At 32.1% G+C, this 144179-nt stretch overlaps 3 protein-coding genes across 12 annotated transcripts in view; 2 read left to right on the top strand and 1 right to left on the bottom strand.

Moving 5' to 3' along the window:
* LOC143239412 (uncharacterized) overlaps positions 1–18105 on the top strand; it is a 349619-nt gene extending 331514 nt beyond the window's left edge. For both annotated transcript variants that reach the window (XR_013021170.1, XM_076480442.1), the window contains exon 2: positions 17121–18105. Coding sequence is in view for 1 of the 2 variants with exons in the window: in XM_076480442.1 (XP_076336557.1) it covers positions 17121–17428 (308 nt within the window). In the remaining variant the exon portion in view is untranslated. The remainder of the gene's footprint in view (positions 1–17120) is intronic.
* An 11497-nt stretch (positions 18106–29602) lies between these two features.
* On the top strand, positions 29603–73079 carry LOC143237870 (uncharacterized). 9 transcript variants are annotated; one of them, XM_076477563.1, is made up of 5 exons: positions 30076–30214; positions 48454–48496; positions 56666–57097; positions 68287–68439; positions 71654–73079. In XM_076477563.1, the coding sequence occupies exons 3-5, from the start codon at positions 56671–56673 to the stop codon at positions 71704–71706; spliced, it is 633 nt and encodes a 210-aa protein (XP_076333678.1). In that variant the 5' UTR covers positions 30076–30214; positions 48454–48496; positions 56666–56670; the 3' UTR covers positions 71707–73079. The 9 variants fall into 9 exon arrangements, with proteins under 9 accessions (XP_076333680.1, XP_076333679.1, XP_076333672.1 ...); XM_076477559.1 differs by having other exon boundaries at positions 48454–48698; XM_076477558.1 differs by having other exon boundaries at positions 30079–30218.
* A 6592-nt stretch (positions 73080–79671) lies between these two features.
* On the bottom strand, positions 79672–87887 carry LOC143238978 (PAT complex subunit Asterix-like). The gene is made up of 4 exons (XM_076479666.1): positions 87737–87887; positions 84818–84926; positions 83977–84074; positions 79672–80088 (listed from the first exon to the last, which is right to left on the bottom strand). Exons 1-4 carry the CDS (start codon positions 87787–87789, stop codon positions 80016–80018), a joined length of 333 nt encoding a protein of 110 aa, XP_076335781.1. The 5' UTR covers positions 87790–87887; the 3' UTR covers positions 79672–80015.
* Between the last annotated feature and the right edge of the window lie 56292 nt (positions 87888–144179).

Here is a 144179-nt window from a genome sequence, read left to right as displayed (position 1 = left end):
TTTTAAGGATAACTATTAGTGGTTAGTATCGTTAGTCTTAAGGATAACTATTAGTGGTTAGTATCGTTAGTCTTAAGGATAACTATTAGTGGTTAGTATCGTTAGTCTTAAGGATAACTATTAGTGGTTAGTATCGTTAGTCTTAAGGATAACTATTAGTGGTTAGTATCGTTAGTCTTAAGGATAACTATTAGTGGTTAGTATCGTTAGTATAACTATTAGTGGTTAGTATCGTTAGTCTTAAGGATAACTATTAGTGGTTAGTATCGTTAGTTTTAAGGATAACTATTAGTGGTTAGTATCGTTAGTTTTAAGGATAACTATTAGTGGTTAGTATCGTTAGTCTTAAGGATAACTATTAGTGGTTAGTATCGTTAGTCTTAAGGATAACTATTAGTGGTTAGTATCGTTAGTCTTAAGGATAACTATTAGTGTGGTTAGTTAGTATCGTTAGTCTTAGGATAACTATTAGTGGTTAGTATCGTTAGTCTTAAGGATAACTATTAGTGGTTAGTATCGTTAGTCTTAAGGATAACTATTAGTGTATCGTTAGTATCGTTAGTCTTAAGGATAACTATTAGTGGGTTAGTATCGTTAGTCTTAAGGATAACTATTAGTGGTTAGTATCGTTAGTCTTAAGGATAACTATTAGTGGTTAGTATCGTTAGTCTTAAGGATAACTATTAGTGGTTAGTATCGTTAGTCTTAAGGATAACTATTAGTGGTTAGTATCGTTAGTCTTAAGGATAACTATTAGTGGTTAGTATCGTTAGTCTTAAGGATAACTATTAGTGGTTAGTATCGTTAGTCTTAAGGATAACTATTAGTGGTTAGTATCGTTAGTCTGAAGGATAACTATTACTGGTTAGTATCGTTAGTCTTAAGGATAAATATTTGTGGCTAGTATCGTTAGTTTTAAGGATAACTATTTGTGGCTAGCATCGTTAGTCTTAAGGATAACTATTAGTGGTTAGTATCGTTAGTCTTAAGGATAACTATTAGTGGTTAGTATCGTTAGTCTTAAGGATAACTATTAGTGGTTAGTATCGTTAGTCTTAAGGATAACTATTAGTGGTTAGTATCGTTAGTCTTAAGGATAACTATTAGTGGTTAGTATCGTTAGTCTTAAGGATAACTATTAGTGGTTAGTATCGTTAGTCTTAAGGATAACTATTAGTGGTTAGTATCGTTAGTCTTAAGGATAACTATTAGTGGTTAGTATCGTTAGTCTTAAGGATAACTATTAGTGGTTAGTATCGTTAGTCTTAAGGATAACTATTAGTGGTTAGTATCGTTAGTCTTAAGGATAACTATTAGTGGTTAGTATCGTTAGTCTTAAGGATAACTATTAGTGGTTAGTATCGTTAGTCTTAAGGATAACTATTAGTGGTTAGTATCGTTAGTCTTAAGGATAACTATTAGTGGTTAGTATCGTTAGTCTTAAGGATAACTATTAGTGGTTAGTATCGTTAGTCTTAAGGATAACTATTAGTGGTTAGTATCGTTAGTCTTAAGGATAACTATTAGTGGTTAGTATCGTTAGTCTTAAGGATAACTATTAGTGGTTAGTATCGTTAGTCTTAAGGATAACTATTAGTGGTTAGTATCGTTAGTCTTAAGGATAACTATTAGTGGTTAGTATCGTTAGTCTTAAGGATAACTATTAGTGGTTAGTATCGTTAGTCTTAAGGATAACTATTAGTGGTTAGTATCGTTAGTCTTAAGGATAACTATTAGTGGTTAGTATCGTTAGTCTTAAGGATAACTATTAGTGGTTAGTATCGTTAGTCTTAAGGATAACTATTAGTGGTTAGTATCGTTAGTCTTAAGGATAACTATTAGTGGTTAGTATCGTTAGTCTTAAGGATAACTATTAGTGGTTAGTATCGTTAGTCTTAAGGATAACTATTAGTGGTTAGTATCGTTAGTCTTAAGGATAACTATTAGTGGTTAGTATCGTTAGTTTTAAGGATAACTATTAGTGGTTAGTATCGTTAGTCTTAAGGATAACTATTAGTGGTTAGTATCGTTAGTCTTAAGGATAACTATTAGTGGTTAGTATCGTTAGTCTTAAGGATAACTATTAGTGGTTAGTATCGTTAGTCTTAAGGATAACTATTAGTGGTTAGTATCGTTAGTCTTAAGGATAACTATTAGTGGTTAGTATCGTTAGTCTTAAGGATAACTATTAGTGGTTAGTATCGTTAGTCTTAAGGATAACTATTAGTGGTTAGTATCGTTAGTCTTAAGGATAACTATTAGTGGTTAGTATCGTTAGTCTTAAGGATAACTATTAGTGGTTAGTATCGTTAGTCTTAAGGATAACTATTAGTGGTTAGTATCGTTAGTCTTAAGGATAACTATTAGTGGTTAGTATCGTTAGTCTTAAGGATAACTATTAGTGGTTAGTATCGTTAGTCTTAAGGATAACTATTAGTGGTTAGTATCGTTAGTCTTAAGGATAACTATTAGTGGTTAGTATCGTTAGTCTTAAGGATAACTATTAGTGGTTAGTATCGTTAGTCTTAAGGATAACTATTAGTGGTTAGTATCGTTAGTCGTTAGTATCGTTAGTTTAAGGATAACTATTAGTGGTTAGTATCGTTAGTTTTAAGGATAACTATTAGTGGTTAGTATCGTTAGTCTTAAGGATAACTATTAGTGGTTAGTATCGTTAGTCTTAAGGATAACTATTAGTGGTTAGTATCGTTAGTCTTAAGGATAACTATTAGTGGTTAGTATCGTTAGTCTTAAGGATAACTATTAGTGGTTAGTATCGTTAGTCTTAAGGATAACTATTAGTGGTTAGTATCGTTAGTCTTAAGGATAACTATTAGTGGTTAGTATCGTTAGTCTTAAGGATAACTATTAGTGGTTAGTATCGTTAGTCTTAAGGATAACTATTAGTGGTTAGTATCGTTAGTCTTAAGGATAACTATTAGTGGTTAGTATCGTTAGTCTTAAGGATAACTATTAGTGGTTAGTATCGTTAGTCTTAAGGATAACTATTAGTGGTTAGTATCGTTAGTCTTAAGGATAACTATTAGTGGTTAGTATCGTTAGTCTTAAGGATAACTATTAGTGGTTAGTATCGTTAGTATTAGTGGTTAGTATCGTTAGTCTTAAGGATAACTATTAGTGGTTAGTATCGTTAGTCTTAAGGATAACTATTAGTGGTTAGTATCGTTAGTCTTAAGGATAACTATTAGTGGTTAGTATCGTTAGTCTTAAGGATAACTATTAGTGGTTAGTATCGTTAGTCTTAAGGATAACTATTAGTGGTTAGTATCGTTAGTCTTAAGGATAACTATTAGTGGTTAGTATCGTTAGTCTTAAGGATAACTATTAGTGGTTAGTATCGTTAGTCTTAAGGATAACTATTAGTGGTTAGTATCGTTAGTCTTAAGGATAACTATTAGTGGTTAGTATCGTTAGTCTTAAGGATAACTATTAGTGTTAGTATAGTATCGTTAGTCTTAAGGATAACTATTAGTGGTTAGTATCGTTAGTCTTAAGGATAACTATTAGTGGTTAGTATCGTTAGTCTTAAGGATAACTATTAGTGGTTAGTATCGTTAGTCTTAAGGATAACTATTAGTTAGTATCGTTAGTATCGTTAGTATCTTAAGGATAACTATTAGTGGTTAGTATCGTTAGTCTTAAGGATAACTATTAGTGGTTAGTATCGTTAGTCTTAAGGATAACTATTAGTGGTTAGTATCGTTAGTCTTAAGGATAACTATTAGTGGTTAGTATCGTTAGTCTTAAGGATAACTATTAGTGGTTAGTATCGTTAGTCTTAAGGATAACTATTAGTGGTTAGTATCGTTAGTCTTAAGGATAACTATTAGTGGTTAGTATCGTTAGTCTTAAGGATAACTATTAGTGGTTAGTATCGTTAGTCTTAAGGATAACTATTAGTGGTTAGTATCGTTAGTCTTAAGGATAACTATTAGTGGTGTATCGTTAGTTTAGTATCTATTAGTTTAGTATCGTTAGTCTTAAGGATAACTATTAGTGGTTAGTATCGTTAGTCTTAAGGATAACTATTAGTGGTTAGTATCGTTAGTCTTAAGGATAACTATTAGTGGTTAGTATCGTTAGTCTTAAGGATAACTATTAGTGGTTAGTATCGTTAGTCTTAAGGATAACTATTAGTGGTTAGTATCGTTAGTAAGGATAACTATTAGTGGTAGTTAACTATTAGTGGTTAGTATCGTTAGTCTTAAGGATAACTATTAGTGGTTAGTATCGTTAGTCTTAAGGATAACTATTAGTGGTTAGTATCGTTAGTCTTAAGGATAACTATTAGTGGTTAGTATCGTTAGTCTTAAGGATAACTATTAGTGGTTAGTATCGTTAGTCTTAAGGATAACTATTAGTGGTTAGTATCGTTAGTCTTAAGGATAACTATTAGTGGTTAGTATCGTTAGTCTTAAGGATAACTATTAGTGGTTAGTATCGTTAGTCTTAAGGATAACTATTAGTGGTTAGTATCGTTAGTCTTAAGGATAACTATTAGTGGTTAGTATCGTTAGTCTTAAGGATAACTATTAGTGGATAGTATCGTTAGTCTTAAGGATAACTATTAGTGGTTAGTATCGTTAGTCTTAAGGATAACTATTAGTGGTTAGTATCGTTAGTCTTAAGGATAACTATTAGTGGTTAGTATCGTTAGTTTTAAGGATAACTATTAGTGGTTAGTATCGTTAGTCTTAAGGATAACTATTAGTGGTTAGTATCGTTAGTCTTAAGGATAACTATTAGTGGTTAGTATCGTTAGTCTTAAGGATAACTATTAGTGGTTAGTATCGTTAGTCTTAAGGATAACTATTAGTTTAGTATCGTTAGTTAGGATAACTATTAGTGGTTAGTATCGTTAGTCTTAAGGATAACTATTAGTGGTTAGTATCGTTAGTCTTAAGGATAACTATTAGTGGTTAGTATCGTTAGTCTTAAGGATAACTATTAGTGGTTAGTATCGTTAGTCTTAAGGATAACTATTAGTGGTTAGTATCGTTAGTCTTAAGGATAACTATTAGTGGTTAGTATCGTTAGTCTTAAGGATAACTATTAGTGGTTAGTATCGTTAGTCTTAAGGATAACTATTAGTGGTTAGTATCGTTAGTCTTAAGGATAACTATTAGTGGTTAGTATCGTTAGTCTTAAGGATAACTATTAGTGGTTAGTATCGTTAGTCTTAAGGATAACTATTAGTGGTTAGTATCGTAGTCGTTAGTGGTTTATCGTTAGTCTTAAGGATAACTATTAGTGGTTAGTATCGTTAGTCTTAAGGATAACTATTAGTGGTTAGTATCGTTAGTCTTAAGGATAACTATTAGTGGTTAGTATCGTTAGTCTTAAGGATAACTATTAGTGGTTAGTATCGTTAGTCTTAAGGATAACTATTAGTGGTTAGTATCGTTAGTCTTAAGGATAACTATTAGTGGTTAGTATCGTTAGTCTTAAGGATAACTATTAGTGGTTAGTATCGTTAGTCTTAAGGATAACTATTAGTGGTTAGTATCGTTAGTCTTAAGGATAACTATTAGTGGTTAGTATCGTTAGTCTTAAGGATAACTATTAGTGGTTAGTATCGTTAGTCTTAAGGATAACTATTAGTGGTTAGTATCGTTAGTCTTAAGGATAACTATTAGTGGTTAGTATCGTTAGTCTTAAGGATAACTATTAGTGGTTAGTATCGTTAGTCTTAAGGATAACTATTAGTGGTTAGTATCGTTAGTCTTAAGGATAACTATTAGTGGTTAGTATCGTTAGTCTTAAGGATAACTATTAGTGGTTAGTATCGTTAGTCTTAAGGATAACTATTAGTGGTTAGTATCGTTAGTCTTAAGGATAACTATTAGTGGTTAGTATCGTTAGTCTTAAGGATAACTATTAGTGGTTAGTATCGTTAGTCTTAAGGATAACTATTAGTGGTTAGTATCGTTAGTCTTAAGGATAACTATTAGTGGTTAGTATCGTTAGTCTTAAGGATAACTATTAGTGGTTAGTATCGTTAGTCTTAAGGATAACTATTAGTGGTTAGTATCGTTAGTCTTAAGGATAACTATTAGTGGTTAGTATCGTTAGTCTTAAGGATAACTATTAGTGGTTAGTATCGTTAGTTTTAAGGATAACTATTAGTGGTTAGTATCGTTAGTTTTAAGGATAACTATTAGTGGTTAGTATCGTTAGTCTTAAGGATAACTATTAGTGGTTAGTATCGTTAGTTTAAGGATAACTATTAGTGGTTAGTATCGTTAGTTTTAAGGATAACTATTAGTGGTTAGTATCGTTAGTCTTAAGGATAACTATTAGTGGTTAGTATCGTTAGTCTTAAGGATAACTATTAGTGGTTAGTATCGTTAGTCTTAAGGATAACTATTAGTAGTTAGTATCGTTAGTCTTAAGGATAACTATTAGTGTTAGTTAGTATCGTTAGTTAGTCTTAAGGATAACTATTAGTGGTTAGTATCGTTAGTCTTAAGGATAACTATTAGTGGTTAGTATCGTTAGTCGTTAGTCTTAGGATAACTATTAGTGGTTAGTATCGTTAGTCTTAAGGATAACTATTAGTGGTTAGTATCGTTAGTCTTAAGGATAACTATTAGTGGTTAGTATCGTTAGTCTTAAGGATAACTATTAGTGGTTAGTATCGTTAGTCTTAAGGATAACTATTAGTGGTTAGTATCGTTAGTCTTAAGGATAACTATTAGTGGTTAGTATCGTTAGTCTTAAGGATAACTATTAGTGGTTAGTATCGTTAGTCTTAAGGATAACTATTAGTGGTTAGTATCGTTAGTTTTAAGGATAACTATTAGTGGTTAGTATCGTTAGTTTTAAGGATAACTATTAGTGGTTAGTATCGTTAGTTTTAAGGATAACTATTAGTGGTTAGTATCGTTAGTTTTAAGGATAACTATTAGTGGTTAGTATCGTTAGTAACTTAAGGATATCTATTAGTGGTTAGTATCGTTAGTCTTAAGGATAACTATTAGTGGTTAGTATCGTTAGTCTTAAGGATAACTATTAGTGGTTAGTATCGTTAGTCTTAAGGATAACTATTAGTGGTTAGTATCGTTAGTCTTAAGGATAACTATTAGTGGTTAGTATCGTTAGTCTTAAGGATAACTATTAGTGGTTAGTATCGTTAGTCTTAAGGATAACTATTAGTGGTTAGTATCGTTAGTCTTAAGGATAACTATTAGTGGTTAGTATCGTTAGTCTTAAGGATAACTATTAGTGGTTAGTATCGTTAGTCTTAAGGATAACTATTAGTGGTTAGTATCGTTAGTCTTAAGGATAACTATTAGTGGTTAGTATCGTTAGTTTTAAGGATAACTATTAGTGGTTAGTATCGTTAGTTTTAAGGATAACTATTAGTGGTTAGTATCGTTAGTCTTAAGGATAACTATTAGTGGTTAGTATCGTTAGTCTTAAGGATAACTATTAGTGTGGTTAGTATCGTTAGTCTTAAGGATAACTATTAGTGGTTAGTATCGTTAGTCTTAAGGATAACTATTAGTGGTTAGTATCGTTAGTCTTAAGGATAACTATTAGTGGTTAGTATCGTTAGTCTTAAGGATAACTATTAGTGGTTAGTATCGTTAGTCTTAAGGATAACTATTAGTGGTTAGTATCGTTAGTCTTAAGGATAACTATTAGTGGTTAGTATCGTTAGTCTTAAGGATAACTATTAGTGGTTAGTATCGTTAGTCTTAAGGATAACTATTAGTGGTTAGTATCGTTAGTCTTAAGGATAACTATTAGTGGTTAGTATCGTTAGTCTTAAGGATAACTATTAGTAGTGTTAGTTAGTCTTAAGGATATCGTTAGTCTTAGTATCGTTAGTCTTAAGGATAACTATTAGTGGTTAGTATCGTTAGTCTTAAGGATAACTATTAGTGGTTAGTATCGTTAGTCTTAAGGATAACTATTAGTGGTTAGTATCGTTAGTCTTAAGGATAACTATTAGTGGTTAGTATCGTTAGTCTTAAGGATAACTATTAGTGGTTAGTATCGTTAGTCTTAAGGATAACTATTAGTGGTTAGTATCGTTAGTCTTAAGGATAACTATTAGTGGTTAGTATCGTTAGTCTTAAGGATAACTATTAGTGGTTAGTATCGTTAGTCTTAAGGATAACTATTAGTGGTTAGTATCGTTAGTCTTAAGGATAACTATTAGTGGTTAGTATCGTTAGTCTTAAGGATAACTATTAGTGGTTAGTATCGTTAGTCTTAAGGATAACTATTAGTGGTTAGTATCGTTAGTCTTAAGGATAACTATTAGTGGTTAGTATCGTTAGTCTTAAGGATAACTATTAGTGGTTAGTATCGTTAGTTTTAAGGATAACTATTAGTGGTTAGTATCGTTAGTCTTAAGGATAACTATTAGTGGTTAGTATCGTTAGTCTTAAGGATAACTATTAGTGGTTAGTATCGTTAGTCTTAAGGATAACTATTAGGAGTTAGTATCGTTAGTCTTAAGGATAACTATTACTGGTTAGTATCGTTAGTCTTAAGGATAAATATTTGTGGTTAGTATTGTTAGTCTTAAGGATAACTATTAGTGGTTAGTATCGTTAGTCTTAAGGATAACTATTAGTGGTTAGTATCGTTAGTCTTAAGGATAACTATTAGTGGTTAGTATCGTTAGTCTTAAGGATAACTATTAGTGGTTAGTATCGTTAGTCTTAAGGATAACTATTAGTGGTTAGTATCGTTAGTCTTAAGGATAACTATTAGTGGTTAGTATCGTTAGTCTTAAGGATAACTATTAGTGGTTAGTATCGTTAGTCTTAAGGATAACTATTAGTGGTTAGTATCGTTAGTCTTAAGGATAACTATTAGTGGTTAGTATCGTTAGTCTTAAGGATAACTATTAGTGGTTAGTATCGTTAGTCTTAGTCTTAGGATAACTATTAGTGGTTAGTATCGTTAGTCTTAAGGATAACTATTAGTGGTTAGTATCGTTAGTTTAAGGATAACTATTAGTGGTTAGTATCGTTAGTTTTAAGGATAACTATTAGTAGTTAGTATCGTTAGTTTTAAGGATAACTATTAGTGGTTAGTATCGTTAGTTTTAAGGATAACTATTAGTGGTTAGTATCGTTAGTCTTAAGGATAACTATTAGTGGTTAGTATCGTTAGTCTTAAGGATAACTATTAGTGGTTAGTATCGTTAGTCTTAAGGATAACTATTAGTGGTTAGTATCGTTAGTCTTAAGGATAACTATTAGTGGTTAGTATCGTTAGTCTTAAGGATAACTATTAGTGGTTAGTATCGTTAGTCTTAAGGATAACTATTAGTGGTTAGTATCGTTAGTCTTAAGGATAACTATTAGTGGTTAGTATCGTTAGTCTTAAGGATAACTATTAGTGGTTAGTATCGTTAGTCTTAAGGATAACTATTAGTGGATAGTATCGTTAGTCTTAAGGATAACTATTAGTGGTTAGTATCGTTAGTCTTAAGGATAACTATTAGTGGTTAGTATCGTTAGTCTTAAGGATAACTATTAGTGGTTAGTATCGTTAGTTTTAAGGATAACTATTAGTGGATAGTATCGTTAGTCTTAAGGATAACTATTAGTTAGTATCGTTAGTCTTAAGGATAACTATTAGTGGTTAGTATCGTTAGTTTTAAGGATAACTATTAGTGGTTAGTATCGTTAGTCTTAAGGATAACTATTAGTTAGTATCGTTAGTCTTAAGGATAACTATTAGTGGTTAGTATCGTTAGTCTTAAGGATAACTATTAGTGGTTAGTATCGTTAGTCTTAAGGATAACTATTAGTGGTTAGTATCGTTAGTCTTAAGGATAACTATTAGTGGTTAGTATCGTTAGTCTTAAGGATAACTATTAGTGGTTAGTATCGTTAGTCTTAAGGATAACTATTAGTGGTTAGTATCGTTAGTCTTAAGGATAACTATTAGTGGTTAGTATCGTTAGTCTTAAGGATAACTATTAGTGGTTAGTATCGTTAGTCTTAAGGATAACTATTAGTGGTTAGTATCGTTAGTCTTAAGGATAACTATTAGTGGTTAGTATCGTTAGTCTTAAGGATAACTATTAGTGGTTAGTATCGTTAGTCTTAAGGATAACTATTAGTGGTTAGTATCGTTAGTCTTAAGGATAACTATTAGTGGTTAGTATCGTTAGTCTTAAGGATAACTATTAGTGGTTAGTATCGTTAGTCTTAAAATAACTATTAGTGGTTAGTATCGTTAGTCTTAAGGATAACTATTAGTGGTTAGTATCGTTAGTCTTAAGGATAACTATTAGTGGTTAGTATCGTTAGTCTTAAGGATAACTATTAGTGGTTAGTATCGTTAGTCTTAAGGATAACTATTAGTGGTTAGTATCGTTAGTCTTAAGGATAACTATTAGTGGTTAGTATCGTTAGTCTTAAGGATAACTATTAGTGGTTAGTATCGTTAGTCTTAAGGATAACTATTAGTGGTTAGTATCGTTAGTTTTAAGGATAACTATTAGTGGTTAGTATCGTTAGTTTTAAGGATAACTATTAGTGGTTAGTATCGTTAGTCTTAAGGATAACTATTAGTGGTTAGTATCGTTAGTCTTAAGGATAACTATTAGTGGTTAGTATCGTTAGTCTTAGGATAACTATTAGTGGTATCGTTAGTCTTAAGGATAACTATTAGTGGATAGTATCGTTAGTCTTAAGGATAACTATTAGTGGTTAGTATCGTTAGTTTTAAGGATAACTATTAGTGGTTAGTATCGTTAGTTTTAAGGATAACTATTAGTGGTTAGTATCGTTAGTTTTAAGGATAACTATTAGTGGATAGTATCGTTAGTCTTAAGGATAAATATTAGTGGTTAGTATCGTTAGTCTTAAGGATAACTATTAGTGGTAATAACTATTAGTGGTTAGTATCGTTAGTCTTAAGGATAACTATTAGTGGTTAGTATCGTTAGTCTTAAGGATAACTATTAGTAGTTAGTATCGTTAGTCTTAAGGATAACTAACTATTAGTGGCTAATATCGTTAGTCTTAGGGATAACTATTAGTGGTTAGTATTGTTAGTCTTAAGGATAACTATTAGTGGTTAGTATCGTTAGTCTTAAGGATAACTATTAGTGGTTAGTATCGTTAGTCTTAAGGATAACTATTAGTGGTTAGTATCGTTAGTCTTAAGGATAACTATTAGTGGCTAGTATCGTTAGTCTTAAGGATAACTATTAGTGGTTAGTATCGTTAGTCTTAAGGATAACTATTAGTGGTTAGTATCGTTAGTCTTAAGGATAACTATTAGTGGTTAGTAGTATCGTTAGTCTTAAGGATAACTATTAGTGGTTAGTATCGTTAGTTTTAAGGATAACTATTAGTGGTTAGTATCGTTAGTTTTAAGGATAACTATTAGTAGTTAGTATCGTTAGTTTTAAGGATAACTATTAGTGTTAGTAAGTATCGTTAGTCTTAAGGATAACTATTAGTGGTTAGTATCGTTAGTCTTAAGGATAACTATTAGTATAGTATCGTTAGTCTTAGTAACTATTAGTTAGTTCGTTAGTCTTAAGGATAACTATTAGTGGTTAGTATCGTTAGTCTTAAGGATAACTATTAGTGGTTAGTATCGTTAGTCTTAAGGATAACTATTAGTGGTTAGTATCGTTAGTCTTAAGGATAACTATTAGTGGTTAGTATCGTTAGTCTTAAGGATAACTATTAGTGGTTAGTATCGTTAGTCTTAAGGATAACTATTAGTGGTTAGTATCGTTAGTCTTAAGGATAACTATTAGTGGTTAGTATCGTTAGTCTTAAGGATAACTATTAGTGGTTAGTATCGTTAGTCTTAAGGATAACTATTAGTGGTGGTTAGTATCGTTAGTCTTATAACTATTAGTGGTTAGTATCGTTAGTCTTAAGGATAACTATTAGTGGTTAGTATCGTTAGTCTTAAGGATAACTATTAGTGGTTAGTATTAGTGGTTAGTATCGTTAGTCTTAAGGATAACTATTAGTGGTTAGTATCGTTAGTCTTAAGGATAACTATTAGTGGTTAGTATCGTTAGTTTTAAGGATAACTATTAGTGGCTAGTATCGTTAGTTTTAAGGATAACTATTAGTGGTTAGTATCGTTAGTTTTAAGGATAACTATTAGTGGTCAGTATCGTAAGTTTTAAGGATAACTATTAGTGGATAGTATCGTTAGTTTTAAGGATAACTATTAGTGGTTAGTATCGTTAGTCTTAAGGATAAGTATTTAGTCTTAAGGATAACTATTAGTGGTTAGTATCGTTAGTCTTAAGGATAACTATTAGTAGTTAGTATCGTTAGTCTTAAGGATAACTATTAGTGGTTAGTATCGTTAGTATCGTTAGTCTTAGGGATAACTATTAGTGGTTAGTATCGTTAGTCTTAAGGATAACTATTAGGTTAGGTATCGTTAGTATAACTATTAGTTAGTCTTAAGTCTTAATAACTATTAGTGGTTAGTATCGTTAGTCTTAAGGATAACTATTAGTGGTTAGTATCGTTAGTCTTAAGGATAACTATTAGTGGTTAGTATCGTTAGTCTTAAGGATAACTATTAGTGGTTAGTATCGTTAGTCTTAAGGATAACTATTAGTGGTTAGTATCGTTAGTTTTAAGGATAACTATTAGTGGTTAGTATCGTTAGTCTTAAGGATAACTATTAGTGGTTAGTATCGTTAGTCTTAAGGATAACTATTAGTGGTTAGTATCGTTAGTCTTAAGGATAACTATTAGTGGTTAGTATCGTTAGTTTTAAGGATAACTATTAGTGGTTAGTATCGTTAGTTTTAAGGATAACTATTAGTAGTTAGTATCGTTAGTTTTAAGGATAACTATTAGTGGTTAGTATCGTTAGTTTTAAGGATAACTATTAGTGGTTAGTATCGTTAGTCTTAAGGATAACTATTAGTGGTTAGTATCGTTAGTCTTAAGGATAACTATTAGTGGATAGTATCGTTAGTCTTAAGGATAACTATTAGTGGTTAGTATCGTTAGTTTTAAGGATAACTATTAGTGGTTAGTATCGTTAGTCTTAAGGATAACTATTAGTGGTTAGTATCGTTAGTCTTAAGGATAACTATTAGTGGTTAGTATCGTTAGTCTTAAGGATAACTATTAGTGGTTAGTATCGTTAGTCTTAAGGATAACTATTAGTGGTTAGTATCGTTAGTCTTAAGGATAACTATTAGTGGTTAGTATCGTTAGTCTTAAGGATAACTATTAGATAACGTTAGTTAACTATTAGTGGTTAGTATCGTTAGTCTTAAGGATAACTATTAGTGGTTAGTATCGTTAGTCTTAAGGATAACTATTAGTGGTTAGTATCGTTAGTCTTAAGGATAACTATTAGTGGTTAGTATCGTTAGTTTTAAGGATAACTATTAGTGGTTAGTATCGTTAGTCTTAAGGATAACTATTAGTGGTTAGTATCGTTAGTCTTAAGGATAACTATTAGTGGTTAGTATCGTTAGTCTTAAGGATAACTATTAGTGGTTAGTATCGTTAGTCTTAAGGATAACTATTAGTGGTTAGTATCGTTAGTCTTAAGGATAACTATTAGTGGTTAGTATCGTTAGTCTTAAGGATAACTATTAGTGGTTAGTATCGTTAGTCTTAAGGATAACTATTAGTGGTTAGTATCGTTAGTCTTAAAGGATAACTATTAGTGGTTAGTATCGTTAGTCTTAGTCTTAAGGATAACTATTAGTGGTTAGTATCGTTAGTCTTAAGGATAACTATTAGTGGTTAGTATCGTTAGTCTTAAGGATAATTATTAGTGGTTAGTAGCGTTAGTTTTAAGGATAACTATTAGTGGTTCGTATCGTTAGTTTTAAGGATAACTATTAGTGGTTAGTATCGTTAGTCTTAAGGATAACTATTAGTGGTTAGTATCGTTAGTCTTAAGGATAACTATTAGTGGTTAGTATCGTTAGTCTTAAGTAACTATTAGTGGTTAGTATCGTTAGTCTTAAGGATAACTATTAGTGGTTAGTATCGTTAGTCTTAAGGATAACTATTAGTGGTTAGTAGTATCGTTAGTCTTAAGGATAACTATTAGTGGTTAGTATCGTTAGTCTTAAGGATAACTATTAGTGGTTAGTATCGTTAGTCTTAAGGATAACTATTAGTGGTTAGTATCGTTAGTCTTAAGGATAACTATTAGTGGTTAGTATCGTTAGTCTTAAGGATAACTATTAGTGGTTAGTGGTTAGTATCGTTAGTCTTAAGGATAACTATTAGTGGTTAGTATCGTTAGTCTTAAGGATAACTATTAGTGGTTAGTATCGTTAGTCTTAAGGATAACTATTAGTGGTTAGTATCGTTAGTCTTAAGGATAACTATTAGTGGTTAGTATCGTTAGTCTTAAGGATAACTATTAGTGGTTAGTATCGTTAGTCTTAAGGATAACTATTAGTGGTTAGTATCGTTAGTCTTAAGGATAACTATTAGTGGTTAGTATCGTTAGTCTTAAGGATAACTATTAGTGGTTAGTATCGTTAGTCTTAAGGATAACTATTAGTAGTTAGTATCGTTAGTCTTAAGGATAACTATTAGTGGTTAGTATCGTTAGTTTTAAGGATAACTATTAGTGGTTAGTATCGTTAGTCTTAAGGATAACTATTAGTGGTTAGTATCGTTAGTCTTAAGGATAACTATTAGTGGTTAGTATCGTTAGTCTTAAGGATAACTATTAGTGGTTAGTATCGTTAGTCTTAAGGATAACTATAGTGTTAGCTATCGTTAACTTTTAAGGATAACTATTAGTGGTTAGTATCGTTAGTCTTAAGGATAACTATTAGTGGTTAGTATCGTTAGTCTTAAGGATAACTATTAGTGGTTAGTATCGTTAGTCTTAAGGATAACTATTAGTGGTTAGTATCGTTAGTCTTAAGGATAACTATTTGTGGCTAGTATCGTTAGTCTTAAGGATAACTATTAGTGGTTAGTATCGTTAGTCTTAAGGATAACTATTAGTGGTTAGTATCGTTAGTCTTAAGGATAACTATTTGTGGATGGTATTGTTAGTCTTAAGGATAACTATTAGTGGTTAGTATCGTTAGTTTTAAGGATAACTATTAGTGGTTAGTATCGTTAGTCTTAAGGATAACTATTAGTGGTTAGTATCGTTAGTCTTAAGGATAACTATTAGTGGTTAGTATCGTTAGTCTTAAGGATAACTATTAGTGGTTATTATATCGTTAGTCTTAAGGATAACTATTAGTGGTTAGTATCGTTAGTCTTAAAGGATAACTATTAGTGGTTAGTATCGTTAGTTTATAACTATTAGTGGTTAGTATCGTTAGTCTTAAGGATAACTATTAGTGGTTAGTATCGTTAGTCTTAAGGATAACTATTAGTGGTTAGTATCGTTAGTCTTAGGGATAACTATTAGTGGTTAGTATCGTTAGTCTTAAGGATAACTATTAGTGGTTAGTATCGTTAGTCTTAAGGATAACTATTAGTGGTTAGTATCGTTAGTTTTAAGGATAACTATTAGTGGTTAGTATCGTTAGTCTTAAGGATAACTATTAGTAGTTAGTATCGTTAGTCTTAAGGATAACTATTAGTGGATGGTATTGTTAGTTTTAAAGATAACTATTAGTGGTTGGTATCGTTAGTTTTAAGGATAACTATTAGTGGTTAGTATCGTTAGTCTTAAGGATATGGCTATCCTTATTTCTTTCCTGTGATTCCTGTATGTTATCTTTGTCTTATGGCTAACCTCAGTTCTTTATTGTGATCCCTGTATGTTAACGTTATTTTGTGGCTAACCTCAGTTCTCTAATATGATTCCTGTTTGTTAACGTTGTCTTGTGGCTTACCTTAGTTCTCTCCTGTGATTCCTGTATGTTATCTTTGTCTTATGGCTAACCTCAGTTCTTTATTGTGATCCCTTTATGTTAACGTTGTCTTGTGGCTACCCTTAGTTCTCTAATGTTATCCTTGTATGTTAATGTTGTCTTTGTTTTGTGGCTACACTTAGTTCTCTACTGTGATCCCAGTGTTCTAACGTTGTCTTGTGGCAACCCTTAGTTCTCTACTGTGACTTCTGTATGTTAACGTTGTCTTGTGGCTACCCTTAGTTCTCTACTGTGATCCCTATATCTTAACGTTGTCTTGTCGCTAACCTCAGTTCTTTATTGTGATCCCTGTATGTTAACGTTATCTTGTGGCTAACGTCAGTTCTCTACTGTGATCCCTGTTTCTTAACGTTGTCTTGTGGGTACCCTTAGTTCTGTACTGTGATCCCTATATCTTAACGTTGTCTTGTGGCTAACCTCAGTTCTTTATTGTGATCCCTGTATGTTAACGTTATCTTGTGGCTAACCTCAGTTCTCTACTGTCATCCCTTTATGTTATCTTTGTCTTATGGCTAACCTTAATTCTCTACTGTGATCCCAGTATTCTAACTTTTTTTTGTGAGAACCCTCAGTTATCTACTGTGATCCCTGTATGTTAACGTTGTCTTGTAGCTACCCTTAGTTCTCTAATGTTATCCTTGTATGTTAACGTTGTCTTTGTTTTGTGGCTACACTTATTTCTCCACTGTGATCCCTGTATGTTAACGTTGTCTTGTGGCTACACTCAGTTCTCTACTGCGATCCCTGTATGTTAATGTTGTCTTGTGGCTACACTCATTTCTCTACTGTGATCCCTGTATGTTAACGTTGTCTTATGGCTACCCTTAGTTCTCTACTGTGATCCCGTATGTTAACGTTGTCTTGTGGCTACACTCAGTTCACTAAAGTGATCCCTGTATGGTAACGTTGTCTTGTGACCGCTCCTTTTTCTCAGTTATCCGTACTTTAATTGTGCAGCTGTACGTTAACTTCGCTCCTTTGTACCGTACTTGGTATTTCTTTTTAATGTGTATATACTTCTTTAACTTATATATTACAGAAAACAGTTTACGTCTCTGATACATCTTTAAGCTGCCACTGCTTATGGCATATTTTATTATTAATAATAAACAATGCGATTGTATTAAACAAATCTATTTTTTCGCTGACGTTCATTCGTATGAGAATCCTATTAAATTAAAATGAAAAACAAACACCAAAACGTTTAGGTAAATATCTATAGATGTTCTTCATAACGTTACTTATATTTTAACAGATGATTTCAACAATGAAATTATGACAAATTCTACTTTTAAGAAGGACATGGAAAGAGAAAAACTGACATTTTTTCGGGCAGTGGTTATTACTTCTGGAACGATCGTCCTTGTGTCCATCACAGCCATATGTTTCCTGTGCTTGTGTGAAAGGTCCAAACTCCAGAGACAGAGCGTATTTTCTCAAGTAATATCAGTAAGGTGTTTATCGACAAGAAATGAGCAATGTTCTGTATCACAATACCGTGTTCAACAACCTTGTGTTGACTTAACCGGAGTTACACCTGGACTGAATCAATATTACGTGTGAATATCACATGCATATTAAATACCTTTAATGTCCTGTGTATAATAAACTATAAATCTGCAACACACCTGTAATTGTAAACTATAAATCTGTAACAAACATGTAATTGTAAACTACAAATCTGTTAATAACTTCGTTGTTACGGTAACTGATTGTACTGACTGCATAGTGTTCAGAGATACATGTAAGTAAGCCACTTGTTAATAAACCTGTTGTTATGGTAACTGATTGTACTGACTACATAGTGTTCAGAGATAGATGTAAGTAAGCCACCTGTTAATAAACCTGTTGTTATGGTAACTGATTGTACTGACTACATAGTGTTCAGAGATAGATGTAAGTTAGCCACTTGTTAATAAACCTGTTGTTATGGTAACTGATTGTACTGACTACATAGTGTTCAGAGATAGATGTAAGTAGGCCACCTGTTAATAAACCTGTTGTTATGGTAACTGATTGTACTGACTACATATTGTTCAGAGATAGATGTAAGTAAGCCACCTGTTAATAAACCTGTTGTTATGGTAACTGATTGTACTGACTACATAGTGTTCAGAGATAGATATAAGTAAGCCACTTTTTAATAACCCTGTTGCTATGGTAACTGATTGTACTGACTACATAGTGTTCAGAGATAGATGTAAGTAAGCCACTTGTTAATAAACCTGTTGTTATGGTAACTGATTGTACTGACTACATAGTGTTCAGAGATAGATGTAAGTAAGCCACTTGTTAATAAACCTGTCGCAATGGTAACTGATTGTACTGACCACATAATGTTCAGAGATAGAAGGATTCTAGCTGTATAATAATTTGTCCGATCTTAACGGTGCTTTCAGTTCCCGATCGATTTTTTACGATTTAAGAAGAGTAGATCGTGTGCATATGTTTCACTTTAAGAAGAGTAGATCGTGTGCATATGTTTCACTTTAAGAAGAGTAGATCGTGTGCATATGTTTCACTTTAAGAAGAGTAGATCGTATGCATATGTTTCACTTTAAGAAGAGTAGATCGTGTGCATATGTTTCACTTTAAGAAGAGTAGCTCGTGTGCATATGTTTCACTTTAAGAAGAGTAGCTCGTGTGCATATGTTTCACTTTAAGAAGAGTAGATCGTGTGGATATGTTTCACTTTATGAAGAGTAGATCGTGTGCATACGTTTCACTATGATTTGTCCTTTCTATTATCTAGGGTACAAATCCGATGTTTGATCATTGACACTATATGTAACAGTGTGTGTGTTTTTACGTGTGAAGTTGGTCATGTGACATGATTTGTAGGAGTGTCTATGTATTTCAGTGACAATATGTTAACTTTTACTTTTATAAAAGTTAAAATTATTTCTTTATCAGCGAGACAATATTTCTCATATCCTTCACAGTTATCAAACCTCAAAGTGTCATAAGATGAAAGTTTGAACTAAATATACAAACATGTAGAATGTTTATTATTATTTGTAGATCTTTAATTAGTTAGTATCTGAGGTGAATTTAAAGGACGTGTCAAAGTGTGGAGTGATACTTTAACTTGTAAAGTGAGAAAATCAATTGAATTATATATGACATTGATGTCGGTCGATTTCAAACTGGGTGAGATGTTAGTTAATATTTGTTTAACCATACATGTTACATTATCTTCCTTTTTATCTGATTCAAGTGACCGACTTTTCTTTTACTTTTATCAAACTGAAATAAAACTTGATCAGATAACTAATTAATTAAATAATGACGTCACGAGTGGACCTTTAACACAGGAAGTATAAAAAACAACATTTGGAGAAAATAGTTGCTTGTAAAATAGAATATATCTAGATGTCGACACTTGTTTGTTCCACGAGGCTTTCTTTCTTCGAACGTCTTAGTCTGAGATACAGCGGCGTTTGTAATTGTTTGTATTTTAAATTTCTAATCAGAAGCGCTTCTTCTTTCTTGAGTTTTCACTAGTCTCTCGCTGAGTATATTAGTTGTAAGTGCTAGGTTTATCATTACGAGCTTTTCTTACATGATACTAAATTCTAGAGTAGCTGTTTAAAACCTCTAAGTATAAAAACAACATCTTAGACATGTGAATCACATATATTTAAAACAAACCTTTAAGACTGAAACCGAGAAAGAAATTACTGCCGTGTAAATTAATCCAATAAAATAAATTACACAAGCTAAAATGAGACATATATCAGGAGTTCTATTGTTAAGTGTCTCATTCCTTAAATACATATTATTGTACACATGAATCAGGAGATCTGGTTTCAAGTGTCTCATTCCTTAGATACATATTATTGTACACATGAATCAGGAGATCTGGTTTCAAGTGTCTCATTCCTTAGATACATATTATTGTACACATGAATCAGGAGATCTGGTTTCAAGTGTCTCATTCCTTAGATACATATTATTGTACACATGAATCAGGAGATCTGGTTTCAAGTGTCTCATTCCTTAGATACATATTATTGTACACATGAATCAGGAGATCTGGTTTCAAGTGTCTCATTCCTTAGATACATATTATTGTACACATGAATCAGGAGATCTGGTTTCAAGTGTCTCATTCCTTAGATACATATTATTGTACACATGAATCAGGAGATCTGGTTTCAAGTGTCTCATTCCTTAGATACATATTATTGTACACATGAATCAGGAGATCTGGTTTCAAGTGTCTCATTCCTTAGATACATATTATTGTACACATGAATCAGGAGATCTGGTTTCAAGCGTCTCATTCCTTAGATACATATTATTGTACACATTAATCAGGAGATCTGGTTTCAAGCGTCTCATTCCTTAGATACATATTATTGTACACATTAATCAGGAGATCTGGTTTCAAGCGTCTCATTCCTTAGATACATATTATTGTACACATTAATCAGGAGATCTGGTTTCAAGCGTCTCATTCCTTAGATACATATTATTGTACACATTAATCAGGAGATCTGGTTTCAAGCGTCTCATTCCTTAGATACATATTATTGTACACATTAATCAGGAGATCTGGTTTCAAGCGTCTCATTCCTTAGATACATATTATTGTACACATTAATCAGGAGATCTGGTTTCAAGTGTCTTATTCCTTAGATACATATTATTGTACACATGAATCAGGAGATCTGGTTTCAAGCGTCTCATTCCTTAGATACATATTATTGTACACATTAATCAGGAGATCTGGTTTCAAGTGTCTTATTCCTTAGATACATATTATTGTACACATTAATCAGGAGATCTGGTTTCAAGTGTCTTATTCCTTAGATACATATTATTGTACACATTAATCAGGAGATCTGGTTTCAAGTGTCTTATTCCTTAGATACATAGTATTGTAAAAATCAATCAGCAGTTCTGTTGTTAAGTGTCTTATTCCTTAGACGCATGTTATTACACAAATGAATCAGGAGATTTGTCCTTAAATGTTTCAATCTTGGTTACGTATTATTGTCCACCTGGTTATGCAGGGTCGTTTAGTGTAGAATGTTTTTGGTATGTAGTTCTGGACCACATGTGGCTCTTCTCAGATATGGTTACAAAATTACACAAGACAGTTGTTTGTTTTGTTGAATTTCGTGCTGAGCTACTAAAGGGCTATTTACACAAAACGCATCTAATTTAGAAGTTATAGGCTTGACGATGGTCAACTAGTGAACATTATTTCTTAACTCTTCGGCCACTTTATCAATTAAAAGTTGCATTCATCGTAATTTATAACTTCCTCCCTATGGTACTACCGTACCACACCGGACAAAATATTGAACGCTATCTGCACGTATTATACTGCCGTGATACCATACTAGGCATTATAAAAAAATAAATTATATAGACCTTACCACGATGGTACTATACTGAATATTATTCGAAACAACAAAATATACCAAAAACATTTATATAGATTATACTATTGTGGTACAAGATTGGACATTATACCAAACACAATGTATACAGAATATACTATGGTAGTGCCATACTGGAAAAAATACCAAACGCAATCTAAATTGATTATACTGCGGTGGTACAATACTGGATATCATAGCAAAAACAATCTATATGGATTATAATACAGTGGTACCATACAAGAAATTATATTTAAAATAATCTATATGAAGTATAGTATGGTTATATCATACTGAACATTATATAAAAACCAATTTATATAGAGAAGAGTACGGAGGTACTGTACTGGGCATTTCACCAAAAACAATCTACATATAGAGTACTACGGTGGTACCATACATGATATTATACCAAAAATAACCAACATGGAGTTTACTACAATGGTACCATACTGGACATTATACCAAAAACAGTCTGTATGGTTAATAATACAGTGGTACTTTACTTGACATTATATCAAAAATAATATATATGTATTTTACTACGGTAGTAACATACTGGACATTTTTCGAAAAACAATCTATATGGAGTATAGAACGGTGGTACAACGCTGGACATTATACCAAAACAATCTATATGGAGTATACTACTGTGATACCGTACTTCGTATGATACCAAAACAAACTATATGGAGTATACTACTGTGATACCGTACTTCGTATGATACCAAAACAAACTATGTGGAGTATACTACTGTGATACCGTACTTCGTATGATACCAAAACAAACTATATGGAGTATACTACTGTGATACCGTACTTCGTATGATACCAAAACAAACTATATGGAGTATACTACTGTCATACCGTACTTCGTATGATACCAAAACAAACTATATGGAGTATACTACTGTGATACCGTACTTCGTATGATACCAAAACAAACTATATGGAGATAATACTGTGATATCATACTTCGTATGATACCAAAACAATCTATGTGGAGTATACTACTGTGATACCAAAACAAACTATATGGAGTATACTACTGTGATACTGTACTTCGTATGATACCAAAACAATCTATGTGGAGTATACTACTGTGATACCGTACTTTGTATGATACCAAAACAATCTATATAAGGTATACTACTGTGATACCGTACTTCGTATGATACCAAAACAATCTATGTGGAGTATACTACTGTGATACCGTACTTCGTATGATACCAAAACAATCTATGTGGAGTATACTACTGTGATACCGTACTTTGTATGATACCAAAACAATCTATATAAAGTATACTACTGTGATACCGTACTTCGTATGATACCAAAACAATCTATATAAAGTATACTACTGTGATACCGTACTTCGTATGATACCAAAACAATCTATATGGAGTTTATTACGGTGGTACTATACTGGAGAAAATTCCAAACACAATCTTTATTGATTATACTATGGTGGTACCATACTGGTAAAAAACAAACACAATCTATACCAATTTAATTTGGTGGTACCGTACTGGACAAAATACCAAAACAATCTCTATGTATTATACTATGTTGCTTTGATATGAGACATTATACCAAACATAATTTATAGTGATTATACAATGGTGGTACACACGGTCAAAATACCAAACAAAATCTACAGTGGTACAGTATTAGAAAGTAAATAAAACATAAACTGTATGGATTATACTACGGCGTGACCACACTGGAGAAAATACCAAAAACAGTCTATAAGGAAAGAGTACAGTGGTACCATATTGGACATTATACCAAAAACAATATACATGGAATTTCATATGGTGGTACGACACTCGAAATTATACCAAAAATAATCTATGTGGAGTCTGGTACAGTGGTTTCATACTGGATATTACACCAAAAAATCTATATCGAGTACACGACTTTGGTACCATTATGGACAAAATACGAAAAGTCTATATTGCTTATGCTACGGTGGTACGATACTAGGTATTATACCAAACACAATATATATGGATTTACTATGGTGGAACGATACTGGACAAAATACCTAACACAATGTATATGGATTTAATATAGTGGTTGGGTACTAGATATTAGACCCAACACAACAGATATTGAGTATAGTATGGTGGTACCATGTTGTACATAGGGTACTAGATATTAGACCCAACACAACAGATATTGAGTATAGTATGGTGGTACCATGTTGTACAACATATCAAACGCAATCTATATGGATTGTACTGAAGTGGTACCACACTAGGAATTAAACGAAAAACAATATATATGGAATTTACTACGGTCGTGCTATACTGAACATTTAAGAAAAAACAATCTATATGGACTATAGTGCGGTGGTACCATACTGGACGTTATACTAAAAACAATCTATATAATGTATACTACGGTTGTACCATACTGAACATTATACCAAAAACAATCTATATGGAGTATAGAACAATGGTATCCTACCCTAAATTACACCGAAAACAATCTACATGGAGTTTACTATGGAGTTACCACACTGGACATTATACCAAAAACAATTCTATGTGAACTATAGTATGATTGTAGTATACTGGAAATCATACCAAAAACAATCTGTATGGAGTACACTACGTTGGTGTCATAATGGACAAAATACCAAAAACAGTTGATTTGAATTATGCTGAGGTGGTACGATACCAGACATTATACCAAACAGAATATATATAAATTATACTATGGTGGTACCACACTGGACAAAATAGTGAAATCCACGTATATGTATTATACCAAGGTTGTACCGTACTGGACAAAATACCGAACACAATCTAAATGGTTTATATTTCGGTTGTACCATAATAGTGAAAATACCAAAAACAGTCTATAGGTATAATACTACAATGGTACGATACTAGATATTATACCAAACACAATCTGTATTGAGTATAGTAGGGTGGTACTATACTGAACATTGTACCAAAATAATCTATATGGAGGTTACTACGGAGGTACTGGACTTAATATTATACAAAAAACACTCTATATAGAGTTAACTACGGTGGTACCATACAGGACATAATACCAAAACAATCTCTACTGAGTTTGCTACGGAGGTACCATATTTGATATTATACCAAAGACAATCTATATGGAGTTTACTACGGTGGCACCACACTGGACATTACACTAACAACAATGTTTATGGAGTATGGCACGGTGATGCCTTAACGAATATCAAACCAAAACCAATCTATATGGAGTATACTACGTTGGAACCATAGTGGAAATTATACCAAACACAATCTACATGGATTACACTACGGCAGTACGATACTAGATATTATACCAAACACAAACTCTATAGAATATAGCACGGTGGTATCATACTTGACAAAATACCAAATGCAATATCCATGGATTTTATTACTGTGGTACCATACTGTACAAAATACCAAACGCTATGTGTATGGATGATACTACGGTGGTACCATACTGGACATTATACCAAAAATAATCTATATGGAGTTTATTACAGGGGTAGCATACTGGATATTATACCAAAAATAATCTATATGGAGTTTATTACAGAGGTAACATACTGGATATTATACCAAAAACAATGTATATGGATTATACTATGGTGGTATGATACTAGACATTATACCACACACAATCTATATAGATTACACTACGGTTGTACCATAATGGACAATATAGCAAAAATATTGTATATGGATTATTGCAAGGTTGTACCATACTTGAGAAAATACCAAACGCAATCTATATGGATTGGGTGGTATAGGGTGGTATAATACTGAAAAAATACCATATCCAATTTATATTGATTATACTACGGTGGTACAATACTGGACAAAATACCGAACACAATTTTTTGGATTAAACTACGATGATACCATACTGGGCAAAATACCAAACACAGACTCTATGTATAATACTACGGTGGTCCTATACTAGACATTATAATAAATACAATCTACACAGAGTTTACTACAGTGGTACCATACCTGTTGCTATACCAAAGACAATCTATATTGAGTTTACTACAGTGGTAACATACCAGACATTATACCGGAAACAATCTCTAGATCTGTGGTACCATACTGGACATTATAATAAAAACAATCTATATCGAGTATAGTACGGTTGTACCACACTGGACAAAGTAAAAAAAAAAAACAATCTATTTGGATTATACCAAGGCTGTACCATATTGGACAAAATACCCAACGCAATCTATAAGGATTATTCTTTGGAGGTTCCATACTGAACCTTATACAAAACACAATCTATATGGATTATAATATGGTGGTACCGTATTGAACATTAAACCAAACACAGTCTATACGGATTATACCATGGTAGTGCCATAGTGGACAAAATACCAGAGGCTATCTATATAGATTATACTATGGTTGGCCCACACTGGACAAAATACCGAACATAATCTACATGGATTATACTATGGTGATTCTATATTGAACATTACAACGAACATGGTTTAAACTACGGTGATACCTTACTGGACAAAATACAAGACTCAATCTGTGTTGATTATACTATGGTGGTACCAAAGTGGACAAAATTTTAAACACAATTTATATGTATTATGGTACGTTGATACGATACTAGACATTTAACGAAAAACAAATTATGGATTATACTACGGTGGTACCACACCGGAGAAAGTACCAAAAATAATTAATATGGAGTATAGTACGGTGGTACCATACTGGACATTATACTAAAAACATTCTATATGGGTATACTGCATTGGTACCATACTGGACAAAATAGAAAAAAACAATCTATATGGATTATACCAAGGCTGTACCACATTGGACAAAATACGAAACACAATCTATAAGGATTATACTATGGTAGTACCATACTGGACAAAATACCCAACGCAATCTGTATTTATTATTCTTTGGAGGTACTATACTGAACATTATACCAAAAACAAACAATCTATATGGAGTATAGTACAGAGGTTCCATACTGAACCTTATAACAAACACAATCTATATGGATTATAAGTTGGTGGTACCGTATTGGATATTAAACCAAACAGTCTATACGGATTATACCATGGTAGTACCATATTGGACAAAATACCAGAGGCTATCTATATAGATTATAGTATGGTTGGCCCACACTGGACAAGATACCGAACATAATCTATATGGATTATACTATGGTGATTCTATATTGAACATTATACCAAACATGGTTTAAACTACGGTGGTACCTTACTGGACAAAATACGATACTCAATCTGTGTTGATTATACTATGGTAGTACCAAAGTGGACAAAATTCTAAACACAATTTATAAGTATTATGGTACGTTGATACGATACTAGATATTTAACCAAAAATAAACTATATGGGTTATACTACAGTGGTACCACACCGGAGAAAGTACCAAAAGCAATCAATATGGAGTATAGTACGGTGGTACCATACTGGACATTATACTAAAAACATTCTGTATGGAGTATACTGCAGTGGTACCATACTGAACATTATAGCAAAAACAATCTGTGTGGCGTATAGTACGGTGGTACTCTACTGGATATTATAGGAGAAACAATCTACATGGACTTAACTACTTTTGTTTCATGTTGAGCATTACACCAAAACCAATCTATATGGAGTATAGAACGGTGGTACCATACTGAACAAAATACTAAACACAGTCTATATTGATTATGGTACCGTGGTACGATACTAGACATTACACGAAACACCGTCTATATTGAGTATAGTACAGTTGTACCACACTGGACATTATATCAAAAACAATACGTGTGGAGTATATTATGGTTGTACAATAATGGACATTTACCAAAAACAGTGTTTACTACAGTGGTAACATACCAGACATTATACCGGAAACAATCTCTAGATCTGTGGTACCATACTGGACATTATAATGAAAACAATCTATATGGAGTATAGTACGGTTGTACCATACTGGACAAAATATTAAAACAATCTATATGGATTATACTACGATTGCACCATTTTGGACAAAATACCAAACGTAATCTGTATATTGGTTATATTATGGTGGTACCGTACTGGACAAAATACCAGTAGCTATCTATATGGATTATACTCTGGTGGTATCACACTGAACAAAATACTGAACACAATCTGTAACAATTTACTACGGTATTGGTACAAGCACACTACCATACACAGTCAATATAGATTAAACTATGGTGGTACCGTTGTGGACAAACTACCAAACACAATCTATATAAATTATACTCCGTTGGTACCATACTGGAGAAAATTCCAAACACAGTTTTTATGGATTATACTATGTTGGTACGGTACTGGACATTATATCAAATAGAACGTATATGCAGTTTACTACCGTGGTACCATATTGGACACTGTGCCAAAAACAATCTATATGTAGTATAGTATTCTGGTACCATATTGGACATTATGCCAAAAGCAATCTATATGGAGAATACTACGGTGGTACCATACTCTGTAATATACCATCACTCTTAAATTTTAAATTCAAGGATCGCTATTGGAAGTGATCTTTCAATATTTCTTTGGTCTTTACTGTGCCGTTAGTTTCATATAATATTACAGCTATTGATTTCTTATAAAGGATTCCTAACCAACTCTCTGAAGATAAAAATAATAGTAGGTCTCCCACTTTAAACTCACCAAATGAGGGCGCCACATGTTTGCTGAGGAAAGTGAAGGGCGAGATGTTATCTGAAATGGCGAGATTATAGTTCCGTTACTAGGACGTCTTAACATGCGACAGTGACGTCATAGTTGTATAACATGTCACCACATGACGCAGCTAACTTATGCAGAGCTGAAATTATAGCTAGATACTAGATAGGAAGCCATGATGGATGATTAAATCACAATGTTGATAAAGTTTTTCTCGGCAGCCATGATTCATACAATATATGTCTCAACACAAAACAAAATTTATCGCTAATTAATTGGATCGTCCTAAATGTAATACTTAAGACTAATGTATTTATTATTAAATCGACCTAAAAAGGACGCTTAGCACTCATTAGTTATTTAATCCTATAAAATTTCAGTTGAATAAATAATAAATAATTAATTGGTTAATTAAATCACCCTATCACGAAGCAAAGAACCTGTTGCTAGGTGATCATAACAAATGCATGACTCCATCATAATATAATTAATAATTAATTCGGTACTTAATTAATTAACTTGTCTCTAAAAAGGATTTTAACACTAATTAATTAAGACATTTATAAGTAGTGTCATAAAAAGGCCGTTAACATTAATTCTCTGGTTAATTAAATTTTCTTATTATTCATATGTCCTAAAAGGATAATGCAATAATTAAAACTCACTCTTTTAATTAAGAATTACGTTTTTCATCAACATTATTTAATGTAATATGATTACTTACTCCATATGTACGTAGGTTTAAAATGAGTAATAACTAACAAATACGAATTTATACAACGTTTTACACCCATTAATAAAACGTTTAATATCATATAACACGTTTCTAAAGTGTTTGTTGTACTCCAGTTTTATATTTTGCTTCAATGCAGTAATCACTTGACATTCAGTTGGCATGTCAGTATGAATGTGATATCTTGACATTCAGTTGACATGTCAATATGAATGCGATATCTTGACATTCAGTTGACATGTCAATATGAATGCGATATCTTGACATTCAGTTGACATGTCAGTATGAATGTGATATCTTGGAATAAGTTACTCCTTCATCAGACGTTAAACCATCAAATCATAACCACATCTACAACAAGTAGGTTTCATTGCTACATCGTTTTACTTTAAATGTATAAGTTACCTTCTCCATATTTACCCTCACAATCGTGGGTTAGGTCAGGGATCTGGTCCAGGGACCTTAGCCTCGAAAATAGTGCCAAACATCGTTTAATGAAAACAACCCAATCTTTTCCGAAACGACTCATTTTTTATTCACATCAAGAAGCCGGAGTTCCAGAATCCGTCTAGGATATAACCTAAGAATTCCAGAAAATTTAATGGTGGTGAAAGATTGGTAAGCTTGTATATTTTCATCATGGATACACAGACACAAAGAATTGTTCTAGTATAGATGTTTGTTACATTGGTTAACATGTGTGAAGCATGTGTTGTAACTCTTATGAAACCAAGACTTGTTTTGAAATGCAGTCCTTTAAAGAACCGATTAAACAGTCCTAAGTTAATTAGAACACATGCGGTTTACTCTTCTCGGTCCAATCAAAACGATTTCATAAAAAAAAACGCCAAGTTATAGTGCATAGATATTAATTCTTACGCGATAGATCAGTTGTGTAGACTCGGATATTTGGCTCTACCTATATAGTCGCATCTACTGTTACAGTCTGCTGTTTCAAACTACTGTTATTTATATTCTCTACTGTAAATGTAAAACGTGTCATTTGAAGGTTGTATTTTCTTTAACTGTCAATGTTTTTCTTTTCCTCTTTGTGATAGTTCATTTCGATCAGTTATTATTCGACTGGTACCAGCAACATATTTTGCGTCAGTGAGGTACCTATAAGTTTTAAAGTTGGTTCAGGCGTGTATGTGTTTCGTCTCGTGGTGTTGGTGTATATTTTCTGGAACTTACCAAGAAAGATAAAATTCGGACTTTGAACTGTGACAGAAATGTCGTACCTGGCCCCGGACTTCCACCTTATCAGTCGATTACAGGGGCTCGAGAAGCTGTAATGGCTAATGTCAGGGTCGGTTGGATTCTTTAAATTGTCCTCCATATCTTCTGCTATTGACCCGAATAACCATGAAACGATGGACCTTCTTCTTCTGTTTCTTCTGTTCAGTAAACACCATCATAAAAACAACAGAAATACCCAAACCCTATGAGGATGTAGCCAACTTTACTCTTGAAGAAAACGGTTACAAGAACTTTCCTGGACAGTACCGAACATGTATGTATGTATATTAATATGATGTCAGTTCTTAAGGGTTATCTTGACCATTCTTTGTCAATGTTATATATCACCACCATGATCAAAATAATTACTCAAAATTTAAAGAGCATTTTTAGCGAATTCTAAGAGACAAATACAATAAAATTATTTTAAATTATAATCGTTGAAAACAAGATATATATAAACTAATATTTTTTAATAAATTTATATTCACAGTGAAAAGAAAACTTAATTTTGTTTCCAGACTTTTTTTCTAAAATAAATATCACAGATAAACAGTGATGTAGATGAAACCCCCTTGTAGAGAAATATATGTAAAAACGGTCATCGTCAGGTTCACAAAGAAAGAGGTAACTGACCGGAAGCTGACCACATGTTTGAAAGGGGTTGTGTAACTAAGTGTCGGAATGTAGAGGACGTGTTTAGATGTTTGAATATATAATTTTATATTATTTATTTAGTTATTTCTGGCCAGTTACCTCTTTCTTTCTTTGTGAACCTGACGATGACCGAAGGAGGTCGAAACGTTGTTCACTCCTCTACATAAAAAATTTTCTCAACCCAAACGAGCCGTTGTGACATATAAATAGAAAAGAAACATTCTATGCAGCATATAGAATATACACATCATAGAATTAAACGAAGGCTATCTTGAATGTCTAACTTACGTATAGAAACTTTATAGATAAAAACTTGAATAAAGAGAAACCTCAACAATGACTGATGTATATCACACTATATGAATTGTGACAGAACGTACTATGTTAGGTTCTGTAACTTCTTGAAGTGTGTATTGTTTCAGAGAACGAATCTTATTGGACATTTTTAAATTGGAAAACAACGTGAAGAATCTCAGCAAAGAAATCAGAAATTTGTTCGATTTTAAACACTATAGTGATGTAACAACGTTTCTATATCTATATGTCCATAAGTTATCAAACCTGAACTGAGTTGTGATATTACAATACAACAGAATGAAGAACTTCAAACATGGCATGTCTCAGTATCATGACACTTTAACAGTATTATATACTTAACAGTTACTTTAACAATATTACATAATTTTAGAGTAACTATATTTAAAAAAAAATCCGCCCAAACAGACTCAAAAGGAATTTACATGGACAAGTTTCAAAACTTCCACGTGTGACCCAGCTTACGTTATTGAAAGAAATACAAAAACGTCTTATTATGTAGTTACTTAATTTCTAGCTTTATGCAATAATTTGGCTGATTTCCAGTTCATGTTATTATCCCGATTGCTAAATAAAACTAGAAATTAGATTAAAAGAGGAATTGTGGAAAGTTTGCTGATCCGAAGGTTTTAAAAGTTCAACATATCTGAGAACCACTTTCAGATGAGTTCCTTTACGACGTCATGCGACTTGAAGCAGTTCCAACTACTGCTTTAAGTCCTATCTGAACTTGTTGCACATAGAAACATTGTACTGAAGAGTGCCTGCGAATGGAACTCGTGTCTCTGATGTTGTAGCGTATTATTAATCATAAACATTGATTACTCTACGCTGTGTACACTTGGATTATGTACCAAACACTGAATTACGTACTGTATGTATGTATGTATGGACATTGAACATAACTGACACTAAACCTGGCAAGTGAATAACTCGTAATAATTCTAAAGCTTAAAGAACCAATGAAACTGACAATTAATATTCCAATTTACCAAATATCTTTCTAGAATTTACCCGTAGTAAAATGTCAGCTACTAACGTATTCTAGTGCATAACTTGTTACTTTAATTGTGATGCGACCAACACGTAGTAAGCTATTAGATAAAGAATGCTATTTAAATTCTACTTCTCGTGGGTTTAATTTCGAGTAACTACAAGAATGTACGTGATAATTACTATACCATGCATGTCTATCGGTTCAGTTGGTTGTTGAAGAAACAGGACAACGTTTCACATATACATTAGTTATTACAACTCCGGCTTCACATATACATAAGTTATTACAACTCCGGTTTCGCCAGTAAATACATCATCAGGTATGATGGGCTCTTGTTTTTCCTCAATTCTGTAATTATGGAGTTTCAACAAGTGCCGACGGTTTCAAGCATCACTTACATAAGCCTACACAATAGGCTATCTGTGCTGTGCCCAATGAAACCTGAGTTTCAACCTTATAACCCTTCAGACATCCCACTGATATACTGGAAGAATGGGTTAGGAAGTTTGGCAAGAACCGGAAAGTAATCGAGGACATTGAAACTCGAGTTACCTGTACCCTAATTCCAGCCTAATCAGGGTAGTTCCATGGAAATATTACATGGCGTGTGTTATTCAGTTAGTCTTTGTTATTACAGTGGAGCCCCTCACTAACGACCCCCTTACTAACGACTTCCCCTGTCATACGACCGGAACATTTTTGACGGTACCCTGTTTGCATTAAATTGACCCCTCGTGGACTACTTCCCTCAAACGCGACTCACGACCTACCACATTGAACAATTTTGATTATTTTACCTCTCACTAACGACTAAGTGACATTATTATGTGGCATATTCTGTGAAGTTACATAGCGGTCTGCCTTCTCGTTTATGGCATATTACAAATGAGTTTAATTATTCCGTAGTTAAACAGTATTACGTAATCTACTTCAACAATAAATATATTTCCAGTGCGTCGAATCGAAAAAAACGATTAATTTTCATTGGTAAATTAATCTTATTCTCAACGCGCTCAGTGCGCTTATTCTATAGTACATAATGAATTAGGAACACTAAATCGGATTATTTAACAGACAGGATTAGTGTGCATAATATGAAGATTCCTCATAACACAGACTCATGTTTCACCAGAATGTCGAAGAGAAAGTTGCTTAACTCAGAAGAGAGAGTTTCCGTCATTAAACGACACAACAAAGGGGAAACTGCAATAAAAATCGCTACGGATCTTGGAGTTGGTAAAACCCAAATTCAGACAATCATTAAAGAGAAAGAAAAAATTTTGAAAAAGTTGGAAACAGGCGAAAATCCAGAAAAAAAGCAGAACAAGAGAAGATGCCTATACGACGAGTTGGATGTGAAGGTGTGGCAGTGGTTTGTGAATACAAGATCCAGGAATCTACCAATTACCGGGAAACTAATTCAAGAAAAAGCATTAATATTGGCGTCTCAGCTTGGCAATGAAGGCTTCTCTGCTAGCAATGGATGGTTAGATAGATTCGTAAAAAGGCATAATATCAAAGCAGCTATTCACTGTGGTGAAAGTGCTGAAGTTTCTCAAGAAGCAGTTGAAGATTGGACTAATCGTCTCCCATCCATCTGTGAAGGCTATTCCACTAATGACATATTTAACGCTGATGAGACTGGGATACAATACAGATCACTTCCAACGAAATCAATGGTCAAGAAGGGAGAAACGACATCCGGTGCAAAAGTTTCGAAAGAAAGAGTTACAGTAATGCTTTGCTGTAGCATGTCGGGAGAGAAAGTTCGGCCATTTGTTATTGGTCATAGTGCTAAGCCGCGTTGCTTTCGTAATTCTGATATGAATTCAATGGGTGTAGATTATTATCACAACCGAAAAGCCTGGATGACAATTCCCATATTTACCGAATGGGCAAAAAAATTTAACAACAAAATGAAACTTCAGAAACACAATGTTCTGCTTTTTATCGACAACTGCACTGCCCATGTTGCAATCCCTCTATCTAATGTAAAAATCGTTTTACTTCCTCCTAATGCAACTTCTAAGCTACAGCCTTGTGACGCCGGAGTTATACAGACCGTCAAACTGCTGTATCGCAAAACATTCTTGAAACAACTTTTGTTTCACATGGATAACGACCAGACGGCTACAGGTTCCGAGTTATGCAAAAAAATCACTCTTCTGAACGCAATTGTGTGGTTACGCGTCGCTTGGCTTCGAGTTAAGACTTCCACAATTTAAAAGTGTTTCTTGAAATGCGGCTTTAACTTCTGTTTAGGCGAAGTGTCAAACGAAAGTGAAGACAATGTTACAGAAAACCAATCTGACCCCGACTTCAGGCCTGTCTTGAATGGTATAACTCTTGGCGAATGTCAACTTCGACAACGAAACTCCAGTTTGTGATGATTCAGTTTCTGACAATATTATCGCATGTCCTGAAGAAATCGAGAGTGATGATGGTGAAGAATGTGACGACACAACTGTAGAGTCTTTCGAGCCAATTGACTGTGCCTCTGCAATGTCATATGCAGAAAAACTTCTTACAGTTTGGTCTCAAACACGGCAAAATGGACATTGTAGATTGCCTGGTAGCAGTGAGCAAAGACATTGAAACTGTACAATTTTCGAAGAAAAAACAAACAAAAATTAGTGATTTCTTTAAGAAAATTAGTTTCTTATCGTATTTTATGTCTGTATTTGATCATTTTTGTGCGTGTGTAGCATTTCTTCTACAGTGATTTCTTTATAAAAATGTATTTTATCATCGCATTTTAAGTCTGCATGAGCATTAGTGATTTAAGAAAATGTCTTTTATCATCGTATTTTAAGTCTGCATGAACATTAGTGATTTCTTTAGTTTACGATCGTATATCCAGTCAGTATTTGAACACTTACGTGTAACATTTTACAGTTATTTTTTAAGAAATGTATTTTAGGATCTCTACCCACAGTATAAAATAAAATCATATTACAGTTTCTAACATCCTCCACGAGTCTCTACACACAGTATAAAATAAAATCATATTACAGTTTCTAACTTCCTCCACGAGTCTCTACATACAGTATAAAATAAAATCATATTACAGTTTCTAACTTCCTCCACGAGTCTCTACACACAGTATAAAATAAAATCATATTACAGTTTCAAACTTCCTCCATGAGTCTCTACACACAGTATAAAATAAAATCATATTACAGTTTCTAACTTCCTCCATGAGTCTCTACACACAGTATAAAATAAAATCATATTACAGTTTCTAACTTATTCCACTAGTCTCTACCCACAGTATAAAATAAAATCATATTACAGTTTCTAACTTCCTCCATGAGTCTCTACACACAGTATAAAATAAAATCATATTACAGTTGATAACTTATTCCATGAGTCTCTACACACAGTATAAATTAAAATCATATTAGTTTCTAACTTCCTCCACGAGTCTCTACACAGAGTATAAAATAAAATCATATTACAATTTCTAACTTTCTCCACGAGTCTCTACACAGAGTATAAAATAAAATCATATTACAGTTTCTAACTCCATGAGTCTCTAGACACAGTATAAAATAAAATCATATTACAGTTTCTAACTTACTCCACGAGTCTCTACACACAGTATAAAATAAAATCATATTACAGTTTCTAACTCCATGAGTCTCTAGACACAGTATAAAATAAAATCATATTACAGTTTCTAACTTACTCCACGAGTCTCTACACACAGTATAAAATAAAATCATATTACAGTTTCTAACTTCCTCCACGAGTCTCTACACAGAGTATAAAATAAAATCATATTACAGTTTCTATCTAACTCCATGAGTCTCTAGACACAGTATAAAATAAAATCATATTACAGTTTCTAACTTATTCGATGAGTCTCTAAACACAGTATAAAATAAAATCATATTACAGTTTCTAACTTATTCGATGAGTCTCTACACACAGTATAAAATAAAATCATATTACAGTTTCTAACTTATTCTATGAGTCTCTACACACAGTATAAAATAAAATCATATTTCAGTTTCTAACTTATTCCAGGAGTCTCTACACACAGTATAAAATAAAATCATATTTCAGTTTCTAACTTATTCCAGGAGTCTCTACACACAGTATAAAATAAAATCATATTACAGTTTCTATCTAACTCCATGAGTCTCTAGACACAGTATAAAATAAAATCATATTACAGTTTCTAACTTCCTCCACGAGTCTCTACACAGAGTATAAAATAAAATCATATTACAGTTTCTATCTAACTCCAGGAGTCTCTAGACACAGTATAAAATAAAATCATATTACAGTTTCTAACTTATTCGATGAGTCTCTACACACAGTATAAAATCAAATCATATTACAGTTTCTAACTTATTCGATGAGTCTCTACACACAGTATAAAATAAAATCATATTACAGTTTCTAACTTATTCCATGAGTCTCTACACACAGTATAAAATAAAATCATATTAGTTTCTATCTAACTCCACGCGTCTCTACAGAGAGTATAAAATAAAATCATGTTACAGTTTCTAACTTATTCCATGAGTCTCTACACACAATATAAAATAAAATCATATTACAGTTTATAACTTCCTCCATAAGTCTCCACACACAGTATAAAATAAAATCATATTATAGTTTCTAACTTCCTCCACGAGTCTCTAGACACAGTATAAAATAAAATCATATTACAGTTTCTAACTTCCTCCATGAGTCTCTACACACAGTATAAAATAAAATCATATTACAGTTTCTAACTTATTCGATGAGTCTCTACACACAGTATAAAATAAAATCATATTACTGTTTCTAACTTATTCGATGAATCTCTACACACAGTATAAAATCAAATCATATTACAGTTTCTAACTTATTCCATGAGTCTCTACACACTGTATAAAATAAAATCATATTACAGTTTCTTAGTTCCTCCATGAGTCTCTACACAGAGTATAAATTAAAATCATATTACAGTTTCTTAGTTCCTCCATGAGTCTCTACACAGAGTATAAAATAAAATCATATTACATTTTCTAACTTATTCCATGAGTCTCTACACACTGTATAAAATAAAATGATATTACAGTTTCTTAGTTCCTCCATGAGTCTCTACACACAGTATAATATAAAATCATATTACAGTTTCTAACTTCCTCCATGAGTCTCCACACACAGTATAAAATAAAATCATATTACAGTTTCTAACTTCCTCCATAAGTCTCCACACATAGTATAAAATAAAATCATATTACAGTTTCCAACTTCCTCCACGAGTCTCTACACAGAGTATAAAATAAAATCATATTACAGTTTCTAACTCCACGAGTCTCTACAGAGAGTATAAAATAAAATCATGTTACAGTTTCTAACTTATTCCATGAGTCTCTACACACAATATAAAATAAAATCATATTACAGTTTATAACTTCCTCCATAAGTCTCCACACACAGTATAAAATAAAATCATATTACAGTTTCTAACTTCCTCCATGAGTCTCCACACTCACTATAAGCACATGTTGTATTAAAGTACCACTGTAAAGGGAGTAACTATCTTAACCCTAGTCTAAATTAAATAAAATCCACGAAAACAGAGTTACACACATCTGATGTATTATCATCCACGTGCTACTTAAATGTGCACATGTGATAATGTTAGAAAATGACAATCAATACCACTAGTCATTGGTGGTGCGTGGTGTGGACTAACCACTTTTACTCTAGTCTTTTACTGCTAAATTATAGACAACTATCTGGATCGGAGATAAACATCATCAGGTAACATAATTGATGTTCTAAAGATGTCTGAAGTGGCGTAAGACTCTTTAGGCGCGTTAGCTTCTTAAACGAGTGTGTTTGTTATAACAAATCCATATCGTGAAATCTGCTGTGTCCACTGAAGGAAACGATTCCCTCCCTTTAGGATTTGACATAACGTTGTCTCAACGAGGAACTTCTAAAGTTTCCCCAACTTCCGGTATTATAATATTACATCTGTAAATAGAGTCTTATTAAATATTGTGTCTCTCATCCTTCAATTCATTTGATATTAAACGAATTATCTCTGGTGTTTTGAGGAAAAAGAGATGATAAATTTGAAATTCTATTATATACTTTTCTGATATAATTAAATTTTATTAAAGACGTTAATGATACAAGTTGAAAACAAAGATGGCTGATATCAATCCCTCAAAAATAATGGAAACAAGATAGTAAGAATGACAAACATTTCATCTCCACCATATTGTTTGTATCGTTTTTGAAGGGCTGATATTGCTTTTTTTGAAAGTTTTCTTCACTTGTTTTCTTAATGCAGTGTTTCAATAGACCTAGGAAGGTTGTATTTATAACCAAGATTTACATATACAATGATGCTCCAACTGTTATATTTATTATTCATCAATTATTAGCTGATTGTTCCTGTTTCATTCTGTACTTAAACTTTTAAAGGAATACCAAGTTCCAGTAAAAATGAAACCTAACTTAAAGTTGTAAATATAAAACTTATTAAAATTATTTTTAAAATTCCGTTTGAAACTACGTCATTTCAGCGAAATTGTTTGACATCATTGTTTATGTTTTTTTGTTTATCATGTAATAAAGATGTTAGAAAGATCTAACTCAGTCATTACATAAATATTGTTGTACAAGGATCCCTGTGTAGTACTGTAAAGTTATGATGACCTATTGAGGAGATATTTAAAATAATATTTGGATGAACGATCGGACCATCACTACACATGTAGTGCTATCACCTGCCTAATACTAGGAGAGACAGCCTGGTTTCAAAATTTGAGGCTAACCTGGGTGTCTCTTTTGTTTGTTTTTTTAATTTTGCGCAAAGCTACACGAGGGCTATCTGCGCTAGCCATCCCTAATTTTGCAGTGTAAGACTAGAGGGAAAGCAGCTAGTCATCTCCACCTACTTATAACTATTAGGTTACTCTTTTACCAACGAATAGTGGGATTGACCGTAACATTATAACGCCCCCATGGCTGAAATGGCAAGCATGTTTGGTGCGACGGAGATTCGAACCCGCGACCCTCGGATTACGAGTCGAACGCCTTAACCCACCTGGCCATGCCGGGCACCTGGGTGTAATATAACGAAATGTTTCTGAACCATCAGTAAGCGGATCACTAATTATCCGTGAGATTTCACAAAACCAAATAAACAAACAAAACGAAAAGGGTATAATATTGATACGTAAATCGTAATGTTTTTCGTTGTACTTGCATTTTATTTTTAGTGGTCTGAGACAGTTTAGAGAGAGCTAGCTGGTTCCTGGTATCGAAAATATTAAGAAACGCAGATTCAAAGCATTTCTAACGCCGTGTGAAAACGACTCCACCGATTATTGTAACTTACGAGGAAGACTGAAGGAAAGTCACAAGTTAAAGAAAAATTGTAACAACAGTATAGAAGACAAGAGTGATTGAAGAGAAAATTCACGAATTAAGAAAGAATGACCTAATATTGAAGGTATGAAAATAGTTGATACAACGATATTTATAGCCGATAAGCCTAACTTTAAGGACTAAAGCCTGAATGATTCTTACTTCGCTTGTTTTCCAGCATTCTGTATTGTGTCGAGAAACTCAGAATCACAATGTGATTGTTCAGTTTATTTGGATTAGTAATAGTAATAAGATTTAGGTTATTAGGCCGACTTCTATTAACTCTAATATTAAATCTTAAAGGCTTAAATAAATCCAAATTCAATATTAGTTTTAGCACTTTAATACACTTATATAAGCCGATTTACATATGCTAGTTTTAGTATATTAGACTTAACGTAGTATAAATGTATAGTGCGTAAAGTGTTAACCTACTGATAATAAGTATTATATTATCACCATTACAGCTTTATAGCAAAGAATGTATTGCAGAACAGTCACGACGTTTCGAAATGTCATGTGATCATTCTAGGGTACTTGAGAGTGATTGTACCGGTGATTGAAACATTGTATACCTTCTAAAAATATTATTTCTTTCTGGAAAAGCTGTAACTTATGATAATATAATACGTTACTATAAATTTAATTTAAAAGTTATTAGGCCTAACTGAAACACTATAGCCTAGCACTAAGAACAGATACAGCAAGAGCATTTCTGCTGTTTTTTGTTTTCTGTTGGCCTGGCATGGCCAGGTGGTTAAGGCACTCGTCTCGTAATCTGAGGTTTGAGGGTCCGAATCTACATCATACCAAACATGCTAGCCCTTTCAGCCGTGGGGGCATTATAAATTGACGGTCAGTCCCACTATTCGTTGGTAAAAGAGTAACCTAATAGTTATAAGTAGGTGGAGATGACTAGCTGCTTTCCCTCTAGTCTTACACTGCAAAATTAGGGATGGCTAGTGCAGATAGCCCTCGTGTATCTTTGCGCAAAATTCAAAACAAACCAATTCTTTTATGTGTTCATCATCAGAATAATTTTGAGAAAATTTGTTTTTGATGTTTCCTCAAATGTAATCAGATTGAGTTTCAAGTTAAACTGCTTAAGTTTCCAAAATAAAAAAGTAACATTTCTTGTGTGCCTCAATACGTATTTCATTTCTTACATATTCTTCAGGTAATCTTAAGCCTACAGAGAGTACTCTAATTTTACGTTTAGTAATACTAACAGTCAGGGGCGTAGATTTTTTACACCCGATGGGGGGATGATTTTTCCAACCACTTATGTGGACTGTTCAATTTGCAAATTGGTAATCTCTGATTACGTGAACCTGAAAGCTGTAAACATGCAGTCACAGATACTTGCTTGTCACAGATTGTTGCTACGATACTTGCATGTATACTTGGGCCTACTGATTGATACTTGCGAACTATCGCTTAAATCGAAAAGCTTAGAAGCACGCCTATATTAAAGATGTACATTTCGGCTACTGAAAAAGCCTACATCTAGGCCTAATTATGTAATTCGATTGGTAAGAACACGAGAATCACAAGAACAAATACAATTTGTAGGCATGTGATGCAATAAAACAATTCAGCAGACCAAACTGCAGAAGGATGATTGTATGCACCATACTCCCCACCTAAAATGAAGGGGGGGATTATACCCTCCATCCCTCCCAGGATCTACGCCCCTGCTAACAGTGTAATATCATTTTTGTAAGCCAAATATTTATTGTGCTTTTTATATTTTTAGATTTATCACTCCAATTAGAAGAATTTTTGTGAGATACAATCATAGTTCAAGATGGACACTTGTCCAGAGGACAATATTATAGATTTGTCCCGGACATTTTTTTTGAATCTGAGAGGTATCTTGTGAATGATTGTCCTATTGACAAGTCTTCGGCGAGTGACAATGATGGATGTGAGAAATGTGGTTCAACTGGTTAAGTTCCGTTTGATAGAAGTAAACTGATCGCTAAGTAACCAATGATCTACAGATCTCTTCATATTTAAATACGGACTCTTAAAAGATGAACTGGAAAATTCCAGGTGGTTACTTTTTCAAAGATGGTGTGCCCATGAGAAAATGTAGGCCATCAGATGTGTCAGCTTTAGAGCAATGAGTTGTAGATTATCAAATGTTATTGCATATAGTTCTGGTATATTGAAAGTGGCAATGAACTTACCGTGGGAAGTTATATAGGTGGCAACAAGACATGTGACAAAATTGTGAGACATTTATTTTGGTCAAAAATTGAACAAGATGTTTCTCAGTTTTGTAAAATTTGTCGCACCTGTCAGTTGGTTGGAAAAACCTAAGAAGAAAATTCCTGTTGCTCCATTGAAACCTATCCCAGCTTTTGAATAACATTTTAGTTGTGTGATTATTTACTGTGATGGGCCTTTACAAAAACTCGACTAGAGAACCGGTATTTGTGGACTATCATGTGCGAATCAACTCAATCGCCTGAAGCTATTCCCTTAACAAACATTCATGATGTTAGAAAAATACGTAAGTTCAAGAAGTCTTGATAGAAATTAAATAAAAACCCTATAACTCGAGCACTTTCGAAATGTGTACTTTTCTTCATCAGGAACAAAATTAAGAAACATGAGCACTTTCGAAATGTGTACTTTTCTTCATCAGGAACAAAATTAAGAAATATGAGCACTTTCGAAATGTGTACTTTTTTTCATCAGAAACAAAATTAAGAAACATGAGCACTTTCGAAATGTGTACTTTTCTTCATCAGGAACAAAATTAAGAAACATTTCAGCCAAAATATTTTTGAGACTTTGATTAATTTATTTACTTTTGTTCTATTGCCCAAAAACAATAAGTCGCATCAGGAATCATATCTTATATCTGAGTTTTTTCAACAGGTTGTTTACTAGCTCGGTACTAAACAGGTCAAATCTAGTGCTTACCATCGTGCATTGCAATGTGCTCTTGAGAAATTCCATTCTACCTTAAAAAAATGATTCAGACAAACTGTTTCAATAATGAGAAAAATTAGCACGAATAAGTTGATTTGTTATTACTTGCTGTTTGTGAGTCAGTTCAGGAGTCATTAAGGTTTAGCCCATTTGAGTTGGTGTTTCGACATTAAATGATTAGTCCTTTAAAGTTGATGAAGGAACAATAGTCGGTGGATGACCAGAAAGAAATGCACTAACTGGATTACATTTCTAAGTTTCGGTCCAGACTGTTAGGTGCTTATGAATTGGTTTGCGAAAATTTGAAATCATCCCAAGGTAGAATGAAAAAACATGTGTGAGTGCAAGGCTGAAGATCGTAAGTTCTACCCTAGTGACATAGTTTTAGTACTGTTACCAGTGGTGGGACAGCCACTTAAATCTTGGTGCCGTGGATCCCACGGGGTTGTTCTGAAAGTCATTGAGATAGACTATGTTGTAAAAGCACGTGATCGTCGAAAAGTTACCCAGCTGTGTCATATTGATATGCAGAAGTTTTATCATATCCGACATTTATCTGAAAACATATTAGCTATTGAGTGTTCTGATACTGATACAGTTTCTTTGACTCGGACGCCCGTAAATCTGAAGATATTGAATGAACAACAAACTGAGCATCACTGATATTCAGGCCAATCTTGTTTCAAAACTCGATCACTCCTGAAACGAAATATTGAACTTGTGAGTTTATTGATTGAATATTTCCGAATGTTTATAATCACACCAACATTGCTGTTCATGATTCTGATATAGATTATGTTTCTACTGTAAAACAACATCCTTATCGTATGAATCCAACCAATACTGGTGATATGCGTAAAGAAATATTTATATGCTGGAGGATAGGATTATTAGAGAACTAAGTAAAAGTGATTGGTGTTTACCTTTTGTACTGGTACTTAAAACTAATGGTTAGATTCTGTACAGACTTTCGCAAAGTAGATGCTCTGACAAAGACAGATTGGTAACCCATTCCAAGAATGGAAGATTATATTGATAAAGTTGGAAAAGCAAGATATATAGCAAAAATTGACCTGCTGAATGGATACTGGGCTGATCCTCAAACTGACATAGCAAACGAAACTTCTGATTTTGTTGCTCCTGATAGGTTATTTGAGTACAAAATGTGGTGTTCCTGATATATTATACAAGTACAATGTAATGTTCCTAATGGATTATATCAGTACATAGTAATGTTCGTGATGGATTACATCAGTACAATGTAATGTTCCTGATGGATTATATCAGTACATAGTAATGTTCGTGATGGATTACATCAGTACAATGTAATGTTTCTGATGGATTATATGAGTACAATGTAGTGCTGTTTGTGATGAAGAATTATCAGACAACGTTTCCACGAATGGTGAATCAATGTTTTAACAATCTGTCAGATGTTGGAGTTTATGTTGATTATATTGTATTTTACAGTAATGCCTGGGGAGAACGCTTATGTGTATTATGTGGTGTTTCCAAGAGGCTTAAGAAATGCAATCCCACTGTAAATTTGACAAAAAGTGACTTTTGTAAGGTCAAAGTTGTATATTTAGGTCATGTGATAAGTCACAATCAAGTTGCTCCAACTGAAGAAAAAGTTGATTGTGTAGTGAATTATCCAACTGTTACAAACAAGAAATGTATTTATTACAGGAAGCTGTTTTTTACTTTTGCTGGCATCACTGTACCATTAACAAATCTATTGAAGAAAAATCGAATGTTCAAGTGGTCTGAAACTTGCCAATCTTTACTGTTCACTTACTCTGTATTGATTGCACTTGATTTTGTTAGGACTTTTACATTAGTTGTTGATGTCGACAATTATGGCGTTTGTACCATTCTTTTACAATCAGACGGCCAAGGTAGTGAATACTGTGTTTGTTATTTTTCTAAAAGGCTTTAACTCTCACCAAAACAACAATTCAACTGTCGAAAAATATTGACTCTAGTGTTAGTTTTAGAACATTTCAATGTTCTGCATCTGAACAACCTGTATTCATATACATAAATGTTTTCAAACCAAATAAGGGGTAAAAACAGAAGGCTGTCAAATTGAAGTTTAATATTATAATAACATGATTAAAAGATAATCCATATCAAAGAGATTTATAACATCTGTGATGTGTGCACTTTTATGTACTATGTAATTTTATTATCATAAGGTTATTTGTATTGTCATGATTATTGAAGTTGTGTAATTCTTTGACAATGTATTGTTATCGATGTACATATATATATATATATTAGTTAAAATTTCCTAATGCCAGTGTTTATTTTTTAAGGAGGGAGCTGTAAAGGATTTATTATTATACCTTTATTGCAATACCTACGTGTGTTTCAGTGTGTATGACGCGAGCCCCGCCTGTTCTTTAAATTTATAGAATTTTGACGAGAGCAGGAATCAACAACATGTGTTTGTTGTTTGAATATCGTTGATCGTTCGAGAATCTCTCGAGATTGGTATATAAAACTTACGCGTCAAAAGACAGAAAATATTATCAGTCGGAAAGAGTCAGTATACTATAAGCTTCGGAAGCTATAATTGTGATTAATGCTCATGAGTGGGAAAACTACAGAAATGGACCGGGAACATTTATAGGTTTCGAAAATTGCAAACCGTTCAATTTCAGTGAATTAACTTCGAATGTTGGTATTTGTACGAAGACATTAAATGTCTTTGTCGGTAAAAAGTCATCGGTGTGAAGCCAACCAAGCTAGCTAGCTAGTTTAAGCAAGGTGTGACACTTTCAATTCAGTATCAATTTGCTTGTCGTGGACCTGAATCGTTGATAAAAAAAATTCAGTTCCAGACCAGATATAAGACTCGGTATTGTCTGTAAAACTGTTGTATATAAATCATTATTTGTAATAACCCTTATTATAAATTATATTGTTTGTATATTAAAATATATTTCAATAAAAAAGCAAATTTTGTACATAAATATCGTAAATTTAATAGTTAATTAAATTCTAAATTAAAATTAAAATTCCAGTTATTTGAAAGAGTCATATGTAACGTACATAATATTATAAATTGGAGACTCCTCTTAAATAAATTATAGTACGCAACATTATACATACATATGTTCATATTGGATACTTTCTTCAGAAATTTAAGGTTCTGTCTTCACTACTATATATCTATATACATTTATATATATTCACATTTTGTGCTTTATTATTGCACTCTGTAATACATTTTTTACTTTTTCTTGTTCCTGGGTAGAAAGTGTTATTTCCCAATTGCTTATGCCTAAAGGAAATGGAGAAGGTCAATTTTTCTCTTTAAACTTTGCTTTTGTGACCTGGGTAATGAAATTTTCAAATTTACCCATTTTCCAAAACATTCCAAGTAGATTCAGTGCTGAGGAGCTGATAGAGAATTATCTCGAACTTACAAGAATTTTCAAGAACTTCTAGAATGTTGTTGAACTTACGAGAATTTTCTGGAACTTTTTAGAATTTTCTAGAACTTTCCATAGTAATATATAAATACAGGGGTTCACCACTCACCACTTCAGTTTAGTTCTATCTGCCTAAGTGAACACACAGACCTATATGATTTTATCCGAGATGGCATCAAGAAGCTGCAAGCATTCTCCAGACTCATACTGCTATGTATGTGGCCAATTTATCAAGACAAGAGCGAAAAAGTACTCTGTCACAGCATCTGCTAAACTGTGTGAAGCCTACAAGGCATATTTCGGCATGCCTGTCGGGGATAAAGACAAATCCTGGGCACCTCATTTTATCTGCGAGCACTGCAAAAAATCTCTGGAAGGTAAGACACAATTTTTGTTTGCTCGAATAGTAAGATTTTATATTATACAAATTTTAGACCTTTTAAAATTTAAATATCTTTCAATTTATTTTTTAGTTTCTATTAGTATAGAAAATATATCACATATAAAATATTTTGCATGAACCTCTTACACATTAGTTGTGGATTAAATAAATTTATTCTTTATAATAATTTTATGTTGCTCTTTGCAGGATGGTACAGAGGGGAAGAGAGAGCCAAGAATTTTGCTATTCCAACAATTTGGCGTGAACCCACTGACCACTCAAGCAATTGCTACTTCTGCATGGTAGACCCTACCAAACGTCGGGCTGGCAAGAATACATCTGCTATCATGTATACGGACCTTCCATCATCCATTGTCCCAATGTCACACTGCCCTGAGCTCCATGTACTCACTGCACCAGATAGAAAGCAGCAAATCAGAAGAGGAGGTAGACGTTGTTTAAGACACAGATTACAATTTCAGAGGTGCAGCTGGTGAGAAAAACCCATACAACCCCAACCAAAGAGACCTCAATGACTTGATCAGAGATCTTGGTCTAACAAAGTCGAATGCCGAGCTCTTGACATCGAGGCTCAAGGAGTGGGATTTGTTAGATGAAAGTGTGCAAGTCACAAGTCAGAGGAAGCGTCACCGACATTTTTCAAGCTTCTTCACTCGTCAAGATGGGCTCTGCTTTTGCCACAGTGTATCTGGTCTGTGCGAGGCAATTGAAATTGTCTGTAAACTGAACAAGTGGCGCCTCTTCATTGATATCTCATCCAGAAGCCTCAAACTGTCCTGCTCCATAACGAGAATAAGTATCCGTCTCTTCCCTGGCTCATTCGGTGCACGTCAAAGAGGAATACAACAGCGTCAAGACCTTGCTAGAAGCCTTGAAGTATGATGAGTATGGCTGGGAAGTTATCGGGGACTTCAAAATGGTGACATTCCTGACGGGTCTACAAGGAGGCTTTACCAAGTTTCCCTATTATCTTTGCCTTTGGGACAGCAGGATACTGCAGTGCACTACAACAGGAAGCACTGGCCACAACGGACCGAGTTCTCTGTGGAGGGACACAATGTCAAGTGTGAGCCACTAGTGGACTTCCAGAAGGTGTTGTTCCCACCATTGCACATAAAATTGGGTCTTATGAAACAATCTGTCACAACTCTTGATAAGGAGTCTGCAGCCTTCAAGTGCCTTCGACACTTCTTCCCTAAGTTGTCTGAGGCAAAGGTCAAAGTTGGTGTCTTCGTTGGATCAAAAATAAAGAAGATTCCTGGAGTGTACAGAATTCCCTAAAAAGCTCAGTAGGAAGGGAAGAAAAGCTTGGGGCAGCTTTGTCGCAGTGGTTTGGGACTTCTTGTGCAATCACAAGACCAAAAATTATGTGGAACTGGTTGAGTCTCTGGTAAAGAACTAAGGCAAAATGGGCTGCAGGATGTCCCTGAAAGTCCATATCCTTAATGCTCATCTTGATAAATTCAAGGAGAACATGGGAGCATACTCAGAGGAGCAAGGCGAGCGCTTCCACTAAGATATACTGGACTTTGATGGTCGCTACCAAGGAGCGTATAACGAAAACATGATGAGAGACTATGTTTGGAGGCTGATACGTGAAAGTGATTTACATTATAGTCGCAAATCTTGAAAAACTACTCACTTCTAAACATTTTTGTATAACTTTAGTATAAATACATTTTAATCTTGATTCATATGTTGTTTTATTCAGACTTTATGTAAATGAAAATGTGCAAATTTGCCCGTTTTTACATAGAAAATAGATTAATTTGTAAATTTCATTATCTAGGTCACAAAAGCAACGTTTGAAGGGAATAATGGCCATTTTCTGTACTTTTATAACATAAGTAATTAAGAAATAACACATACTATCCAGGAACAAAATTTGTGTTACATAGTGTTATCTATATGTATTGTATAATGTGTTTGATGAAGGCTTATTTTTACATATTATCATATTTGTTATAACGTTACGTCCTATCAGTTCTATTCAGAAACCTCTTTTCGTCACCAATGTATAATTTAAGTGAGAATATTAAGTATTATTGTGATCATTTTCATAACTTCTGACATGAACAATACTAATTTAAACTAACTGTATTTATAATTTGCCCTCGTGGTTAAATATTGTAACTTTGTGATTATCGTGACAGGTACATTATAGCTAGAGTACCATTAGTAAGTTTTAATAAAACAGTTCAACTGTTCATAAAATAAAAATTTACGTATGATGATTAATGTTAGTATTTTATTTAATACTTCGTGACTGGAAGAAGTTTTGATGTAATGAACACTTGTAGCATATATTTGATGTTTTGATGTAATGAACACTTGTAGCATATATTTGATGCACGAAACTTTTCTGTTTACAGAGTGACACATCAGAACCAACCCTATCCAAGGGTAACAGAGGCAGTAAGTTCAAGTCACTGGGAAACGCAGTAGTTTGTGTTTGTTATAAAATTTTCTGAACCAACAAGACCCACTAGAAAAATATTCTGTTACGTTTGCCTTGTTTTGTGTATTTGACATTGCCTGTTACAAAGAAGCAAGGAAGACCCTAACCCTAATTCGTGATTTGTATCACACCAAGTCTGTAGTTAGAGTGTTGGCTGAAGTGAGAATTTAATACAATTAATACTATTCCAGATTTGGGTATCTTTTCTTCTATGAATATAGAATAATATACAAGATATGTATACATAGATGTTTCATTCTTATCGTAGTAGAAAAATAAACTTCTAATTTGTTTTCTGTATTTACCATTTCTGTTTACATTGAAGAAGGGGTAAACCATATACAAATAATGTATCAACAAGAAGAGTAATACCCAGTTATATACCAGTAAGTGCTATATGTTAACTATAATCTTTGTGGTGTCAGGTATTGGTATATTACTGGGTATTACTTTTCTTGTTCCAAGCACCAAAGATTCCTACCAAGACTGTGGTTAACATGTACCAGTAGCTGGCTAGCCAAGCATAAAGGTTTACCGACGAAGAGTATGGTTACTATAAACCAGAAACTGGCAAACAACATGCTTTACTCACCAAATGTATGTTAATATACTTCAATGACTGGCATCATAGCTTTTAAAATGAAGATAGTACTAAAATAAGGGCCTTGCAATTTTTCTTATGTTTTTCAGGTTCTAGGATATTATCTTTACGTTTCTTATGTTTTCTACGATGTTATCTTTACTTTTATTATGTGTTCCAGAGTATTATTTGTACGTTTATTATGTGTTCCAGAGAATTATTTGTACGTTTATTATGTATTCCAGAGTAATATTTGTACGTTTCTTGTGTTTTCCAGGATATTGTCTGGACGTTTCTTATGTTTTCCAGGATATTGTCTGGACGTTTATTTTGTTTTCCAAGTTATTATCTGTACGTTTCTTATGTTTTCCAGAATATTGTCTGTACGTTTTTATGTTTCCAGGATATTGTCTGTACGTTTATTATGTATTCCAGAATATTGTCTGGACGTTTCTTATGTTTTCCAGGATATTGTCTGTGCGTTTCTTATGTTTACCAGGATATTGTCTGTACGTTTATTATGTGTTCCAGGATATTATCTATACGTTTCTTGTGTTTTCCAGGATATTATCTATACGTTTCTTATGTTTTCCAGGATATTGTCTCTATGTTTCTTTTGTTTTCCAAGACATTGTCTAGTCGTTTCTTATGTTTTCCAAGTTATTATCTGTACGTTTCTTATGTTTTCCAGGATATTGTCTGGACGTTTCTTTTGTTTTCAAAGTTATTATCAGTACGTTTCTTGTGTTTTCCAGGATATTATCTATACGTTTCTTATGTTTTCCAGGATATTATGTGTACGTTTCTTATGTTTTTCAGGGTATTGTCCGGACGTTTCTTATGTTTTTCAGGGTATTGTCTGGTCGTTTTTTTTTCAGGGTATTGTCTGTACGTTTATTATGTATTCCAGGATATTGTCTGTACGTTTCTTATGTTTTCCAGGATATTGTCTGTAATTTTCTTATGTTTTCCAGGATATTGTCTGTAATTTTCTTATGTTTTCCAGGATATTGTCTGTACGTTTATTATGTGTTCCAGGATATTGTCTGTACGTTTCTTATGTTTTCCAGGATATTATCTATACGTTTCTTGTGTTTTCCAGGATATTGTCTGTACGTTTTTTATGTTTTTCAGGGTATTGTCTGGACGTTTCTTTTGTTTTCAAAGTTATTATCAGTACGTTTCTTGTGTTTTCCAGGATATTATCTATACGTTTCTTATGTTTTCCAGGATATTGTCTCTATGTTTCTTTTGTTTTCCAAGACATTGTCTAGTCGTTTCTTTTGTTTTCCAAGTTATTATCTGTACGTTTCTTATGTTTTCCAGGATATTGTCTGGACGTTTCTTATGTTTTCCAGGATATTATCTCTATGTTTCTTTTGTTTTCAAAGACATTGTCTAGTCGTTTCTTTTGTTTTCCAAGTTATTATCTGTACGTTTCTTATGTTTTCCAGGATATTGTCTGGACGTTTCTTTTGTTTTCAAAGTTATTATCAGTACGTTTCTTGTGTTTTCCAGGATATTATCTATACGTTTCTTATGTTTTCCAGGATATTATCTCTATGTTTCTTTTGTTTTCAAAGACATTGCCTAGTCGTTTCTTTTGTTTTCCAAGTTATTATCTGTACATTTCTTATGTTTTCCAGGATATTGTCTGGACGTTTCTTTTGTTTTCAAAGTTATTATCAGTACGTTTCTTGTGTTTTCAAGGATATTATCTATACGTTTCTTATGTTTTCCAGGATATTGTGTGTACGTTTCTTATGTTTTTCAGGGTATTGTCTGGTCGTTTTTTTTTTTTCAGGGTATTGTCTGTACGTTTATTATGTATTCCAGGATATTGTCTGTACGTTTCTTATGTTTTCCAGGATATTGTCTGTAATTTTCTTATGTTTTCCAGGATATTGTCTGTACGTTTATTATGTGTTCCAGGATATTGTCTGTACGTTTCTTATGTTTTCCAGGATATTATCTATACGTTTCTTGTGTTTTCCAGGATGTTATCTATACGTTTCTTGTGTTTTCCAGGATATTATCTATACGTTTCTTGTGTTTTCCAGGATATTGTCTGTACGTTTCTTATGTTTTTCAGGGTATTGTCTGGACGTTTATTTTGTTTTCCAAGTTATTATCTGTACGTTTCTTATGTTTTCCAGGATATTGTCTGGACGTTTCTTTTGTTTTCAAAGTTATTATCAGTACGTTTCTTGTGTTTTCCAGGATATTATCTATACGTTTCTTATGTTTTCCAGGATATTGTCTCTATGTTTCTTTTGTTTTCCAAGATATTGTCTAGTCGTTTCTTTTGTTTTCCAAGTTATTATCTGTACGTTTCTTATGTTTTCAAAGTTATTATCAGTACGTTTCTTGTGTTTTCCAGGATATTATCTATACGTTTCTTATGTTTTCCAGGATATTGTCTCTATGTTTCTTTTGTTTTCCAAGACATTGTCTAGTCGTTTCTTTTGTTTTCCAAGTTATTATCTGTACGTTTCTTATGTTTTCCAGGATATTGTCTGGACGTTTCTTTTGTTTTCAAAGTTATTATCAGTACGTTTCTTGTGTTTTCCAGGATATTATCTATACGTTTCTTATGTTTTCCAGGATATTATCTCTATGTTTCTTTTGTTTTCAAAGACATTGCCTAGTCGTTTCTTTTGTTTTCCAAGTTATTATCTGTACGTTTCTTATGTTTTCCAGGATATTGTCTGGACGTTTCTTTTGTCTTTTGTTTTCAAAGTTATTATCAGTACGTTTCTTGTGTTTTCAAGGATATTATCTATACGTTTCTTATGTTTTCCAGGATATTGTGTGTACGTTTCTTATGTTTTTCAGGGTATTGTCCGGACGTTTCTTATGTTTTTCAGGGTATTGTCTGGTCGTTTGTTTTTTTTCAGGGTATTGTCTGTACGTTTATTATGTATTCCAGGATATTGTCTGTACGTTTCTTATGTTTTCCAGGATATTGTCTGTAATTTTCTTATGTTTTCCAGGATATTGTCTGTACGTTTATTATGTGTTCCAGGATATTGTCTGTACGTTTCTTATGTTTTCCAGGATATTATCTATACGTTTCTTGTGTTTTCCAGGATATTATCTATACGTTTCTTGTGTTTTCCAGGATATTATCTATACGTTTCTTGTGTTTTCCAGGATATTGTCTGTACGTTTCTTATGTTTTTCAGGGTATTGTCTGGACGTTTATTTTGTTTTCCAAGTTATTATCTGTACGTTTCTTATGTTTTCCAGGATATTGTCTGGACGTTTCTTTTGTTTTCAAAGTTATTATCAGTACGTTTCTTGTGTTTTCCAGGATATTATCTATACGTTTCTTATGTTTTCCAGGATATTGTCTCTATGTTTCTTTTGTTTTCCAAGACATTGTCTAGTCGTTTCTTTTGTTTTCCAAGTTATTATCTGTACGTTTCTTATGTTTTCAAAGTTATTATCAGTACGTTTCTTGTGTTTTCCAGGATATTATCTATACGTTTCTTATGTTTTCCAGGATATTGTCTCTATGTTTCTTTTGTTTTCCAAGACATTGTCTAGTCGTTTCTTTTGTTTTCCAAGTTATTATCTGTACGTTTCTTATGTTTTCCAGGATATTGTCTGGACGTTTCTTTTGTTTTCAAAGTTATTATCAGTACGTTTCTTGTGTTTTCCAGGATATTATCTATACGTTTCTTATGTTTTCCAGGATATTATCTCTATGTTTCTTTTGTTTTCAAAGACATTGCCTAGTCGTTTCTTTTGTTTTCCAAGTTATTATCTGTACGTTTCTTATGTTTTCCAGGATATTGTCTGGACGTTTCTTTTGTCTTTTGTTTTCAAAGTTATTATCAGTACGTTTCTTGTGTTTTCAAGGATATTATCTATACGTTTCTTATGTTTTCCAGGATATTGTGTGTACGTTTCTTATGTTTTTCAGGGTATTGTCCGGACGTTTCTTATGTTTTTCAGGGTATTGTCTGGTCGTTTGTTTTTTTTCAGGGTATTGTCTGTACGTTTATTATGTATTCCAGGATATTGTCTGTACGTTTCTTATGTTTTCCAGGATATTGTCTGTAATTTTCTTATGTTTTCCAGGATATTGTCTGTACGTTTATTATGTGTTCCAGGATATTGTCTGTACGTTTCTTATGTTTTCCAGGATATTATCTATACGTTTCTTGTGTTTTCCAGGATATTATCTATACGTTTCTTGTGTTTTCCAGGATATTATCTATACGTTTCTTATGTTTTCCAGGATATTGTCTCTATGTTTCTTTTGTTTTCCAAGACATTGTCTAGTCGTTTCTTTTGTTTTCCAAGTTATTATCTGTACGTTTCTTATGTTTGCCAGGATATTGTCTGGACGTTTCTTTTGTTTTCAAAGTTATTATCAGTACGTTTCTTGTGTTTTCCAGGATATTATCTATACGTTTCTTATGTTTTCCAGGATATTGTCTGTACGTTTATTATGTGTTCCAGGATATTGTCTGTACGTTTCTTGTGTTTTCCAGGATATTATCTATACGTTTCTTGTGTTTTCCAGGATATTATCTATACGTTTCTTGTGTTTTCCAGGATATTGTCTAGTCGTTTCTTTTGTTTTTCAGGGTATTGTCTGGTCGTTTCTTTTGTTTTTCAGGGTATTGTCTGGTCGTTTCTTTTGGTTTCCAAGACATTGTCTGGTCGTTTCTTTTGTTTTTCAGGGTATTGTCTGGTCGTTTCTTTTGTTTTTCAGGGTATTGTCTGGTCGTTTCTTTTGGTTTCCAAGACATTGTCTGGTCGTTTCTTTTGTGTTTCAGGGTATTGTCTGGACGTTTCTTATGTTTTTCAGGGTATTGTCTGGACGTTTCTTATGTTTTTCAGGGTATTGTCCGGACGTTTTTTATGTTTTTCAGGGTATTGTCTGTACGTTTCTTATGTTTTCCAGGATATTGTCTGTACGTTTATTATATATTCCAGGATATTGTCTGGACGTTTCTTATGTTTTCTAGGAGATTTCTCTACGTTTCTTATGTTTTCAAGGATATTGTCTGGACGTTTCTTATGTTTTCTAGGAGATTTCTCTAAGTTTCTTATGTTTTCAAGGATATTGTCTGTACGTTTCTTATTTTTTCCAGGATATTGTCTGTACGTTTCTTGTGTTTTCCAGGATATTATCTATACGTTTCTTTTGTTTTCCAGGATATTATCTGTACGTTTCTTATGTTTCCCCGGATACTGTCTTTACGTTTCTTATGTTTATGATGTTGATAATTTTAAATGTTATGATAGAATGTTTGAGAACATCTCATGTTTCCTACTTTGAACTCCACAATACTTCCACTCATAACTGAACGAATAAAGTTACAAACTCTTGATACACATCGTTTGATACCATTCAGTTTCACTTAAACTAATTTTCTTCGCTACAATAGAATACTTTATTCCCAATTCACTCTTCTGTTTTACCTCATGACCGAAGAAACGGAGTAAATAACCATCTGTTGGTTTGTCAAACACATGGGCAGGATTGAAATAACAGTGAGAAAGTATATTTCACTTTACTCGTATCCATGGTTACTAATCTATTCCCAGAAACCCGTATAATTTCTTGACAAGTGAAAAATTGAATAAAAGACGAGACATCACATTTGTATATTATTACTCATGATGTTTCAGAGATTTGAACTTGTGTCAGAAGAAATAAAATACAAACTGTACTTCCTTGAATTTGTTGATTAACTTAATATTTTCATTTGACACACCACAAAGAGTGTTTTAAATGCAATGATATCTTTATAACATTTTAATACTGATATCTATTTTCATATATATGGAGTGAAGAGCCAATCAGAATGTATTTGACGCGTCTCTGAGAGTCACTGCATGCTACCGTTTATTGATAATACTCATATTTTTTTAGTAATATGTCAATAAATTGTGATTGTTAACTCTTGAAGACATATTTGTTTTGATTGAAAAGTTTTGTTGCTAGGTAGACTTTGAACTAGAGATAATAAAGAATTTACGTCTAAAAATATAATGTTCAGAGCTGGTGTTTGTCAAACACTTCTTACATTTATTTTGTATCGTATTCTGAGCAATTTGCTCTCTTTATAAAATAATCCATAAATATTTGTATGTGATTAATAAAAGTTGATCTAATTTAGGATAACTTTTCAGTGTGTCAGTGATTTATATATATATTTGGGTTAAGAATTTTTCTACAGTAGGTGTCTGTAAGATGTTGGCAATAAATGTCAACAATAAACGAACAGCACACAATCCACTTGTTTTAAAATAACATATTCAAAACAAATCAAACTTTTGTACAAAAATGTTTTACACTATAGTATATCATAATTCTATGTTAAACTAATTAGTTTTCATTTTATTTGTCAAAAGTCCACACAGGCTGATTCAGTATTTACCTTAGAATGCAATTGACAATGCAAATTACTTTTCTTACAACTTAAATCGGTGAAGAATTAACTTACTTTTCCCCGTGGGACACCAAAAAAGGCGTATCCTGACCTTAAATTATTGTCTCCTTTTCGTTAAAGTCAACACAGACGGGTTCAATTAATACATAACCCCTTTTATAAAAACAAATTATATCTCTAGTAAACTATGAAACTCATTTTAAAATAATCACTCACTCGCCAGCTAGACATGACCAGGTTGTTAAGGGTGCTTGACTCGTAATATGAGGGTGGTGGGTTTCAATCCCCGTCACATCAAACATGCTCGCCCTTTTAGCTGTGGGGGTGTTATATTGTAACAAAATAAATTAAATAATAATACCTACTACGGCTTAAAACCGATTTCTATCTCAATAGTTTTAATACTTTTCCAAATATCTTAATAGATTCTTCTTTGTACAGTTGTGTAAGATCGTAGATAGAATAAAACCAACGTTTTGTTTTACACAGTACAAATATTGTTACTTTAGACTTGATTTGGGCTTGGCATGGCCGGGTGTGTTAAGGCGTTCGAGTCGTAATCGGAAGGTCGCGGATTCGAATCCCCGTCGCACCAAACAAGCTCGCCCTTTCAGACGTGGGGGCGTTATAATGTTGTGGTCAATCCCACTATTCGTTTGTAAAAGAGTTGGCGGTGGGTGGTAATGACTAGCTGCCTTCCTTCTTATCTTACACTGCTAAATTAGGGACGACTATCGCAGATAATTATCGTGTAGCTTTGCGCAAAATTCAAAATAAGAAAACAAAACAAAACAAACATTAGACTTGAATTACAGTCTCAAGTCAACTGTACACGTTCCGACACTCAGTACGTCACTTCCAGGAGATCACGTGATGGATAACGTAAGTCGACTTAGCAGTTTCAAATAGAAACGTTCTTTATTGTGTTAAACAAAAGTTTGTTTAATTTTATTTATATTTTTAGAAAGTCAAATATAAAATCATTCATTATTTACGTCCTTAAACTTAGAGAATTTAGATTTGTTGAAGACAAATTTAAGTTTTAAAAGAGTGTATTAGTTCATAAAATTGTTTAGAATAAATGTCTTCTGAATGTCTATATTTAAACATTAACCGTTTATGTTTGTTTCTAGTTTACATGAAAGAGATTTGTAGATCGACTTCGCGGCCAGTCATATACGTAGACTCAGACGGTTATCTTTCAGCAGGAGAGGTTAAACTTAGTCAGGATTCCTCGGCTTACGAAGTTGGGTTTCACTGTAACCTCACGATAAAAGCTCCGGAAACGTACCGGTTGATGATCGTAGTTCGTCGTGTGAGCATACGATTTTACCCAGTAACTCAGAACACAAAGATCTGTATCGACTTTCTCCGAATATTCAACGGCGTTTCGAATCTGCATCTCAGCAGGAAGATATGTGGTCACGAAACGTTCGACTGGAGAAGTGACGAGATCTATAGCTCGAGACGAACCAGTGCACTTACAGTGCAGTTCTTTACGTTTCCGTGGGATAAGAACCTGGTACGAGATGGATTTGACCTGACCTTTACTGTTTTTAACATGAGTAAGTACATTTGTTGAAAGTTTTACGGACAGGTTTACGTTCCTAACACAAATACTAATGGTTGAACTCTAGGACTAAGTTTTAATACACTCGTCTAACGAGCATCTTCTAAACATTATCTATATTTTATTCATAACGGCTCTAAAATGTAAACATAAGACAATAAAATTTCTAATGAATATTGTATGCATTAAAATAAATATATATATATATTGTAAACATAAACGTTTAAAGCCATAAACCAAAACACATTAACATGAAATTTTTAAGTTTTTTTTTAATAGGCTGCACATTTAAAAAAAAATCCTATTGTAAAAGGTACAACTTGGGATTATAAAGTGTGTCCCAAGTTTTGGAGGTGACTGAGATGTGGTGATACATCGTCTATCAGTCTTAATCTCCAATTCGCGAGTCTAACATAAGATTTGTTTGTTTGTTTTTTAATTTCGCACAAAGCTCCTCGAGGGCTATCTATGCTAGCCGTCCATAATTTAGCAGTGTAAGACAAGAGGGAAGGCAGCTATTATAACAACCCACGGCTGAAAAGGCGAGCATGTTTGGCGAACCCGCCACCCTCAAATTACGAGTCGCATGCCTTAACACGCTTGGCCATGCCGGGCCGACTCACATAGGAAAATTAGAAATTAGGATAGCAAGATGTGGGTGCTAAAGCCTACAACGTTCCTAATCTATATCACCCTTCACTTCCTGCAGACAGTGATGGGAAGGTGACTGCTCTCCCAAGTTAGAATAAGAAAAAGATAAACATAAAAATATGAAAAATAATAAATAAATAGATAAAGTGAAAATGAAAATAAGGTGCTGACATCTGGTGGTAAGTAAGATAAAATTTACCTCTTGAAGTTGGCATTCCTCCCCTATTATGGTATATGCACTAATTAAAACGACATCAGTAATATGATAGTTTATTGTGACTGTCATGCTTTTATATACGACTTAAGGTGTATATCCATCATAAAGTAGTACCAAGTTCTTAGATGAACATATTTTTAACTAAAATATTTTAGTAATTTTAATAGAATTTCTCCAATTTTATTTTCTAAAAAATAAGGTCATTTAAGAACTTGGCACTACTTTATGACTTTGTTTTGAATTTCACACAAAGCTACTCCAGAGCTATCTGCACTAACCGTCCCTAATTTAGCAGTGTAAGACTAGAAGAGAGCAGCTAGTCATCACCACCCACCGCCAACTCTTGGGCTACTCTTTTACCAACGAACAGTGAGATTGACCATCACATTATAACGCCCCCACGGCTGAAAGGGGAGCATGTTTGGCGCGACGGGGATGCGTACCCGTGACCCTCAGATTACGAGTCGCATGCCTTAACACGCTTGGCCATGCCGGGCCTACTTTATGAGGATGTACACCTTAAGCCAGTCACAATAAACTACCCATACGTATCTGTTTTTTTGTTATAAGCTCTACTAACCCTGATTTTCTTTCCAGTAACCAACGGGCACAGTCACGATAGAGTTTTCGGCGCCCTGATCGTGAAAATGGGTTTTTCTCGGGGTACTCCCCCCCACAGCAAATTCTGAGGTTTTTGGATCTATAGATCTCTGTCCTCTGGTGTGTTTTTTTTAGAGTCAATATTTAACCTCTCGCGGACCACCATTGGATCTTTGCCACCAGATTGCATTACAAACTCGTTAACTTTAAATCTTGTCGGTGTAGCTACTAATAATCAGTAACTAGCCCAGTTAAATTTTACTTCACGAGTAGGGCGAAAAGAAGATCTCTTCTGAGCGCCCTCGATTGCTTTGCGTCTCTTCTTAAGATGCAAAGTGTTAAATCGAAGTTTATTTATTAAAACTATGAATTTGCTGATGTCGTGTTAATTAGTACCTCTATATGGGTGTTTCATCGTGTGATTCATAGTTGCAGTGTTCAGTTATTGTGAATTCTGATTTTGTTGGTATGTTATTATTCTCTAGATTTTGTTGATTTGTAGTCGTGTGCTGTATTGTAATACTTTTCGGCCCACGTGACAGATCTCACGTGTTATTATTTTAACTTAGTTTAGTGCATAGTTAACCTTCCAGGTTGGTCAGCATGGCTGGGGCCATCCGGCCTTATTCCTTTCGGCCACGGTCGATTCTTTTTGTGGTCCCCGCGGACTCGCTGCTGTTAGCGGTTATTGACGCTGTGTGTAGTCAACTGGAAAGTAATTTCCTCGAGTGCATACAACACTTTGGTGGTAGAGACTATGTAGCGTCACTGTCTTCCTCCGCTGTTGATCAAAAACTATTGACCAAAGGTGATTTTACCGTCAACGGGACCTTAATCCCCGTTGAGCCGGCGGGAGAAAACATCAAGTGCTTGACTCTACGTTCCGCGCTCTATAAACTACCCCATGACGCAATTGCGTCAGGATTGCGACAATATGGGGTGGTTCTCAAAATCGAACACGAGTGCTACCATATTCGCCTTGGGGTGTGTACTTTAATATAAAGCATTCTGTGCCAAACTTTCTTAGGATTAATGGCTCTACTAGTATGGTCAACTACCCTGACATGCGCCACATGTGTCATGCTGTGGCTTCGAAGGCCGCTTGTCAGGGAGTTGCAACACTCCTCAGTGCCATAAATGTCTCTTTTTTGATGCATTAGTGACTCTTTTGTGGTAAAGAGTGTTGTGGTGATCACGCGTCTTTGCTGTGCCCAAGGCGTGTGAAATCGCGGGACTCAAACCGAAAGAATGGTATTCTTTCTGCACGATCCTCGGCACCGGCAGAGAGGATGTGGAGCCTCTGAGGAAGTGCAGGCCTCTTTACTTGGTCGGGGAGTAAGGTTGGAGTCTCTGAACGGGCCCTTTTGTTGGGTCATGAGGCAGTTGCAGCCTCTGAGGAACCTCGGGCTCCCTTGTTAGGTCATGGGGAGGTTGGGGCCTCTGAGATAGCTCTACCCTCTTCACAGGTTTAGGAGAAAGCCCGGGCCCCCTAGTTGGTTGGAGTAGAGAGCTCCACTCTGGTGCTACTATTGCTGTCCTTCTTTTTGGGCAGTATGTCTTCCAGCAACATCTCGCCCACTTCTCTATCTTCCGAGTTTGCCGGGTTCGTTGGAAGAGATGGAGGAACTCGATTCGAGGCACACTTTTAATGTCTCTGACTTAAGTCTGGGGAATACTAAGATTATTCTTCAGGAGATTCATTTCGCGTCTGGGAGGGATCACTTCTCCCTTGTGAATTTCTTTCCTGTTCCAACTTTCTGGTCCTTTGGTTTGACACATGCACAAGGTTTGGGAATTCTCCTCAACCACAACTTCTCAGGAGGTATCCTCGCATCACAAAGTGATGCTGACGGACAAGTTGTGTTCATTGACGTCATCACTCAGGATCGTAAAGTCTGGCTTGTTAATGTCGATGCACCTATCCAGGTGAGGGAACTGAAGATGTTCTTTTCTTCCTTGGACAGGTTTTGGTAACGCTGGCCGATACTGTCCTTGGTGTGGACTTCAACTGTATGTTGGATCTCCACCTCTGTAAGATTGGGGAAGATCCCCTTTCTGGTGATCAGCATGTGCAGCCTCTGCATTTAGTGCTGTCGGAATTCAACTTTCACGATGTCTAAATATAAGTACATCTCCAGTCTGTTAAGGAAAGATGGTCAGGTGACTTTGGACATTATTGACATCATCAACACATGCCTTAACTAAATTAGCCGACTATATCCGGCTTTACCTATGGACGAGGATATGTAGCAAGACATCACTCAGTTCTTGCCAACCTTCAATCCATCATGGTCTGATGATCTTTTGAAGCCCATTATACTGGATGAATGTTGGGTGCTTATTTGGTCCATGCCACTTAGTAAGTGTCTAGGACCCTCTTCATTAGACTTTTTAACAACTGTCTGACCTGTGGGTCCATGTCTGTGTATACCTTATATGGGTTAATTATGCTAATCTGTAAGGATCCCACCCAGCCTGAAGATATTTCTTCGTGGCGTCCATATCGCTTCTGAATGTGGATGCAAAGACTGTTTCTAAGGTCCTGTGTGCCAGTTTGAGTGCTGTTATGCTCGATCTTATCCTTGGTGTGTGGTGTGTGGAGTAGAAATATCCAACAAACCTTGGTGATTCTTCGTGACGAGTTCCATTACATCACGGACAGGAACATCTCTGCAATTTTTGTGTTCCTCGATGAGAGTAAGGCCTTTGATTGAGTGCACCACAAATTTCTGAGACATATTCTGCAGAGGTGAGACTTTCCTCTAGTTTTTGTGTACTATGTTCGAGCTTTTTTTATGTCTTCTTTAAGGAGGCTTTTAGTAAATGTATAATTGACGGCCCTTTTTAACATTTGTCAGGGTGTTTGTCAAGGATGTCCACTATCACCATCTCTTTATACGTTGGTTACAGAGTACCTGCTCTCTTATCTGTACCACTTAGTTTCAGTACGTGACCTTCATTTGCCAGATGGGATGTCCATCAAGTATGTTAGTCATGCAGATGATGTGAATCTATTTCTAGAAAACCAAATATACTTGGGTTCAGCACTGACGACTGTCACAAGTTATCTCAGGCCAGTGCAGCCCGACTCAACTACACTAAGTCTAGGGCTCGGTGATTGGGCAAGAGAGCCTCATCCGTTGACACTCCCTTGGGTTTGGAATTCCTCTCCAGTAAGGTATTTTGGGATTAAGTTTCTTGCACGTCTTAAGGAATATGTGGTGCAATGTGTCAGTTCAGTAGTTCAAGGTTATCATTACAGCCCTGCTAACTTGTTTGACAGGGCAGAGGTAGTGAAGAGGTAGATTCTTCCCTTGATATCGTATCTTATTGTGGTTCTTCCTCTGAACAACCGCTGAGCGGGAGCTGTCGTGTGGCATGTCTACACCTTCCTGTGGAATGGTGAGACTGAAGCAGTGCCATGGTTGTCTTTAGTTAAGCCACCCCACAAGGAAAGACTGGGCATCCCATGTGTTTTTCTCTTTTCACGTCCACCAGTATTTGCTGTCTCTCTTGGAAGAATCATCCCTGTTGCTAACTGGCTTGTTTCCTGTTTGACACTGGGCTCAGGAGTTTTGATGTTTCATCAGGCTTGAATAAACCAATGTGTTTTGATCCTTCTGTTACGGCGATCACACGTTATTACGCCATGTCACGTGATATTTCGGCGGACACCCATTCTCTCTACTCTCTGTTTGCCCCAGACTGTACTCACAGGATAGAGCAACACCACCCCATTCTTTCCATAGAACGTTGTTTGGAGTCTGGTGTTGATGGCCCATGTTGATAACTACCTTCAGACATTCAACTGGACGTTCATAACATCCTACCTGTGAGAGAATGCTTCTACCTCTCCAGTACCAGTGTCACCGAGTCATGTCCGTTGTATCATTCTCGGGTGGACTCTGTCCTTCACATGTTGGTCCTGACATCGGATGACATATGGGAAAAGGTCGCTCGGCTGAGACCAGTTTGTATCACGTGCCAGTTCCCGATCCCGGTCACCTGGCTTTTCCGTTTCACTATACTTTGTCATCTGACTTACCCGTAATCAATTCGTTTGTTCACTATACTTTGTCATCTGACTTACCCGTAATCAATTCGTTTGTTCACTATACTTTGTCATCTGACTTACCCGTAATCAATTCGTTTTTGAGTGGGCTCCAGTGTCGTACTTTAAGATACTAGCAAAGGCCAGGAACAAACTGTTATTTAGCCCAAGGGACTTTTAACATCGTTGGCGTCCGGACGTCTTGCTGGTGTGCACGCTTGAGGGTAGTTGGGGTCAGGGTGATTTTTCAGATTGTCTGTTCTTTGTAGTTATTGTTTATTTGTAGTTTCATTTTTCCTTTATCTATTTTGTTTATAATATTTATTTTTTGTATCCTATAATTTATAATTTTAAATTTTTTTGTACATATTGTATATTACGGGTAATGTTCATTTGTACGGTTTTTGTGTTTTTTGTAATTAAATCCCAGATAAGTTTTTTTTTTTTTAATTTTCTTCAGTCTTTGTATTTCGTTTTTTTTTGTCATTCTCTTTAGTGATTTGTAATTTTCATTTTTGTAGTTTGCGTTTGGTTTTAATTACTCGTACATACCGGTACATAAAAGAACGGTATTATATATATATATATTTGTTTTTCAATTTCTCCTTTTGTAATTCTCATGTTCATTTGCATAGCTGTATATATTGTATATTCAATTGTTTTTGTTATTTCATTCCATATCATTCTACATTTTTGTGTGTACTTCGTGTTTTGTTCCTTGTACTATTATCATGTAAATTCATAATTGGGGAATACTAACTTCAACGGGTAAGTTTTATCTTACTTACCACCAGATGTCAGCACTTTATTTTCATATTTATTATTTACCTATTTCTTTCTCATTCTGCAAGAAGTGAAGAGTGATATAGATGAGGGGCGTTATAGGCTTGAGCTTCCACATACCGCTCTCCTAATTTCTAATTTTCTTATGTGAGACTAGCGAATTATTTTGTTCGTTTGTTTTGAATTTCGTGCAAAGCTACTCGAGGGCTATCTGTGCTAGCCGTCCCTAATTTAGCAATATAAGACTAGAGGGAAGGCAGCTAGTCATCACCACCCACCGCCAACTCTTGGGCTACTCTTTTACAAATGAATAGTGTAATAGACCTTCACATAATGACGCCCCCACGACTACAAGGGCTAGCATGTTTGGTGCGACAGGGATTCGAACCAGCGACCCTCGGTTTACGAGTCGAAAACCTTAACCCATCTGGCCAAGCCAGGCCCTACTGAATAACAACTTAACCATGCCAAACAAAACGTTCATTTAATAACTTCAATTTAAATATCTTCTGCGTTGTAACGTTCAGATTAATAACAACTAATCCTTAGCAAATACATTTTCATTTAATAACTTGAATTTAAATATATTCTAGTTTCTAACTTTGTGGTAATGACAACTAATTTTTACCAAACAAAACTTTCATTCAATAACTTCAATTCAAGTGTCTTCTACCTTCTATATTTACATTGAATAATTTCAATTGAAATAACTTGTACATTCTAATCTTGTTCGTAATAACAACTATACCTCAGCAAACAAAACTTTCATTCAATAACTACAATTTAAGTGTCTTCTACACTGTGACTTTGTGCTTTATAACAACTAAGACTTAAGAAAAACATTCATTTAATAACTTCAATTTAAATATTCATTACATTCTAACTTTGTGATTAATAAAAATTACACATTACCAAACAAATCTTTCATTCAATAATTTGAATATCTTGCACATTGTAACTTTGTGGTTTCTAACAAGTAAACCTTACCAAAGAAAACTTTCTTTCAATAAATTCAACTTAAATATCTTCCACCATTTTTACAGCTGTAACAAAGCTGTAATTACTTTTATTTGACTTTCTTCATTATACCTCTAACCTCTTCACAAAACTGTTCAAAACAACAAACAATCCACGTTTTTATTATTCAAGTTTTAGTCTCCTAATCCCTTAAGTGTTGTCACTTCACCATTACATAGTTTAGAGTGTGTGATAAATGCTTATGAATCAGAAAAAATATCCATTAATGTTGAATTCGAAGTTACAGGCCCTATATTTGATTTCATTTTATATGTATAATTGTGTGTCACGCTACACAGACTTAAAAGTCATACCAATATTTCTCTAATACTTCTTTCGTCAATATATTTATTGTTTCAACTTCCGTCTTTATTGTGATAATAAGAAAGAATATACACATCAAAAGTTCAAGTAATATACACATCAAAAGTTCAAGTAATGTACACATCAAAAGTTCAAGTAATGTACACATCAAAAGTTCAAGTAATGTACACATCAAAAGTTCAAGTAATGTACACATCAAAAGTTCAAGTAACATCAAAAGTTCAAGTAATGTACACATCAAAAGTTCAAGTAATATACACATCAAAAGTTCAAGTAATATACACATCAAAAGTTCAAGTAATATACACATCAAAAGTTCAATATACAATCAAAAGTTCAAGTAATATACACATCAAAAGTTCAATATACAATCAAAAGTTCAAGTAATATACACATCAAAAGCCCAATATACAAATAATACATGAAACAGGTCATAGAAATACTTTCTTCTTCTACAGCATATCAACCAGAATATCTCTGAACAGCTAATAGATCAGAATAAAACAAAAATAATATTAATATAAATTAATTACATAATGAATCATATAATGTATATATAATGTTTAAGATATGATATAATGTATATATAATGTTTAAGATATGATATAATGTATATATAATGTTTAAGATATGATATAATGTATACCACATTACAAGAAACAATATGTATGACATACATCACTTTAATGCTGAAGAACGTTCTTTAAGGTATGACATAAATATATAATGTTTAAGACAGGATCACAGGAAACAATATCTATGACATACATCACTTGCTGAAGAACGTTCTTTAAGGTATGATATAAAGTACACAGGATTACAGGAAACAATGTCTATGACATACATCACTCTGCTGAAGAAGGTTCTTTAAGGTATGATATAAAGTACACAGGACTACAGGAAACAATATCTATGACATACATCACTTGCTGAAGAACGTTCTTTAAGGTATGATATAAAGTACACAGGACTACAGGAAACAATATCTATGACATACATCACTTGCTGAAGAACGTTCTTTAAGGTATGATATAAAGTACACAGGATTACAGGAAACAATATCTATGACATACATCACTTGCTAAAGAAGGTTCTTTAAGGTATGATATAAAGTACACAGGATTACAGGAAACAATATCTATGACATACATCACTTGCTGAAGAACGTTCTTTAAGGTATGACATAAAGTACAAAAGATTACAAGACAGACTTTATATGACATACATCACATAAAAAATAACCTTCTCAAAGGGATGATATAATGTATATAAAATTACAACAAAGAATTTCATAATTATATAATCTATACCAAATAAGAATAAACTATTTGTATCACATACATCATTCAGCAAAGAACGTTGTTTAAGGTGTGATATAATCTATACCAAATAAAAATAAACTATTTGTATCACATACATCATTCAGCAAAGAACGTTGTTTAAGGTGTGATATAATATATACCAAATAAAAATAAACTATTTGTATCACATACATCATTCAGCAAAGAACGTTGTTTAAGGTGTGATATAATCTATACCAAATAAAAATAAACTATTTGTATCACATACATCATTCAGCAAAGAACGTTGTTTAAGGTGTGATATAATATATACCAAATAAAATAAACTATTTGTATCACATACATCATTCAGCAAAGAACGTTGTTTAAGGTGTGATATAATCTATACCAAATAAAAATAAACTATTTGTATCACATACATCATTCAGCAAAGAACGTTGTTTAAGGTGTGATATAATATATACCAAATAAAAATAAACTATTTGTATAACATACATCATTTAGCAAAGAACGTTGTTTAAGGTGTGATATAATATATACCAAATAAAAATAAACTATTTGTATAACATACATCATTTAGCAAAGAACGTTGTTTAAGGTGTGATATAATATATACCAAATAAAAATAAACTATTTGTATCACATACATCATTCAGCAAAGAACGTTGTTTACGGTGTGATATAATATATACCAAATGAAAATAAACTATTTGTATAACATACATCATTCAGCAAAGAACGTTGTTTAAGGTGTGATATAATATATACCAAATAAAAATAAACTATTTGTATCACATACATCATTCAGCAAAGAACGTTGTTTAAGGTGTGATATAATATATACCAAATAAAAATAAACTATTTGTATCACATACATCATTCAGCAAAGAACGTTGTTTAAGGTGTGATATAATCTATACCAAATAAAAGTAAACTATTTGTATCACATACATCATTCAGCAAAGAACGTTGTTTAAGGTGTGATATAATATATACCAAATAAAAATAAACTATTTGTATCACATACATCATTCAGCAAAAAACGTTGTTTAAGGTGTGATATAATCTATACCAAATAAAAATAAACTATTTGTATCACATACATCATTTAGCAAAGAACGTTGTTTAAGGTGTGATATAATCTATACCAAATAAAAATAAACTATTTGTATCACATACATCATTCAGCAAAGAACGTTGTTTAAGGTGTGATATAATATATACCAAATGAAAATAAACTATTTGTATTACATACATCATTCAGCAAAGAACGTTGTTTAAGGTGTGATATAATATATACCAAATAAAAATAAACTATTTGTATCACATACATCATTCAGCAAAGAACGTTGTTTAAGGTGTGATATAATCTATACCAAATAAAAATAAACTATTTGTATCACATACATCATTCAGCAAAGAACGTTGTTTAAGGTGTGATATAATATATACCAAATAAAAATAAACTATTTGTATAACATACATCATTTAGCAAAGAACGTTGTTTAAGGTGTGATATAATATATACCAAATAAAAATAAACTATTTGTATCACATACATCATTCAGCAAAGAACGTTGTTTAAGGTGTGATATAATCTATACCAAATAAAAATAAACTATTTGTATCACATACATCATTCAGCAAAGAACGTTGTTTACGGTGTGATATAATATATACCAAATGAAAATAAACTATTTGTATAACATACATCATTCAGCAAAGAACGTTGTTTAAGGTGTGATATAATATATACCAAATAAAAATAAACTATTTGTATCACATACATCATTCAGCAAAGAACGTTGTTTAAGGTGTGATATAATTTATACCAAATAAAAATAAACTATTTGTATCGCATACATCATTCAGCAAAGAACGTTGTTTAAGGTGTGATATAATATATACCAAATAAAAATAAACTATTTGTATAACATACATCATTCAGCAAAGAACGTTGTTTAAGGTGTGATATAATCTATACCAAATAAAAATAAACTATTTGTATCACATACATCATTCAGCAAAGAACGTTGTTTAAGGTGTGATATAATCTATACCAAATAAAAATAAACTATTTGTATCACATACATCATTCAGCAAAGAACGTTGTTTAAGGTGTGATATAATCTATACCAAATAAAAATAAACTATTTGTATAACATACATCACTTAGCAAAAAAGTGTTTTTCAAAGGAAAATAGGATATCGGTATCGATTTGTTTGAATTGTGTTTATAGGTGAGAATGGGAATTGTTTTGGGAAGAACAGATTCGAGTGTAACAACAGTGCTTGTATATCAGATTTTTTGGTTTGTGACGGACGCAACAACTGTGGTGACAGAAGCGACGAATCAAAAAGTGGTCACTCAAAGTGCTTTGACGAACCTTTAGGTCAGTAACAAAGAATTGTTTTAGGAATGGTAGGTTATATTCTATGTTTCAAAGTAAGATAAGTAACTACCGTAGGGTATTTTAACATAATATAAACTATATTATATGGTAACAAAGTAAGATAAGTAACTACCGTAGGGTATTTTAACATAATATAAACTATATTATATGGTAACAAAGTAAGATAAGTAACTACCTTAGGGTATTTTAACATAATATAAACTATATTATATGGTAACAAAGCAAGGTAAGTATATACTGTTAGAACAGTGGTTCCCAACCTTTTTTATGCCCCGCACCCCTAAAAAATTTAATATGTTCTCGCACCCTTCACAAAAATTATTTATTTAAGAATAAAGGTGAAGATGGCCAAAACAAATTTTTATAATTAGTTTTTAATGATATGTAAACAAAAACGAAACATTTAGAAAAGAAGAAATATTACAACAAACTAAAAGTTGCATAAACCCAACATGGCCTACAAAAAAATAAATTTTCATCCATGCATGAAATGAAATTTCTTTGAATTTGAAATATTCATAAGCCAATTTAAATTTAATGACTCTTTTGTTCCTGTTCATTTCTTACGAGTGTTTCAAAGCATGGCACTTTGTTCTGATAGTAATCCGCACGTCTGCCTGTGCACCCAAGTGATTTCTAGATTTTGTCTTGATTGACAAAAGGGCACTGAATCCAAACTCACATAAGTATGTCGTCACGAATGGATGAGCACATTTAGTGCTTTTTCACAAAGTCTTGGAAACATGTCCATTGCCGAACATCAATATTGTTCCAAAGTTTTGCTTTCAAACTGCATTTCAAGAACTCGATTTGTGCGCAGTTCAATAAGATCTTCCTTCAGTTCTTCATCATCTGACATATTATACAAATTGAAGGAGTATGGATTCACAATCCATTCTTCAGAAGTTTCCAGTTCAAATGACTTTGATTCCAAATGATCCACAATTTCTTCACACACACATGGACTCATTCTCACTTACCATTTCTTCAAGTGATGGAAAACTTGAAATATTCCCTCTTTTAACTTGTCGACACCAAAGATGTAACTTTTCTTTGAAATCATTTAACTTTTCACAGCATTTCAATATGTTTATGTTTTTCCATTGAAGAGATACACTCAGGTCATTCATACGAGGGAAGATGTCGCTCAAATAGGCTTTTGGTTGAATTCTTGTGATTCTGTTTCTCCGGGCAGATCATAGCCACGTTCCTTCAAAAAGTTTTGACTTCTCGCAGTTCAAAGAAGCGTGTTAAAGAGCCATGTGACAGCCAGCGGACTTCTGTGTGGAAAAGCAAAACTGAATGATCACTTACAAAATTTTCACAAAGCGACTTGAAGAGGCGGTGGTTCAGAGCGTGTCCCCTAATCCAGTTGATGGTGTTCACAGAAGTGTCAAGGACTTTTTTCAACTTTGAAGGCAATGGTTTTAATGCCAAATCATGTCGATGAAGAAAACAGTGAGTACCTTGCGAGTGCGGAATCTCTTGTTTCATCAGTGCAACAAATCCTGATTTATTTCCCAGCATAGCAGGGGCACCGTCGGTACACACAGAACCAATAATTTGGATATCTAAATTATATTTCACAAAGAAGTCCTTCATACACTGGAAGACATCTTTCCATTTTGTGGTTGTTTTCAGATCTTCACAGAACAGGAAATCTTCCATTATGGCATCATCATGGACATATGTCACCAGTGTGATGATTTAACTTCAATTTGCAACATCAGTTGTTTTGTCCAATTGGAGAGAGATTTTCAAGGGACTAGCCCTGATATCTGTGATAACTTGGTCCAAAATGTCCGAACTTAAATCACTAATTCGGTTTTGAATAACATTATTTGATAATGACACTAATTTAGCTTATTTGAGGCTTCTTTTCCCAGAACAATTGTTGCCATTTCTAATGCAAGTGAAACCAAGCTTCACACAATCATCATTCCATTTTCTTTTCTTTGATATAATGAAGTTTTTTTGCACGAACACAGAATCAGCAAAGCACTAACTACCATAGCGTCACTTTCTAGAACATTCTCGAATATACGCCACATGACGTCATCGATTAATCTGGATACTTGTGGAAGTTTTTTGAGTCACGATCACGTGAATACATAAATAAATAATGGACATTTTAAGACGGTGTTCACGAACGTAACCTAATTAGTTGTGACGAGTATTTAGGTCACGTTTATGTTTGGTGTGTTGTTTGTTTGCAGTTGTACATTAAGATTTCGGTCTGCGTCGGTGACGGTAGAAAAGATAGTTTATCGTAACAAGGTAAAAAGCTACGTCTGTAACAAGAAAAATGAGAAATAAATATCGAACGTAATTTTTGAATATATAGGACAGGACCCTTAATATAAACAACAAAAACTGAAATGTTATCTCACACCCCCAAGGGGTGCGAGCACCCCTGGTTGGGAAGCACTGTGCTAGAGTTTTATGACATAATATAATCTCTATTCTATAGCAACAAAGTAAGATAAATAACTGTTGGTAGGGTATGGTGACATTATATAATCTGTATTATATGGTAACAGACGAAGATAAGTAAGTAATTGTAGGGTATTGTGACATAGTATAATATGTATTCTATGGTAACAAAGTCAGATAAGTAACTCCATCTCTGGTATGATGACATAATACATAGTATTAAATTAAAGCGAGGCTGAAAGTTGTGATATTGTGATTTGTATAGTCAAATGAACAAACGTTCGGTTCGTGGAACGATCTTATATAAGTTTTATTTAAACCAGCTTATGAGTACGTGCAGGATTAACTGATTTCAACAAACGTTCGGTTCGTGGAACGATCTTTTATAAGTTTTATTTAAACCAGCTTATGAATACGTGCAGGATTAACTGATTTTTAAAGTGTTGGCATGATGCACTTTATAACCAGAATCCTTGGTGTGTAATACAGAAGTTGAGTATAGGACGAGGTTGAAGCTAACAGAAGAAATAGGCTTGACACGTGTCTAGTTATGTTATTTCCTTGCTGTATGTTGTTTGTTGTTTCACATCTAGTGTATGGACATGAATTAAGACTTCTTATAGTTTAATAACAGGTGTAACCGAAAATGTAGCTAAACCAGTTTAGTATTTCACAATTAAACGTGTCATTCTATAGATACTAGGATTCTATGAGTGAGTGTTTCTGTATTTAATGACTGATTACTATTATTATATTTTAGACCTCGACGCTAGTTTCCCCATTAGCGGATTTATTGTAATAGTTTTGCCATGATTCTTGCCATCCTCACCTGTGCCTTTTTGTTGGTTCCCTGTTGGAGTCGATATTTCAGACTGTGGCGACCTTTTATGACAACACAGAACAGCAGAGCCAGTCAATGTGATTCAGTGCCCGACACCCCAATGTCAACCATCAATCACATGTCAACAGAACCCAGTAATCCTGCCTGTGACGATCCACCCCCTTATGAAGAAGTCGTCGAAGATCCGTCATTCACGTCATCACCTCCTTCTGCTGCGTCATCTTTTGTTTAATTAATACAAGTATAAAAACTACATTACTGGGAAACATTTCACATTAGCAACCAGTGTTCTGTTGCCATCAAAGAAAGAAGGCAACAGAAAGTAACACTGGGTCTAGACTGATCTCGCGATGCTCACTGAACTGCCTCTGCTTGTTAAACAAATGCTACTCTTCCTCGTAAGAAATAATAATATGTAGTTTATTATGTATTTCTTCATTTTAGTTAAACGTCATACATTAGCTTGAGAATAGTTTAATTAAGAAAATCTTAAATTTTGCTGCACAATTTACACCAAAATTGTGTCTCTAAAAAACGTATTATGTAAATGAAACTATTAAAATATCGTTCGATTTTCAATACTCCCAAAGTTAAACTCAATAGCATTCTGAAAATGTTCAGTTTAATTCTTAGACTTTGTTATTGTGGTCAATAAATATGTTATATTTTATGGTAGTAAAAAGAATTTAATTAGATATCCATGACAAAATATACGTCCGATGTTTGTGCCAACCCTATTAATAAGCGCATTTTCTTGTCACGTTTTATAAAAATATATTATTTTATTATTGTTCATGTTTTCAATTGTCAAGTTTTTCTACAATAAAATAATTTTAAACAAAAAACAACACACGTTTTCGTGTACATGATCACAAAACAGTTTATTAAATTAAGTTTACACTTCGATTTTTCAGATTTTTTATCTAACAGCTCGTAACTTGTAGAAACTTAAAGGTTTTGTTTATTTGTAGTTTATTTCTTACGAGCATTGAAAAATCATTACCAATGTTTCAAATATGAAGGTTATTAATTGCCATTACTGTTGAAGAAAGTGACAAACAAGAAAAATAAACAAATTTTATTCCTAATTTTGAATCTATATAAGAGGTTAATGTTTTTACTGTCTGTTAATTTTGCACGTTAAGCATAGCACGACATAAACAGGTCAATTATTTGACAGAGTTTGCCCTAAATTAAATACGTTGATCGACAACCGATATCACGTTTGGGTAACTAGGACTATGATAAATATTCAATATCTCCATTTTATTTAAAACGGTTCTTTATTTTCTGTTTGTGAATTATAATTATTTATGTAGTTTTTCACCGAAATAAAACACCTGGGTAGTTTGTTGTTGTTTTGTCCACTGCAGCAAGATAGAAATCTTTATCGTAAGAGATTTCCAATCAAAAGGTTAAACGAATCAGCATTTCGGTTCATGACTTTGTTATGGTAGATGTCAGTTTACATTGTTCTAATAGATATACATATTTATGAGAACTAACCAAACTTCAATAAAAGGTTTCTATGATAAGTAACAAGTTACAAATGAATTAATTTTGTTTGTCAGATATTCATCAATTTACGAATATGATTATCTCTACAAGCGTCACTCTATGTTCTTGTAAGACACACAGGTATGTCTGCGGACTTATAACACAAAAAACTGGATTTCGATACCCGTAGTGGGCAGAATAGAGATAGTCCATTGTGTAGCTTTGTGCTGAATTCAAAACAACAAGAACAATGTTCTTGTGGAGTGTTACGAGTGTTAGTTTGTGTGCATAACATACGTAAACCTGTCCTGATATATATATATATATATATAAAACCTAAAGATTTGTTTACACTGTGTTTTGTATAGTTATGACACACCAGAATACTACAAAACACTGCAAAGGGTAGAATATGTTATATTGAAATCATTTGGAATGGAAAACAAGCAAATCACACGATAGCCACAATGATATACATCGCAGTGAACGGTATACATCAGAACTACCAGAAGTTAGTTTGAAGTCTTAAATAATTCATTGCTGTTGAGAAGAACTAAAATATCCATAGACTCAGACCTTAAAGATGCATCCAGTTGTGGTACGGATATTACTTATAGTTTGTTTGTTTTGGAATTTCGCACAAAGCTACTCGAGAGCTATCTGTGCTAGCCGTCCCTAATTTAGCAGGGTAAGACTAGAGGGAAGGCAGCTAGTCATCACCACCCACCGCCAACTCTTGGGCTACTCTTTTACCAACGAAAAGTGGGATTGACCGTCACATTATAACGCCCCCACGGCTGGGAGGGCGAGAATGTTTGGCGCGATGCGGGCGCGAACCCGCGACCCTCGGATTACAAGTCGCCCGCCTTACGCGCTTGGCCATGCCGGGCCTTTATTTATAGTTAAGTACATTAGAAAACATAAGAGTATGGTGTACCACGATTCTTTGTTTATTTCCTTGTTGTATACAACGTAATATCTGAGCTCTGCCCACCAAGTTATAAATCGAGAAAGTGGTCTCGTGAAACATTGCACGTCTCGTGACTTCATATGAAGTCTTCTAACAGGTGAGAGCACAAAGTGTCGTCCACGTGTTCCATCCAAAGATCAACATTACATAATTAAGAGGTGTTTATTCTGAATCTGTACAGTGATGTGTCCCTCACGTTTATGATGCTTTCTGAATTTATGTAGTGATGTGTCCCTCATCTACATGATGTCTTCTGAATCTATATGGTGATGTGTTCCTCACCTTCATAATGCCTTTTGAATCTATATAGTGATGTGTTCCTCACCTTCATGATGTCTTCTGAATCTATATAGTGATGTGTTCTTCATCTTCATGATGCATTTTGAATTTATATAGTGATGTATCTCGTCTACATGATGCCTTCTGAATCTATATAGTGATGTGTTCCTCACCTTCATGATGAACGACTCTTCAATGGTTCTACTATTTCTTCCTTCAACATCCTCTCGGTATTTCACAAAGCCTAGACGTCATTTGTTTTCTCTGCATGTTGAGAATGTTGTCAAAACTGAAGTACCTGGTATTATTAACCCATTAGCATAGTCCTTGAACAATTCACTAAGTTCATGTCTTTGTGTTGAATTCAAACTGTTAACACACCGCTCAGCTAAAACTTTCAATCATTCTGGAAGCCGTGTATTGATATTCAGATGTAATACTGTGGCTGAGACACTTCTACAGGGTTGACTGGCGCCACTTTTGCCATTGTTATCGAGGCAACAATAATTTTAACTGGAAGTTGAATGTTTGAAATTATGGAATAACTTTTGAACAAAGTAAGTACTCAGACAAAAAATGGTTTACCAGACAGTGTAATGTTTCGTGCACCAATTCTTTTACACTAGGGTGACAACAACATACTTTTATGAGTCTTTAACACATTATGATAAAACAACAACTAGTGGTTCTTCTACATTCATGGACGTAGTCCGCAGGTTCTGTACCTAACTTGTTGGCACCTTGATGGTTCTTACAATGCTACTAGTTTTCTTTGTGTTCCAGTTATATGATTCACTGTCACCACTTTGCGAAAGAAATCAAATCAACATCCATGAGGACAAGATATTCGTAAGGAGATAGAAAATACATTCATGTGGAATTTCCTTAAATCATATGTGAGAAACTCTAGATTCCCATGGAAATCTATTCTTCTTTACTTTTAAGTTGACCTTACGAGTTGATAATTGCTACACTCAGTCACTTGCACCTTGTCTAAATGGCACAGATTGAACTATTCAGGCTACGGATCACGTGTTTCACCAAATGGTGATATTTCGTATCACCACTGGTTAACTATGTGTGTTTCCCATAACAAACTGGTTTGTGTCAGTGTTCTCTTTACGATACTGATTAGTGTGTTTTCTTTAAAGGTTAGGATGAAAGTTTCCAGAAGAATATTCCATAATTTTAGTTTATCCAGTTGCCATTCTCATCTTACACGGGAAAGTTTAGTGGTGGGGCTCAAACCCACACCCACGGAATACGAGGCGAGCGCCTTGACCCCAGGCTCATCACCCAGTTGTTGAATGTAATTCGATATACAAATTAAATAATTATATTCCATATTGAAATCTATACATCTTTGATATTATACAACCATGTGCATTGCACTAAATAGTGGTATTTCACCAAGGTAAAATTGAAGTTTCATCAGTTTACTTTCATAATCACTTCTACGACTTCTGAAAGAGTCGAGTAATCCGTCTAGAACTACAGAACATATTCGTCCATCTTGGAGAATATGGCGTGATAAAATTTATTCCAAAGACGTGATCATATAAGCAGTGCTTAAACTTTCAAGATATGCTTGTGACTTCTATTGTTATTATTATTATCAAATATACCATGTTGTGCAAGATAACTTGTCCGTCATTCGTCACTGTCAAGACAATTAATAACGTAGTTGCAAAATTGAAGGTTATATTTTTGTACATTATTGTGTTTTGCCATCTAGTGTTCGAATATATTACTACAGTATTTAAAATGAGAATGCTTTTTTTAAGGTTTAATCTTAGTCCGAGGTTTGGCTCTACGTGCTGGACAGAATGCATTCAACTTTGGAACTAAAACAAAAACAGCATATCGATTTTTTAAAGATTGATTTAAATAAATATTTTCATTCCAGTTGAAACAGAGCATATTAAAGGTGGAATTCGATGTTGACGACAGCTAAAGAACGAGTTTAGGAGTTGTGTGTTCTCATAAAAAATAAATGTTTGTTGAAACATAGCAGTTTATCATGATTATATAACAAATTAGTAATTTTACAGTTATTTGTAAAATATTACTATTTAACTGTATAACTTAGTTTCTCAGCTGTGTAATTAGGCTCGGCATGGTCAGATAGTTAGAGCGCTTAACTCTAAATCTAAGGGTCGTGGATTCGAATGTGTATCTCCCCAAACCATATTCGTCTTTTCAGCCGTAGGGGCGTCATAATGGTAGATCAATCCCATTATTCGTTGGTAAAAATAGTAGCTCACCAGTTAGCGGTGGGTGGTAATGAATAGCTGCCTTCCCTCTAGTCTTACACCGTTAAATTAAGGACGGCTAGCGCAGGTAGTCCTTGTGTAGCTTTGTGCGAAACTCCAACAAACATGTATAATTCTGATAATTGCTTACTTTTATATTATTTCATGGACAGGGAATCCAGTCTTCTCTAAACTGAGATTATTTTGAATATAAATTTAGAATTTTTTTTTTTTGGTTTTCAGATAATTTTCACGTTACGTATTTAGCCATCAGACAGTTACATTATGTTTTCACAATAGTTGTATTTCTGAATTTGTCCACAAATCAAGTTTTTATCTCCAGTTATATAGAACATGTACCTTATTGTTGAACTAATATTCTTGCTATTAAAAAAGAAATCAGAACGTGTTTGATTACACCCTGTTAAATCAATCATGTCCTCACCATTATAATAAATAATAGGTAAGCTTCTATTTCAGGTATATACTTCCTTCAACCTCCATATATATACATGTAACTGTTAAAAAATCACTGAACTTCGCTGTCCTTCAAGCAGGCTTTTAGTGATGACAGTATTACTTTACTTTGTTACATGTTTCTTTATAGTACTGATTACTTATCTTGTGTTACAGTGAAACGTTTAACAACTGGTTTCCTTGTAGTCATCAATACCTGTCCTTTTAAAACTTAGCTGGTCTGGTTGTTAAGTCATCTGACTCACAATCAGCCAATTGCTTGTCTCTCTAACGGCCATCACAGATGGTCTAGCAACTTTCGGGAAAACTCTAAAACACAACACATAAGGAATAGGACAGACTTTGTTTTATTTATTTCCTAGGAATTTGATTTTGTTTATATAGACCGTAAAAACTGAAACAACTGTAGAGGATTTATGTATGATAATGGGTTATCATCTGCTCAGGGTTATTTATTTTTGTTGTTCGAAACTTCATCTGAGAAATTTGTAAGAGTTCATTGTCCCCACCTAACATGGAGTCCGAAAGGTGGAGGTAGGTTAAGGAGTGCACCAGTTACAGGGACACAGCACCAGATGTAATGTCCACAACAACTACTTAAGATAACCAATAATGACATTTAGTTGACCTAGTCACAACTGAACAGGTTACTGACCCTGTGGGAGAAGAGGTGAGTTACCCACACAACAATCACATATGGAAAACACAAGAACGTTTTGATAGCAGAAAAGAATGTCTTTTTGAGATAAACAACCTCTTGATATGGATTTCTGTACATTATATATATAACCTCAATATTTGATAGTCAAAATAAAACTAAAAATAAAGATGTCTTCCCAAATTTCAGAGTTTAAGACATGTCACGACAATGTCTCACATCATGCAGCTGATACTAAAGTTCTGAAAAGTCCAGGAGTGAGATATTTCTATTCTATACCATAACCTTTTCATCACAAACACACAATTTTAGTTTACTAACACAAACGTAGCGTGTGTTACTAATCGTAGTGTTCACACATCATTGTAAAATGTGAACATTTTCTAACAAAATATGTATATATATTATATTCTTTACTGGGAAAGTGGTTTCTGTAGTCATACGCATTCATTGTATTAAATGATTCAAAGTACACAGCTCTAACTTTTCATAAGTTTTTAAAGATACAAACTGTAATGTAATATCACGATGTGGGTAGGTGGTGAGGAATGTTTTAAAAACACCCTCAACATGGGTGGATTTACTCTTTATGTATACCTTTTTGTCACATAAAGGTGGATCTAACAGGGTTAAAAATTTTGCTCAATAAACATATTATAATGAGATAAAAATCCAACGGTTATACCTTTCACTATATTTAATTATTTTGTTAGTAAAGCTTTCTTATAAAGATTTAAAAACTTCCAATATAATCTGTATTCTAGTACTGTTACATTACCATTAATGTTCAAACAGCTGTGGTAAAAAGTGTATGTATGTTTTTCTTACAGTAAAGCCACACTGGGCTATCTGCTGAGTCCATCAAGGGGAATTGAACCCCTGATTTTATAGTTGGTGGTAAAAACACTGTACAACTTTCTTGTCAGCTTTATACTTTACACGGTATTAAGAACTTGTGATCAACAGTCAACTGGTTACATACATGTTGATTGGAATCAAATACCATGAAAAGTTATTAGTGAAGGAAGACAAGTTAGTACAAAACACAAATGATTAAACGTTAGTCATACATCTGTAGATCTGAATCAGTCGATGTTACATGGATAATCCTTTCTAACTAATGTCATATCCTGGAGATTATTTACAAGATATTCTACAAATCTAACAGTCGATGTTACACAGTTAATCCTCCCTAACTAATGTCATATCCTGGAGATTACTTACAAGATATTCTACAAATCTAACAGTCGATGTTACACAGTTAATCCTCCCTAACTAATGTCATATCCTGGAGATTATTTACAAGTCATACATCTGTAGATCTGAATCAGTCGATGTTACACGGTTAATCCTCCCTAACTAATGTCATATCCTGGAGATTATTTACAAGTCATACATCTGTAGATCTGAATCAGTCGATGTTACATGGTTAATCCTCCCTAACTAATGTCATATCCTGGAGATTATTTACAAGTCATACATATGTAGATCTGAATCAGTCGATGTTACACGGTTAATCCTCCCTAACAAATGTCATATCCTGGAGATTATTTACAAGTCACACATCTGAAGATCTGAATCAGTCGATGTTACACGGTTAATCCTCCCTAACTAATGTCATATCCTAGAGATTATTTACAAGATATTCTACAAATCTAACTAAGAGAAAAATTGTAAATAATAGAAGACATTTTTTTACCTACAAAAATAAGTACTAAAAACATGTTACTCTGTGAAAGTAATATACAATTATCAACGATCATTTCAAGGTGTTCAGCACTCAAAACAAAAAGACAACTAATATAGATATTGAAATAAAACTTTTTATTAGTCATGTTTTCACTTTAGCTAAATAATTGTTTCATCAACACAATGATATATCTTGTTCATAATATAACCCTCAAACTTTCCTTTTATTTCATGAACTCAGTCTATTTATCATCCATATTATTTATACAGGCTTTATTTATCTTACATTAAGAGTAGTTGATATACAATTCAAAGTTACACATTTAATTTTTTTTTCAGGACTAACATCACAACAGATTTTAAAAACAACAGATATAGATGTTGTGGTATGAGTAGCTCTAATCAGAGTTCACTACTAAAGTATCACTGAAATATTGGTTTCACGTAAGTTATTAGATGTTAGGATGACCAAGGTAACGTCATTGGTTGAGGATTTTGAAGATAAGACATTACTACTGCTGAGACCGATAGCCTACAAAAACAATAAAAATATGACTTTTAAACAAAACTTATGACTGGATACCTGAAATATGACTAATAGACATGTTTGGTTATTGTTAACTGGTTCTTACAGTCAGATCTGGAAATGTTTGTAAGAAACAGATACCATAACTATTATGGTATTCAAGATCAGGTGTGTAAAATTACATATACCAAACCAGGCACATCTTACAGTGTTATGACTTCAGTTCTTTCTCTTGAAACACCACATTCCTATTTCTCTTATTGGTTAAGTGTACTTCACATTCAAGAGATACTGTGATTTTTAATACATCAGCTGGAAAATTAATACACCATCAATTGTACACAAGGTTTAGAAATACAGTAGTTAAATTCTATTCCATTTTACCATGTTGATAGTAATGTTTATAAACAGATAACAAATTAACAAGGAAACCTTTCTACACTGAAAGTAACATTTAAAAACCTAACTTTCAGATAAAGTAGGTGCTTCTGATAACAACTGTTTATTTTATAAAAATATCTCCTACCTAATGTGTTTTCTTTATTTATTATTTCAGTTTTTGTTCAGACAGACATGTGCATTTCTGTTAGGTTTCTTTTACTCTATCCAAGTGCTAACCATTATTGAGAATGTACTATTAGAGCCCTCAAACATGTTCCAAACACATTTAGGTATTCCTGAACATGTTCCAAACACATTTAGGTATTCCTGACTGAAGATGAAATGTTAGAAACAACAACCCTGGAGTTCAAGTACACCATCATGTAACTTCTCTAGTTTTAATTCTCTTCAGGGTTTTAAAGCAGGTTAATAAACAGATTTATTAACATTTTACTCTACTAATACAATTAGTTCAAAGAGAAATGCATTATATACACTGGATGTGCTGAGAAACAATGTCTGGTTACTCCTCTGGCAACTGGTGTATATTAATAGTTCATAATCTAATATTACTAACAGTAAGATATGGTGTACATTAATAGTTCATAATCTAATATCACTAACAGTAAGATATGGTGTATATTAATAGTTCATAATCTAATATTACTAACAGTAAGATATGGTGTATATTAATAGTTCATAATCTAATATTACTAACAGTAAGATATGGTGTACATTAATAGTTTATAATCTAATATTACTAACAGTAAGATATGGTGTATATTAGTAGTTTATAATCTAATATTACTAACAGTAAGATATGGTGTATATTAGTAGTTTATAATCTAATATCACTAAGAGTAAGATATGGTGTACATTAATAGTTTATAATCTAATATTACTAACAGTAAGATATGGTGTATATTAATAGTTCATAATCTAATATTACTAACAGTAAGATATGGTGTATATTAATAGTTCATAATCTAATATCACTAACAGTAAGATATGGTGTATATTAATAGTTCATAATCTAATATCACTAACAGGAAGATCTGGTGTACATTAATAGTTCATAATCTAATATTACTAACAGGAAGATATGGTGTACATTAATAGTTCATAATCTAATATCACTAACAGTAAGATATGGTGTATATTAATAGTTCATAATCTAATATTACTAACAGTAAGATATGGTGTACATTAATAGTTCATAATCTAATATTACTGACAGTAAGATATGGTGTATATTAATAGTTCATAATCTAATATCACTAACAGTAAGATATGGTGTATATTAATAGTTCATAATCTAATATCACTAACAGTAAGATATGGTGTACATTAATAGTTCATAATCTAATATAACTAACAGTAAGATATGGTGTACATTAATAGTTCATAATCTAATATTACTGACAGTAAGATATAGTGTATATTAATAGTTCATAATCTAATATCACTAACAGTAAGATATGGTGTATATTAATAGTTCATAATCTAATATTACTAACAGTAAGATATGGTGTATATTAATAGTTCATAATCTAATATCACTAACAGGAAGATATGGTGTACATTAATAGTTCATAATCTAATATCACTAACAGTAAGATATGGTGTATATTAATAGTTCATAATCTAATATCACTAACAGTAAGATATGGTGTATATTAATAGTTCATAATCTAATATCACTAACAGTAAGATATGGTGTATATTAATAGTTCATAATCTAATATTACTAACAGTAAGATACGGTGTACATTAATAGTTCATAATCTAATATCACTAACAGTAAGATATGGTGTATATTAATAATTCATAATCTAATATCACTAACAGTAAGATATGGTGTATATTAGTAGTTTATAATCTAATATCACTAAGAGTAAGATATGGTGTACATTAATAGTTTATAATCTAATATTACTAACAGTAAGATATGGTGTATATTAATAGTTCATAATCTAATATCACTAACAGTAAGATATGGTGTATATTAATAGTTCATAATCTAATATCACTAACAGGAAGATCTGGTGTACATTAATAGTTCATAATCTAATATTACTAACAGGAAGATATGGTGTACATTAATAGTTCATAATCTAATATCACTAACAGTAAGATATGGTGTATATTAATAGTTCATAATCTAATATTACTAACAGTAAGATATGGTGTACATTAATAGTTCATAATCTAATATTACTGACAGTAAGATATGGTGTATATTAATAGTTCATAATCTAATATCACTAACAGTAAGATATGGTGTATATTAATAGTTCATAATCTAATATCACTAACAGTAAGATATGGTGTACATTAATAGTTCATAATCTAATATAACTAACAGTAAGATATGGTGTACATTAATAGTTCATAATCTAATATTACTGACAGTAAGATATAGTGTATATTAATAGTTCATAATCTAATATCACTAACAGTAAGATATGGTGTATATTAATAGTTCATAATCTAATATTACTAACAGTAAGATATGGTGTATATTAATAGTTCATAATCTAATATCACTAACAGGAAGATATGGTGTACATTAATAGTTCATAATCTAATATCACTAACAGTAAGATATGGTGTATATTAATAGTTCATAATCTAATATCACTAACAGTAAGATATGGTGTATATTAATAGTTCATAATCTAATATCACTAACAGTAAGATATGGTGTATATTAATAGTTCATAATCTAATATTACTAACAGTAAGATACGGTGTACATTAATAGTTCATAATCTAATATCACTAACAGTAAGATATGGTGTATATTAATAATTCATAATCTAATATCACTAACAGTAAGATATGGTGTATATTAATAGTTCATAATCTAATATCACTAACAGTAAGATATGGTGTACATTAATAGTTCATAATCTAATATTACTGACAGTAAGATATGGTGTATATTAGTAGTTCATAATCTAATATCACTAACAGTAAGATATGGTGTATATTAATAGTTCATAATCTAATATTACTAACAGTAAGATATGGTGTATATTAATAGTTCATAATCTAATATCACTAACAGGAAGATATGGTGTACATTAATAGTTCATAATCTAATATCACTAACAGTAAGATATGGTGTACATTAATAGTTCATAATCTAATATCACTAACAGTAAGATATGGTGTACATTAATAGTTCATAATCTAATATCACTAACAGTAAGATATGGTGTACATTAATAGTTCATAATCTAATATCACTAACAGTAAGATATGGTGTACATTAATAGTTCATAATCTAATATCACTAACAGTAAGATCCCACTTTCTTTAAACACTCCTCATCCACATAAAGATACATTGAGAAGTGACTATATGACTATATATGAATACAATGTTAATAACAATATTTATTTTAAAACAATTGGGGGAAATATAACAACATCCTTTTTATATTACTATAGAACTCCAATTCTTCAAGACATACACATATTGTACATAAAACAATAAACATGTACTCACATGAAACTACTTAGTATCTGCTTGGTATCATCATTGATGCGTGTGTTAGCAAAGCTAATACTGGAACAGTATAATGCAACCCATGCACACCACTTGAGCTGTGAATAAAAACAAATGTAAGTATTCCTACAAGTAAACTATTGCAAGGGTAACATAAATCAACTTACAATTCTCTTTACAGCTTATCAAGTATGGACTGACTTTATTATCTCTTGTTTAACATACCATGTAAGTGAAAGCCTATGCATATTAACACACACATATAGTTTGATTGATAAATGTCTTTAAAAACTGCACAATGAACTTTTTATATCAATTTGTTCTCCTTCTGTATGACTAGCACCAGTTCAAACAATATTTTACAATTAAAGATACATTCTTGTTGTAAGTATGCATTGCAAATGTTAAGACTATACTTATGTATTGTTTCAATAAATGAAACATAAATGAACAAGACATGAGGACAATAATAAATGCTACTCATCACATTAACGGTATAAAAATGTAAATGTACCTTATGGTGTAATTTTAATGGTCACTTTATAGTTTATCAAATCCAAAAGAAATATTATTAGTTTTCATAACTCTACATGTAAGATTATATTACTGAATTGTATTTAAAAGCTATATATAATATTCTAAATAACATTCCCATGTTACAGAACATGAGAAATTCACTTACACATTGTAAACCTAATCTGAGTTTAGCCTACTTTGTGGTTTTCATCTCTACCATGTATATATCTACTGAAAATATTTTTTTATACATACTACATTAATAAATACCCTGCAACAAGATAAATTGATGGGAAAAAAATGTATTAAGGTATATCAGACCCACTTTCATCATCAGGCCACACATGCTGAAAACCATACTAAGTACGTTCATGTAGTCTGGTGTTGGATCATCTCCTGGTGCTCCTGGAGTCCCAGAGGCAGGGGCTTTGTACCTAAAGTAAGGTTATTTAAAAATCAGTGTACATCAAAACCTTTCTTTTTTCATCTCACATCACCACAGCTGTCTTTCTGTGAAGATATGTTAAGCTTTAAACCTACGATGATTTAAAAATTGTTTTAAATGTTTTTAGGTATCATGCAAGCAGCATACTAAACACTGTTGTATCTTACAAATCCTGTCTTTATTGAAGTGAAAATTTAATAAGATCGATATAATTAATCTAAAAATATTTGATACAGATGTATACTTATGTTTATAAGTTTTGATATCATACGGAGCTCCGAGAAACAATTACTGTTAAAATACCTCATACAAACTATTACTCCAATATTCATCCTTTTATTGTGACTTAACATATCTTACAACTACAGAGTATTTTAAACTTATAAAATAGTTCCACAGCACCTATAAATATCACTAACAAATTATATGAAACTTAAGAATCAGTTCATTAAGAATAGTGACTTTTAGCATGTAAACAAAGGGACAACAAGGGACCTCTTGGCCCTTCATGGCTGTCCTTACACGAATACTGAATCACCAACTTCAAGTGTCTGATTTCCACTCCCTATTTGTTTATTTCTGTATTAGGTTTTAACTTATTGCTTACTCTATATAATTAAAACAGTTATTATATCTTGTGACATCTGTGGTGTTTTGGCACTGCTGTTTATATCTTCAGTTTTTAGTCACAGTTACTTGACTCGTAGCAAACCTCTATATATAACAGTATGTTTTCTCATTTTAAAGTCTTCAAGGTTTCAAATGTATTCTTTCATTTACAGACATTTTTTTTCTTTCTCTTTCCAAGTTTACTTGTCTCAAGTGAACCTGCAAGATGGTTTGTATGAAACTATTACATGGTTTATGTGAACCTGTAACATGTAGTTATTCTGTTTCATTTCTTTTGTTACTGTTCTTCATGTGCAATAACATAGTTGAGTAAATACAAAAACTTTGATAGTTTTAAAAGTTTCCTGACTAGTTAGTTATAATAAAACCTGTATCATTTAAGAAGAAATATTCCTTTTTTCTTTTTTTTCTACGTAGAAAGAAATATCAGAAGTCTGTCTAAAATACTTGAAAAACTTTCCTATTAAATTGTTGTTTTACACATGATTTCTTGTTAAAATGATAAATTTTACTCAATACAAGAACTGTACAAATATGGCTACTAAAATACTTGGAGAATACAAGATAAAACACAACTGATACAAGGAGAAATGTTATTGACAAGCCTAGTTTTAGCTTCTAGTCTCATTATAATAAAACCTAAATAACTTTTTACATAAAATGGACTAAAGAAATTGCCTAAACCTACTCTATATAAACACGTATCCAAAAGGTGATCTGGTTTGGGCCAGAAATAGAAACTGCTTAGTCTTTCAGACAATAAATTGCACAGTGCAAGACGTGTGTCTTATGCACAGTGTGTAACATCAGTTCACTTTAGTTATTATATTAATACTTTCATATTATCGTAAACGTCAATATAAGTTACAGAAAAATGAAAAATGTTTCCATTTACCATTTTATATGTTTAGTTTTGTATCGTGGTTTGTGTTTCATCAGCATTTTAAGGATTATAGAAACACTTAATTTCTTATATTCGAGTGTGTATGTGTTTTCTTATCGTTTCAAATTTTTTGATTACTATTTATAAACAATACATATTTTTTCACACAAGTTACTCTGTAACTTAAAATTCATTTCAAGTAATTAACCATCAATAAAAACAGGGTTAAATAACATTAATAATATTTCACGAAGTGGATAATTTAGCTATTCATGTTAAAAAAGAAAGATATCTTGAAGAAATTTGAGTTATTATTACATTGATCAACATCACATGGTTATGTACTTAAGAGCTGTTTACAAAATTAAACAATCTTACAGAATACTGAAAGAGACTGGTGCTGATTTTGAAGTCATTTAACTGATTCTCCCAACAGTTTGTTGGTTAAAGTAAACATGACCTGTCAGTACTGAAGGTAAAAAATAGAAACTTTATAATCCAAGGTTCACCTTTCTTCCTCAGGGAAAATCTGAAAGATTTTTCAGAATTATCGATAGAAAGACCATGTCAGTTGCTGTGGCTTTTATCAGAACACCTGATAAAGTAGCCCATGAAGCCAGTTTTATGTGTTCTACCCATGACTAATAAATCTGACACAAGAATAATGTTTCCAATATAAAATTGCTCAAAAATTCCACAGCTGGGACTCATGGATCCTTTCTTAAATAAAAATTCCAACACTAAACAGTTCACAAACACCACTGAATAGTTTACAATTATATAAAAAATTAAGTAATTGAGGCAAGTAACTCTGGATGATGCAAACCAAAAGTATACAATAAGATGTAGATGGCCATATTTAGGTCTTTTTATTTTTTATTCCCTTTCTTGAACAAAAGTTCAAAATCAAAATAGTGCATTTGCGCTGTCACAGTTTCTAGTTACCGTACACAACCTAAAGTAACTAAACCAGCTAATTCTGGGTGATAGATGACAATATATAGAAACACAAAATAGATTATCGTAAGGTTGATAAGAATTGTTAAGTCTGCTGGTGATACAAAAGTTTCTTAATTTTGTATGCAACGTGTTGGTGCCAATGAGAAAACAAATATATGTGGAATTTTCTGCCCTATTTACAGGAATAGTGAAAAATGGTATTATATCTCCTTACTAGTCACTAGTTAGGCCTCATTTGTAAAGCTGTGTTCGGTTACCATAAGTTTATTTTGTATCTGACTCGTGAGTATCTTTAATAACAGGTAGATAATTTTATCTTACATTACCTCTGAATTTTTTCTGGCCGTTTTGGATCGGAAGGGTTAATTGGAACAGACATAATAACAATAAATAAAACTATTTTACACCTAAATTGTTATCCAACTAGAATTCAGAAACAATGAGTGTTGCCCTCTCGATTGTGACCACATTTATTTATAAAATACCCAAACGACTTTATTGTTTTCTCTTAATAGTTATATATATACACTGCTGGCCAAAATCTTAAGATCAATGAACATAAAGACGAAATATGCATTTTGCATTGTTAGACTCAACCATTTATTTGAGTAGAGTTTTGAAAGATGAAAATAAAATAAATGGAAAAAAAAACTTTTTTAGTATCAAATAGGGAAAATGTGAATACTATGAAATTAGCCTAAATACTAGCTGGTCAAAAGTTTAAGACGATACTGAAACGAAGCGTTAATCGGTAAGCACGTAAGGAAATGTAGTCATTTGTGTTCAAGCATTAGCGTTGTCAACATCTCCCATTGACATCTCCTGTGTTACATTGAGTAAAAACATGGCAAAGGCTAAAAAGTTCACAGAGTTTGAACGTGGCAGAATTGTCGGGCTGCAAAAGCAAGGTCTCTCTCAACGTCCCATCGCTGGGGAGATTGGGCGTAATAAAACTGCTGTTGCAAGTTTCTTAAAAACTCCTTAGGGATAAGGAAGGAGAATTTTAAGTGTTCGACACAAGAAAATTTCGCCGGCGTTGAGCAGGAGGATTGTCCGGCAAGACACCAGCCAATCATCTAACCAGATTAAGGACCTTACGGACACAGAATGCAGCTTAAGAACAATAAGACGGCATCTACGAGAGAAAGGTTTTAAAAACCGTAAACGTCTTCAAAGGCCACGCCTCTTTCCACACCACGAAACAGTTCTACGTCAGCTGAGAAGCACCAAACATGGGACGTAGAAAAGTGGACGATGGTTTTGTTCTCTGATGAGAAAAAAATTAACATGGATGGCCCAGATGGCTTCCAACGTTACTGGCACGATAAGGATATCCCACTGGAGACATTTTCTACACGACACAGTAGAGGATGTTCCATCATGATCTGGGGTGCTTTCTCCTTCCATGGAACAATGAAGCTTCAGGTTATACAGGCGCGTCAAACAGCAGCTGGCTACATTGGCATGTTGGAGAGAGCATCCTTATTGACAGAAGGCCCTCGCTTGTGTAGAAATGACTGGATCATTCAGCAGGACCACTATGCAATCCACAATGCTTGCAGGACAAAGGACTTTTTCATGGCGAATAACGTGATTCTTTTGGACCATTCAGCGTGTTTGCCCGAACTTATCCCAATTGAAAATGTTTGCAGGTGGATGGCAAGGGAAGTCTATAGAAATGGATGACAATTCCAAACAGTGCATGATCTTCGTGAAGGCATCTTCACCACTTGGAATAACATTCCAGCCAGCCTTCTGCAAACGCTTATATCGACCATGCCAAAACGAATGTTTGCAGTTATTCGCAGTGACTGCTGTGCAAGTCACTACTGAGACCTCTTGTTAGGCACTTCCTACCCTGATAAAGTCTTCTTTTTGATATGGTCTTAAACTTTTGACCAGCTAGAATTTAGGCTAATTTCATAGTGTTCACATTTTTCCTATTGAATGTTAAAAAAGTTTTTTATTTTTATTTTCCCTTTTCTCATTTTCATTTTTCGAAGCTCTTCTCAAATAAGTGGTTGAGTCTAACAGCGCAAAATGCATATTTTTTCTTTATGTTCATTGGTCTTAAGATTTTGGCCAACAGTGTGTATATATAAAGCTGCAGTGAAATAAAATATAACTTTAACCTTACAGTATCAAAGAATACAATCAGTGTTACAAATACATAACGATAACATTCTGGTTGTACAAATTTAAAGTTCAAGAGTTTTAATGAGATGAGATATCTGTTGTCTAGCGCCTGTAATGTCATAAACATTTATTGAATTTCCCTTAGTCACAAATTTATGAATAAGAAAATCTTACAATCTGGCTAGATTGTAAATCAAGAGTTCATACTGAATGTTACGGACAACCTCTCATTCTTAGATGATTTGAAACATTGGGTACACTTATCATTAAAGTGTGTCGTAAAATTATTCCATTAAACTTCATTCACATTTCGAAAGTTTCCTTTCCTCATTTTTTTAAAGAAACACCTGTTAAAACTGCTATAAAATATCAGGAAACCAAAGTATTTTTGAAGCAAAAGTTGAGAACGTTAAGCAGTTACTCACTATAAACTTCTTCCGTTATTGTTTCCAAATAGAATAATTCATACCAAAACAAAAACAACAACAACGAAAAGCACACCTAAATATCCAAATTGAAGTTATGTTATATCTTTCGAAGAAAACTGTTTCTTTGTCATGCTGTACTCAGGCATTATGCCACACATGATTAAGAAGAAAACGGTTAAATAGATATATGAAGAAACTAAGTTAAAACATATTTTAAAACACAGTCCAGGTTAAAAGAGTTCTTCAAATTTAAAGATAATCGTGCCCTAAATGTAACCAGGGACTATCGGAAAGAAAACGAAATTTAATCGTCTAGTGTTTCACTTTAGATTTAGGGACGTCTATATGCAAATAAAATGAAAACAAATTCAATCATCAGTTATTAAAAAGTCATAAGATAATGGTTCTGATATTGCCCAAGAGATGGCAATGTTTTCTTTTATATGAGCACAGTAAAGTCATTTATTTTGGGGGAAATATACATGTTTCAAAATAACTTGGGTCTGCATTTTTCAGTTCTTGGCTTATTATTGTATCTGCATAATGTGTTTGTTTATTCAACTTATACAGTAGTACTTTTTACCTGTTTTGTGTGTGTGTTTTCTTACAGCAAAGCCACATCAAGCGATCTGCTGAGTCTACTGAGGAGAATCGACCCCCTAATTTTAGCGTTGTAAATCCGTATACTTACCGCTGTACTAGCGGGGGACTACCTGCTCGGTTTCGATGTAATCTTCCGAATATATCACAGAATATATTAATTTGTTCTTGCTAACATGTAACAAACATCACTGGATTGTTGAATCACGTTGATCATTTATCTGGAATAAGACAAAGCAACGAATTTTCATTGTATCTTTTGTTTTGTCCGCCGTTTGCTCTTTCTGCTTTGATGCTGTCTATAATTATTAGATACTGTGAGAATGATAAACCGCTGTCTATAATTATTACATACTGTGAGAGTGATAAACCGCTGTCTATAATTATTACATACTGTGAGAGTGATAAACCGCTGTCTATAATTATTACATACTGTGAGAATGATAAACCGCTGTCTATAATTATTACATACTGTGAGAGTGATAAACAGCTGTAATATAATTATTACATACAGTGAGAGTGATAAACCGCTGTCTATAATTATTACATACTCTAAGAGTGATAAACCGCTGTCTCTAATTATTACATACTGTGAGAGTGATAAACAGCTGTCTATAATTATTACATACTGTGAAAGTATAAACCGCTGTCTGTAATTATTACATACTGTGAGAGTGATAAAAAGCTGTAATATAATTATTACATACTGTGAGAGTGATAAACCGCTGTCTATAATTATTACATACTGTGAGAATGATAAACCGCTGTCTATAATTATTACATACTCTAAGAGTGATAAACCGCTGTCTCTAATTATTACATACTGTGAGAGTGATAAACAGCTGTCTATAATTATTACATACTGTGAAAGTATAAACCGCTGTCTGTAATTATTACATACTGTGAGAGTGATAAAAAGCTGTAATATAATTATTACATACTGTGAGAGTGATAAACCGCTGTCTATAATTATTACATACTGCGAAAGTGATAAACCGCTGTCTATAATTATTACATACTGTGAAAGTGATAAACCGCTGTCTATAATTATTACATACTGTGAGAGTGATAAACCGCTGTCTATAATTATTACATACTGTGAAAGTGATAAACCGCTGTCTATAATTATTACATACTGTGAGAGTCATAAACCGCTGTCTATAATTATTACATACTGTGAGAGTGATAAACCGCTGTCTATAATTATTACATACTGTGAAAGTGATAAACCGCTGTCTATAATTATTACATACTGTGAAAGTGATAAACCGCTGTCTATAATTATTACATACTGTGAAAGTGATAAACCGCTGTCTATAATTATTACATACTGTGAAAGTGATAAACCGCTGTCTCTAATTATTACATACTGTGAGAATGATAAACCGCTGTCTCTAATTATTACATACTGTGAGAATGATAAACCGCTGTCTCTAATTATTACAAGCTGTGAAAGTGATAAACCGCTGTCTATAATTATTACATACTGTGAGAGTGATAAACTGCTGTCTATAATTATTACATACTGTGAAAGTGATAAACCGCTGTCTATAATTATTACATACTGTGAGAGTGATAAACCGCTGTCTATAATTATTACATACTGTGAGAGTGATAAACCGCTGTCTATAATTATTACATACTGTGAAAGTGATAAACCGCTGTCTGTAATTATTACATACTGTGAGAGTGATAAACCGCTGTCTATAATTATTACATACTGTGAGAGTGATAAACCGCTGTCTATAATTATTACATACTGTTAAAGTGATAAACCGCTGTCTATAATTATTACATACTGTTAAAGTGATAAACCGCTGTCTATAATTATTACATACTGTGAAAGTGATAAACCGCTGTCTCTAATTATTACATACTGTGAGAATGATAAACCGCTGTCTCTAATTATTACATACTGTGAGAATGATAAACCGCTGTCTATAATTATTACATACTGTGAGAGTGATAAACAGCTGTAATATAATTATTACATACTGTGAGAGTGATAAACCGCTGTCTATAATTATTACATACTCTAAGAGTGATAAACCGCTGTCTCTAATTATTACATACTGTGAGAGTGATAAACAGCTGTCTATAATTATTACATACTGTGAAAGTATAAACCGCTGTCTGTAATTATTACATACTGTGAGAGTGATAAAAAGCTGTAATATAATTATTACATACTGTGAGAGTGATAAACCGCTGTCTATAATTATTACATACTGTGAGAATGATAAACCGCTGTCTATAATTATTACATACTCTAAGAGTGATAAACCGCTGTCTCTAATTATTACATACTGTGAGAGTGATAAACAGCTGTCTATAATTATTACATACTGTGAAAGTATAAACCGCTGTCTGTAATTATTACATACTGTGAGAGTGATAAAAGCTGTAATATAATTATTACATACTGTGAGAGTGATAAACCGCTGTCTATAATTATTACATACTGCGAAAGTGATAAACCGCTGTCTATAATTATTACATACTGTGAAAGTGATAAACCGCTGTCTATAATTATTACATACTGTGAGAGTGATAAACCGCTGTCTATAATTATTACATACTGTGAAAGTGATAAACCGCTGTCTATAATTATTACATACTGTGAGAGTCATAAACCGCTGTCTATAATTATTACATACTGTGAGAGTGATAAACCGCTGTCTATAATTATTACATACTGTGAAAGTGATAAACCGCTGTCTATAATTATTACATACTGTGAAAGTGATAAACCGCTGTCTATAATTATTACATACTGTGAAAGTGATAAACCGCTGTCTATAATTATTACATACTGTGAAAGTGATAAACCGCTGTCTCTAATTATTACATACTGTGAGAATGATAAACCGCTGTCTCTAATTATTACATACTGTGAGAATGATAAACCGCTGTCTCTAATTATTACATAGCTGTGAAAGTGATAAACCGCTGTCTATAATTATTACATACTGTGAGAGTGATAAACCGCTGTCTATAATTATTACATACTGTGAAAGTGATAAACCGCTGTCTATAATTATTACATACTGTGAGAGTGATAAACCGCTGTCTATAATTATTACATACTGTGAGAGTGATAAACCGCTGTCTATAATTATTACATACTGTGAAAGTGATAAACCACTGTCTGTAATTATTACATACTGTGAGAGTGATAAACCGCTGTCTATAATTATTACATACTGTGAGAGTGATAAACCGCTGTCTATAATTATTACATACTGTGAAAGTGATAAACCGCTGTCTATAATTATTACATACTGTTAAAGTGATAAACCGCTGTCTATAATTATTACATACTGTGAAAGTGATAAACCGCTGTCTCTAATTATTACATACTGTGAGAATGATAAACCGCTGTCTCTAATTATTACATACTGTGAGAATGATAAACCGCTGTCTATAATTATTACATACTGTGAAAGTGATAAACCGCTGTCTATAATTATTACATACTGTGAGAGTGATAAACCGCTGTCTATAATTATTACATACTGTGAAAGTGATAAACCGCTGTCTATAATTATTACATACTGTGAGAGTGATAAACCGCTGTCTATAATTATTACATACTGTGAGAGTGATAAACCGCTGTCTATAATTATTACATACTGTGAAAGTGATAAACCGCTGTCTATAATTATTACATACTGTGAGAGTGATAAACCGCTGTCTATAATTATTACATACTGTTAAAGTGATAAACCGCTGTCTCTAATTATTACATACTGTGAGAATGATAAACCGCTGTCTCTAATTATTACATACTGTGAGAATGATAAACCGCTGTCTATAATTATTACAAGCTGTGAAAGTGATAAACCGCTGTCTATAATTATTACATACTGTGAGAGTGATAAACCGCTGTCTATAATTATTACATACTGTGAAAGTGATAAACCGCTGTCTATAATTATTACATACTGTGAGAGTGATAAACCGCTGTCTATAATTATTACATACTGTGAGAGTGATAAACCGCTGTCTATAATTATTACATACTGTGAAAGTGATAAACCACTGTCTGTAATTATTACATACTGTGAGAGTGATAAACCGCTGTCTATAATTATTACATACTGTGAGAGTGATAAACCGCTGTCTATAATTATTACATACTGTTAAAGTGATAAACCGCTGTCTATAATTATTACATACTGCGAAAGTGATAAACCAAAACCTTTCTTTAAATTGCTATCTGTTCACATTTATATTAATGTATAAAACGTGATCGTGCAGAACGTTGTCCAGTGATTACTATTCTGGTCCGTGTGATGTGTTGAATAAGTTACAGGTGTAACACTTATTATTCAATAACAGTAGCCAACGTATTAACTCTCTCTTTCCATTCGCCACTTGCACTCTGTTTGGCACGAGGAATTACATCCGAAATTTGAAAGTGATAAATTCTTAACATTACCTTTCGCTCTCCAAGAGACAGCGCAGATAATGTTTGAGTCGTGTGCAAAAAGTAAACAAATAATCACTATTAGAAAGATTTTCATAAGTTTAAAACAACGTAGTTCATGAATGTGTTAAAATCATTGGCCTGGTCTTTTATAAGTGTGGTGCTACCGCAAAATGAATAAATTCACCTGATAACCTGGTCAGTCACATGTAACGACACTGTTAGATCCTAAATACATCTTACACTTGTATGTAACGATACTGTTATTCCATTATATACGTATAATCTTATTGTTGTTGAGTTATTAGTCACTCACATGATATATGTGTAATCTTATTTTTGTTGAGTTAGTCGCTCACATGATATATGTGTAAACTTATTGTTGTTGAGTTAGTCACTCACATTATATATGTGTAATCTTATTGTTGTTGAGTTAGTCACTCACATGATATACGTGTAATCTTATTGTCGATGTTTGATCAGTCAGCTGATAGCTGTGTAAACTTATTGTTGTTGAGTTAGTCACTCACATGATATACGTGTAATCTTATTGTCGATTTTGATCAGTCAGCTGATAGCTGTGTAAACTTATTGTCATTGTTTTGATCAGTCACTGATACATATTTAAACTTACTGTTGTTGTTTTAGTCACTTAACTGATACATATTTAAACTTACTGTTGTTGTTTTAGTCACTTAACTGATACATATTTAAACTTACTGTCGTTGTTTTAGTCACTTAACTGATACATATTTAAACTTACTGTCGTTGTTTTAGTCACTTAACTGATACATATTTAAACTTACTGTCGTTGTTTTAGTCACTTAACTGATACATATCTAAACTTACTGTTGTTGTTTTAGTCACTTAACTGATACATATTTAAACTTACTGTCGTTGTTTTAGTCACTTAACTGATACATATTTAAACTTACTGTAGTTGTTTTAGTCACTTAACTGATACATATTTAAACTTACTGTCGTTGTTTTAGTCACTTAACTGATACATATTTAAACTTACTGTCGTTGTTTTAGTCACTTAACTGATAAATATTTAAACTTACTGTCGTTGTTTTAGTCACTTAACTGATACATATTTAAACTTACTGTCGTTGTTTTAGTCGTGTTATTGTTGTATCGATGTCTATAACCAAACACTTCTGAGTTTGTAATTTATTTTTTGTATTCAATAATAATGTTAGGATTATAAATACTTAACACATTATTATATTACTGTACGTCTAGTTTAAATACTGAACACATTATTATATTACTGTACGTCTAGTTAGGTTCTAGTTAATTAAGTAATGTGAGGGCTGCTACTTTATTGCAATTGTATGTCACAAAGTTACTTGAGTTGGCTTGTTATTAAATACATAACTATACAATGGGCTGGTTTACAGATGAACCATTACAATAAAACCCACAAAAGGAAAGAAATATTGTACTTTATATCGTTAGAACAGCTAATTTAAAACAGATATTAATCAATAAAGCTTGGAGATTTCACGTATTTTTCTCGCCGTAAAAGAATCAAAACAATTTGAACCCACACTTAATGTACAACCTACGGTATGTAGTAACAAGGAGGCGCGAATGGAAGAGTGACTTGACAATATGACGAAAATAAAGACCTGTTATTTACTGTACTCTAAAAAATAGAGATGGAAAATTTTCACGAAGATAAAGTGTATAAAAAAGGACGCAGTGAAAGCCTTTACTCTAATATTTCAAAAATAGTCCTTTAATTGACAAAGTAACTTGTAATTTTAGTAGAAGTTGTTCAAAGTAAAAAACGATTTTTATGGTAGCGAATGCATCAAACACAGTATGCTATGAAGGACAAGCAACATTCGAATAATTATCAAGTGTATCTCAGATATTTCATCCTACAGTATCTTTCAAGAACATTTTCTCCACCCGAATAATTTAAATAATTTTACTTGCTAAGTCGTGTTCTGATTACGTGTTACTTATGAACATTTATACCTTCAGTAGATATTTGTTTTAGATCAAAGCCGTATTAGGCCATCTGCTGTTTACAACGCGAGGAATCGAACCCTAAATTTTAGTCTTATAAAACCATAGAGTCGCCACTGTACCATCGGATCATTTTACTTCATTAGCTTACTGTATCGACTAGAACCAAAAGTCTAAATTTCATACTTACTTCCCCCAACACGCTTACCTTTTCAGTAACAGGGACATTGTTATGTGACTGTTAATCCCACTGTTGGTTGGTAAAAATTATTTGAAGAATTTGCAATAGTTGAAGAAATAGAAACGACTTGTACAGATAGCCTTCAACTAGCTTTCTGAAAATCTAACAAAAATGATATTAAACTCGAAAACTTTTCTAGATTTCATAAGCTGTTAAAGAATTATGAAAACATGAGAAGAAAAGAATAGCGGTGATTTTATTTAAGAACTTTTAAGAAGTAGATATTACATATTTTTATCGTTAAAGAAATTAATCGTTTCTCTAATTTTCTTGTAAAGTAACAATATAACATTTCATTCCAATCTGTAGTTAAGAAGTAATTATCCATATTACCAAAGATATAGTTCAAAATCGATATTAAAATTCTTAAGTTTCCCATACGTTTTGAGATATAAAGTCAAACAGCAAGAAATTCTAAGTACCTTAATACATTTATCATCTAATTCACAAACTCTACCTTCTTCTCAGGATCTTAATGTTACTTACATTTTCTAGAACTTTCTCCAGATTTAAATAAATATTTTGTATATATAACTAATTATCTAATTGTATATAATTAATTACATTTACTTTGCTACTTTCCTAGAAACGGGGCCAAAAACCGCTTGGAAAAGTAATCTGTTTCAACCACTAAGACCATTAACACCAGTGTGTTGTCTGTCAGTCAGTCAATAGACAGTAAAATTATTTCACATCTCAGAAGAATAATACCGCAGTTTGTACTGTAGTGACGTCAGTAAAATGTGCGAATGCCATGAATAACGAGAAGAATACCGGGTTTTGATATTTGTGGTGGACATAACACTGATAATACGTGATATAGCTTGTTTAAACAAAAACGTAGTAAACCTATAAACGGTTGGTTCTCAGATGATTACCATTTAATAAAATATTATGACATTGTAAATTATGTACTACTTATATTGTGACCAAACACGTTTCTCATTTTTAAAAGGTTCACTTGAGCTAATTTTCCAAAAACATTTATTTGATTCTTTTGAATTTCGCAACAAGCTACTAGAGGGCTAAATGTAAAAAAGATATACCAGAAGTTATTGTATAACCAAGGAATATTGAGATTGAATGTTACAGTATAATACTCTGATATAGAAAAAGGAAACAAATAAGCTCTATATGTATGACACTAAAGTAACCTTTATATCCAAAGTACATCTTACATACATATATCCTAAACACATCTTACACCAGTATGTAACGATACTCTTATATCCTAAATATATCTTACACTGGTATGTAACGATACTGCTTAACCTAAATACATCTTACACTTGTATGTAACGATACTGTTATATCTTAAATACATCTTACACTGGTATGTAACGATACTCTTACATCCTAAATACATCTTACATTGGTATGTAACGATACTGTTATACCCTAAATACATCTTACACTAGTATGTAACGATACTCTTACATCCTAAATACATCTTACACTGGTATGTAGCGATAATGTTATACCCTAAATACATCTTACACTGGTATGTAACGATACTCTTACATCCTAAATACATCTTACACTGGTATGTAACGATACTGTTATACCCTAAATACATCTTACACTTGTATGCATTTAGCTGATGTACATGTTATACTTGTATGTGCGTAACTATAACTTTAAATTGTTTTTTAACCAATAAATACCAATCTCGGGCCTTACGGCCTCAGACCACTGATCAAAGTCTATATATCTTATTACATTTAAACTATTGACCGAAATCCCAATAAACAGGAAAGTTCTTTACTTCATGGAGGACCTAAGTTGTAGCAACGAATGTGACTGTATAGATGTAGTCTACACATTTGTCTATAACTGAATTATGAACTCGCTGTAATCTCAAATAATAAGTCATTAGTTACAACAATACTAACCATTATAATTTTCCTAGTTTGATTAGCTGACAAAGTTCACAGGTATGGGAACTAATAACCTTTGACCTGTTCAAAATTACTTATATACAGGTGGTTGGAGCTTTTGAGATCTCTAAGGCTTGGTGATAATCGGTCCAGCAGTTTGCTAGTTATAAGCAGATGCACATCTGGGATTTTGTGAAGTAATGTTTTAGATTACAAAACATGGCGGATTCTCCTGACTCATGTTCCTCATAAAATATTTTACAACTCTTACTATTTACATTTGGTTTGTTTTTTAAATTCGCGTAAAGCTACATGAGGGCTGTCTACTCTAGCCGTCCTTAATTTATCAGTATAACACTAGAGGGAAAGCATCCAATCATCACCACCCACCGCCAACTCTTGGGCTACTCTTTACAAACGAATAGTGGGATTGACTGTCACATTATAACGCCCTCACGGCTGAAGGGGCTAGCATGTCTAGTGTAACGGGGATTCGAACCCTCGACCCTAAGTGCTACGAGTCAAGTGCCTTAACCACCTGGCCATGCCGGGAAACTATTTACGTAGACGTTTGATATAAACGCATACCAGACAGTTGCACCCTCTAGTGGAAATAAACCTGTTTTGTGTTATTCAAAATATAATTCCAAGTTTGATATATTGATTCAGAATACTACAGACTTTCTTCTTTTCAAAAGAATTGTCAGGTATGTTAAAACGTGAGTTTTCCTGCACTATTTATTTTTATTGAATTTGTAGAAATGTTCGTAATTTAGACAGAATTATTTTTAACAGGCTCTTTTCACGTAATATCAAAAAAATATTTCTCAAATTTAATATTTTAACAACAAAAACTAGAAGCTCTGAAATCAGAACTTTACCGATTGGATATCATTAAAAATAATTATGGCTGATCGATATATTTCTATAATTGTCATGAAATGTGTTTCTTTGTCGTCATGTGTTTAATCTGTTTGTTGTATATCTTCAAATTTATATTTCATTTTTTGTTTAATAACAGTTTTAGAATGCAATAAATCTATTATAAAATAAATAAATAAAACATTCCTGCATCCTCTGGTACATGTTTAAATGAAGACAGTAACAATTTCAGAAACTAGATGGGGCGATAGTTTCTTAGACGTCATCACCAGTTAATCTTTGTTTTGTTTTAGAATTTCGGCCAAAGCTACACGAGGGCTATCTGCGTTAACCGTCCCTAATCTAGCAGTGTAAGACTAGAGGGAAGGCAGCCAGACCTCACCACCTACCGCCAACATTTATTATAATATTTTATCAACGAATAGTGGGATTGACTTGTACATCAACCAGTGACCATAATGCGTTCACACGAGCAGTACTTCTAAACGTTATCAACCAATGTCTACGTCAAATTCACACGAACACTACTTTTAAACGTCATCCACCAGTGTCCATATTACATTCACACTAACACTACTTCAAAACGTTATCAGCCAGTATCCATATTACATTCACACGAGCAGTATTTCTGAACGACACCAACAATTGTCCATATTACATTCACACGAGCAGTATTTCTGAACGACACCAACCATTGTCCATATTACATTCACACGAGCAGTATTTCTAAACGACACCAACCATTGTCCATATTACATTCACACGAGCAGTATTTCTGAACGACACCAACCATTATCCATATTACATTCACACGAGCAGTATTTCTGAGCGACACCAACCATTATCCATATTACATTCACACGAGCAGTATTTCTAAACGACACCAACCATTGTCCATATTACATTCACACGAGCAGTATTTCTGAACGACACCAACCATTGTCCATATTACATTCACACGAGCAGTATTTCTAAACGACACCAACCATTGTCCATATTACATTCACTAGAAGACTACATTTACACTAACTCACTGAATACTGAATATTGTCGACATCGAGTCATGTAATAGTCAGGTAAGAAGTAATTTTACACTGTTTGAACAATGTTCATTCATGTCATATTTGTTTACATTTACAATAGTTATGTCTTGTTTTCCTCACTGGGACAACAATGTTCGTGACACATTTAGAGCAAAACTGTGTTCTTGGCTCAGTAATATTCCTATTTCTGGACTACGTCAACAATGTTCGTATCACGTTTAATGGAAGACATTTGTCTTGACTCTATCGTGTTTATGTGACGTTTGGATTGTTTTTTATACAGTGACAATATTCGTACAACGTTCATGTGAAGCTGACAGTTTAACTATAGTGATATTGTTAACTACTTTCAGATGAATACTGCCATTTTGATAAGTCAAAAACGTTGATATCACGTTAAATAAAATGAACAGTTACAGTGCTATATTGAGATGAAAATACACGTTTAGTTTGATAAATTCATTGTTCATTTGGCAACGTAATGAAATCTTCTGTTTGACTAAAGTTATGATCTTCTGTATCTAAATATTCCTTTAATCAAACTGTTTCAGCTATTTTTTTATATGTTTAAGTGTAGAATTATGACTTTAACTATGTTGTATAGGAATGTAACTTCATGGTAAAGCGGCCGTGTTAGAAACCATGCGAGTGGATAAAATCAGCCACGTATGAAATATCGCATCTGTAACAAGTCAACTGAAGTGACAAAAAGAGCTAAGAAAAAACAGAAACTGTTTTGAATTTAGCTAACAACAGTTTACTTTCAGGCTAATTCATTCTACGGTCTATGACGCATTATTCTGGAGTTTCAACCGAATCTAATTAGTGGATTTACGTTTCCAAATCAAGGGATCTACAGTTGCATTTTCATGAAAAATAATTGCTTTACCTGAAATCCTGTTAACCATACTAGTGTGTTTCAATTCAGTGGAGTTTGAGTTGAACATTACGATACATTACACATTTCTACATCGTTTATTACTTTCCACAGTTATATTCTCACTGGTTATACTCATTCACTTAATATAGAAAGAAGAATTTAAAATAATTAATGTTTTAAGCTTTCCGAAATACTTCTAGTATGGTCCCCAGATGTCAATATCAGTTTTTTGAATTTCCGCGCAAAGCTTCTCGAGGGCTATCTGAGCTAGCTGTCCCAAATTTAAAAGTGTAAGACTAGAGGGAAGGAAACTAATCATCACCACCCACCGCCAACTCTTGGGCTACTCTTTTACCAACGAATAGTTGGATTGAGCGTTCACATTATGACGTCCGCACAGCTGAAAGGGCGAGCATGTTTGGTGTAACGGGGATTCGAACCCGTGACCTTCGTATTACGAGTCGAGCGCCTTAACCACCTGGCCAGGCCGGGGCTCAATCTTCTAATTTATCCTTTCATAACGGAACTTTTTGAATAGGTAGGACAGCAGTTCGTCTTCTGATTTACAAATTTAATATCAAGGGTTCGATTTCGTTTAGTACAACTGTAGATATTTGGATGTGGCTTTGATATAAGGAAAACAAACGTTAAGAGAGCCGAGAAATTACATAGTTTCTCAATGGGTATAATCTGCCTATGTTACCTTTGGGCAATAAATAATTGGTGTTTATTCTTATAAGCATTACCATAACTTTAAATTGTTTTTTAACCAATAAATACCAATCTCGGGCTTTACGGCCTCAGACCACTGATCAAAGTCTATATATCTTATTACATTTAGAACTATTGACCGAAATCCCAATAAACAGAAAAGTTCTTTACTTCATGGAGGACCTAAGTTGTAGCAACGAATGTGACTGTATAGATGTAGTCTACACATTTGTCTTTAACTGAATTATGAACTCGCTGTAATCTCAAGTAATAAGTCATTAACCACAACAATACTAACCATTATAATTTTCCTAGTTTGATTAGCTGACAAAGTTCACAGGTATGGGAACTAATAACCTTTGACCTGTTCAAGATTACTTATATACAGGTGGTTGGAGCTTTTGAGATCTCTAGGGCTTGGTGATAATCGGTCCAGCAGTTCGCTAGTTATAAGCAGATGTACATCTGGGATTTTGTGAAGTAATGTTTTAGATTACAAAACATGACGGATTCTCCTTACTCATGTTCCTCATAAAAATATTTTACAACTCTTACTGTTTACCTTACTGATGTTCCTCATAAAAATATTTTACAACTCTTACTGTTTACGTTGTTTCCAAACAACCGCGCCTTCCAGTGGAGATTAAACTATTTTGTATTATTCAAAATATGATTATAAGTTTAATATATTTATTCAGAATACCATAGACTTTCTTGTTTTCAAAAGATTTCAGGTATGTTAAACATAAGTTTTGCCGCACTATTTATCTTTTCTCGGTTTATTTAATAACAGTTTTAGAATGCAATGAAACTATTACAAATTAAAAAATAAATAAAACATGTCAGCATCCTCTAGTACATGATTACATTTAGGCAGTAACAATTTTAGACACTAGATGGGGCGATAGTTTCTTAGACATTTCACCAGTTTATGCTGATAGGTGTGGCATTGGAAGACCAAACCTATGAGGTACTGGTTTCATTGCAAACGCAATATCTGAATATCTGATCCATTGTTTAGTTTTACCTGGATATCTAGAAAAATTAATGATGACACTTAAGAAAGAGTTAGGATTCACACCATATCGTGTGAACTGAAGCTGTATGACACATGTGTGAACTTAATGTTTTTATTTTATTAGTCCTTAGAATATCCGACAAGTCCTATAGACTGGTGCAAAGTTTGTGTATGTAATAACAGTAATACTATGTCAACATATATTATATAAACATTAGGAAACGAATCACTGTTTTTTGAATGATTGCGTGACTTAGCGAGTGTCGTGAACTATTGGTTTCTTAAACGCAAGTTCGTTTAGCTAACTGTCATGAATATACAGTTGTTCATGTATAAGTTTCACGTGGTTCTTAGAGAGTACAGTTTCGAAGACATGTTGAATAATACACGATGCTTTACTATATTTATTTAATTGTAATATGGTTGCTAGTGTTCTAGCTTAAAGTTACACAATGAACTATTTGTGCTCTGTCCGCCAGGAGGAATCGAATCTCTGACTTTAGTATTTTAAGCCCGTTCTAGTTATGAGCATCACTGAACACATACACTTAAACCAATCTATAAATATTTCTATTATTACTCAATAAGACGTTTATTGATAAGTTGGAAATGCTTTACAGTTTGAATAAGGAAGTGGATAATATAGAGTTCCAATTTACATTTATTGTGGAGTTCTTTCCAACGATTCACTCTTATCAAACGATTGTATCGTGAGAACAAAACACGCACTTGTTAAAATGTTATGTGTAAATGTACCACTTGATAAAAACGTTTTTCTAGTAAAACGATGAATGAAGATTTGTATAAATAGAACAAGAATAACCATGTAATAAATAAGTAAACTGTTGAAGTTTGTTTGTATTTTTATTTTGTATTACTGTATTAATATAAAGCTTATTAATTATATATTATAATAATGTCCAGCTTTGTATGTTTTGAAAATGTGCTTTCACTTCATTTTAACTTTAGTAAACAAATAGAAGATATAAATACACTCGTGATGTTTGAAGAGCACGTGGGTTGAAGAAATCCTACCATAAAAACCTATAGCTCGAGGGTGGACTTTTTGAAAACCCAAGGGCTGTAGGGTTTTTTATTGTTTTATATGATGAAGTAAATATTGTTCGTTTATTAACAGATTAAGCGCAATGGTTTGTATGTGTGTGTGCCTATCACAGCTATTAAAACCATGTTATTATCATCGTAAGTCCGCTGACACAACGTTGTGTCAGAGGGGGCGGATATAAATTCATTTTAATAAACAATCTGTACAACAACGTATTAAAAGTTTACCAAAGTTTATAAAAAGGCCTAACATTAGGTCGAATAATAACATTATCAGTTTATTTATTGATAGTTGAAGTGGGGTAGAGTTGATTCCAAGCTGAACTAAAACAACAAAAACGTACAACAGAGTTATCTCTTCATGGAATATAACTTAGCTACAGTTAGGCTTAAAACAAAGTGACTCACTGAGTTCGTTGTTTTGAATTGGGCTGGAAGTCATATATTTAAAGAACGACTTTTGCATTAAAGATATTATTTTGATCACAAATATTTGCGGGTTTCGCCGAGTATATAGTTAATCCTTTAGATACATATCTCTTAAAATTCCCTATAAATTATCTTTAAAACACTATAATACTTTTTCATGATAGCTACAAATTTGAAATTCAAATCCAATGACAAATGTACATACATATAAATATAGTTTAACAGATGTGAAATTCTCAAACACGTAGAGCGACACACGTGTGTGAAGAGTGAACTTGTTTTTGAAAAACAAAAAGAAATATACGGGTGAAAATAAAAATAACAAAACAGATCATATAAAACCTAGGATTAAAACTAGTGAAACATAATAACTAGAAGAACGTGGATAAAAACTAGTGAAACATAATAACTAGAAGAACGTGGATTAAAACTAGTGAAACATAATAACTAGAAGAACGTGAATTAAAACTAGTGAAACATAATAACTAGAAGAACGTGGATTAAAACTATTGAAACATAATAACTAGAAGAACGTGGATAAAAACTAGTGAAACATAATAACTAGAATATCGTGAATTAAAACAAGTGAAACATAACTAAAAGAACGTGGATTAAAATTAGTGAAACATATTAACTAAAAGAACGTGGATTAAAACAAGTGAAACATATTAACTAGAAGAACGTGGATTAAAACAAGTGAAACATAATAACTAGAAGAACGTGGATTAAAACTAGTGAAACGTAATAACTAGAAGAACGTGTATTAAAACAAGTGAAACGTAATAAGTAGAAGATCGTGAATTAAAACAAGTGAAACATAATAACTAGAAGAACGTGGATTAAAACAAGTGAAACATAATAACTAGAAGATCGTGGATTAAAACTAGTGAAACATATTAACTAAAAGAACGTGGATTAAAACTAGTGAAACATAATAACTAGAAGAACGTGGATTAAATTATTGAAACATATTAAGTAAAAGAATGTGGATTAAAACTAGTGAAACATAATAACTAAAAAGAACGTGGATTAAACCAGTGAAACTAATAACTAGAAGAAGGTTGATTAAAACCAGTGAAATATAATAACTAGAAGAACGTTGATTAAAAGCAATGAGTAAAAGACATAACCTAAATTAAACGTTATATTTGTAACAATATGTGTTATAAATAACTCTAACAGTTATTACCTTTATTTATTACTTTACATACAAAAGCTTGACAAGTGACTCTTAGCTACTTTGTTCAACATTACTTACGTTTTTATGGTTAAATAATAATAAAGATTCATTCCACGAAAATCGAAATTTAATGAAATACAACAAGACGATGGCGACAACAAACATTTAGCACATGTGTACAGTAACAAACATTTAACACGTGTGTATACTGTTTGTTTTGTTTTGAATTTTGCACAAAGCTACACGAGAGCTATCTGCGCTAGCCGTCCCTAATTTAGCAGTGTAAGACATAATGGAAGGCAGCTAGTCATCACCACCCACCGCCAACTCTTGGGCTACTTATTTACCAACGAATAGTGGGATTGGCCGTCACATTATAACGCCCCCACGGCTGAAAGGGCGAGCATGTTTGGCGCGACGGGGATGGGAACCCGCGACCATCAGATTACGAGTCGCACGCCTTAACCCACCTGACCATGCCGGGCCAAACATTAGTGATTCGTGTGTATACAGTAACAAACATTTAACACGGGTGTATACAGTAACAAACGTTTAACACGGGTGTATACAGTAACAAACGTTTAACACGTGTATACGGTAACAAACGTTTAACACGGGTGTATACGGTAACAAACGTTTAACACGTGTGTATACAGTAACAAACATTTAACATGTGTGTATACAGTAACAAACGTTTAACATGTGTGTCTACAGTAAGAAACGTTTAACATGTGTGTCTACAGTAAGAAACGTTTAACATGTGTGTCTACAGTAAGAAACGTTTAACATGTGTGTATACAGTAACAAACATTTAGCATGTGTGTATACAGCAATAAACATTTAATTTTTTAACATTTCGGAATGTAAATACACAGCTATAATAAACAGGATAAAATCGTAAATCCAAATATTAGAAATTTCTAAAGTCCTAACGTTTAAAATTAAAAAAGATCTCAGCTTCACAGTGAAGGATGTAATTAATTGAAAACCAAAAAGATAATTCAATAATTGAGTCAATACTCTTTTTGTTTTGCTAAATTATTAAAGTTTTTCAGAACACACTTAACTGTAGTGGGGCCTTGTAATTGTTTAAAGTTGTGAGTTCATTTATAACAGATCAACTTTCTTTAATTAAAACTTCAATATTGAATGATCCATAGGAGACTTTGAGCTTTTTATTCACTATGGGGCGGTTGGTATTTCCATTGAGGATTGCGGGAAATGTGATTCTTTTTACCAGTTCTGATTGATATTTCCACACATTCGCAGGTGTAGTTGGTCATTTACCTTTTGCCAATGTAAGTGGTATTACAGGCACCACACGTGATCTTTATTTATAGAGGTAGATATTAGATCTTCGAACCGAAATTGTTTTTGTATTTTAAAGAGTGGTTTAATTATTATTTGTAATCTAGCTCGTGTATAAAAAAATAATTATTCTTACAATTTGTAAATTCAATACGAAACTTTGTTTACCTAGGAAAAGAAACTTAATGGACATTTATTTACAATATATGGTTTCTTTGAGGCTCGATTTTATTAGAAAGGAATTTCTACGTTAGGTTTACAATGTATGATTTCTTTGGAGGCTCGATTTTATTAGAAAGGAATTTATAGTTAGGTTTATAATATCTGGTTTCTTTGGAGGCTCTATTTTATTAGAAAGGAATTTCTAGTTAGGCTTACAATATATGGTTTCTTTGGAGGATCGATTTTATTAGAAAGGAATTTCTAGTTATATTTACAATATATGGTTTCTTTGGAGGCTCGATTTTATAAGAAAGGAATTTCTACGTTAGGTCCTCAATAAAATTTAAGGGACAACCTTTGTTTATTATAATATTCTGTAAGCTGGTGAATATTTCTATGGATTTAGTAAATCTGTTACTTATAGTTTTAATTTTATAAACATTTAATAACTAAATATCACAATTTCCTCTATTAATTTTAGTTATTTCATTATTTAGTGTTTGTTAGTGAAGCTAATAAATACTGAATTTATTGAATGTATACCATCAAAATATATTCAATGGCTACATCTCATTCAATGGCTATATCAACCATCAAAAAATATGTTCAATGGTTACATCCCATCCAATGTCTATACGTTACCAGACCAGTATAAATATACATATGGAATATTAATACTGAAATATTGATACAAAACATAATATTTAATGGATTTAATAAAGAAATTTTAAATCAGATTTTTAAAACATTCTGTAATAAATATAAGAATGTATTATATAAATACAAGTTAAAGACATTTCACTAAAACTTTCTGATAACTATATTACGTTGTGAAGAACGTCATCAAACAGTTTGACATTAATGTATATCAGGACGGTTAGTTTGGACATTAACACTTTACTAATAAAGTATAGGTTTTGATCTTCTGAGGTCATCTTCAGGTTAAGAAATTTAACTTGGCACTATTTTATGTGGATGAACACTTTAAAGTATACAAATGTTTGTTTAGTGTATGAAAACTGATAGATACGTTAGACATAGTGGGTTGTGGTTGAGAGTTATAATTGTACGTTCAGATAACTGGTTGAGACCCTTCATACTAGAGTGATTCGTATATTAGGTTACTATTTATTGCCTTACCACTATAATTGGGTGCTGGAATACACATCAGGAGTTAAGTTTATTTAACTTACTTACCACCAGAACGTTATTAGAATTTTTCCATTTAATATTTATTTATTTTAATTTTCTTCTTTACTTTGAAGCACAGTGACCATCCCACAACTGTCTGCAGGCTTGAGTTCCCACATCTCTAATTTATATTTGTAGTCCGTTCTTTCAACTTTCATAACTATTGTTTTATTTTCAGTGATGTCGAGAAAACCCACTTGTAGAGAAATATATATGTAAAAACAGCTCGTTTGGATTAAGAAAATATTTTACGTAGAGGAGCGAACAACGTTTCGACCTTCTTCGGTCATCGTATGGTTCTAAAAGAAAGAAAGAGGTAACTGACAAAAAATAATAAAATAAATAATATAAAATTATATATTCAAACATCTAAGCACGCCCTTTACATTTCGACACTCAGTTACACAACCCCTTTCAAACATATGGTCAGCTTCAGGTCAGTTACCTCTTTCTTTCTTTGTGAACCTGACGGTGACCGAAAAAGGTCGAAAGGTTGTTCGCTCCTCTACGTAAAATATTTTCTCAACCCAAAACGATCCGTTTTTACATATATATTGTTTTATTTTATTTCTTTATGTGAGACTGGTGAACGGAGAGCAAGACTGATATGCAGTGGATCCCCACTGAAATGTGGGTTCTACTTTAGAAGTCATCTCCAAATCCTAGGATACATTTTGTATCACACATTATTGCTTGTAGAATGGGATCCTATAAGTTAATGCAGCGTTTATTGTTTATAATAATATATATAATAATAGGTGTTACGAAACCATATGATTACTATTTGTATAAATATTTAAATAATACTTTAAAGTTTAGTCTGTATATATAGACTTACACATAAGTTTTTACCTTTAACCATAGATAACTTTTTATCTCAAAACGGCTGGTGTTGTATTAACACTTTTATTTATAAGGAGAGAACAACGTTTCGACCTTCCTAGGTTATTTTCAGGTTAAGAAAGATTGAGTTTTCAAGTGACCGTTGCTGGACACATGTCTTAGGGACGAGAGTATAAATTGGTATGGGATTGTAGGGGGCGTTCCATTAGATGTTAGGTTATTAATTAGTCTACAATTTGTACCCGTTTGTGCTCTCTTCCCTAGGACAGGCACAATGGCTTGCAAACTCTCTCTTTCTTAACCTAAAAAACCTAGAAAGGTTTGGTTTGTTTTGAATTTCGCGCACAGCTACTCTAGGGCTATCTGCTCTAGCCGTCCTTAATTTATCAGTGTAAGACTAAAGGGAAGGCAGTTAGTCATCACCACCCACCGCCAACTCTTGGGCTACTCTTTACCAATGAACAGTAGAATTCACTGTCAAATTATAGCAACCCGACGGCTGAAAGGGCGAGCAGGTTCGGGAATTCGAACCAGCGGTTCTCGGATTACAAGTCGAGAGCCTTAACCATCTGCCATGCCGAGCCGGCCTAGGAAGGTTGAAACGTTGTTCTCTGCTTATCAATAAAAAACTTAATACCCATACCAGCCGTTGTGATATACATTTTTATCTCAAGCGGGTTTCTCGTCATAAAGAATAATACATAACTTTCTTTAGCTCTAAAATTGGGGTTTAAATAAGTACAATATATGTGGAGCCAGCAGAGACAAGTATTGAAATACAAACTATATAATCTTAGAATTTGTCTGTTTTTTTGTTTAATCGGAGCAGCTAGTAAACAAGGACATTTTTATATTTATCCAGAATTCCACAAATATCCACCACAAAATATACATATTTTATAAAGAAATCTGAGTTAAATGTTTTTGGCGTCAAACTTTACGATTGTAATGAAAGAATTGGAAAACCAACAACACTGTTTTGTCAGAAGTTTAAAACATATTTTATCTGTGAATATAGGCAAGAAATAGGTTAAAGACATTTCACTAAAACTTTCTGATAACTATATTACGTTGTGAAGAACGTCATCAAACAGTTTGACATTAATGTATATCAGGACGGTTAGTTTGGACATTAACACTTTTACTAATAAAGTATAGGTTTTGATCTTCTGAGGTCATCTTCAGGTTAAGAAATTTAACTTGGCACTATTTTATGTGGATGAACACTTTAAAGTATACAAATGTTTGTTTAGTGTATGAAAACTGATAGATACGTTAGACATAGTGGGTTGTGGTTGAGAGTTATAATTGTACGTTCAGATAACTGGTTGAGACCCTTCATACTAGAGTGATTCGTATATTAGGTTACTATTTATTGCCTTACCACTATAATTGGGTGCTGGAATACACACATCAGGAGTTAAGTTTATTTAACTTACTTACCACCAGAACGTTATTAGAATTTTTTCCATTTAATATTTATTTATTTTTAATTTTCTTCTTTACTTTGAAGCACAGTGACCATCCCACAACTGTCTGCAGGCTTGAGTTCCCACATCTCCTAATTTATATTTGTAGTCCGTTCTTTCAACTTTCATAACTATTGTTTTATTTTCAGTGATGTCGAGAAAACCCACTTGTAGAGAAATATATATGTAAAAACAGCTCGTTTGGATTAAGAAAATATTTTACGTAGAGGAGCGAACAACGTTTCGACCTTCTTCGGTCATCGTATGGTTCACAAAGAAAGAAAGAGGTAACTGACAAAAATAATAAAATAAATAATATAAAATTATATATTCAAACATCTAAGCACGCCCTTTACATTTCGACACTCAGTTACACAACCCCTTTCAAACATATGGTCAGCTTCAGGTCAGTTACCTCTTTCTTTCTTTGTGAACCTGACGGTGACCGAAAAGGTCGAAAGGTTGTTCGCTCCTCTACGTAAAATATTTTCTCAACCCAAAACGATCCGTTTTACATATATATTGTTTTATTTTATTTCTTTATGTGAGACTGGTGAACGGAGAGCAAGACTGATATGCAGTGGATCCCCACTGAAATGTGGGTTCTACTTTAGAAGTCATCTCCAAATCCTAGGATACATTTTGTATCACACATTATTGCTTGTAGAATGGGATCCTATAAGTTAATGCAGCGTTTATTGTTTATAATAATATATATAATAATAGGTGTTACGAAACCATATGATTACTATTTGTATAAATATTTAAATAATACTTTAAAGTTTAGTCTGTATATATAGACTTACACATAAGTTTTTACCTTTAACCATAGATAACTTTTTATCTCAAAACGGCTGGTGTTGTATTAACACTTTTATTTATAAGGAGAGAACAACGTTTCGACCTTCCTAGGTTATTTTCAGGTTAAGAAAGATTGAGTTTTCAAGTGACCGTTGCTGGACACATGTCTTAGGGACGAGTATAAATTGGTATGGGATTGTAGGGGGCGTTCCATTAGATGTTAGGTTATTAATTAGTCTACAATTTGTACCCGTTTGTGCTCTCTTCCCTAGGACAGGCACAATGGCTTGCAAACTCTCTCTTTCTTAACCTTAAAATGACCTAGAAAGGTTTGGTTTGTTTTGAATTTCGCGCACAGCTACTCTAGGGCTATCTGCTCTAGCCGTCCTTAATTTATCAGTGTAAGACTAAAGGGAAGGCAGTTAGTCATCACCACCCACCGCCAACTCTTGGGCTACTCTTTTACCAATGAACAGTAGAATTCACTGTCAAATTATAGCAACCCGACGGCTGAAAGGGCGAGCAGGTTCGGGAATTCGAACCAGCGGTTCTCGGATTACAAGTCGAGAGCCTTAACCATCTGCCATGCCGAGCCGGCCTAGGAAGGTTGAAACGTTGTTCTCTGCTTATCAATAAAAAACTTAATACCCATACCAGCCGTTGTGATATACATTTTTATCTCAAGCGGGTTTCTCGTCATAAAGAATAATACATAACTTTCTTTAGCTCTAAAATTGGGGTTTAAATAAGTACAATATATGTGGAGCCAGCAGAGACAAGTATTGAAATACAAACTATATAATCTTAGAATTTGTCTGTTTTTTTTGTTTAATCGGAGCAGCTAGTAAACAAGGACATTTTTATATTTATCCAGAATTCCACAAATATCCACCACAAAATATACATATTTTATAAAGAAATCTGAGTTAAATGTTTTTGGCGTCAAACTTTACGATTGTAATGAAAGAATTGGAAAACCAACAACACTGTTTTGTCAGAAGTTTAAAACATATTTTATCTGTGAATATAGGCAAGAAATAGAACTTCATGTATAATACACTATGTTCAATGTTTCAAGCGTGTTTTGGCAAAAGTGGTTTAATTTGTAATATAATATGCAAGAACACCCTTTTTTACTTCGTCTTACATACGTCAGAGTAACACACTTTTACACATACTAAATGACATAACCAATCAGGTATCCACAAAGTTCCTACTGGCCAATTGACGGTAATACACGAAGTAAGTCAGAAGTCATTAAGTTAATATCTTCAGCTTTTATTTCGCTGATGGGGAATTGAAGAAGTGAAGTAAGCCACGCAAATGATGATTTAATGTGAGGTTCTACAGCAAATTAATGAACTTCTCACGTGAATATTAGAGACGTTTAGTTGTTTGGTAAATTAGCAATCGATTAGTAAAACGTATTGTAGGTTTCACAGAGATATTATCTTGAGCGTTGTTTTAAAAATACATTGTTATTAAACAAGTACGTTTTAAGGTAAGTAATACTGAATTAACGTGTTAACACCTTGAAGGACTTTTTAAACAACACACTATTATTAAACTGATAAGTTTTAATGTGATACCACTGTGAGCACTGTTTTAAACAACACACTATTATTAAGCTGATAAGTTTTAATGAGATACCACTGTGAGCATTATTTTAAACAACACACTATTATTAAGCTGATAAGTTTTAATGTGATACCACTGTGAGCACTGTTTTAAACAACACAGTATTATTAAACTGATAAGTTTTAATGTGATACCACTGTGAGCATTATTTTAAACAACACACTATTATTAAGCTGATAAGTTTTAATGTGATACCACTGTGAGCACTGTTTTAAACAACACAGTATTATTAAACTGATAAGTTTTAATGTGATACCACTGTGAGCACTGTTTTAAACAACACAGTATTATTAAACTGATAAGTTTTAATGTGATACCACTGTGAGCATTATTTTAAACAACACACTATTATTAAGCTGATAAGTTTTAATGTGATACCACTGTGAGCACTGTTTTAAACAACACAGTATTATTAAACTGATAAGTTTTAATGTGATACCACTGTGAGCATTATTTTAAACAACACACTATTATTAAACTGATAAGTTTTAATGTGATACCACTGTGAACACTGTTTTAAACAAAATAGTATTATTAAACTGATAAGTTTTAATGAGATACCACTGTGAGCACTGTTTTAAAACAAAACACTATTATTAAATTGATAAGTTTTAATATGATACCATCCTGAGTTGGTCAATACAGTATTATTAAACTGATAAGTTGTAATGGGATACCAACTTGAGTTATGTTTTAATCAACACAGTACTATTAAATTCTTTGGAATGAATAATCTATTGATCTTTGTTACTATCGTGTATGACTGGTCCATGTTACTGTCATGTGCTACTAGTCTTTATTACTGACATGTGTCGTTGGTCTTTGTTACTGTCGTGTGTCACTGATCCATGTCAAACTTATAAGGTTAATTATTTTAAATATTCTTCTGAAAGAAAGACTGACAAATATATATATTTCTTAGTTTTGAAGTTTATATGTCATGATCTGTTGTAGTGTTCAGCTTGAAGTTTATATGTCATGATCTGTTGTAGTGTTCAGCTTGAAGTTTATATGTCATGATCTGTTGTAGTGTTTAGCTTGAAGTTTATATGTCATGATCTGTTGTAGTGTTCAGCTTGAAGTTTATATGTCATGATCTGTTGTAGTGTTCAGCTTGAAGTTTATATGTCATGATATGTTGTAGTGTTCAGCTTGAAGTTTATATGTCATGATCTGTTGTAGTGTTCAGCTTGAAGTTTATATGTCATGATCTGTTGTAGTGTTCAGCTTGAAGTTTATATGTCATGATCTGTTCTAATATTCAGCTTGAAGTTTATATGTCATGATCTGTTCTAATATTCAGCTTGAAGTTTATATGTCATGATCTGTTGTAGTTTTCAGCTTGAAGTTTATATGTCATGATATGTTGTAGTGTTCAGCTTGAAGTTTATATGTCATGATCTGTTGTAGTGTTCAGCTTGAAGTTTATATGTCATGATCTGTTGTAGTGTTTAGCTTGAAGTTTATATGTCATGATCTGTTGTAGTGTTCAGCTTGAAGTTTATGTCATGATCTGTTGTAGTGTTCAGCTTGAAGTTTATATGTCATGATCTGTTGTAGTGTTCAGCTTGAAGTTTATATGTCATGATCTGTTGTAGTGTTCAGCTTGAAGTTTATATGTCATGATCTGTTGTAGTGTTTAGCTTGAAGTTTATATGTCATGATCTGTTGTAGTGTTTAGCTTGAAGTTTATATGTCATGATCTGTTGTAGTTTTCAGCTTATATAATTCTTCTCGTGATTTTTGGTATTTGTAATTTTAATCCACATCACTGCAGTACAAATTGCAACGTTAAGCCTCATAATGTCTGTTGACTGAGTGTCCAGTAACGTAATACTGTATTGTGGTGTGAACGGTCAGAATATGTGGAACCCAAGGCAGTCTTGTGTCTCCTTCTGGAGATATAATTTTAACGCATAGTTTTAAACTAAATATGTTTTAACCTAATATTTACTTTGATATTTCTTTTATTTTCCCTTATCTACTATTATAGTTTATATTTAATAAAACAACAGTAACTTTAGTACAGATATGTAACGTTTTACTCTTACTTGTAAACAAATACCACCACGTGGGCTCAATGGTATGTCTGCAGACTCACACCACTACAAACCGGGTTTCGATACTCGTGGTGGGCAGAGCACAGATAGCCCATGATGTAATTTTGTGCTTAATTCTAACAAACTTTTCAATTTGTAAACAAATGTGCAATAACGTTGCCGAAGACACAGCATGGCCAGGTGTTAATAGTACAAGAGTGGATAATGATGACTAGCTGCCCTCCCTCTCGTTTTACTCTGCTAAATTTAGGGTAGCTAGCGCAGATAGCCCTCGTGTAGCTTTGTGAAATTCTAACAAAGAAACATTGCTGAAATAAACGTCTAATTACATTTAATCTTTTTTTCTTCATGTTGTCCAATGTTTTCCTCTTGCACTTAAGAAAACGAGGTGAACTATAAGTGTTTCATTGAAATATCTTTGCTGAAGTAAATAATAGAAAAAAATTATATATATATTTAATAGTGAATTGAAACAATATCAAAATCTTTCAGATTATTCTATTCTTTGTTCCATTCAAAGACTTTAATCGTGTTTCTTACATACAAGAGAAGGATCAGAAATGGACTCAAGTTGAAACATCATATTGGATGAGTCCATTTTCAGTGTTATAAAATGGGTATGTTACAGTAGTTAAGCATTTTACAAGTCACCATATCTGTAGTACAGTACTAAACTTGGTTTGTTTCTGGCTACATAATCTTGAGGAATGTGATAATTATTGACTTGAACACCTTGTTAAACGAATATCTGTTAAACTGTTAATCTTCTGACAGGTCAGCTTTTCAGCACATGTTACCGTCACGTGGGCTTCATCCTGTCATTGAAAACCGAGTGTCGCTTTTATAATGTGCGCTTAGGATGAACGGAGCATGATCAACTGTGTAAGATGTCGAACTGTGGATCTACTGATCCTTAGCCCAGTACGTTAACCATTTAGCCACGCTCGACCAGTATCTTGTATCTTGGAAAAAGTATTGATGCTGAAACAAGACAACAGAAAGAATAAAAACAACCATGTTCCTTTTACGTTGCAATAAAACTAAACAACATCTAGATAAAATAAAATAATTGTTCTGATTAAAGCGAGATAATTTTAATCGTGGTTTAACGGTAATGGTCAACTGTATAATATCACCCTACCTCTTCAACACTGATCTCCCTAATTGAAAAAGTTAATCTGCCCATTAAGACACACATGGTAAGTTTTATTATAAAGATCATTTGATGGTCTTTTATATTCTTTGTTTCTTTGAATTTAAACAGTCTCCACCTGCTCAGCGCTTTTATAACTTCAGTTAGCGGCTTGTGCTCTTTATATTTAATGATGCAGTCATTACTAATGAACTGACAACACCGAAGTTTAATATCTACAAGTTCTGTACTGTGGCCTACATTTAATTAGAATTTTCTTTTCGAAATCATCACTAAAAGCTTGCGTATGAAAACATAATCGTTAAACTATGTAAAGTAGCACTGTTTCAAAGTTATTTAAAAATAAATATTGATGAATAATTGGTGCAAATAAAACATTTGAAATACCACTGGATTACCAGTATAGGATAGTTAAAGCAATAAAAATTTTAAAACTTTTTAAGTAGTATTTTTTAAAATATTCAATACCTTTCTTTGTATTAATACGACTTAATGACACAATGAATGTTGAAACTTATCAGATACATAAAATGCTAAGAACCATTGTCAATACGATGTATATATTTTTTTTATTAACTAGGCTAAAAAGTAAAATAGTTTAAGAAATAATTATTCAAAGTCCTTATAATGATAAAAAATATGTCAAATCAAAACGTGTTGTTTGAACTACAGAAGGTATCTCTCCTGTATATAACGTGTTGTTTGAACTACAGAAGGTATCTCTCCTGTATACAACGTGTTGTTTGAACTACAGAAGGTATCTCTCCTGTATATAACGTGTTGTTTAAACTACAGAAGTTATTTCTCCTGTATATAACGTGTTGTTTGAACTGAAAAGGTATCTCTCCTGTATATAACATGTTGTTTGAACTGCAGAAGATATTTCTCCTGTATATAACGTGTTGTTTGAACTACAGAAGGTATCTGTCCTGTATATAACGTGTTGTTTGAACTACAGAAGGTATTTCTCCTGTATATAACGTGTTGTTTGAACTACAGAAGGTATTTCTACTGTATATAACGTGTTGTTTGAACTACAGAAAGTATCTCTCCTGTATATTACGTGTTGTTTGAACTACAGAAGGTATCTGTCCTGTATATAACGTGTTGTTTGAACTACAGAAGGTATCTCTCCTGTATATAACGTGTTGTTTGAACTACAGAAGGTATTTGTCCTGTATATAACGTGTTGTTTGAACTACAGAAGGTATCTCTCCTGTATATAACGTGTTGTTTGAACTACAGAAGGTATTTGTCCTGTACATAACGTGTTGTTTGAGCTACAGAAGGTATTTCTTCTGTATATAACGTGTTGTTTGAACTACAGAAGGTATCTCTCCTGTATATAACGTGTTGTTTGAACTACAGAAGATATCTGTCCTGTATATAACGTGTTGTTTGAACTACAGAAGGTATCTCTCCTGTATATAACGTGTTGTTTGATCTACAGAAGGTATCTCTCCTGTATATAACGTGTTGTTTGAACTACAGAAGGTATCTCTCCTGTATATAACGTGTTGTTTGAACTACAGAAGGTATCTGTCCTGTATATAACGTGTTGTTTGAACTACAGAAGGTATCTGTCCTGTACATAACGTGTTGTTTGAACTACAGAAGGTATCTGTCCTGTACATAACGTGTTGTTTGAACTACAGAAGGTATCTTTCCTGTATATAACGTGTTGTTTGAACTACAGAAGGTATCTCTCCTGTATATAACGTGTTGTTTGAACTACAGAAGGTATCTCTCCTGTATATAACGTGTTGTTTGAACTACAGAAGGTATCTGTCCTGTATATAACGTGTTGTTTGAACTACAGAAGGTATCTGTCCTGAATATAACATGTTGTTTGAACTACAGAAGGTATCTCTCCTGTATATAACGTGTTGTTTGAACTATAGAAGGTATCTCTCCTGTATATAACGTATTGTTTGAACTACAGAAGGTATCGCTCCTGTATATAACGTGTTGTTTGAACTACAGAAGGTATCTCTCCTGTATACAACGTGTTGTTTGAACTACAGAAGGTATCTCTCCTGTATATAACGTATTGTTTGAACTACAGAAGGTATCGCTCCTGTATATAACGTGTTGTTTGAACTACAGAAAATATCTCTCCTGTATACAACGTGTTGTTTGAACTACAGAAGGTATCTGTCCTGTATATAACGTGTTGTTTGAACTGCAGAAGGTATTTCTCCTGTATATAACGTGTTGTTTGAACTACAGAAGGTATCTCTCCTGTATATAACGTGTTGTTTGAACTACAGAAGGTATCTCTCCTGTATATAACGTGTTGTTTGAACTACAGAAGGTATCTGTCCTGTACATAACGTGTTGTTTGAACTACAGAAGATATCTGTCCTGTATATAACGTGTTGTTTGAACTACAGAAGGTATCTCTCCTGTATATAACGTGTTGTTTGATCTACAGAAGGTATCTCTCCTGTATATAACGTGTTGTTTGAACTACAGAAGGTATCTCTCCTGTATATAACGTGTTGTTTGAACTACAGAAGGTATCTGTCCTGTATATAACGTGTTGTTTGAACTACAGAAGGTATCTGTCCTGTACATAACGTGTTGTTTGAACTACAGAAGGTATCTGTCCTGTACATAACGTGTTGTTTGAACTACAGAAGGTATCTTTCCTTTATATAACGTGTTGTTTGAACTACAGAAGGTATCTCTCCTGTATATAACGTGTTGTTTGAACTACAGAAGGTATCTCTCCTGTATATAACGTGTTGTTTGAACTACAGAAGGTATCTGTCCTGTATATAAAGTGTTGTTTGAACTACAGAAGGTATCTGTCCTGAATATAACATGTTGTTTGAACTACAGAAGGTATCTCTCCTGTATATAACGTGTTGTTTGAACTACAGAAGGTATCTCTCCTGTATATATCGTATTGTTTGAACTACAGAAGGTATCGCTCCCGTATATAACGTGTTGTTTGAATTACAGAAGGTATCTCTCCTGTATACAACGTGTTGTTTGAACTACAGAAGGTATCTCTCCTGTATATAACGTGTTGTTTGAACTACAGAAGGTATCTCTTCTGTATATAAAGTGTTGTTTGAACTACAGAAGGTATCTGTCCTGTATATAACGTGTTGTTTGAACTGCAGAAGGTATCTCTCCTGTATATAACGTGTTGTTTGAACTACAGAAGGTATTTCTCCTGTATATAACGTGTTGTTTGAACTACAGAAGGTATTTTTCCTGTATATAACGTGTTGTTTGAACTACAGAAGGTATCTCTCCTGTATATTACGTGTTGTTTGAACTACAGAAGGTATCTGTCCTGTATATAACGTGTTGTTTGAACTACAGAAGGTATCTGTCCTGTATGTAACGTGTTGTTTGAACTGCAGAAGGTATCTCTCCTGTATATAACGTGTTGTTTGAACTACAGAAGGTATCTGTCCTGTATATAAAGTGTTGTTTGAACTACAGAAGGTATCTGTCCTGTATATAACGTGTTGTTTGAACTGCAGAAGGTATCTCTTCTGTATATAAAGTGTTGTTTGAACTACAGAAGGTATCTGTCCTGTATATAACGTGTTGTTTGAACTACAGAAGGTATTTCTCCTGTATATAACGTGTTGTTTGAACTACAGAAGGTATTTCTCCTGTATATAACGTGTTGTTTGAACTACAGAAGGTATCTCTCCTGTATATAACGTGTGTGTTTGAACTACAGAAGGTATTTCTCCTGTATATAACGTGTTGTTTGAACTACTGTCCTGTAGATAACGTGTTGTTTGAACTACAGAAGGTATCGCTCCTGTATATAACGTGTTGTTTGAACTACAGAAGGTATCTCTCCTGTATACAACGTGTTGTTTGAACTACAGAAGGTATCTCTCCTGTATATAACGTGTTGTTTGAACTACAGAAGGTATCTCTCCTGTATATAAAGTGTTGTTTGAACTACAGAAGGTATCTCTCCTGTATATAACGTGTTGTTTGAACTACAGAAGGTATCTCTCCTGTATATAACGTGTTGTTTGAACTACAGAAGGTATCTCTCCTGTATATAAAGTGTTGTTTGAACTACAGAAGGTATCTCTCCTGTATATAACGTGTTGTTTGAACTACAGAAGGTATCTCTCCTGTATATAAAGTGTTGTTTGAACTACAGAAGGTATCTGTCCTGTATATAATTTATATTTTGAACAAGTTTGTAGGAAAAATATTAAAATACAAAACACGAGTTATACCAGAAAAACAACTCCTGAGGCAGAACTATACCGATATTTAGTAACATTCCTTACAATAAAACTATACCGATATTTAGTAACATTTCTTACTATAAAACTATACCGATATTTAATAACATTCCTTACTATAAAACTATACCGATATTTAGTAACATTCCTTACAATAAAACTATACCGATAAATAAAACTATACCGATATTTAGTAACATTCCTTACAATAAAACTATACCGATATTTAGTAACATTCCTTACTATAAAACTATACCGATATTTAGTAACATTCCTTACAATAAAACTATACCGATATTTAGTAACATTCCTTACTATAAAACTATACCGATATTTAGTAACATTCCTTACTATAAAACTATACAGATATTTAGTAACATTCCTTACAATAAAACTATACCGATATTTAGTAACATTCCTTACTATAAAACTATACCGATATTTAGTAACATTCCTTACTATAAAACTATACCGATATTTAGTAACATTCCTTACTATAAAACTATACTGATATTTAGTAACATTCCTTACAATAAAACTATACGGATATTTAGTGACATTCATTACTATAAAACTATACCGATATTTAGTAACATTCCTTACAATAAAACTATACCGATATTTAGTAACATTCCTTACTATAAAACTATACCGATATTTAGTAACATTCCTTACTATAAAACTATACCGATATTTAGTAACATTCCTTACTATAAAACTATACCGATATTTAGTAACATTCCTTACTATAAAACTATACCGATATTTATCAACGATCTCAAAGAATGAACGAAAAATCGAATGTCACATTATTATATTTCATCATGCACATAACTTGTTTGATCCAGTAATTATATGGTTTATTGTTCATGGATCTTTTACTTGATACTCGTCACATCAAACATGCCGTCGGGTTGTTACAATGTGATGGTCAACCCCACTATTTGTTGGTAAAAGAATAGCCAAAGAGTTGGCGGTAGGCTGTAAAGACAAGAGGCCTTCCCCCTAGTCCTACGTTGTTAAATTAGGGACGGCTCGCAAAGATAGACTTATTGTAGCTTTGCGCGAAATTCAAAATAAACAAGCAAACAAACAATCTAATTTAAAGTCTAAGTCTTAGATAAACATCACACAGTATATCTTCCCGGTAAGATCTAATATTAGGTTCTATAAAGTCTAAAAGCGACCAAATCAATTAAAAACTTAAAACATATTTATGTATTTAAAAACCTAGAAAAGGTAGAATGCCAGCCTCTCGTGAAATAAAGGTGAAAAGACAATTTCCTTCAAGCCACGTATAACTCTTTTAGAGAATTCTTAATGTAACGGGAAAATGAGTTTGAACTTTGTAGAACTGAAACATGACTGACTGACTAAGATTTTTTGGAGAACTACCAGCGTAACTGAAGGATAAGCGAAAATACACACACACACACAAAACTTGACGAATTTAAATAAACTGATTCTGTCAGTTTTATTCAAAAAATTGCAAGTGAACGGTGTCTTGCTAGTTCGATGTGATATCAGTTGTAGTTTATCTTTTGGGGGAAATAAGGTAACACAAAGAGAAAAGCACATGAGAAGTAAAATCAAACTATCATTAAAGTTGGTTGTAACAGTAAAAAACAGAACAAACCACAGACAAGTTTATAGCTTAGAACCGAAAATTAACTCGTGGTTCTTTGTATCATTATAAAACTCTATAGGTCAAGATGATTATCAGTAGATGTTGAATGTAAACCTAAATTAAACTTGACAAACAATAAATCATTGAATAAATATAACTCTTACACCCTTATCTATTGAATTCTCATGATAAATAAATCATAGACTGAAGGACTACTGATGATGATAAAATAATTTATAGTAGACTGAATAACTACTGATGATGATAAAATAATTTGTAGTAGACTGAAGAACTACTGATGATGATAAAAAAATTTATAGTAGATTGAAGAACTACTGATGATGATAAAATAGTTTATATTAGATTGAAGAACTATTGGTGATGATAATACACTTTATAGTAGATTGAAAAACTACAGATGATGATAAAATACTTTATAGTAGATTGAAGGACTATTGATGATGATAAAATACTTTATAGTAGATTGAAGAACTACTGGTGATGATAAAATACTTTATAGTAGATTGAAGAACAACTGATGATCATAAAATAGTTTGTAGTAGATTGAAGAACTACTGGTGATGATAAAATATTTTATAGTAGATTGAAGGACTACTGAGGATGATAAAATACTTTATATTAGATTAAAGAAATAATGATGATGATAAAATACTTTATAGTAGATTGAAGGACTACTGATGATGATAAAATAGTTTGAAGTAGATTGAAGAAATACTGATGATGATAAAATACTTTATAGTAGATTGAAGGACTACTGATGATGATAAAATACTTTATATTACATTGGAGGACTAATGATGATGGTAAAATACTTTATAGTAGACTGAAGGAATACTGATGGTGATACGATAATTTATATCACATTGAAGGACTACTGATGATGATAAAATACTTTATAGTAGATTAAAGAAATACTGATGATGATAAAATACTTTATACTAGAATGAAGAAATACTGATGATGATAAAATAGTTTGAAGTAGATTGAAGAACTACTGGTAATGATAAAATACTTTATAGTAGATTGAAGGACTACTGATGATGATAAAATACTTTATAGAAGATTGAAGGACTACTGATGATCATAAAATATTTTATAGTAGACTAAGGACTACTGATGATGATAAAATTCTTTATATTACATTGAAGGACTAATGATGATGGTAAAATACTTTATAGTACACTGAAGGACTACTGATGGTGATACGATAATTTATATCACATTGAAGGACTACTGATGATGATAAAATACTTTAAAATAGATTGAAGAAATACTGATGATGATAAAATACTTTATAGTAGATTGAAGAAATACTGATGATGATAAAATAGTTTGAAGTAGATTGAAGAACTACTGGTGATGATAAAATACTTTATAGTAAATTGAAGAACTACTGATGATTATAAAATACATTATAGTAGATTGAAGGTCTACTGATGATGATAAAATACTTTATAGTAGATTTAATAACTACTGATGATGATAAATAGTTTATATTACATTGAAGGACTACTGATGACGATAAATAGTTTGTAGTAGATTGAAGAACCACTGGTGATGATTAAATACTTTATAGTAGATTGAAGGACTACTGATGATGATAAAATACTTTATAGTAGATTGAAGAACTAATGGTGATGATAACATACTTTATAGTAGATTGAAGAACTACTGATGATGATAAAATACTTTATAGTAGATTTAATAACTACTGATCATGATAAAATAGTTTATAGTAGATTGAAGAAATACTGATGATGATAAAATACTTTATACCAGAATGAAGAAATACTGATGATGATAAAATAGTTTGTAGTAGATTGAAGAACCACTGGTGATGATAAAATATTTTATAGTAGATTGAAGAACTAATGGTGATGTAAACATACTTTATAGTAGATTGAAGAACTACTGATGATGATAAAATACTTTATAGTAGATTTAATAACTACTGATGATGATAAAATAGTTTATATTATATTGAAGGTTTACTGATGATGATAAAATAGTTTATAGTAGATTGAAGAACTACTGGTGATCATAAAACTCATATAGTAGATTGAAGGACTACTGATGATGATAAAATACTTTATAGTAGATTGAAGGACGACTGATAATGATAAAATAGTTTGTAGTAGATTGAAGAACTACTGGTGATAATAAAATACTTTATAGTAGATTGAAGGAGTACTGATGATGACAAAATAGTTTGTAGAAGATTGAAAAACTACTGATGATGATAAAATAGTTTGAAGTAGATTGAAGAACTACTGGTGATGATAAAATTCTTTATATTACATTGAAGGACTAATGATGACGGTAAAATACTTTATAGTAGATTCAAGAAATACTGATGATGATAAAATACTTTATAGTAGATTGAAGAAATACTGATGATGATAGAATACTTTATATTTCATTGAAAAACTATTGATGATGATAAAATAGTTTGAAGTAGATTGAAAAACTACTGGTGATGATAAAATACTTTATAGTAGATTGAAGAACTACTGATGAAGATAAAATACCTTATAGTAGACTGAAGGACTACTATTGGTGATAAAATACTTTTTAGTAGATTGAAGGACGACTGATGATGATAAAATAGTTTGTAGTAGATTGAAGAACTACTGGTGGTGATAAAATACGTTATAGTAGATTGAAGGACTACTGATGATGACAAAATAGTTTGAGGTAGATTGAAGAACTACTGGTGATGATAAAATACTTTATAGTAGATTGAAAAACTACTGCTGTTCATAAAATATTTAGAGTAGATTGAAGGACTATTGATGATGATAAAATACTTTATAGTAGATTAAAGAACTACTGGTGATGATAAAATACTTTATAGTAAATTGATGGACTACTGATGATGATAAAATAGTTTGTAGTAGATTGAAGAACTACTGGTGATGATAAAATACTTTATAGTAGATTGAAGGACTACTGATGATGATAAAATATTTTATAGTAGACTAAGGACTACTGATGATGATAAAATTCTTTATATTACATTGAAGGACTAATAATGATGGTAAAATACTTTAAAGTACACTGAAGGACTACTGATGGTGATACGATAATTTATATCACATTGAAGGACTACTGATGATGATAAAATAATTTATAGTAGATTGAAGAAATACTGATGATGATAAAATACTTTATATTACATTGAAGGACTACTGATGATGATAAAATAGTTTGAAGTAGATTGAAGAACTACTAGTGATGATAAAATACATTATAATAGATTGAAGAACTACTGATGATGATAAAATACTTTATAGTAGATTGAAAAACTTCTGATGATGATAAAATAGTTTATATTATATTGAAGGTTTACTGATGATGATAAAATAGTTTATACTAGATTGAAAAACTACTGATGATAATAAAATACTTTATATTACATTGAAGTGCTGCTAATGATGATAAAATAGTTTGTAGTAGATTTTAAAACTACTGCTGTTCATAAAATATTTAGAGTAGATTGAAGGACTACTGATGATGATAAAATACTTTATAGTAGATTAAAGAACTACTGGTGATGATAAAATACTTTATAGTAGATTGAATGACTACTGATGATGATAAATACTTTATTTTAGATTGAAGGACTACTGATGATGATAAAATAGTTTGTAGTAGATTGAAGAACTACTGATGATAATAAAATACTTTATAGTAGATTGAAGGACTACTGATGATGATAAAATACTTTATAGTAGATTGAAGGACTACTGATGATGATAAAATAGTTTATAGTAGATTGAAGAACTACTGATGATGATAAAATAGTTTGTAGTAGATTGAAGAACAACTGATGATGATAAAATACTTTTTAGTAGATTGAAGGACTACTGATGATGATAAAATATTTCATAGTGGATTAAAGAACTACTGATGATGATAAAATACTTTATAGTAAATTGAAGGACTACTGATGATGATAAATTAGTTTGTAGTAGATTGAAGAACTACTGGTGATTATAAAATACTTTATAGTAGATTGAAGGACTACTGATGATGATAAAATACTTTATAGTAGATTGAAGGACTACTGATGATGATAAAATACTTTATAGTAGATTGAAGGACTACTGATGATGATAAATTAATTTATAGTAGATTGAAGGACTACTGATGATGATAAAATAGTTTTTAGTAGATTGAAGAACTACTGATGATGATAAAATAGTTTGAGGTAGATTGAAGAACTACTGGTGATGATAAAATACTTTATAGTAGATTGAAAAACTACTGCTGTTCATAAAATATTTAGAGTAGATTGAAGGACTACTGATGATGATAAAATACTTTATAGTAGATTGAAGAACTACTGATGATGATAAAATACTTTATAGTAGATTGAAGGACTACTGATGATGATAAAATAGTTTGTAGTAGATTGAAGAACTACTGGTGATGATAAAATACTTTATAGTAGATTGAAGGACTACTGATGATGATAAAATAGTTTATAGTAGATTGAAGGACTACTGATGATGATAAAATACTTTATAGTAGATTGAAGAACTACTGATGATGATAAAATACTTTATAGTAGATTGAAGGACTACTGATGATGATAAAATACTTTATAGTAGATTGAAGGACTACTGATGATGATAAAATACTTTATAGTAGATTGAAGGACTACTGATGATGATAAAATACTTTATAGTAGATTGAAGGACTACTGATGATGATAAAATACTTTATATTACATTGAAGGACTACTGATGATGATAAAATACTTTATAGTAGATTGAAGAACTACTGATGATGATAAAATACTTTGTAGTAGATTGAAGAACTACTGATGATGATAAAATACTTTATAGTAGATTGAAGAACTACTGGTGATGATAAAATACTTTATAGTAGATTGAAGAACTACTGGTGATGATAAAATACTTTATAGTAGACTGAAGGTCTACTGATGATGATAAAATACTTTATAGTAGATTTAATAACTATTGATGATGATAAAATAGTTTATATTATATTGAAGGGTTACTGATGATGATAAAATAGTTTATAGTAGATTGAAGAACTACTGATGATGATAAAATACTTTATATTACATTGAAGGACTACTGATGATTATAAAATACTTTATAGTAGATTGAAGAACTACTGATGATGATAAAATACTTTATAACATTGAAGAACTACTGATGATCATAAATTACTTTATAGTAGATTGAAGTACTACTGATGATGATAAAATAGTTTATAGTAGATTGAAGAACTACTGATGATGATAAAATACTTTATAGTAGATTGAAGGACTACTGATGATGAAAATAAATATAGATTGAAGGACTACTGATGATGATAAAATACTTTATAGTAGATTGAAGAACTACTGATGATGATAAAATACTTTATAGTAGATTGAAGAACTACTGGTGATGATAAAATACTTTATAGTAGATTGAAGGACTACTGATGATGATAAAATACTTTATAGTAGATTGAAGACTACTGATGATGATAAAATACTTTATAGTAGATTGAAGGACTACTGATGATGATAAAATAGTAGATTGAAGAACTACTGTATGATAAAATACTTTATAGAGATTGAAGGACTACTGATGATGATAAAATACTTTATAGTAGATTGAAGGACTACTGATGATGATAAAATACTTTATAGTAGATTGAAGGACTACTGATGATGATAAAATAGTTTGTAGTAGATTGAAGAACTACTGATGATGATAAAATACTTTATAGTAGATTGAAGGACTACTGATGATGATAAAATACTTTATAGTAGATTGAAGGACTACTGATGATGATAAAATACTTTATAGTAGATTGAAGGACTACTGATGATGATAAAATACTTTATAGTAGATTGAAGGACTACTGATGATGATAAAATACTTTATAGTAGATTGAAGAACTACTGATGATGATAAAATACTTTATAGTAGATTGAAGGACTACTGATGATGATAAAATACTTTATAGTAGATTGAAGGACTACTGATGATGATAAAATACTTTATAGTAGATTGAAGAACTACTGATGATGATAAAATACTTTATAGTAGATTGAAGGACTACTGATGATGATAAAATACTTTATAGTAGATTGAAGGACTACTGATGATGATAAAATACTTTATAGTAGATTGAAGGACTACTGATGATGATAAAATAGTTTATAGTAGATTGAAGAACTACTGATGATCATAAAATACTTTATAGTAGATTGAAGGACTACTGATGATGATAAAATACTTTATAGTTTGAAGAATAGTAGATTGAAGAACTACTGATGATGATAAAATACTTTATAGTAGATTGAAGGACTACTGATGATGATAAAATACTTTATAGTAGATTGAAGGACTACTGATGATGATAAAATACTTTATAGTAGATTGAAGAACTACTGATGATGATAAAATACTTTATAGTAGATTGAAGGACTACTGATGATGATAAAATAGTTTGTAGTAGATTGAAGAACTACTGATGATGATAAAATACTTTATAGTAGATTGAAGGACTACTGATGATGATAAAATACTTTATAGTAGATTGAAGGACTACTGATGATGATAAAATACTTTATAGTAGATTGAAGGACTACTGATGATGATAAAATACTTTATAGTAGATTGAAGGACTACTGATGATGATAAAATACTTTATAGTAGATTGAAGAACTACTGATGATGATAAAATACTTTATATTACATTGAAGGACTACTGATGATGATAAAATAGTTTGAAGTAGATTGAAGAACTACTGGTGATGATAAAATACTTTATAGTAGATTGAAGGACTACTGATGATGATGAAATACTTTATAGTAGATTGAAAAACTAATGATGATGATAAAATACTTTATAGTAGATTGAAGGACTACTGATGATGATAAAATACTTTATAGTAGATTGAAGGACTACTGATGATGATAAAATACTTTATAGTAGATTGAAGGACTACTGATGATGATAAAATAGTTTGTAGTAGATTGAAGAACTACTGATGATGATAAAATACTTTATAGTAGATTGAAGGACTACTGATGATGATAAAATACTTTATAGTAGATTGAAGGACTACTGATGATGATAAAATACTTTATAGTAGATTGAAGGACTACTGATGATGATAAAATACTTTATAGTAGATTGAAGGACTACTGATGATGATAAAATAGTTTATAGTAGATTGAAGAACTACTGATGATGATAAAATACTTTATAGTAGATTGAAGGACTACTGATGATGATAAAATAGTTTATAGTAGATTGAAGAACTACTGATGATGATAAAATAGTTTATAGTAGATTGAAGGGCTACTGATGATGATAAAATAGTTTATAGTAGATTGAAGAACTACTGATGATGATAAAATACTTTATAGTAGATTGAAGGACTACTGATGATGATAAAATACTTTATAGTAGATTTAATAACTACTGGTGATCATAAAATACTTTATTGTAGATTGAAGGACTACTGATGATTATAAAATACTTTATAGTAGATTGAAGAACTACTGGTGATAATAAAATATTTTATAGTAGATTGAAGGACTACTGATGATGATAAAATACTTTATAGTAGATTGAAGGACTACTGATGATGATAAAATACTTTATAGTAGATTGAAGGACTACTGATGATGATAAAATACTTTATAGTAGATTGAAGGACTACTGATGATGATAAAATAGTTTATAGTAGATTGAAGAACTACTGATGATGATAAAATAGTAGATTTACTGATGAGTAGATTGAAGAACTACTGATGATGATAAAATACTTTATAGTAGATTGAAGGACTACTGATGATGATAAAATACTTTATAGTAGATTGAAGGACTACTGATGATGATAAAATACTTTATAGTAGATTGAAGAACTACTGATGATGATAAAATACTTTATAGTAGATTGAAGGACTACTGATGATGATAAAATACTTTATAGTAGATTGAAGGACTACTGATGATGATAAAATACTTTATAGTAGATTGAAGAACTACTGATGATGATAAAATACTTTATAGTAGATTGAAGAACTACTGATGATGATAAAATACTTTATAGTAGATTGAAGGACTACTGATGATGATAAAATACTTTATAGTAGATTGAAGGACTACTGATGATGATAAAATACTTTATAGTAGATTGAAGGACTACTGATGATGATAAAATACTTTATAGTAGATTGAAGGACTACTGATGATGATAAAATACTTTATAGTAGATTGAAGGACTACTGATGATGATAAAATACTTTATAGTAGATTGAAGGACTACTGATGATGATAAAATACTTTATAGTAGATTGAAGGACTACTGATGATGATAAAATACTTTATAGTAGATTGAAGAACTACTGATGATGATAAAATACTTTATAGTAGATTGAAGAACTACTGATGATGATAAAATACTTTATAGTAGATTGAAGAACTACTGATGATGATAAAATACTTTATAGTAGATTGAAGGACTACTGATGATGATAAAATACTTTATAGTAGATTGAAGGACTACTGATGATGATAAAATAGTTTATAGTAGATTGAAGGACTACTGATGATGATAAAATACTTTATAGTAGATTGAAGGACTACTGATGATGATAAAATACTTTATAGTAGATTGAAGGACTACTGATGATGATAAAATACTTTATAGTAGATTGAAGAACTACTGATGATGATAAAATACTTTATAGTAGATTGAAGAACTACTGATGATGATAAAATAGTTTATAGTAGATTGAAGAACTACTGATGATGATAAAATACTTTATAGTAGATTGAAGAACTACTGATGATGATAAAATACTTTATAGTAGATTGAAGAACTACTGATGATGATAAAATACTTTATAGTAGATTGAAGAACTACTGATGATGATAAAATACTTTATAGTAGATTGAAGAACTACTGATGATGATAAAATACTTTATAGTAGATTGAAGAACTACTGATGATGATAAAATACTTTATAGTAGATTGAAGGACTACTGATGATGATAAAATAGTTTATAGTAGATTGAAGAACTACTGATGATGATAAAATACTTTATAGTAGATTGAAGGACTACTGATGATGATAAAATACTTTATAGTAGATTGAAGGACTACTGATGATGATAAAATACTTTATAGTAGATTGAAGGACTACTGATGATGATAAAATAGTTTATAGTAGATTGAAGAACTACTGATGATGATAAAATACTTTATAGTAGATTGAAGGACTACTGATGATGATAAAATAGTTTATAGTAGATTGAAGAACTACTGATGATCATAAAATACTTTATAGTAGATTGAAGGTCTACTGATGATGATAAAATACTTTATAGTAGATTGAAGGACTACTGATGATGATAAAATACCTTATAGTAGACTGAAGAATTACTGATGATGATAAAATACATTATAGTAGATTGAAGGACTACTGTTCATGATAAAATACTTTATAGTAGATTGAAGGACTACTGATGATGATAAAATACTTTATAGTAGATTGAAGAACTACTGGTGATAATAAAATATTTTATAGTAGATTGAAGGACTCTGATGATGATAAAATACTTTATAGTAGATTGAAGGACTACTGATGATGATAAAATACTTTATAGTAGATTGAAGGACTACTGATGATGATAAAATAGTTTGTAGTAGATTGAAGAACTACTGGTGATGATAAAATACTTTATAGTAGATTGAAGGACTACTGATGATGATAAAATAGTTTATAGTAGATTGAAGAACTACTGATGATGATAAAATACTTTATAGTAGATTGAAGGACTACTGATGATGATAAAATACTTTATAGTAGATTGAAGGACTACTGATGATGATAAAATATTTTGTAGTAGATTGAAGAACTACTGATGATGATAAAATACTTTATAGTAGATTGAAGGACTACTGATGATGATAAAATAGTTTATAGTAGATTGAAGAACTACTGATGATGATAAAATACTTTATAGTAGATAGAAGGACTACTGATGATGATAAAATATTTTATAGTAGATTGAAGGACTACTGATGATGATAAAATACTTTATATTAGATTGAAGGACTACTGATGATGATAAAATACTTTATAGTAGATTGAAGGACTACTGATGATGATAAATTAATTTATAGTAGATTGAAGGACTACTGATGATGATAAAATAATTTATAGTAGATTGAAGGACTACTGATGATGATAAAATAGTCTATATTACATTGAAGGACTACTGATGATGATTATACAGTTTGAAGTAAATTGAAGAACTACTGATAATGATAAAATACATTGTAGTAGATTGAAGAACTACTGGTGATCATATAATACTTTATAGTAGATTGAAGAACTACTGATGATGATAAAATACTTTATAGTAGATTGAAGGACTACTGATGATGATAAAATAGTTTATAGTAGATTGAAGAACTACTGATGATGATAAAATACTTTATAGTAGATTGAAGGACTACTGATGATGATAAAATAGTTTATAGTAGATTGAAGAACTACTGATGATGATAAAATACTTTATAGTAGATTGAAGGACTACTGATGATGATAAAATACTTTATAGTAGATTGAAGGACTACTGATGATGATAAAATACTTTATAGTAGATTGAAGGACTACTGATGATGATAAAATACTTTATAGTAGATTGAAGGACTACTGATGATGATAAAATAGTTTATAGTAGATTGAAGAACTACTGATGATGATAAAATACTTTATAGTAGATTGAAGGACTACTGATGATGATAAAATAGTTTATAGTAGATTGAAGGACTACTGATGATGATAAAATAGTTTATAGTAGATTGAAGGACTACTGATGATGATAAAATACTTTATAGTAGATTGAAGAACTACTGATGATGATAAAATACTTTATAGTAGATTGAAGGACTACTGATGATGATAAAATAGTTTAGTATAGTAGATTGAAGAACTACTGATGATGATAAAATACTTTATAGTAGATTGAAGGACTACTGATGATGATAAAATACTTTATAGTAGATTGAAGGACTACTGATGATGATAAAATACTTTATAGTAGATTGAAGGACTACTGATGATGATAAAATACTTTATAGTAGATTGAAGGACTACTGATGATGATAAAATACTTTATAGTAGATTGAAGGACTACTGATGATGATAAAATACTTTATAGTAGATTGAAGAACTACTGATGATGATAAAATACTTTATAGTAGATTGAAGAACTACTGATGATGATAAAATAGTTTATAGTAGATTGAAGAACTACTGATGATGATAAAATACTTTATAGTAGATTGAAGAACTACTGATGATGATAAAATACTTTATAGTAGATTGAAGGACTACTGATGATGATAAAATACTTTATAGTAGATTGAAGGACTACTGATGATGATAAAATACTTTATAGTAGATTGAAGAACTACTGATGATGATAAAATACTTTATAGTAGATTGAAGGACTACTGATGATGATAAAATACTTTATAGTAGATTGAAGGACTACTGATGATGATAAAATACTTTATAGTAGATTGAAGGACTACTGATGATGATAAAATATTTTATAGTAGATTGAAGGACTACTGATGATGATAAAATAAATATAGATTTGAAGGACTACTGATGATGATAAAATACTTTATAGTAGATTGAAGGACTACTGATGATGATAAAATACTTTATAGTAGATTGAAGGACTACTGATGATGATAAAATAATTTATAGTAGATTGAAGAACTACTGGTGGTGATAAAATACTTTATAGTAGATTGAAGGACTACTGATGATGATAAAATAGTTTGTAGTAGATTGAAGAACTACTGATGATGATAAAATACTTTATAGTAGATTGAAGAACTACTGGTGATGATAAAATACTTTATAGTAGATTGAAGAACTACTGATGATGATAAAATACTTTATAGTAGATTGAAGAACTACTGGTGATGATAAAATACTTTATAGTAGACTGAAGGTCTACTGATGATGATAAAATACTTTATAGTAGATTAAAGAACTACTGATGATGATAAAATAGTTTATATTATATTGAAGGTTTACTGATGATGATAAAATAGTTTATAGTAGATTGAAGAACTACTGATGATGATAAAATACTTTATAGTAGATTGAAGGACTACTGATGATGATAAAATACTTTATAGTAGATTGAAGAACTACTGGTGATGATAAAATACTTTATAGTAGATTGAAGGACTACTGATGATGATAAAATACTTTATAGTAGATTGAAGAACTACTGGTGATAATAAAATATTTTATAGTAGATTGAAGGACTCTGATGATGATAAAATACTTTATAGTAGATTGAAGGACTACTGATGATGATAAAATACTTTTATAGTAGATTGAAGGACTACTGATGATGATAAAATACTTTATAGTAGATTGAAGAACTACTGGTGATGATAAAATATTTTATAATAGAATGCAGGACTACTGGTGATGATAAAATACTTTATAGTAGATTGAAGGACAACTGATGATTATAAAATACTTTATAGTAGATTGAAGGACGACAGATGATGATAAAATAGTTTATAGTAGATTGAAGAACTACTGATGATGATAAAATACTTTATAGTAGATTGAAGGACTACTGATGATGATAAAATAGTTTATAGTAGATTGAAGGACTACTGATGATGATAAAATACTTTATAGTAGATTGAAGAACTACTGATGATGATAAAATACTTTATAGTAGATTGAAGGACTACTGATGATGATAAAATACTTTATAGTAGATTGAAGGACTACTGATGATGATAAAATACTTTATAGTAGATTGAAGGACTACTGATGATGATAAAATACTTTATAGTAGATTGAAGGACTACTGATGATGATAAAATAGTTTATAGTAGATTGAAGAACTACTGATGATGATAAAATACTTTATAGTAGATTGAAGGACTACTGATGATGATAAAATACTTTATAGTAGATTGAAGAACTACTGATGATGATAAAATACTTTATAGTAGATTGAAGGACTACTGATGATGATAAAATACTTTATAGTAGATTGAAGGACTACTGATGATGATAAAATACTTTATAGTAGATTGAAGGACTACTGATGATGATAAAATAGTTTATAGTAGATTGAAGAACTACTGATGATGATAAAATACTTTATAGTAGATTGAAGGACTACTGATGATGATAAAATACTTTATAGTAGATTGAAGGACTACTGATGATGATAAAATACTTTATAGTAGATTGAAGGACTACTGATGATGATAAAATACTTTATAGTAGATTGAAGAACTACTGATGATGATAAAATACTTTATAGTAGATTGAAGGACTACTGATGATGATAAAATAGTTTATAGTAGATTGAAGAACTACTGATGATGATAAAATACTTTATAGTAGATTGAAGGACTACTGATGATGATAAAATACTTTATAGTAGATTGAAGAACTACTGATGATGATAAAATACTTTATAGTAGATTGAAGGACTACTGATGATGATAAAATACTTTATAGTAGATTGAAGGACTACTGATGATGATAAAATACTTTATAGTAGATTGAAGAACTACTGATGATGATAAAATACTTTATAGTAGATTGAAGGACTACTGATGATGATAAAATAGTTTATAGTAGATTGAAGAACTACTGATGATGATAAAATACTTTATAGTAGATTGAAGGACTACTGATGATGATAAAATACTTTATAGTAGATTGAAGGACTACTGATGATGATAAAATACTTTATAGTAGATTGAAGGACTACTGATGATGATAAATTAATTTATAGTAGATTGAAGGACTACTGATGATGATAAAATAGTTTGTAGTAGATTGAAGAACTACTGATGATGATAAAATACTTTATAGTAGATTGAAGGACTACTGATGATGATAAAATAGTTTATATTACATTGAAGGACTACTGATGATGATAAATTAATTTATAGTAGATTGAAGGACTACTGATGATGATAAAATAGTCTATATTACATTGAAGGACTACTGATGATGATAAATTACTTTATAGTAGATTGAAGGACTACTGATGATGATAAAATAGTTTATAGTAGATTGAAGGACTACTGATGATGATAAAATACTTTATAGTAGATTGAAGGACTACTGATGATGATAAAATAGTCTATATTACATTGAAGGACTACTGATGATGATAAAATACTTTATAGTAGATTGAAGAACTACTGATAATGATAAAATACATTGTAGTAGATTGAAGGAATACTGGTGATGATAAAATACTTTATAGTAGATTGAAGGACTACTGATGATGATAAAATACTTTATAGTAGATTGAAGAACTACTGATGATGATAAAATACTTTATAGTAGATTGAAGGACTACTGATGATGATAAAATACTTTATAGTAGATTGAAGGACTACTGATGATGATAAAATACTTTATAGTAGATTGAAGAACTACTGATGATGATAAAATAGTTTGTAGTAGATTGAAGAACTACTGGTGATGATAAAATACTTTATAGTAGATTGAAGGACTACTGATGATGATAAAATAGTTTGTAGTAGATTGAAGGACTACTGATGATGATAAAATATTTTATAGTAGACTAAGGACTACTGATGATGATAAAATTCTTTATATTACATTGAAGGACTAATGATGATGATAAAATACTTTATAGTACATTGAAGGACTACTGATGATGATAAAATAATTTATATAGATTGAAGGACTACTGATGATGATAAAATAATTTATAGTAGATTGAAGAACTACTGATGATGATAAAATACTTTATATTACATTGAAGGACTACTGATGATGATAAAATAGTTTGAAATAGCTTGAAGAACTACTAGTGATGATAAAATACATTATAGTAGATTGAAAGAATACTGGTGATGATAAAATACTTTATACTACATTGAAGTCCACTAATGATGGTAAAATACCTTATAGTAGACTGAAGGTCTTCTGATGATGATAAAATACTTTATAGTAGATTAAAGAACTACTGATGATGATAAAATAGTTTATAGTAGATTGAAGGACTACTGATGATGATAAAATAGTTTATAGTAGATTGAAGAACTACTGATGATGATAAAATACTTTATAGTAGATTGAAGAACTACTGATGATGATAAAATACTTTATCGTAGATTTAATAACTACTGATGATGATAAAATACTTTATAGTAGATTGAAGAACTACTGATGATGATAAAATACTTTATAGTAGATTGAAGGACTACTGATGATGATAAAATAGTTTATAGTAGATTGAAGGACTACTGATGATGATAAAATACTTTATAGTAGATTGAAGAACTACTGATGATGATAAAATACTTTATAGTAGATTGAAGGACTACTGATGATGATAAAATACTTTATAGTAGATTGAAGAACTACTGGTGATGATAAAATACTTTATAATAGAATGAAGGACTACTGGTGATGATAAAATACTTTATAGTAGATTGAAGGACAACTGATGATGATAAAATACTTTATAGTAGATTGAAGGACTACTGATGATGATAAAATAGTTTGTAGTAGATTGAAGAACTACTGATGATGATAAAATACTTTATAGTAGATTGAAGGACTACTGATGATGATAAAATAGTCTTTATTACATTGAAGAACTACTGATGATGATAAAATACTTTATAGTAGATTGAAGGACTACTGATGATGATAAAATACTTTATAGTAGATTGAAGGACTACTGATGATGATAAAATACTTTATAGTAGATTGAAGAACTACTGATGATGATAAAATACTTTATAGTAGATTGAAGGACTACTGATGATGATAAAATAGTTTGTAGTAGATTGAAGAACTACTGATGATGATAAAATACTTTATAGTAGATTGAAGAACTACTGATGATGATAAAATACTTTATAGTAGATTGAAGGACTACTGATGATGATAAAATACTTTATAGTAGATTGAAGGACTACTGATGATGATAAAATAGTTTATAGTAGATTGAAGAACTACTGATGATGATAAAATACTTTATAGTAGATTGAAGGACTACTGATGATGATAAAATAGTTTATAGTAGATTGAAGAACTACTGGTGATGATAAAATACTTTTTAGTAGATTGAAGGACTACTGATGATGATAAAATATTTTATAGTAGATTGAAGGACTACTGATGATGATAAAATACTTTATAGTAGATTGAAGGACTACTGATGATGATAAAATACTTTATAGTAGATTGAAGGACTACTGATGATGATAAAATACTTTATAGTAGATTGAAGAACTACTGATGATGATAAAATACTTTATAGTAGATTGAAGGACTACTGATGATGATAAAATACTTTATAGTAGATTGAAGGACTACTGATGATGATAAAATACTTTATAGTAGATTGAAGAACTACTGATGATGATAAAATACTTTATAGTAGATTGAAGGACTACTGATGATGATAAAATAGTTTGTAGTAGATTGAAGAACTACTGGTGATGATAAAATACTTTATAGTAGATTGAAGGACTACTGATGATGATAAAATAGTTTATAGTAGATTGAAGGACTACTGATGATGATAAAATACTTTATAGTAGATTGAAGGACTACTGATGATGATAAAATAGTTTGTAGTAGATTGAAGAACTACTGATGATGATAAAATACTTTATAGTAGATTGAAGGACTACTGATGATGATAAAATACTTTATAGTAGATTGAAGGACTACTGATGATGATAAAATACTTTATAGTAGATTGAAGGACTACTGATGATGATAAAATACTTTATAGTAGATTGAAGGACTACTGATGATGATAAAATACTTTATAGTAGATTGAAGGACTACTGATGATGATAAAATACTTTATAGTAGATTGAAGAACTACTGATGATGATAAAATACTTTATAGTAGATTGAAGGACTACTGATGATGATAAAATACTTTATAGTAGATTGAAGGACTACTGATGATGATAAAATACTTTATAGTAAATTGAAGAACTACTGATGATGATAAAATACATTATAGTAGATTGAAGGACTACTGATGATGATAAAATACTTTATAGTAGATTGAAGGACTACTGATGATGATAAAATACTTTATAGTAGATTGAAGAACTACTGATGATGATAAAATAGTTTGTAGTAGATTGAAGAACTACTGATGATGATAAAATACTTTATAGTAGATTGAAGGACTACTGATGATGATAAAATAGTTTATAGTAGATTGAAGAACTACTGATAATGATAAAATACATTATAGTAGATTGAAGGACTACTGTTCATGATAAAATACTTTATAGTAGATTGAAGGACTACTGATGATGATTAAATACTTTAAAGTAAATTGAAGAACTACTGATGATGATAAAATAGTTTATAGTAGATTGAAGAACTACTGATGATGATAAAATACTTTATAGTAGATTGAAGGACTACTGATGATGATAAAATACTTTATAGTAGATTGAAGGACTACTGATGATGATAAAATACTTTATAGTAGATTGAAGGACTACTGATGATGATAAAATACTTTATAGTAGATTGAAGGACTACTGATGATGATAAAATACTTTATAGTAGATTGAAGGACTACTGATGATGATAAAATACTTATATAAGATTGAAGGACTACTGATGATGATAAAATACTTTATAGTAGATTGAAGAACTACTGATGATGATAAAATACTTTATAGTAGATTGAAGGACTACTGATGATGATAAAATAGTTTATAGTAGATTGAAGAACTACTGATGATGATAAAATACTTTATAGTAGATTGAAGGACTACTGATGATGATAAAATACTTTATAGTAGATTGAAGGACTACTGATGATGATAAAATACTTTATAGTAGATTGAAGGACTACTGATGATGATAAAATACTTTATAGTAGATTGAAGGACTACTGATGATGATAAAATACTTTATAGTAGATTGAAGGACTACTGATGATGATAAAATACTTTATAGTAGATTGAAGGACTACTGATGATGATAAAATAGTTTGTAGTAGATTGAAGAACTACTGATGATGATAAAATACTTTATAGTAGATTGAAGGACTACTGATGATGATAAAATACTTTATAGTAGATTGAAGGACTACTGATGATGATAAAATAGTCTATATTACATTGAAGGACTACTGATGATGATAAATTAATTTATAGTAGATTGAAGGACTACTGATGATGATAAAATAGTTTGTAGTAGATTGAAGAACTACTGATGATGATAAAATACTTTATAGTAGATTGAAGGACTACTGATGATGATAAAATAGTCTATATTACATTGAAGGACTACTGATGATGATAATAGAAGTAAATTGAAGAACTACTGATAATGATAAAATACATTGTAGTAGATTGCAGGAATACTGGTGATGATAAAATACTTTATACTACATTGAAGGACCACTGATGATGGTAAAATACTTTATAGTAGACTGAAGAATTACTGATGATGATAAAATACATTATAGTAGATTGAAGGACTACTGTTCATGATAAAATACTTTATAGTAGATTGAAGGACTACTGATGATGATTAAATACTTTAAAGTAAATTGAAGAACTACTGATGATGATAAAATAGTTTGTAGTAGATTGAAGAACTACTGGTGATGATAAAATACTTTATAGTAGATTGAAGGACTACTGATGATGATAAAATAGTTTGTAGTAGATTGAAGGACTACTGATGATGATAAAATATTTTATAGTAGACTAAGGACTACTGATGATGATAAAATACTTTATATTACATTGAAGGACTACTGATGATGATAAAATACTTTATAGTACATTGAAGGACTACTGATGGTGATACGATAATTTATATAACATTGAAGGACTACTGATGATGATAAAATAATTTATAGTAGATTGAAGAACTACTGATGATGATAAAATACTTTATAGTAGATTGAAGGACTACTGATGATGATAAAATAGTTTGAAATAGATTGAAGAACTACTAGTGATGATAAAATACATTATAGTAGATTGAAAGAATACTGGTGATGATAAAATACTTTATACTACATTGAAGTCCACTGATGATGATAAAATACTTTATAGTAGATTGAAGGACTACTGATGATGATAAAATACTTTATAGTAGATTGAAGAACTACTGATGATGATAAAATACTTTATAGTAGATTGAAGGACTACTGATGATGATAAAATAGTTTATAGTAGATTGAAGAACTACTGATGATGATAAAATACTTTATAGTAGATTGAAGAACTACTGATGATGATAAAATACTTTATAGTAGATTTAAGAACTACTGATGATGATAAAATACTTTATAGTAGATTGAAGAACTACTGATGATGATAAAATACTTTATAGTAGATTGAAGGACTACTGATGATGATAAAATAGTTTATAGTAGATTGAAGGACTACTGATGATGATAAAATAGTTTGTAGTAGATTGAAGAACTACTGATGATGATAAAATACTTTATAGTAGATTGAAGGACTACTGATGATGATAAAATACTTTATAGTAGATTGAAGAACTACTGATGATGATAAAATACTTTATAGTAGATTGAAGGACTACTGATGATGATAAAATACTTTATAGTAGATTGAAGGACTACTGATGATGATAAAATACTTTATAGTAGATTGAAGGACTACTGATGATGATAAAATAGTTTGTAGTAGATTGAAGAACTACTGGTGATGATAAAATACTTTATAGTAGATTGAAGGACTACTGATGATGATAAAATAGTTTATAGTAGATTGAAGAACTACTGATGATGATAAAATACTTTATAGTAGATTGAAGAACTACTGATGATGATAAAATACTTTATAGTAGATTGAAGGACTACTGATGATGATAAAATACTTTATAGTAGATTGAAGAACTACTGATGATGATAAAATACTTTATAGTAGATTGAAGGACTACTGATGATGATAAAATAGTTTATAGTAGATTGAAGAACTACTGATGATGATAAAATACTTTATAGTAGATTGAAGAACTACTGGTGATGATAAAATACTTTATAGTAGATTGAAGGACTACTGATGATGATAAAATACTTTATAGTAGATTGAAGGACTACTGATGATGATAAAATAGTTTGTAGAAGATTGAAGAACTACTGATGATGATAAAATACTTTATAGTAGATTGAAGGACTACTGATGATGATAAAATAGTTTATAGTAGATTGAAGAACTACTGATGATGATAAAATACTTTATAGTAGATTGAAGGACTACTGATGATGATAAAATATTTTATAGTAGATTGAAGGACTACTGATGATGATAAAATACTTTATAGTAGATTGAAGAACTACTGATTTACTGATGATGATAAAATAGTTTATAGTAGATTGAAGAACTACTGATGATGATAAAATACTTTATAGTAGATTGAAGGACTACTGATGATGATAAAATACTTTATAGTAGATTGAAGAACTACTGATGATGATAAAATACTTTATAGTAGATTGAAGGACTACTGATGATGATAAAATACTTTATAGTAGATTGAAGGACTACTGATGATGATAAAATACTTTATAGTAGATTGAAGGACTACTGATGATGATAAAATACTTTATAGTAGATTGAAGAACTACTGGTGATGATAAAATACTTTATAGTAGATTGAAGGACTACTGATGATGATAAAATAGTTTGTAGTAGATTGAAGAACTACTGATGATGATAAAATACTTTATAGTAGATTGAAGAACTACTGGTGATGATAAAATACTTTATAGTAGATTGAAGAACTACTGATGATGATAAAATACTTTATAGTAGATTGAAGGACTACTGTTCATGATAAAATACTTTATAGTAGATTGAAGGACTACTGATGATGATAAAATACTTTATAGTAGATTGAATAACTACTGATGATGATAAAATAGTTTATATTATATTGAAGGGTTACTGATGATGATAAAATAGTTTATAGTAGATTGAAGAACTACTGATGATGATAAAATACTTTATAGTAGATTGAAGGACTACTGATGATGATAAAATAGTTTGTAGTAGATTGAAAAACTACTGATGATGATAAAATACTTTATAGTAGATTGAAGGACTACTGATGATGATAAAATACTTTATAGTAGATTGAAGAACTACTGATGATGATAAAATACTTTATAGTAGATTGAAGGACTACTGATGATGATAAAATACTTTATAGTAGATTGAAGGTATACTGGTGATGATAAAATAGTTTATAAGATTGAAGAACTACTGATGATCATAAAATACTTTA

This window comes from Tachypleus tridentatus, chromosome 13 (genome assembly GCF_004210375.1).
Source record: "Tachypleus tridentatus isolate NWPU-2018 chromosome 13, ASM421037v1, whole genome shotgun sequence".
Lineage (NCBI taxonomy): Eukaryota > Metazoa > Arthropoda > Merostomata > Xiphosura > Limulidae > Tachypleus > Tachypleus tridentatus.
This window is presented reverse-complemented; position numbering and strand designations above follow the sequence as displayed.

Bases quoted from the DNA above. Each gene is read 5' to 3' on its own strand.
- LOC143237870 (XM_076477557.1), top strand. From the start codon at position 30,067: ATGAAACGATGGACCTTCTTCTTCTGTTTCTTCTGTTCAGTAAACACC. The intron at 30,215-56,665 runs GTATGTATGTAT...GTTTGTTTCTAG, and splicing joins TCCTGGACAGTACCGAACAT to TTTACATGAAAGAGATTTGT. The intron at 68,440-71,653 runs GTCAGTAACAAA...ATTATATTTTAG, and splicing joins GTGCTTTGACGAACCTTTAG to ACCTCGACGCTAGTTTCCCC.
- LOC143238978 (XM_076479666.1), bottom strand. From the start codon at position 87,789: ATGTCTGTTCCAATTAACCCTTCCGATCCAAAACGGCCAGAAAAAATT. The intron at 84,927-87,736 runs GTAATGTAAGAT...ACCTTACTTTAG, and splicing joins CGGCCAGAAAAAATTCAGAG to GTACAAAGCCCCTGCCTCTG. The intron at 84,075-84,817 runs GTGGGTCTGATA...TTTTATTCACAG, and splicing joins TGTGTGGCCTGATGATGAAA to CTCAAGTGGTGTGCATGGGT.